At 37.6% G+C, this 131,835-nt stretch overlaps 2 protein-coding genes across 6 annotated transcripts; one reads left to right on the top strand and one right to left on the bottom strand.

The window, feature by feature from the left end:
• Window positions 1-13,927: 13,927 nt before the first annotated feature.
• On the top strand, window positions 13,928-47,223 carry LOC136246698 (uncharacterized). Of its 5 annotated transcripts, XM_066038243.1 has the most exons (10): window positions 13,928-14,004; window positions 15,190-15,253; window positions 17,345-17,458; window positions 19,904-20,054; window positions 21,944-22,006; window positions 22,077-22,154; window positions 37,406-37,756; window positions 46,857-46,923; window positions 46,979-47,021; window positions 47,071-47,223. In XM_066038243.1, exons 1-4 carry the CDS (start codon window positions 13,943-13,945, stop codon window positions 20,000-20,002), a joined length of 339 nt encoding a protein of 112 aa, XP_065894315.1. In that variant the 5' UTR covers window positions 13,928-13,942; the 3' UTR covers window positions 20,003-20,054; window positions 21,944-22,006; window positions 22,077-22,154; window positions 37,406-37,756; window positions 46,857-46,923; window positions 46,979-47,021; window positions 47,071-47,223. The 5 variants fall into 5 exon arrangements, with proteins under 5 accessions (XP_065894315.1, XP_065894318.1, XP_065894316.1 ...); XM_066038246.1 differs by lacking the exon at window positions 21,944-22,006; XM_066038244.1 differs by lacking the exon at window positions 37,406-37,756.
• A 2,263-nt stretch (window positions 47,224-49,486) lies between these two features.
• On the bottom strand, window positions 49,487-114,777 carry LOC136247852 (uncharacterized). The gene is made up of 12 exons (XM_066039673.1): window positions 114,660-114,777; window positions 114,223-114,590; window positions 113,600-113,686; window positions 111,615-111,710; window positions 103,942-104,043; window positions 94,374-94,440; window positions 88,667-90,341; window positions 87,942-88,294; window positions 84,149-84,202; window positions 83,934-83,969; window positions 76,530-76,633; window positions 49,487-49,861 (listed from the first exon to the last, which is right to left on the bottom strand). The coding sequence occupies exons 1-12, from the start codon at window positions 114,775-114,777 to the stop codon at window positions 49,682-49,684; spliced, it is 3,240 nt and encodes a 1,079-aa protein (XP_065895745.1). The 3' UTR covers window positions 49,487-49,681.
• Window positions 114,778-131,835: the final 17,058 nt, after the last annotated feature.

The raw sequence follows: 131,835 nt of genomic DNA, 5'->3' as shown, positions 1-131,835 counted from the left end.
TGTAAAGATTTACTATTGTCTTGTTTTAAAAAGTTTGATAAATATTACTGAAGTGTATGCAGTCATTTATCAAATTCCTATTATAAAGCTAAAGGGTTTGGGTCATGCTGACACCATTTTGGGGAGCTTGGCTATGCCTATAACCAATACTGCCAAGATTATGAAGAATATTTGAGGTTAATTTTTGGGTAATATTTTCGGGAAAGAAAGTCCAAACCTTCATCCTATGTAGCTGAATTTTCTAACTGATCCCTTCAGCTAATGCTACAGGATTTACTTCATCACCTTTTGACAATAGCCAGAGAAGTGTCTTTTCATTAACTGTAGCAATTACATGCATCCTGGACTTACCTCTTTTAATTATGAAGGTTTTACAGCACAAGTGCTTTAGGAATTGTAAGACACTGGTCTAGCATGCAGCCTGTTTATTGAAAAGGTGGATAAAGGAGAAAAATCCATGGCTGGATTTCGGCAGCCTTGAGCTTGCAGCCATCCAATTAATGCTCAAACATCTACAGGAGTCTGTCATGTAGACTTTCTCCTTGTCAATTTCATGTGTATGAATTCTAGAGAGTGGAACCAAATGGACATTGGTTAGTTTATTTTAATACAACTTTTTTACAATGAAAGGTCTGTACGTAGGACACCTGCATGGTCCTACAGCCTGTTTAAAGCTCTTTGTCCTCCTTTTTACCATGTAGGTGTTGATTTGTGTTAACATGCAATGCAGCTGGCTGTCACAAAAATTGTCTATAATTTCCATAGCGAGTGGATTGATTTCAGAGATGCTTCTTGTATTGTTCAATGTTTAATGCTGTATAACAGGTGGAACATGCCTGAATGTGACTTCACTTCTCAGTATGTTTACTTTTTGGACTATAACACTGAATTATAGCCAGTACTAACTGGAGATAGTGATTATTATAACACTGAGTAGAGTGGAAAGCATGATTAGAGATCAGCAACAAGCTTGTGAAGCCATAGGAAATAGTAGCATGCCTCCTTGCTATGTGTAGTCATTGCTGTTGCGTGTAAATGAATAAAATTATGAGTAAGCTGCACAGTTCATCACTGCATGCGTTTAACAAGATCATTATTGCAGGTCTTGATACAAAATTGCTGGTTTTTCAAGTGAACTTTGGTTGTTTGACAACAAGTAGCAAATAAGCTATATTTGGGCAGAAATCAATTTTCTATACTTGCTTCTGTTTGGTAATGTTTGGCAAATTTAAAAGTTGAGAGTCTAATACAGCACCAGGTGAACGTGAATACTGTATTTGTATGCCTTTAGACACCCCCGAGTGCTGTTTTTTTTCTTTTTTTTCCGTACACGCAAGCATAGGTAGTGCTTTAAGTATTATTTTGTACTTCCTGATCATATTGTTTGAGAAATTTTCTTGAGTACCCAATTCTCTGTGATCACACTATCAGTAAGTTGTCATTGCTGAGGGTGGCATGGTATAGTGTAGCTAACTACACCAGTGGTGGTGTTTGTTTGATTTTGCCTGATAAGTATGTGATTTGCCGGATCAGTTTTGCTGGTGAAGTTGATATAGCCACCATACCTGAATTTTTTATACAAGCATTATGTATAGTGTTTTACATGTTATATGACATGATGGAGTGTCTAAAAATACTATAACGGCACATCATTCACACCACAGATTTATTTGTCTGTATGTTTGTACCACATGCTACTTCAAGCCTTGGACTGACAACAAGTACACATACAGTTAGTCCCAGCTATATCGGATGGGACCAAGTACACTTGAAAATTTATAAAATATTCACAACTAAATATCCTTGAAGTTATAGGTATACAGAACACATGTGCTAGGAGCTGATTTGTGTCAAGCTTGTTTGCTATGCTGCGTTATTGTTTTCTGAACGGTAAACAGTCCAACTTTGGCAATCCTTATCTTTAGGAAGCTAAGTGCAACAGTAGTCCAACTGTCCATGGTATTGGAATCCCGTGTTGGGACCTCAGTATCTATATGCTACCCCTCTACAAGCCACTACTGCATGGAGTAGAGGTCTCAAATCAACTGAATAGCCCAAGCATGCAGACATTTAGGAAACAGACTGAAACAGAACAGAAGTCAATTTAAGCAGCAATTTTGATTCTCTTTAAGTGGACAAATGTAGGACAGTTTTATCATCAATCCAACATTGGTGGACTCATGATCTTTGTGCATATTTTTGGTAATCATACAGTCACCACATTTTCTCCTGGCCTGCATGGTACTTTCCAAGGTAATTTTCTCCATACACAAGCAATTGCCTTTTCCTAATATTACAGGCATAGCCTCACTTCATTAGCCAGCATGTGTAACACTGAACCCTTATATTCTCAAAGGTTAATTGTGTATACATGTAATTACAATGCAAAAATAACTTGGGTTTGTATTAACACATTGAACAAGTCACTAATGCATGTCCACTATAATTTTACAAGCTGCAGAACCTCAGTATATAATATAATGTATATTATGTATATGTACCTTGTAATGTTGTATTGATTATGTATTGCATTAACTGACACCTAGGGTCTGAATTTTCCTGAGGGATATAGTTGTATACTATAGCCAACAAATGGCAATGATATACTAAAGTTGCATTCAACTAAGTGAAAACCAAAACTTGATGTATTATCAGAGATGAAAACTGGTGTACATATCAATGAGCCTTAAAACCTTTACTGTAGCTATAGTTGAAACTTCCAGAGTTCTAACAGGATGTTGTCAGTTAGCTGCCCATGGCTGGTGGTACTAAATTTGCATGTAGGTGGGGTTCATCATCATTATGAACTAGCATAAATGGGAGAGGTGTAAAGTTGTATGTGTTACATACATATTGAACCTGCTAGACCTGCTTCCTGCAAGTATGCAACAGTACTTGCTGCAGCTTTCTGTATTTCCTGGCTAACTAGATGGATTGTATTCCCTTTATTGTCCCCATCATGGCTGTCATATGTTGGACAGCTGAACTAAATGTACTATAGCTGGGAATTAATGTCAAGTTGTATACAGTGAGCCACACTCTTCATTGTACTACTATAAAGCACGTGCTCAAAATATAATATACAATCGTTGTTATTGTTAAAGAAGCAGGTTGGATTGTGCTATATACAACTTGGAAGAGTACTGTGGAAAAGGTTGATTACTGAAGAGAATTGGTGATTAAGTGTGTAGGTGAAAATCAACATTGTGGTGTAGTTTTCCGACAAGTATGTTAAAATTGAAAATATGGGCGTGGCTGCACCATGTAGTGGTGGGTGTGACTAGCTCAACATTGGTAGTAATCATGGGAGCGATGAATAAATTGGTCTACAATCGGCAGCTAGCCATTGTGAAGGAAAATTTCATGTTGCTGGATGATTCCGTTTTTAGACATCACATTTTGGAAGTGTTTGCAAATCCTTTTTTTTGACTACATTGCTTACCCCCTAAAATATTGCCCCTCAAAATACTGATAGGTTATACAGCACTCAGATGATCGGTTCGGAATACCGATAAGTAGACGGCCTAGTCAGTATCTAGCAGCGTAGACCAGTCTCAGCTGATAGAAGTGGCCTGGGTCATAGAAAATATATACCTTAGGCCACTCCAAATAAATTCTCTGTTTCCCGTCCACCACCCGCATCTGGTTACTGTCAGCTCTAAATATTCCATTTTTCCATATTCTTCCATTATTTTCCGGTTATTCTAACATACTGATAGGCTCAGTAAAAGCTATATTGAAACAGTGTCAGCAGTGTTATCAAGTCAGCACAAACTTCAGGTTTGAGTTATTTTTGCAACTTACAAAGGAAGGAACAAGCTTAAGCATGCTTTTATATGCATCCTTTTTGGCTGTGCCAGGCAAATAATGGCTTGAAAAGCTAGCCAATCTTATTTATAATGAAATAATGGAAATGGACCGCCCGCCTGCATGCAAATATGCCTGAGTCCAGGACGGGAAACAGAGGGTTTATTTGGAGTGGCCTTACCTTATATTATCTATGTCTGGGTGCACTTCCAGGAGATACTGCTCGTGCAGTCTGTTTTCGTCCGCTGTTTTGAGTACCAGAAAAGATTAAAGAAGTACCTCATGCTAAATACCTAGGAGTTACTATAGACCAACACCTAACGTGGAATGAGCATATAAGACAGATTACAGCAAAGGCTAACAATGTTAAGAGCTTTCTCCCACGAAATTTAAAACTATGCCCCGTCAATATCAAGTCACCTGTTACCGACCAAAGTATGGTAAGGTCAATTCTTGACTACGCATCGACCATTTGGTCACCATACACGCAAAAAAAAAACATTCAAACCTTAGAGTCTGTGCAAAGGAGGTCTGCTAGATTTGTATTCAATGATTACTCACCTTATAACAGTGTATCCAACATGCTTACTTAACTTGACTGGAGTCCTCTTGCTGATAGACGAAATGAACGTAGATTAATAATGCTATTCAAAGTAATTCATCATATTGTAGACATTAATGCTGACGATTTGCTCCCACCTCACCCTTGTATCCACTCTACACGCGGACACTCAAAGAGATTCTTACAGTTACCAGCAAGAACCAAACTCTTTTCTTCCAAGCAGTATTAAGCTATGGAACTCTTTACCAGATGATGTTGTAATTGTTACAGACCTCAATCATTTCAAACAAGGAATAACAGGACTGTTATCTTAATTCTTAATTTTTGTAATGTAACTACTTTGTGCATATATGCTCCCACGCGAGGCCTGCATACCGTGTTTTTCAGGTTTCTGGCGAAAATCAAAGCATTAACGTGATCAAACACGTGATCCGTGCTTCGAACTAGCAAGGCTTACATATCTTGCAGCATACTAGCAATACTTGAACGTGTACAATGATCGGGAAAAGGTGCGAGTATTCACTTTAAATACCTTGCAAGTTCGAGATATTTGAATTACAGATCACGTGTTTGATCACGTTTATGCTTTGATTTTCGCAAGAAACCTGAAAAACACGGTAGTAATAAAAATTAACCAGGGGAATTCAGTCACGTGCAAGATCACGTGGTACGCAGCTGAGTGACCCTTAACGTGCATTGCACGGTGCGATGATAGCCTAACGAGATTAAGACGAGACTGTAAGGTACATTGTTTTTTGCATTTACTGTACTCTGAGTGACCGCTGGCAATCACTAGTTTAGGACTGGTTGGTAGTTCTTTATTATAGCAACTTTCAAGCTGAATTATAAATGGACGATGAACGATTCAAGGGCAACCCTAACTCTAAACACCGGCTTTGCTATCTTCCGAGGACAAAAAAGAAATTTTCGTGGGCTACAAATTTTCGCGGGTGTAATACTCGACATTTACAACCCATGTGCAAAGTTGTTGGAACGATCCAGAGACCAATGTCCAAGCCACGAAAATTGAATCAAATTTTGATAATCCACGAAAATTTCTTGCCTTACGGTGTCAAAATTTTGAACACTACCGGTGATGTTCCTAGATTACGGGCTTTTACAATTGTTTTAGCGTGTGCTGTGTTGATCAGTAGTGTGTGTAGCTGGCGATAGTGAAATACAGCATTATCTTTAATTCTTTTTGTAGCGCGTTGTCTGCAGACTCATTGGTTCTGTTGTTGACTTTGTGGACGGAGTGCCAGAAGATATCTACTATTTTAAAGACTTATTTTCCTCATCGATCACATATTTTGAGAGATAACTGAGACAAGTACTAATGATTGATGGCAACTACTGATTGATGGCAACTGGGCGGAAATCAACCGCCCGTGCTGGATACGACGCTAATTTTGAAAGAATACTTAATCAAAATAATCCCCAGCCTTTGAGGGAATCAGAAGTAGAGAGTTTTCATTGTTTCACATGTCGGCTGTTGTTAAGGCAGCCTTCCCAGCTGTCCTGCTGTGGCAGTCGTTGCTGACGCGGTTGTGTCGACAATATCAGAAGGTAAGCAGTTACATATAGAGCAGTTTCAAAACCATGGTAACCAAAAATTACGCAATGGACCACACCCAAATCGCCATGTTTTTGTACCAGATTGCTTGATGTTGCAAGTTGAATTCCTCGCTAAATCCATGCCAAGACTTATTAATTCGTGAGTAAAATAGATGCCAGTGATAGAATAAAATGTGCAGGCGAGTTATTAGGCATTAAAAGATACGTACTGCCTCCCAACAGGGCAGTTTCGAAGGAAAGAGAAATGCATATTAATGGATTTGGCCAAATTACGACCTATTCACCGCCCAAAGGTGGTTAAAACTAGGGGAAACTTACAGTATAGGTCTTTACCCAGCACCACAGCAGCGTACAGCCACATCCAGCTATCCCAGGATTAGCCAGAGCTCCTGAAAGGCACGAGACCGGTAATGGCGTACTACCAAACTGTGATAAAACGCCAGCAAAAGAAGACTCTTAGCGGTGAATTTTGCTAGAGTTAAGTTTTATTGTCGAAATCAACCATCAGTTGAACTTTAGCGGTCTTATTTTGCTGTCTGATTTTTCACACGAAGTGGGAATCCCAGCACATGAGCGATTCTGGCTAACTCGGGGATAGCTCGATGTGGCTGTACGATGCTGTGGTGCTGGATAAAGACCTATACTGCAGGTTTCCCCTAGTTTTAACCACCTTTGGGTGGTGAATAGGTCGAAATTTGGCCAAATCCATCTTTACGCATTTCTCCTTCCTACGAAACTACCCTGTTGGGAGGCAGTATGGATCTTTTAATGCGTAATAACTCACCTACATGCTTTATTCTATCACTGGCATCTCTTTTACTTACGTATTAATAAGTCTTGGCATGAATAGCGAGGAATTCAACTTGCAACATGAAACAGTCTGGTACAAAAACATGGCGATTTGGGTGTGTCCATTGCGTAATTTTTGGTTACCATGGTTTTGAAACTGCTCTATAGCTACAAGGGGGTGGCACTCCTATATACCCTGTATTCCGATCTTCCTCCTTGGTCAAAGTCGAAAAATAAGCCTTGACCCTTGACTTACGCTAAAATCCGAGCTTGACTCTTGGCCAAATTCTTGCATCTTTCTGTAAAATGTTGCAATTCTAAAAGTATCAATTGTGGTATACACTTTACAAGCGAAGCTTATCTTTTGACCTACTGCAAATTTCTTGCTTGACTTTTGACTTTTGTTTTGACTGAGGACGAAGATTTGAGTACAGAATATATTGGAGTGCCACCCCCTTGTAGCTAACTATATATTGTACACATTTGTATATCTTGCACCATGTATTGTCTAAATAGTGACAGCTATTCTTGAACTTTCAATATTATTCACAGTTAGGTTGTTCTTAGTTCATGATTTATTTACTGAGATTTTTCACACCTATGTATGTAGACAAGTATAGCACAATGTAGTTATAGAAATTAAGTTGCAATCTGGATATGCATTGTGTCTAAATGGTTGTTATGTAGAGCTGATTAAGGTTCAAAAACTGATGTCATGTTCACTGATAAACCAACCACCGGTTATTGTATAAACCACACTTTAGTGAAACCGCTTTGTGTCAAAATGGGCTCTTGGACAAGCCCTGTACCATTTTCTGCATAATTGTAGCCAGCATTAAAACCTGAGAAGACGGTCTTTTTCCCTGTGTTTGGGATTTCAAGATTGGGAATTAATTTAGTGCTAAAATTTATTTACTGAAAATGATCCCACTCCATGTGTACAATGACTATAGCTAGCTGAAACTTGTGTGGTTACTATGTTTAGAAATGTGGGTGTTTACTGAGTTTTATGTCCACCATGCAAAAACATGTTTTCTCATCCTTGTGTAGCTGTAAACAACCTAATCTTAAGGGAGGTACAGTTAGTTTAGTCTCATGTTCAGCTGGGCTTGCACTTACAATGCTCGGGTTTCTTGGGCCTTGGTTTCTTGGGCCTTGGGCTCTGGAGGTGCGATCCAGCCATAATATTGGCTGGCCAATCAAAATCTATAAGTTGTGTAATCGTGTGAATGTATTGGAAGTAGATGAAAAGGCAGAGAATTTAAAGAGAAAATTTTGACCTAGTTTGTTTAAGATACATTGTGTTTTCTAATCTCACCTTATAAGACTGAAGAATTGTGACTCAACATTTCACTAGAATGAAACACTACCCTCTCCCAGTACTAGTAAAGGAAGAGACTTGCATCTAGTAAGCACCCTGTTCTGAGTTTTACTTTATTCCTAGCCATTTTAGCTTTTAGCATGGTTTTTAAACCAGGCACTCGCCCGACCGGTTGGTTTACTGAAATTGTTTTCGTAAAAGTGTGTGTGTGTGTGTGTGTGTGTGTGTGTGTGTGTGTGTGTGTGTGTGTGTGTGTGTGTACCTATCTACATATCTACCTATGTTTGTCCGTACGAACCCACATGAGCAATATCGTTAAATAATGGTAAAAGCAGTTTTTACGTAAGAAGTAGTAGCGAAATGATGTGTGCATTAAACTTCTGCACAGGTAAACTTTGCTCTGAGGTGGTTTCTTTTCGGCGGACTGAAATACCCGTGTGGCGACTTTCCTCAGACTACCTTCCCTTGAGGTTTTCAGGCGTTTAACAACTGAAAAACAATGGTGCAGGCCTCGTACACTACCAGGAATAGCCTATCGCTTCAAGCTGAAAGGGGGCGTATCCCTTACGTATGCAAACGAAAATGAAGAGCAGCTTTGAGGCTTTGTCAAGATAATTTGTGGGAAAAAACACGTTAGTCACGCTATAAAACAGTTTAGAAGATAGTTCTGTGCGTAATATGTGACCGGGCCTGCAAAAACAGGGCATGTGGGCACAAACTATACCTTTCACACTACAGGTCATATCTCAGTACTGGAACAGAATATCTGCATTCTGTAACTTGCATCGTATAGCCAATTACATGCTTACTAAGAGCTGAAACTTGCCTTGCCATAGCATAATGGTACAAAACGTTATGAGTGATGAAAGTTTGAAAAAGTAGGCAAAAATCATGTGCCCACATGTCCTATTTTCGCAGGCCCAGTCACATATGTTGGTAAAAGCGGTTTGTTTAACAAATGCTTCCTAGCAGTGCATAGCAATGTAATTGAATGAATTACGAAAATTTCGTGAAGTACGAAATACGAGAGTTGGCTAATAATATTATTGTATAACCCAAAACTACCCTATTGTAAAATAGTAATACATAGTTGGTTAATTCATATACTGTCTATAGTTAATTCCAGATGAGTTAGCTAGCTGCATGGCGCCTGGTTTTTAGAAGTAGCACATCAACTTGTTCATGTTTTTACGACTATACAACTTCTTGATTCTGATCGGCCAGCCAATATTTAGCTGGATCGCACTTCCAGACCCAAGAGACTTGAGCATTGTCACCAGACTGTGTTTGCACATTATCGTGAGCCCTGCTGGGCACAAGACTACAGTTAGTCAACCGATTGATGTATTGTATATTCTAATTAATACACATACAATATTTTCTGGTGCAGACAAAGTATGTTTTAGTAGAGGAGGTCATATCATGTCAAGCCCACGTCCACTATGAAACGCTAGTTACATTAAATACCAGATTTAAATTTTATTTTCTGACTGGGATACTGTTAGCATGCTTTATATGTTGTGCTGACAGTTAAATTTAGTGTCAAATGGCATGGCAAATCACTGTTACTGTTGGCATGAAAACTGTAACTGCCATACAACACTTCCAAGCCCCTTTTGCATCATCAGCACAATCCATCCTGACCCCATGTATGCTTTATTGTATTATCAACACTTTTACTTGTTCTTTTGCACCTTGTGTTGACTATTGTGTTGACTATTGTGTTGACTATTGTGTTGACTATTGAGTAGATGCTCTGTTGCATCCTTAACACTACATATTCTCCCAAGTGAGCACTATGGGTTCCCTTTGTTCAGTCCCTTGGGCCTGTTACTCACAAACATGGCTTTGTGTTTTTTTGTTTTGGGGGTGGTAACCTATGCTGGCTTTTGGTTAATCTGGCTACTCCTGCAGCTACTGTGGCCTTTTATCTTTTTACTTTCCCTGTTCAACCTTCATTTTCAAACCCAGTGACTTCATAACCTGCAGCAGTTTTGTTCATATCACTGGTAGGGGCCACCTTCGCTACGTTCTTCTTTGCTGTGCCAAATAATCCTCCACTGTAGTGTGAAATTGAGTTAAGCCTCATTCCTTTGCTTCTTAAACTAACACATGTAGCTCTTTCAACTCATCTTTGCCATCATTTCCACCTGGCTTACTTCTATGCTACATTGAACTGCAACTTGTCCTGAGAAGCTGGCCTTCTATAGTGGCAGTTATAGCATTCATGAGCTGGTCTCCATCTAACAACATAGTTGCTGTTAAGTAGAGTAACTCATGGAACAGTATCCCACTTGGTCTAAAGCACATTTGAGTATGTAGACTGAAATTATTTAACTTTATCAATCCCATGTCACCTGAAGAGTCTCATGTGACTTCATGGTCCATTAAGTATATACACACTAATGGAAATTTTGTTACAAATTGTGCATGTCAGGGCTCAACCCAGAATATTAACCTAGAGAGGGTGAAGTAAGCCGCTTCAGATTCTAGGGGGGTCTGGGGGCATGCTCCCACAGGAAAATTTAGGTGTAAATATACTCAATTTTGGTGAAACTTTACTGTGATGCCATTGAATATTGACCATTTGATTATACAACTTAAACCTTTCCATTTCTCAAGGCTTTAGATTTAGATATAAACCTAGGGGGAGGGGGGGGGAGGGCAATAGCTAACCCAGCCCTCCCCCCCCAGATTAACCCCTGCATGTACACATGTGGTAATGTCACATGACAGATTTGCTATTATGGCTTTGTTTGTATTAAAGTGTTTCTGTAAGGAGATACCAAATGGAGTGCTGTATTGCATTAGAAAGAAGTACTGTAAATGCGAGTTATAGCTCCATAATGATACTTTGTTGTCTGAGCATTCTGGGCAGTCTTACAATAAAATACTTCACTGGATGAGGTGCAAGTTTACTTTTTCTTTACTTAGCAATAACTGTCTAAGGGGATCTAGGTCATCTTACCATCTGACTCGGCTGTTGACCTAGAGAGTCACTTAAACTTGACTTATTAATTATTGTCTTGTTTTGTTAAATATTTGTTTGTGTTAGTGCCAAAAGAAACCACGTCCACAGGAGAGATCAGTTATCTACAGAACAAAATCATTTTACAGTAGCAGTCATTCTTCTCCATCTACAAAATACTAAACATAGCATACAGTAGCACGAATACAATTCTATGCAGTTCAACTTGCTCACCATGATAGTCTAACCACCCTGTAGAGGTAGTTTTATCTGTTGGCAGTGTTGTAAGCCTTAATGTAGCATCATAGATGTTCTCTTCCTTGCCTGTGCCCACACTGGTTATTTTGCAAGCTGCATGGCACATTGTAATTCATGAACTTCATGCTTGCACTAATTAGAATAATTTCATTTACATGGTAGTACCTACTGTACTACCATAAAGTGAGTAATCTGAATGCAAAATTGCAATGAGAGTATCATAAACAGTACTAGATGTGAAAATTTTTCATGTGGTTTCATCCAAGCCAATTTTTGTACTTTAAATTTTTATAATGACTTTATGGCTGCTGCTGTGTAAACAACAACTCGATAATAAAATTCCTTGTTCTATAATGAGTATTTTGATATATAATTTATAGATGGTTTGTAAGTTATAGCAGTTTAAATAGCGGTAGATTGGAGCCTCTACAAAATTAGCAGCTTGTAAAGGAGATGTGTCCCCTATGTTATGGCATTCCTTTATTTAAGGATAAAAAGGATTATTTCTACAAACCTTGATAAACACAAACTGTAAAATACTTTTGAGAGATGAAGATACTTCTACACGTAATTTGTAGTTTGTTCCAATTGTACTTTCTGAGTGTTGCCACTGATGAATTGCAAATATGTGACCGGGCCTGTAATAATCATGGCATATGGGCACAAACAACATGTCATACAACAGGTAATAATTCAGTAGTAGAGTAGAATATTTGCAATCTGTAACTTTTATACTAAATGTTTTTATCATAAGGGCTTAAAATTTTGTCATCATAGCATGATGGCATAGAAAGATATGAAAGATTGAGGAAAAAAAGGCAAATTTTGAAACACATTTGCTTTCATAGGCCTGTAACTTATCAAGCAAATCAAGAGGTGAAATAACTTGTTCATTTTGGCAAGCCTGCATTTACCACAATCTGTTAGGTTTGCATTTTGCACATCAGTGGTGTTTTGCATTTCTCTTGTACTACTGTATAGTTCAATAAGATGTTGTACAGTGTGTGTGTTAAGTCTCGTGTGTTTACTTACTACATATCTGTGTTTCTGTTTCGTTTCTATCTTTCAACTTTCTTCTATAGTTCTATCAGCTTTCTGAGAAGTAAAGTTGAGTACAGTGGTTAATGTTTTACTACTGTTGTGATAGTCAGTAGTGTTACTGGCTGCATAAGTAGGTTGTGTGATTTGCTGATTGATTGCTAGATGAATGATGAATCTCTTGTGATCAAAACTAGAGCCAAAATGGGCTAAAAATACATCAGTATTTATTGTCCACATGAAGGCTAGTTACACTCTGGTTGCGTGGCCCTAGCCTTATTCCTCTCTCAGATCTAATGCACCTTGGGATTCTCCAAAAGGCTTATTTTATTGAGGCTCACATTTGCCATGTTGTAATCTCCTGTCTGTTCTTGCTTTTAGCACTACCCATTGGGGGAAGACACTCTGTATGTGATGGTCATGACTCTCAGGAAGGGTAAGAGTCGTTAGAATCATGAAACCTTTATCACATTCTGAATTTATCACCAGAAAATCACATAATAGAAGTCTAAGTAAGGACTTCAACCAGAGCTGGAGTGGAACAAACAGAACAAAAATCACCTACACAGTAATGTACATTACTGATCCATCACTTTCAAACCATCACTACTGAGTACAAGAAATCATTCAGAAAAACTAGCCTAACAGTTATAAAAAGCTTTTGTAATTTACCTGTTAGAATGCCTAGAAGCAATTCTACAGTTAGTCTCGTGCCCAGCCAGGCTGGTGCTAATGTGCAAACACCGTCTGGTGACAATGATTGAGTTTCTTGGGCCCGGAAGTGAAGAGTTGCATGAATATATTGGAAGTAGATAAAAGGCAGACAATTTAAAGCCATTTATCAGAAGTTACTCACCTACTGTAGGCTGTTCAAGATGTTCGTTGTCAAGTTGTGTTTCTGACTTTACCTTATGAACCATGACTTGACGTTTCATCACAAATGAAATGCTATCCTCTACTAATATGATAATGAAGAGAATGCATCTAGTAAACAGCCTATTCTGAATTTTACTTTATTCCTTGCCAGTTTTTCACTGCTTTTAAGCAATTATGCAACTCCTCAATTCTGATTGGCCAGCTCAGCTGAATCGCACTTCCAGCCCAAACAACTCAAGCATTGTCACCAGACAGCGTTTGTGCAATAGTGCAAGCCTGACTGGGCATGAGACTATTCTACAGCAGAGGAGGTTGGACGCGCTCTAAGCGCCACTTAAATATATTGCTATTCTCTTTGGTATTTCACGTGACCCTCAATAGTCATAGTACAAATCTGAAAAACGATGGGGTTGACTGGGGTTGATTAGATGTTTGAATGGTGCTTCACGTAAGCTTCAAGGTGATGTACTTTGTTTTGTAAAAGCGTTTGGTGATTGGGGTGAAATGAATAAGTTTCGGTTTGGTGTGTAGAACTTCTCCAAAATTGTCACGTACATATTCTATTATCAGAACAATGATACTTTACCAAATTAAACTGAGATCGATGTATAAACCTGTTCAATAAAATGAGTTTCGCATAATTTGTTTTAGGGGCACTTAAATCGCGTCCAACCTCCTCTGATTCTACACTCATATGGTAGGTATTAAATGGAACCTTTCTACTGAGTATTAAATAGAAGCTTAAGCAATGTTTTTTTTGAATGTAGGGAATAGCTTTTGCTACCCCATCTACATAATTTTATTAATACAGTATGTGCTGGTACGTAGTACTTGTATGGATGTGCATGCCTACATATATCTGTATCTTCCTTTATTTAGTCTCTTTAATAATAGTTATAACCCTTTACAGCTGGCGGTATGTTATAAAACGTGGAATGGAATCGAGTGGAATGGTAGTACAGTGGAACCTCGATTATCCGAACTAATTGGGGGGAAAGGATGTTCAGATAATTGAAAGTATGTAAGATCGAACATCCATACATTTATATACTGAGCTTTGCTCAACTACTCTAATAAAGCATACACTTTTGACAAAATACCCTAATTGAGCATTCAATTTGGTGTTCAGATAATCGAGAGTTCAGTTAATCGGTGTTCGGATAATCGAGAGTTCAGATAATCGGTGTTCGGATAATCGAGGTTCCATTGTATGTTCCTTTGTTGACTAATAAATTGGTTATGCCTTCAGTCACTAAAATTGACTATGTACAATGGGTCCTTCGGCAAGTGACAATGCATGGTGATTGTGCAAAGGACATCTGCTATGTAGATTTACTTTGAACAGCTACTCACTATGACCCGGCTTGTTAGAGGTCTCAGTAAAAATATACTGTAAGGTTTCTACTTTTATTTTCTACCCCTGTCCCTGTTAGTCTCCTAGAGTTGATGAAATAAATATGCCTATAGTTGACTCCACAAACCACATTGGCAGAGGAGGAAAGGGGTAGAAAATGAAAAGGGTCCTCGTACAATGTGGAAAAGTTCATCAAAAACATTTTTACTGAGGCTTTAAACAGGCTAGGCAGGAAAAGATTGCTCCAGTTGCCACCTACTGCTTTTAGGTGGCCCTGCACACTGGTAGCACACTAGTCTATGGTGAGTATTTCAGAGTAAATCTACATAGTGAATATCCTTTACACAGATTCTAGACTACTGAGTGCATTGTCATTTCCTGAAGGACAATCAATTTAGTGACTGAGCACTCCCAAACAGATGTTTGCTCTATAGCCCTTTCAAAATCTTTTATCAACTTCCATTCCACATTCCATTCCACATTCCATGTTTTACAACATCCCACAACTGATTGTTGGTGTAGTAGCTAAAGAGAGGTGCTGCCCATGTACTATGACTATATTAGGTCTTCATTAAAAATAGAACTGTCTGACGATGTTCTGTTGCAGTGTACAAAATGGACTTTTGTTTATTTTATTGCAGCCGGCATGGAAAAGTGTTCCGACGTCCAAAGTGTAATGAAGAGGTTGGAGGCTTAAGCAATCAGGTAAAACAATGTAGCTGTATGTATGAGCTGTTTGTAACTACAGTATTTACACAGATACATACAGTAGCTTTTCTATTGGAGATTTAAACTGGCGACCTCATGCTTGCAGGTCACTTGCTCTGCCACTGCAATATTTTTCAATCCACAAAATTACAGCAGTTAGAGGCTTCATTTAAAAACAGTAGTCAAAAATGTTTTGCTTGACACTAAACCTACTCCAACATAATGTAGCAGTTGGCAAGCTAATGATCTGACGTCAAAATAGAACATATACAAACAAGTCTCAACTTCATATTGTGTATCTAAAAACCAGGCACCCATGCAGTTAGTACTCCCTTAATTTTAGCTAATTAGGTAGTCGGTTGTTTTACACCCATATGGTCCATTGTGAAAGATATTCAACTCATTTCATCCATTTTTTAAGCTGGCACAAATAAACTACCTCAGTGTGAAAGTTTACCTAACTGGAAGGTAAATAGTGGCTCTGTACAGCCTTCATTTCAATTTCAGGAAAAAACCAAACCTGGCATGTGCCCACACCACACACCTTGGTTTGTGGATTATTCTGTTAAAGTATGGAAGTAGTACTTTATCAAATGAGCCATTGGACTCTCTAAACTTTCTATGAAAAACAGTAATCTCTTTTGAGGCCATAGTAGTCATTCCTAAAAATCTATTTCTATACTTTTAAAGATAATATTATTACAAGCTACCACAAGAATTTTTGGGAAGCTGTAGGAGGAGAATCGATTTTATTGCTAAAATCACAGTGTTTTCAAACCACAGCATAATTTGCACATACTTTAGAGGAATTCACTCAGATTTGCACTAAACAGAAGTTGAACTAAAGCATGTGTTATTTATCAGGTAGAGAACAGTTTCTGTGTTGGTTTTACAGCTTCACATACAGTAAAACACATCATTTTATTCATGGAAGCCATAGGACTTAACCCCTTTAAAAGTTTGGGGACTGAGAATGTTGGCAAACTAATCAAATTACACATTCCCTTGGTGTCCATGGTAATACATTCATAAACCTCATAACTGTATTCATTTGATGATGGGTACAAGTACTGAAATTCATTGTCATTAGTGGTGTTGAGGTGGTCATTGTGTGTCACACAATGTTATAGTTGATTAATGTCATTATCCAACCAATGTTAGTAAAATTTACCAATCACTTGGACTGACCAAAAGTGACCTGATTATATCAAGTTGTCCTGATTTTCCAGGTCAGTGTATAGATACCCTAAGGCATGTCCACACAACAAAAATAATGCGAATTGAATGCATACTGATTTGAATTACTCACTCCACATGGAATGTGCATTAAAGAGATTTAAATTGAAAGTGGATTGCACAAATCCACCTCCATAGGTGGTGTGAATGTGAATTGGCTGGTGAATTAGGATTTGCTATGCAATGCTAGTTAGCACATGAGGGCTTGACACATTTCCAAGTGACTTTTCGCTTGGTGTACAAAAGCACAAGGACATGTCATAGCAATCACGCACCATCAGCAATCTTTCGTACTCTACTCATAGAAATCCTTGCATTATAAACACAAAAATAATTGTTCAAAGAATATATTCCTTTCGTTCTATCGTTAAACTCACTGTTCTCTCAGTTGGTGCAACTGAGTTGTTTTCTCAACCATTTAATTATCCTTTTACCACACCAGTAAATTCAATAATGTACGTGGACATGTTCAATTTGGCTTGCCCGAATTCCTTTTGCGTCCAGTTCCTAATTTGAATTTGTGTGGACATGCTTTTAGGACCATTAACAAGTGTCAGGATTATACAGGTGTCCATATTTTCAAGTGTCCTGATTAACGGTCAGTGTAGTGTAATGAACTTTAATTCACTCGGCTTATGTTTGTCCACTCAATGTTAGTGGTAGCGTTCATGAGTGATTATATACATAGAGTGTATTGAGTGTATTTACTGTACATTAAAATATTTAGCCTAGCAATTCTGTGAAGGATGGATGACTTCTGGATGTGCTGCATCAACTTGTTATGTATGTTGTCCGACAATTTGGTCTGGTTCATGCATTGCTAGTTATCTTGTGAACTTTTATTTTTAACAGAAAAACTATGCATTTCCTGATGCAAGTTGTACCAATGATATGAAGTACCTTGAAACTGGGTGTAGTACTAAACCAAAGCCTTGTGATTGGAGAGGAAAATTGTTACAGTTAGAGGTATGTAACTGTGTAACTATAGGTATACTGATGATACCTATGACATTAGATCATCAGATAGGTATACTGATGATACCTATGACATTAGATCATCAGATAGGTATACTGATGATACCTATGACATTAGATCATCAGATAGGTATACTGATGATACCTATGACATTAGATCATCAGATAGGTATACTGATGATACCTATGACATTAGATCATCAGATAGGTATACTGATGATACCTATGACATTAGATCATCAGATAGGTATACTGATGATACCTATGACATTAGATCATCAGATAGGTATACTGATGATACCTATGACATTAGATCATCAGATAGGTATACTGATGATACCTATGACATTAGATCATCAGATAGGTATACTGATGATACCTATGACATTAGATCATCAGATAGGTATACTGATGATACCTATGACATTAGATCATCAGATAGGTATACTGATGATACCTATGACATTAGATCATCAGATAGGTATACTGATGATACCTATGACATTAGATCATCAGATAGGTATACTGATGATACCTATGACATTAGATCAACAGATAGGTATACTGATGATACCTATGACATTAGATCATCAGATAGGTATACTGATGATACCTATGACATTAGATCATCAGATAGGTATACTGATGATACCTATGACATTAGATCATCAGATAGGTATACTGATGATACAGTTCATAATACAAATAGTAAGAAATGCTATTCTTTATAGATACAGTGTATAGCCCTAGAGTAGTGTTTTCAGAAGTTTCTGGTATCTTGACACTGTGTACTAAAAGGAGGTGCTGATCTCAGCTGGTGCAGGCTTTTAAATTTGTATTTCTAGAGAAGACATTGCCATGTTTAACTTTGCAATGCTCAGTTTTACATGTAAATCTAGCAATATTTTTGAAATCACTGTTACCCATATATTCTATTGTAGCAACACCCATTTTTGTACTACAATAGATCTTAAATGAATGAACATTGTTTTTCCAAAGAAATGCACTTATCTGTGCGGTGTTGATCACAAGCCTGTATTATAGTAACAATGATATCAAAAACAATTGTAACAAGTTGATGTTGTGCTACTTCTAAAAACCAGGCGCCATGCAGCTAGCTAACTCATCTGGAATAACTATAGACAGTATATACTACTATGAATTAACCAACTATGTATTACTACTTTACAATAGGGTAGTTTGGGTTGTGCAATAATATAATTAGCTATTTCTCGTATTTCGTAATTCATGAAATATTCGTAATTCGTTCAATTACGTTGCTATGCACTGCTAAGGAAGCGTTTGTTAAATAAACCGCTTTAACCAACATATTACGCACAAAACTATCTTCTAAACTGTTTTATAGTGTGACTAACGTGTTTTTCCCACAAATTCTCTCGACAAAGCCTCAAAGCTGCTCTTCATTTTCGTTCGCGTACGTAAGGGATACGCCCCCCTTCAACTCGAGGCGATAGGCTATTCCTGGCAGTGTACGAGGCCTGCACCATTGTTTTTCAGTTGCTAAATGCCTGAAAACCTCAAGGGAAGGTAGTCTGAGGAAAGTCACCACACCCGTATTTCAGTCTGCTGAAAAGAAACCACCTCAGAGCAAAGTTCACCTGTGCAGAAGTTTAATACAGACTTCATTTCACTTTTACTTCTTACGTAAAAGCTGCTTTTATCGTTATTAAACGATTTTGCTCACGTGGGTGTGTACGGACAAACATAGGTAGATAGGTACACACACACACTTTTACGAAAACAATTACAGTAAACCAGGCGCACGCCCACAGCCGGCCTTCGGCCGGCTGTGGGCGTGCGCCTGGTTTAATAATTAAAATTTTTGTGGTAGGTGGTAACCAGATAGCCACACTTTATACAAACAATGGTTGTTGACACTTACGTGCTAAAAGGGTACATTATCAAAATGATCTGAAGTGGAGTGGAGCATGTTAAGTAGAATTTTTTTAAAGTTTATTTTTTACGAATTATACACCATTTCCAACATCACGCAGCAACTATAATTGTGTTTGCTTGTACTTCTAAGCATGTTTAAAAAATGTATTGCTCAATATTTCTATTTAATGCCACTATGTGGCATGTTGTGCAAAAATCCAGTTTAATCCTGATGTAGAATTACTTCCTTATCCTTCTACAAAGTAAAATATTGTACTTAGTATTCTCATGGTGTAGTTTGTATCCGAGAAGGTAGTCAAGCATCCAATGTATCCAAGCATTTAGTAACAGCGAGTCAGGTTTTTTAAAGCAACTCTAATTTGACCAGTATTTGTAGCAATTTATGTCTTTCTCTTTCAGTAAATTCTTGAGGCTCATGATCACTAGGGAATCTTTTGTTCATGAACCTATACAAACAAATTACATGTATTCACAAGCATTTGTAATATTTGTACAGTATGTACCACTTGTTGTTCACAGATACATTTGGCTGAATGTGGTAACGTAGTAATTCAATGTACTCTCAACTGTGGGGCAACCATCAGCTATCGCAGCATCTCAAGATTGATTGTTTATTAAGAATTATTGAGTGTCATTACTGCTGATGAAGATACAAGTGGCCAAGATACAGGTTGTTATTTATTGTAATATATTGTCTTTGTGTATGAATGCAAGTTGGAAAATTTTTATGTTGATTTGATTAATAGAAAAAAAACAGTTATACATATGACAAGTACACAGTTTTAGCACAGTTGGGATATAACACTTCTTATTGTTTTACTATGATTTAATATTGTACACTACTCCAGCTTGTTTCAGTACTTTTTATTGATGTGCAATGGTCCCTACTCTAGTTGAAAATTACAAATTTTTCAGTGTACTTGTTTGTTAATTTGTTTTGTAAATAATTATTATTATTATGACTGGTGAACCCATGCATACCGCATCTTAAATGGCACTGTGCGCCCCAGCTATATCAATTATCGTCTGAAAAGTGAAGTATCTTACGCTTCATTGTCAGCTATGTTCAACCTGTTACATAGCATCACTGATCTAGAACTGTTCAAAAAGCACCTCTGTAATTTATACATACCAAAAGTAGTCTGGCACCGCTGACCCTAGAAGTGCCTAAATAGGGTCAGCGGTGCCAGACTATACCGGAAAAAAGGTGCTACACATGCCCCAGTTCCATCAATTATCATCTGAAAAGTGAAGTATCCGTTATGCTTTGTTGTTAGTGTGTTCAACCCGTTACCCAGCAGTACGAATTGAGAACTGTTTGAAAAAGTGCCTCTGCGGTCAAAGCAGCCACTACGAAAAGTACGGATGATTTCCGTTATGAAGGGAAGCCATCGACACTTTCCAAATTGACACTTTTCACTGTCAGTAAAGATGAATGGGACATAAAGCAGAACACTGGTAAGTCCATGAAGAATGCATTGTACATACTGCGGTATGCCAAAAGGCACCTGTCGGGCCGAAGCAACATCAAACAGTGAAAAAATCAAGCCCGTGGCCTTAGCCGTTATCAAGTTACGCTTGTCTGAAGACATCAGGCAGTCAGTCAGTCCGTAGAAAATTCTGTTAAATAATTTTTAAAATTCCGTAGCAACTTGTTGAAAGCGTTTTAGGTCAATCTGAAAGCTTGTTTGGCCTTAGTTTTACCTAACCAATACTGCCTCATCGTCGTCAGGGAAAATTGAGGCTGGTTTTTGGGTGATGTTATTTCGTGGACCATGCCTACTCCTTTGTGGTCCCTACTATACAGTACTATTGTACTGTACTGTATGAAAAAACAAAGCAGTTATACATATGATACAATCTAGGTGGTATTGTTTTGGACACTCAGGTTCCATCTGTGTTTATTTTGAAACCACATTTGCTTTATTTACATGAGCATACTGTGCAGTTAGTCCTCACAGTGATGAAGATCATTATGGTGGCAGTTATACTTACCAGTAGAAGTTGTGGTTTTGAATCATTACAAGTGAAGCCATACACCCCCTACAAAAATGTAATTCCTTTGTTCACAGGGATTTGGATGCTTTGTGTGAAACATTGGTGTTTGTGGTTTTAGAGATGGTATGCTAAAGTGTTAGTACAACTTCTTGTATCAAGATTTTTATGTATACCAGTGAGGGAGAGATGTCTGTATAAGTACAATACAAGTGATTAGTATTTGTAGCAGGGCTGCACGTTGAGAAAAAGATATTTGTACTGCCTGTCGATGTCAACGACTGGTTTTACAGTGTAGGTCCCTACTTGGTAGCCAAAGAAATTTCGAATCTCATAGCTGTGCTACAGGCAACCTGAGGTGTTGATTGCACCCTGTTTATGCTACTAAAGAATAGATTCCACGTTTTACTTCGCCATATTGTGCAACAAGCTTTGTGTAAACTGATGCCAAAAGTGTATCTTACAATCAGCTCTATAGTGTTGCTGTTCAACATCTAATAGTCATACAAATTGTCATGTAGATAGAGGAATAGCTGGTCTACAATGTAACGGTGTTTATTTTAGCGGAGTTCTCCAAATGTGTTCACAACTGGATTTAAAAACATCCTTCAAACTGGAAATTGTGAGGTAACTGCCACCTTATTTGCTAAAAATGATTTTGTTGATTTCCATTATGTTGTTTCATTATCTCTTGTAGGAGCATTTAGTAGATTGCAGTAAAACAAAGGACAACAACTGTCCATTCTGTGGAGAAAAATGCTAGTCTAAAGAACAAGTATGTTGTTGTGATTTGTTTGTTTTGTGTGTGTGTGTGTATATGGGGGGGTACTGGGGACTTTTGTATAACAAGTAGAAGGGAAAAATTATAGAGATTTTATAGCATTACAAATGAAGAAAAGTATGAGAAGCACTTCTCCATTTAATCCAAAAAATGTGGAAAGTTTCTGTTACAGATGTATTGAAACCATCATGTATTAACTACTGCAAATTGGCACTAGTACTTGTGGTGTCAGCGAGAAGAAATTGGATGCAAAGTGGGACAAGAGTAAGTCCATGATACAAGCATTGTATGTACTGCAGTATCAACCTGCTTGGCTGAAGCAACTTAATGGGTAGCAGTAATTGTAGCTTTAGCCGTTACCAGAATGTGAGTTAACACCTCCAAGTGCTGTGCTTCTAGCACTGCAAACTCTGACATGATTAAGGTGTCATTTACCATTCTGGTCCCCCATGACCTGAACAAAGTCACTACTGCCTTCATTATCTTATCTTGGTGAAGGCCCAGCCTGAAGATGGCTTGGTGAAGGCTATGCCATGCCTGGAGGCTATGGTATAACTTTTACATATCATGCGTTGTATTGATATGTGATGATTTTTAATGGAAAATGTTGCCTTAAAAAGTAATTATTTTCTTTATTATATAAGAACTATATTTGAAGAGAACTTTTGCATGGTAGACATGTATTTAAGAATCCTGTAATGTGGTAGTGTTTTTGCAGCCAAGTACTGTAGGTGGCCTTATCAGGAATTGCACATGTGTAAATCCATTGCCACATAATTTTAAATCTCCATCTTCGGTACTCTGCAAGCAAAACTGTCCCAGGAATTTTTAAGATAAGTGAAACTTACTTCTGCAAAGCACAAGCCCACCTCTCTGCAGGGGTAACCAAGTGGATAGGCTTTATCACTTACAAGGATTCTTAGCCAAGTACAGCCAAATGGGTTTTTAATGACACTAAATGTATAGGCATGGTATCATGATAGTTAATAACATAATATTGCGATATCGATACTCTCACAATAACGATAATATTGCTCAGCCCTAATCTGTAGGTACCTCACTGCCGACAGATAAGGCTTGGTTGTCTAATATCTGAGACCCTCCATTTTTAGGAATGTCACAAATTGGCACAGATCCTGCTCCTTACCTGGCAGTGGGGTTGCACCTGCTGCAAACAAAGATCCAAATATCGCCTTTTTCCCACCGTGTATGCCCTCTGAGTGGAGGGGGCTAGGCCTACCTGGTACAGGCTACAAACAACTCTGTCCAGCTAGCCAATGCCCAATCTGGCTGCTCCTCCACCGACAGCTTGAGAGCCTGCTCTGGGATTGGAGAAGGGCCCCTGGTGAGATCTGCAAGAAAAGTGGCAAGATATTACTGGACAAGACATTTGATTTTCCCGGAGATGTACAACCTCTACTGACATGTGGTGGTGTTCTGTTATAAAGAACAGGTAACGGACCATGTGCACAAGGCTTTACTATAGCCATTGTTAAGCACCTCAACTACATAGCTGTTATCGCAGTAGCACAGGACTCTAACTCTTGCCAGCTCCTTCCCCCACACAAGTGAGGCCAGAAGTATTGGGGGGGGGGGGGGGGTGGGGGTTCCTTTGGTACAATGTGCCAACTATTTGCTCGAGAGCTCCACTGCCATTGAAACCACTGGTCCTTGTAGACTGCTGTGTGCCCCCAGCCACCTGATGCGTCCGAGTATATTTTTGCCACTTCACCCTCTGTGTTTGGAAGCAGGCCAACCACATTCCATTTAACTTATTCCACCAGAGGAGGTCTGAAATTATCTCACTGTTAAACTGTACATGATGGCTCCTCTTCTTCACCTTGACCATCTTCTCAATGATTCTAAGTGTCGGCCTAGCATCACCACTTTTGCGGCATGCTGGAGTAACCCAACTAATGACTCCAGGTCTTTCTTACAACTCAATTCCCTCTGCAGCCATCACTGCGCTCTTTCCTTTACTCTTAGCAGTTTGTCTGCTGGTAACTGTAGCTCCATGCTCGTGGTGTCAATCTCGATCCCTAGAAATTTGAGGCATGTGGCAGGGCCTTCACTCTTGTGTGGTGCTAATGGAACCCCCAGCTGTTCACAGATATGGGATAGGCATGTCATGTTGGCTTAGCACTCCTTTGTAGCTGGGGCTCTGCTGTGATAAAATCATCTAGATAATGCTGGCCATCTATATAGTCCATTTTCCTTCCCAAGTGGGATTAGGGATGCATCTATTGTGCTGGAATAATTTCAGGAATAATAGGTAGTGGAAAGAATTAGGAAGTATTCTGGTGTAATTGGATGAACTCTAGGAATGATTAGTGCAAATGTATAAATTTTTCTTGTAGTGTGATGCAACAACCTTTTTAATACAACCATAGATAATCTACCCTAACAGGGATTAGTGACGAACTTAGCAACACGTACTGACGTCACGGCGAATCCTCATTACGGTTGTATGCGGACCCGCCCACAAATTAAAGTGCCTTTTTAGTTGCTACTGTCCGCTACTATAGCAAGGACAGTGTTCAGCTCATTCATTGCGGCTGCTACTTCATAAGTCGTTCGTAATATCGTTTTCTACTTACTCTGAAAGATTCTCACGTAAGCATTCTTACTTATGCTCACATGGAAAGCTGAACGAACTACGTAAATTATGACATCATGCAAGGGGTCCACCCACAAGCACTTTCGTAGTTTTTTCTAAGCAACAAGTGATATTTATAGAAAGAGAATTGTTTCAGTGCAAGCTTACAACTGCAAGAAGTGTAATTATCACTTTAATTTTTCAAAATTTCCTTGTTTTGGTGAAGTATTTTGAGTGAAATGAAAAGGGGGTTTCGTAGTTTTCACTCCCCCATAGTAGCAATTTATCAAACATGCTTGTGAACATGTGAATAATGTTGTTTAATGAATGTAATTAACACACTGATTAATTAACATTGTACTCATAAAGTTGTTTTTAAGGTTACCTGGTAAAGGTAGCCATAGGGCATATTCCTGGTGACTATAGTGATAATACGTACATGCAAGTACAGTAATTACAAGCATAGCTATTTGCATCTGTACTGATGGGATAAAGAAAGGTGTTAATTGGAAGACAACACAAGAACTGGGAAGAGAAACAACAGTAGTGCTGTGAACCTGCAGAGTTTACTAAAACCAGTTATTGGAAGGTGAATAATTGGATATTGACTGGTTATTGTCTGATTGTAAATTAGTAGACATTATGGCACCAAGAGTTAATAATAGTAGGGAGGGAGAGTGTCTAACGCTCAATAGGCCTGTATAAAATGAGCGCGTAAGACAATCTGGCTTCTTAGCCAGACGTGTTTATTGCATGAAGGGAGATGTGAAATGAGGCAAGCCGCAGAAGGACATTATCGATACTACTAGCTGTTCACGAATCAGTCTCATGAGCAACGTGCGAGGCAGCGTGTGCAATCAAACATGTCGATTTACGATGAACAGCCCTCGGTACTGGCCAAAATTGAAGCAGAAACAGTTCAGCATAGCAAGAAGAAGCGTCAGAGAAGATCAATGAGGAAAGCTGAGATGAAGCACACTCGGAAGCACAGGTAGAATTGCATCACGAATCTACCGTTCAGCCACGTCCCGAGGTAAGGCCCAAGAAGAAGCGTCGGTCGAGGAGTGATGAGCTGGAAGTAACCAAGAAGAAGTGTCAGACGAAAGCAATGGCAAGGAAAAGAAGCGGCGCCGATGAAACACAGCCTGAAGAATCCCAACCTAAGAAAAAGCGCCAGATGAAATTTATGAACGATTTCTCTCTGGTTCTTCCATCACTCACTGGAGTAGCCATCTTCGCATCACTGCTTTCTCACCAACTATCGATTTTGCAAGGCCATACAAAATGTGACATAACGTGTTTATTGCGGTCATCAACACTATAGGAAATTACAAAGATATACGATAATAAGCGGGGTGCTCTACGCGCTCATTTTATACAGGCCTATTGAGCGTTAGACACTCTCCCTCCCTACTATTATTAACTCTTGATGGCACTAAACATGGCTTTTGGAAGCCTTAGGGTGGTACCAAAGTGACCATCAACATCCTGCCTTACAATAACAGCTATTACAAACAGGTATTTACACATGCTTTGAGGTTATGTTGTGATGTTAACACTTGTCAGCAGGGGTAATTTATGGTTTACCAAGTGGGTGGGCAAAACTGGTTAAAAGGCTTCTTAGCCAATAATTGGCTTGACCTAGACAATACTAGAGGTGTGCGATTATCTAGATATATTCGATTATCAAGATATCATAAGACTTATCGAGATAAGGATGATAGGTTTATTAATCTAGATAATAGTAAACTTCCGTAAATTATTTGTATACCTGATGGTGTAGGCACCTCCTGGGGGCCCCAACTCTCCTACCACTTGGGAACAGTGTTTGGCAGCCATTTTGACTATAAAACTGTAACTAACATCAAAATAAGACAAACACATTTTATTTTGTAAGGCTTTGAAAACTGCAACAAGGCTAGCAGCATTGATTTAGCAATGAGACATGTTGAGATGCCTCAGTTTTACATTTGCTCTAATTACTTGCACTAAAGTGTCTGCATTTACACTTGTATTCCCACTGATCTTTAGGTGACAGTAGTTGATTCAATATTGACATATTGACATACTGATAGTCTTCAAATTTCAATTTGCTTACGTTACTGGTTACAATATTGGCAGTTTACTAACATAAATAAATGCTTCAGTTATCGAGATATGTTAGATAATCGAGATAAGTTCAAAAGGAAATATCGAGATATGTTTAAATTAGTCATCGCACACCTCTAGACGATACCGGTTAATAACCAGTTTTTCCATACCAGTTCACAACACTAAACAACAGGCATTAATGCAAAGACGAAGTTTTGCCAGGATCTCTTAGAGGTATTTTTTGGTAAACAGTGTGCTCAGGGAGGATGCAATGACAATCCAACAAGCCATCAGTTTTTAAAGAATACTGGTGTCAATACAAATTCAGGAAACTGTGGCAACAGACCCTGCACATGGAAACTGCAGAAAGAGACCATTACTTCAAGATGCTGAAATCGATGAAACACCGCTACCACAAAGAAAGCATGGTAAACCATAGAAACAATATTATTATTACTGCTATAATAATCATACTGTATTATATATAATATCTTTAGCTCTTTATGGAGTCCTTTCTTTTTCTTACTATTGATACACGAAAATTGTTTGTACTCGGCCTTCTACTCATCATTTTGTATGCTATTGCTTGCAACATCCATTGGCAAGTATCACTCTTTACAACTCCCAGTATTTCTCTTCCAGATGACTGTACAGTGACATTTATTCCCTGTTCAAGATGAGTTCTTAATCTAACTTTTATAGCTTTTTCAATTTCTTTAAATAGCATTAGCGCACTACGTAATACTTTCATGTGACCATAACGAGGATTGTCAGACGGTTGTTAAGCGCGTCACTAATCCCTGTTAGGGTATATTATCTAGGATACAACACTGAAACAATGCAAGCATAAAAATGGTTAAAAGATTGACATACTCTAATAGAACAGTCACTTATTTTCTAATAGAGTAGTCAACTATGTAACCATAATTGTAATATAGCAGTCACTTATCTAAAACTCTTACTAATATGCTAGTTTTTGCGTAATTTTGGGAATAATAATTAAAGTTTAAAAAAATTGATTTAATTTAATCCTTAATTTAATCTCAACTGCTGCTTACTATGTTTGCATGATAAAGATCAAAATGCTCTAATAGAACGCTCACTGAAATAAAAATATTCTAATAGAGCAGTCACGCAAAGCTAATGTTGGAGATGTGTAAATTATATGCCAATTATCATTATCAATATCTGTATAGGTGAAATATACTACTAGATTATTTGTATTGGATTGGTAGGTATTTCTCTGTCTTGTAGTACTTCAGTCTTGGTGATCAAGTGGTTGTTTGTGAGGAGAAAGGGCTTTGCTACTAGTGACAGTAATCACTGGTTGGGTCCCAATGGAAACCTAAAACATTAACAGGGCTATGATCATTGGCAATATTGTCTTGAACAGAAGTCTGCTACTGTTGAAGGACCAGCTATAGATGTTTACCATTCCACTAGACATAATAGCTCGTGCTTCCTTGTAATAGTCTGTAGCTGCATCCTCCGTATCACAGCCAGTAATGACAGTGTAAATGTAAGATTAATTTGCATGTCACGATATTATGCTGCTTGAGATGATGTTGAAGGACTGCATTAAGTATGAAGGGGAAATAGCTGCTCCAAAGGGTATCACTTTGAAATTCCAAATATGAAACTGGACAAATCTGTAGGGTTTGAAATCCAAAAAAACTGGGTGTAATCTCTATCATCTGGATGTAAGGTCAATGAAACTTGATTAGCAGTTTCGCGTCATTGCCTGCTCACATGCCTTTTATAATACCCGTTCATTATTGGTAATTCAGATCAAAGTACTCTAATAGAGCAGTCACTTTTACTCTAATAGAGCAATCAGCTATACTCTTGGAAAATCACTTGTTTAGGAGTAACAGAAATAGCTAAATATTTTTGTATGGATTAGTATTAACATAATTTAGCTATTTAGTGCAAGAGTGATCAATGTAGATCTCACTGTTTTTTGGCAGAAATTTTCATGTTGTGCTTTTGGAAAATAATGAATAATAACCGCTCGCATCAAATTTTCAAAATTCTGAGCAAGAAACTGGTAATCACGTTTCATTGGCCTAAGTGTATATGTTCAAAAATAGCATCTCAATATCACCTGAGATCCCAAATTGATGAAGCCTGAAATGAATGAGGATGGCACACAAATCATTACTGCATGGTACACTGATCTCTATCTAGTCAGTCATTAAGTAAGGGCTGGCTAGCTGACTGTTGCAGCAGCTACAATAAAAATCAATTCTGATGGGTTGTAGTTGGTGAGTCTTTCTCTACTGCATGGTGTGGAATGTTATGAGTCTCAGTATACTCACTTGATGTGTCGACTTGCTCAATGAAACCCCCCTGGTTTCTTGGTCAGTAATGATTTGGTGGTACAACAACAATAGCTTAGGATTAGTGGCTAGTCTCCTTGCTAATTGTTGTGCTCTACATTCTGCCACAGTATAATTACTAGGAAGGGGAGGAGGATGATGTGTTCTCCAAGGAAATCTGGCTACATATGCCTCATCAGTGGGTCTTATGACACATGAGGTGAGGTAATTGTTGACTTCAACATCACTTTGTGAATTCCAATTGATTCCAAAGTCCAGAAACATTTTAAGTCAAAATCACTTTGTGTTGGGGTGATAATCACTAAATCATTGGTTGTCATGGAATGATAGTCCCCTGTTGGGTTGGGCCTGAAATGAGGTATCCTAACTTCGACTCACTGTGGTTGGTCCACTGCCACGAACAACTTTTATCTCCAACTATGTCCCAGTAGTAATCTGCTCCTATTAAAAGTGACCTGAGGTCATTGGTAACTGAAAAACTAGCCTAACATCCAACAAGTTGCCATCTTAATGTTAGCAGGGTGACATTGCTCACTAGGAGTGGAGAAGAATTACAATTATCTGTCCTTGTAGTGCCACTTCAGAACTGCACAAGCCTTGATTTTTCAGGTCTTCCATACCTTCAAAGGACTTCAAACTGGCTCATCCCCTTAGTTAAGACAATGAGTTTGCAATTCCCTTCATCCAGTAATATATTGGTTTCAACACATCTTTTTTGACTTGTCACTGTTGCTACAGCCATTTTGAGAAGGCAAACATTGTTGTGTTTGGGATGAAGGGTCACGAGAGTGTACACCAGTAGGTTGAACAGCAGGTTAGTAGTTGAACAGAGCTTGTAGGATGTACTCCAGTAGATTGAGAGGTCACGGGATGTACACCAGCAGATTGAAGTTTAACAAGGGGTGGAGGGAGAGCTGTGTTATTGCTCTGCTGTTTGTACAGTGTTGACTGGAGAGTGGTAGGTGGGTTGTGATTACTCTGGTGTCCAAGGGCACAGTGGTGACAATGGTGCTTCAAGTTACAAGCGGGTATCCTAAACAGTTGAAGCACAATCTGTCCTGACGTTCAATATCGGTGCATTGCTTAGGGTCTGTGACAGTACTGCATAATGAGGGAGAATGAGGTCCTTTACAGAAGGGGAGCATTGTGCTTTCAATTTAACAATCGGCTTGCCAGCTCCAGCAACAAATGCAGCTGTTGGTGATAGTGTGTCTTCTACTTGGGATCCCATCTCAAAGATGTACAGCTCATTAAGAGTAGCAGATTGTAACTTTGTAACAGTCCACTCTCCTTTGCCATGTGCTCTTTTTTGTTTGATCTTTCCAGGGAGCTTTCCAAGGATAATTGAGACAAGCAAGCTGTCATAGGAGTTTCCCTAGTGATGTAAGACTACGAATGTGACTTTCTATAGCATCATGGATCTCACATAAACTCGAGTATGACTGACTGAGGTTGGGAAGATTAATGAGAGCTTGCATATGTGCATCAATTTGCTTGTACAGCTGTCTGAAGCGTTCTTGTAGTAAAGCTACTCAATGAGTATAGTTAGCATTGGTGAGTTGAAATATAGCAATGATTTTGGATGCTTCCCCCTTGAGTTGAGCACACAAGTAACTCAGTTTCTAGACTCTGGTCAGGGATGTGTTATTGTGTACAACTGCCTCGAAACTCCCAAAATGCTTGCCAAAGGATTGGGTTACCAGAGAACTGGCAAGTCCAATTTTGAGAGACAAGTGAGGGAGACAGGTTCTTTAGTGTGACGCTCTGGAGATACAGAAGGAGTTGGGATGGTGGGGATGTGTCTTGTGTTGAATTTATATTTTACTTCAGAAACAGTAAGAGTAAGGCAATGTGTAATCTTGGCCTTAGCAATAGATGTTGATGATGCAATCTCTTCTGTTTGTAATATTTTAGTCTCTGTGTCTTCATCATTATCCAGTACTTCAAGAATCTTAGTCTCCAGTGAGGTTATAAGACTGTTCTTATGGCTAAATTGCTTGTGCAGGTCCCTCAGAGTAACTATTTGATCTGCAGTGAAGGGCGTGGTAGTAGCGAGGCACTCATCTACACTCTGTAGTAGTTTTGTCAGATGTGCGTGATAACCTCTTCGAGAACTTATGGCTTGCTTGACTTCTGCCGTGATCCTTTAGTTAAACCTCATAGCTACAAAACTTTCTATTGTGGTACCAGCATCAGTCAAATACGAACACACACTGACAATTCTGTGCGATTTCTTAAATCTGTTGATTCATCACACATCAGTGACAAGACTGGACTAGACCGAAATTTTTCTGTGTTTTTCTCGTCAAAATATTGACCAACAACTTTTATCATTTCTGCTGATGTTGCTGCTGATGTTGCTGCAGATGTATAGGTAGCATTGTCAGGTCTTTGCTGTTGCCACCTTGCAAGATTACCACTTTCATCACATTCTTACATAATTCAATCAAACTTTGATAATTAGTGGTATGTGCAATTTCATGTTTTAGTAGCCAATAGACAATTTTTTATGTATTTACATAACATCATTAAATTCAAACACCTGTCAGAATCTGACGCACCACAACTGTAAAGTTGAGTATACACTGAGCCTCTGCGTGTCATGTTTTCACACAATTCAGCCTGTGATATGGCTAATTTGTGTGCCTGTGATTCCTGGTGTTTCAAAAGTCTATTGTTTTTCTTAGTAGAACCAGTAGCTTTGAACCATTTTGTAAATGGCTTAGTTATAAACACACCATCTGATCCTTTAGGAAGGCCACATTCACCACTATAAAATTTTTGACAAAATTTGCAATAATAAGCTCCCTTCTTCTGGGAATCAAAACTCAACCATGGATGTTTAGTTTTGAAGTCAATCGGTGTCTTACTCTTTCGTAGTGGACTACTCTTTCCAAACACAACACTTTTGTTAACTATTGATCTTTTACTCACTTTCGATTTTGGAGGTCTTTCTTCACTGGATGTGTTATCAGCTTCAGCCTCTGTCTCACATAAACTATCACTGCTAGTTTCAGGCTCGGTTTGCCTATCAGAAGTAGTAACACTGGCTGTGCCAGTACTACTGAAAGGATAGCAATCCGAAGATGTAGAAACTACACTTAGTCTACGAAAAACTGTTCTCACTGAGCTCCGTGTTGTTTCCTCCTCACTATGAATAATATCTTGATGTGAACTACACTTAGCCATTGGTTGCTCCACTGCTGTGGCGGCTGTAGTGCCCGCCATGGCTGAAGGAGTGCAGCTACTCGATGTAGTTGAATCTTTTGCTGACTCCAGTAACCCACCTTTACATTTACCAGTACTGTCATAAAATGAAGGTAATGTTTTCTGCATAACTCATACGAAAATCCAGTTATATTATAAGTTCTATTATAAACACGTGTCCACTGAATTGAGTGCTCAATATTTGAAATCATGATTGTTGCACGTGTGCGACTAATTAGCAGGGGAATACAATTCTTCTTTCCAATTGGGAATCTCATAATGGAATGGTATTAAGTAGTGTATATAGCTTACCAGCCCAAGTTGGGAATCTCATAATGGAAAGGTATTAAGTAGTGTATATACAGTGTAGCTTACCAGCCAGTTGTCTTGTTTGTGTAGCAATTACTTAGGATTAGGAACTACAGTGGTCCAGGATGCTAGCTACTGTATTCTAATACTTTAGAGCATCTAGGTTTCTCATATCAATGTTTACGTCCAATATGGCTGATCACAGATGCACAGTGGTAAAATTACAGTGTTAATTATTCCTTTGGGGTGGGTGGCTGGGCGAAAGTCTATATGATACTGAGCTAGCTACACTTCACAACTTTATAAAACCAGTTGAAATAGCTAGTTGCCAGACTAGCTAGACAAGGCTGTAACATAACATTGTTGTGATTGTGTTATTGTACAGTTGGTAGAGATTGATGCATTACTAGCTTGATTGTTCGGTAGTTGTATATGTATATACGTATATCCCAAGAAATATTTAAGCTTGTGTCATATGTAATTTTTAACCTGGAAAAAAATTACGTATTAGACTGTATGAGATTGAATCTGAGAGCAATTATTTTAGACAGTTTTGTGTGCCATTTTAAATTAGTATACAGATTCACAATTTAGGGGGGGAGTCTGAAATTTTAGGGGGGGGGAAGTCCCCCCCCCCCCCCCCCCCCCAAAGGCTCTAGAATAAACACTGAGTTATTTATTGTGCAAACTGTTTATCAGGATGGCAACACAATGCCTGATTCCACTCATCTATCTTGAGAGGGCTTCCTGTATATCTCCTGATTTGATGTAGTCACTGTGTGGGCCTGCAGCTATCCAGAGCCACTAGTTTGTCCATGTATGTGTATTTCCCCTCTTTGATCATCCCAGTGCTATGGAGTGTTAAATCTAGATCTATGGGAGAGAGAGGTCTATCAATCATGAATCACACCAACTATGGTGGAGATGACAGAACCTCTGGGGCCTAGTGTACAAAATTGGATTAACTTCTGCTTGTGACCTATGGATATGTGGTCTACCTGCTATGGAGGTGTGGGACGCTCTATACATGTATTGTGTGTGTGTGTGTGTGTGTGTGTGTGTGTGTGTGTGTGTGTGTGTGTGTGTGTGTGTGTGTGTGTGTGTGTGTGTGTGTGTGTGTGTGTGTGTGTGTGTGTGTGTGTGTGTGTGTGTGTGTGTGTGTGTGTGTGTGTGTGTGTGTGTGTGTGTGTGTGTGTGTGTGTGTGTGTGTGTGTGTGTGTGGTATGAATAGGGATGAACATATCACACCATATATATATGGGCAAATATTAGAGTCTAGTAATAATGTTCTCATATTTTTTTCAATTACAAATACCTCAAAAAAACAAAAACAGAAAGAGAATCATATACAAATCATAAAGGCTGCATACAGCCAAATCAAAGTTGAGTATTCATGTCACTTTGCTATCTTCACCAGCGGGCACTCTGTTGCTTTGTGTCTTTCTCCACAATGCACACAGCAATGACTGAAGAGGCAAGAAGCCTTGTTGCAGTGACCATCAAAGTTCCATTTATAGCAGCGTAGGTCTCTTGCTGATCTTTTTCTTTTTGACCCTTGGTCCACTCCTTGACATGTCTGCTTGATGACAGGAGTTGCAGAAGGTAATCAGCGACTATAAATGGGCAAGTTCAGCTCCCCCATTTTTTGAAACTCCTTGCTGCAGCCCATTCTCTATACTCCTGGTCATATCATAACCACTAAAAGCCTGCCAAGTCATGGTGTAGTTGAAGGATTAGGTGCAGGTGGACTGCAAAGCCAACTGATTCCTCCTTGGTGGTTGATGAAGCTGACACCAGAGCAGCCATCATTCTGGAGTAGGCCTGCAGCCAAGTGCGGAGGTAGGAAATGACTTTTCGTTTTGTTTGAATACGATCAGTAGGTCCCATGATCAGCAGTTTACCATCGTGTGATACAGAAAAATTTGTCTGCTCCTGCAGGGCTCCATCCAGAAGCATTGAGAGATCAATGTATTCCCAAGGTTGAATTTTTTTCAAGGAGCTTGGTTGGAATGGATGGTAGCCTGTCCATTACGATTGATGTTGGCATTGGTCTTGGTGTAGTTGCAGTGGTGTGATCTGGAGTGTCTTCAAGGGTAGGAATCAGTCTGGGTAGATCGGGTGTGAGATTGGGATCCACTGGTAGGACAGGAATTATTGGTGGTAACTGGTGAATTAGTGGCAGAGCCTGAATAGAGCAACACTTGTAACACACTGCACATGAAGTATATAACAAAACATGGTTCGGGTGACTGACTGCCAAGACCACCCATCTATGGTCACACCTGATTGTATAATACACAGCAGCGGTGTGCCTGCTACCACTGGACACTGGCCATGACCACCCATCCATGGCTGCCCATGCTTAACGTTAGCCTTTCTACACTCTGTACTCCTGGCCTGCTATCAGGATAGCTGAAATTGCACTTTTTCTTTATACATATTTTAGAGCACATTGGAACCTTAATAGCACAAAGAGCAGGTAAACTTTACGCTTCCACTTAGTTCATTAAGCCCAGTAAACAGGTCATTTGATATTCCTAGTTGTCGCCTGATAAATGCAGCCACCCACCGCTAAATATTGCTTCTTATAAAAAAAATTTTTTTTCTATCTACCTGTGGTGACCAGCATGTATGAAACTATGAAAAAAAAACATTACTGTTCTTGTTTCTACTGTCAAAGGAACTCCAGGGTCAGTAGGAGGGTTGCGGAGTATGTTGGCAACAGCTCCAGCAATCAGATTAATGTCTTAGGGTGCCAGGTGTGTATAGGAATGGCTCAACACTCTCACTAGTACTTGGTCTGCTACCTTCATCACTGGCCATTCATGTTAGGAACTCAGATGCAACTGAAACTTGGTCAATTTAGTTTGACATTCACAATACTAGAAGAAAATTCTGCTGCAAGCTTGCTGCTCAGCTCAACAAAGACTGTGCTGGCTGTTTTGCTCTGCGATATTTATAGGCCAGCCCTGGAATGCATACTAGAATGTGTTTTTTTGACAAGCTGTCTCTTTGTTAACAGACCTGTATGCTAATTGACATTGCATTGTTGCCCCTGCTAAGATTATGCAGACCTCAACCTGTTAGTTAACCCTGTTTAACCTGTCTTTAAACTTGTGTTATGGCTTCAATGAATCTTAATTCGTGGCTTACTGCTGTTTACACTGTACTATTAATGCTAGTAACTGGATTCTTTCAAAGAATTCATGGCTTGTATCATCTCTTTCTCAACTCCATTTGATGCGCTATGTATGTGGCCATCTTGAAATGAAATTAAATGGCATTGTTTAAAATATCGGATAATATCGGGCATTTATAGCTTTACTGATTAAAGTCCGATACTGCCAAACTATAGTATTTTCATGTTGAGCTGAATCCTGAAAAACAGCTAAAATTAAAAAGTGGATTTTTTCTCAACAGACTTATAACATTCAGCCAACCAGATGATTATATTGGTACCAGTACAGGTGTCAACAACAGACACGTACGGTTTGGCTCCTTTACAAGTTCGGGAAAGGGCTTTAATGGACGCACACTGTGCTTATATGGCTTCCCCATAGGAAATGTATTGTGTAAATTTTAATTGGCCATAAATGTTATGTCAAACATTTGAACAACAATTTTGAAATATTTTTAGCGGGTCAAACAGTACTACAAATGAACCAAATTTGAAGATCATGTGTAATTTGCATCCATGAGTTTATTGAATGTTTTTGAGGATTCAGCTCAACGTGAACATACTATAGTATTGGTATTGGTGCATCACTACTTGTTTGTCTACTTTTTGTAACATAATAAATTATCAACACCTAGCACTATCCTTGGTTCCCACGACTGCACATTAGAAGGTAATGATGATGCTTGACCAACCTTCTCTGGCTATATGGAAATGGTTTAGAGTTTAATTAAGTATATACACAACATGTATCCTGGGAACTTCTACAAGAGATATTAGGGGTACATAACGCACTCATGTGTGTGAAAGCATCAAGGAGAGTACAATACTGAGTTGATTTGTGAATGCTGGTCACATGATGTGAATGCTGGTCACCTGATGTGAATGCTGGTCACATGATGTGAATGCTGGTCACCTGATGTGAATGCTGGTCACCTGATGTGAATGCTGGTCACATGATGTGAATGCCAGTCTCATATAGTCGCTAGTCTCATATAGTAACAGATGTATGTAAAAAGTTGCAACTGTCCCGGCCATAATTCAAGACAATACAGTATGTGGATATACATAATAGTGTACACACTGACATATGTAGCAACTGAACGTAAAAGCCATATTAAAATGGCTTTACCTCCTCTACTTTACTGTTGTAATACTTTTGCTTCAACTTCTTTGCTACAGTATGTGTTTGCTGTGTGACGCTCTGAAGTGTTGTCTTTAACTGCAGCAATACAGCTCTCAACAACTACAGCAACATCATAAATACCCGACATTTACAACCCATGTGCAAAGTTGTTGGAACGATCCAGAGACCAATGTCCAAGCCACGAAAATTGAATCAAATTTTGGTAATCCACGAAATTTTCTTGCCTTACGGTGTCAAAATTTCGAACACTACCGGTGATGTTCCTAGATTACGGGCTTTTACAATTGTTTTAGCGTGTGAACACCGCTGCTGTGTTGATCAGTAGTGTGTGTAGCTGGCGATAGTGAAATACAGCATTATTATCTTTAATTCTTTTTGTAGCACGTTGTCTGCAGACTCATTGGTTCTGTTGTTGACTTTGTGGATGGAGTGCCAGAAGATATCTACTATTTTAAAGACTTATTTTCTTCATCGATCACATATTTTGAGAGATAACTGAGACAAGTACTACTGATTGATGGCAACTGGGCGGAAATCAACCGCCCGTGCTGGATACGACGCTAATTTTGAAAGAATATTTAATCAAAATAATCTCCAGCCTTTGAGGGAATCAGAAGTAGAGAGTTTTCATTGTTTCACATGTCGGCTGTTGTTAAGGCAGCCTTCCCAGCTGTCCTGCTGTGCCTGCTGTGGCAGTCGTTGCTGATGCGGTTGTGTCGACAATATCAGAAGGTAAGCAGTTACATATAGCTACAAGGGGGTGGCACTCCTATATACCCTGTATTCCGATCTTCCTCCTTGGTCAAAGTCGAAAAATAAGCCTTGACCCTTGACTTACCCTAAAATCCGAGCTTGACTCTTGGCCAAATTCTTGCATCTTTCCATAAAATGTTGCAACTCGAAAAGTATCAATTGTGGTATACACTTTACAAGCGAAGCTTATCTTTTGACCTACTGCAAATTTCTTGCTTGACTTTTGACTTTCGTTTTGACTGAGGACGAAGATTTGAGTACAGAATATATTGGAGTGCCACCCCCTTGTAGCTAGCTATATATTGTACACATTTGTATATCTTGCACCATGTATTGTTTAAATAGTGACAGCTATTCTTGAACTTTCAATATAATAAATCCTATATTCACAGTTAGGTTGTTCTTGGTTCATGATTTATTTACTGAGATTTTCACACCCATGTATGTAGACAAGTATAGCACAATGTAGTTATAGAAATTAAGTTGCAATCTGGATTTGCATTGTGTCTGAATGGTTGTTATATAGAGCTGATTAAGGTTCAAAAACTGATGTCATGTTCACTGATAAACCAACCACCTGGTTATTGTAGTGGCTATAGTATAAACCACACTTTAGTGAAACCGCTTTGTGTCAAAATGGGCTCTTGGACAAGCCCTGTACCATTTTCTGCATAATTGTAGCCAACATTAAAACCTGAGAAGACGGTCTTTTTCCCTTTGTTTGGGATTTCAAGATTGGGAATTAATTTAGTGCTAAAGTTTATTTATTGAAAATGATCCCACTCCATATGTACAATGACTATAGCTAGCTGAAACTTGTGTGGTTACTATGTTTTGAAATGTGGGTGTTTACTGAGTTTTATGTCCACCATGCAAAAACATGTTTTCTCATCCTTGTGTAACTGTAAACAACCTAATCTTAAGGGAGGTACAGTTAGTTTAGTCTCATGTTCAGCTGGGCTTGCACTTACAATGCTCGGGTTTCTTGGGCCTTGGGCTCTGGAGGTGCGATCCAGCCATAATGTTGGCTGGCCAATCAAAATCTATAAGTTGTGTAATCGCGTGAATGTATTGGAAGTAGATGAAAAGGCAGAGAATTTAAAGAGAAAATTTTGACCTAGTTTGTTTAAGATACATTGTGTTTTCCAATCTCACCTTATAAGACTGAAGAATTGTGACTCAACATTTCACTAGAATGAAACGCTACCCTCTCCCAGTACTAGTAAAGGAAGAGACTTGCATCTAGTAAGCACCCTGTTCTGAGTTTTACTTTATTCCTAGCCATTTTAGCTTTTAGCATGGTTTTTAAACCAGGCACTCGCCCACAGCCGGCCAAAAGCCGGTTGGTTTACTGAAATTGTTTTCGTAAATGTGTGTGTGTGTGTGTGTGTACCTATCTACATATCTACCTATGTTTGTCCGTACGCACCCACATGAGCAATATCGTTAAATAATGATAAAAGCAGCTTTTACGTAAGAAGTAGTAGCGAAATGAAGTGTGCATTAAACTTCTGCACAGGTGAACTTTGCTCTGAGGTGGTTTCTTTTCGGCGGACTGAAATACGGGTGTGGCGACTTTCCTCAGACTACCTTCCCTTCAGGTTTTCAGGCGTTTAACAACTGAAAAACAATGGTGCAGGACTCGTACACTACCAGGAATAGCCTATCGCTTCAAGCTGAAAGGGGGCATATCCCTTACGTATGCAAACGAAAATGAAGAACAGCTTTGAGGCTTTGTCGAGATAATTTGTGGGAAAAAACACGTTAGTCACACTATAAAACAGTTTAGAAGATAGTTCTGTGCGTAATATATTGGTAAAAATGGTTTGTTTAACAAACGCTTTCTAGCAGTGCATAGCAATATAATTGAATGAATTACGAAAATTTCATGAAGTACGAAATACGAGAGTTGGCTAATAATATTATTGTATAACCCAAAACTACCCTATTGTAAAATAGTAATACATAGTTGGTTAATTCATAGTAGCATATACTGTCTATAGTTAATTCCAGATGAGTTAGCTAGCTGCATGGCGCCTGGTTTTTAGAAGTAGCACATCAACTTGTTCATGTTTTTACGACTATACAACTCCTTGATTCTGATCGGCCAGCTAATATTTAGCTGGATCGCACTTCCAGACCCAAGAGACTTGAGCATTGTCACCAGACTGTGTTTGCACATTACCGTGAGCCCTGCTGGGCACAAGACTACAGTTAGTCAACCGATTGATGTATTGTATATTCTAATTAATACACATACAATATTTTCTGGTGCAGACAAAGTATGTTTTAGTAGAGGAGGTCATATCATGTCAAGCCCACGTCCACTATGAAACGCTAGTTACATTAAATACCAGATTTAAATTTTATTTTCTGACTGGGATACTGTTAGCATGCTTTATATGTTGTGCTGACAGTTAAATTTAGTGTCAAATGGCATGGCAAATCACTGTTACTGTTGGCATGAAAACTGTAACTGCCATACAACACTTGTGTTTTAACCCAAGCCCTTTTTGCATCATCAGCACAATCCATCCTGACCCCATCCATGCTTTATTGTATTATCAACACTTTTACTTGTTCTTTTGCACCTTGTGTTGACTATTGAGTAGATGCTCTGTTGCATCCTTAACACTACATATTCTCCCAAGTGAGCACTATGGGTTCCCTTTGTTCAGTCTCTTGGGCCTGTTACTCACAAACATGGCTTTGTGTTTTTTGTTTTGGGGGTGGTAACCTATGCTGGCTTTTGGTTAATCTGGCTACTCCTGCAGCTACTGTGGCCTTTTATCTTTTTACTTTCCCTGTTCAACTTTCATTTTCAAACCCAGTGACTTCATAACCTGCAGCAGTTTTGTTCATATCACTGGTAGGGGCCACCTTCGCTACGTTCTTCTTTTGCTGTGTCAAATAATCCTCCACTGTAGTGTGAAATTGAGTTAAGCCTCATTCCTTTGCTTCTTAAACTAACACATGTAGCTCTTTCAGCTCATCTTTGCCATCATTTCCACCTGGCTTACTTCTATGCTACATTGAACTGCAACTTGTCCTGAGAAGCTGGCCTTCTATAGTGGCAGTTATAGCATTCATGAGCTGGTCTCCATCTAACAACATAGTTGCTGTTAAGTAGAGTAACTCATGGAACAGTATCCCACTTGGTCTAAGCACATTTGAGTATTAGACTGAAATTATTTAACTTTATCAATCCCATGTCACCTGAAGAGTCTCATGTGACTTCATGGTCCATTAAGTATATACACACTAATGGAAATTTTGTTACAAATTGTGCATGTCAGGGCTCTTAACCTAGAGAGGGTGAAGTAAGTTGCTTCAGATTCTAGGGGGGTCTGCGGGCATGCTCCCACAGGAAAATTTAGAAAATTTAGGTGTAAATATACTCAATTTTGGTGAAACTTTACTGTGATGCCATTGAATATTGACCATTTGATTATACAACTTAAACCTTTCCATTTCTCAAGGCTTTAGATTTAGATATAAACCTAGGGGGAGGGGGGGGCAATAGCTAACCCAACCCTCCCCCCCCCCCCAGATTAACCCCTTCATGTACACATGTGGTAATGTCACATGACAGATTTGCTATTATGGCTTTGTTTGTATTAAAGTGTTTCTGTAAGGAGATACCAAATGGAGTGCTGTATTGCATTAGAAAGAAGTATTGTAAATGCGAGTTATAGCTCTGTAATGATACTTTGTTGTCTGAGCATTCTGGGCAGTCTTACAATAAAACACTTCACTGGATGAGGTGCAAGTTTACTTTTTCTTTACTCAGCAATAACTGTCTAAGGGGATCTAGGTCATCTTACCATCTGACTCGGCTGTTGACCTAGAGAGTCACTTAAACTTGACTGATTAATTATTGTCTTGTTTTGTTAAATATTTGTTTGTGTTAGTGCCAAAAGAAACCACGTCCACAGGAGAGATCAGTTATCTACAGAACAAAATCATTTTACAATAGCAGTCATTCTTCTCCATCTACAAAATACTAAACATAGCATACAGTAGCACAAATACAATTCTATGCAGTTCAACTTGCTCACCATGATAGTCTAACCACCCTGTAGAGGTAGTTTTATCTGTTGGCAGTGTTGTAAGCCTTAATGTAGCATCATAGATGTTCTCTTCCTTGCCTGTGCCCACACTGGTTATTTTGCAAGCTGCATGGCACATTGTAATTCATGAACTTCATGCTTGCACTAATTAGAATAATTTCATTTACATGGTAGTACCTACTGTACTACCCTAAAGTGAGTAATCTGAATGCAAAATTGCAATGAGAGTATCATAAACAGTACTAGATGTGAAAATTTTTCATGTGGTTTCATCCAAGCTAATTTTTGTACTTTAAATTTTTATAATGACTTTATGGCTGCTGCTGTGTAAACAACAACTCGATAATAAAATTCCTTATTCTATAATGAGTATTTTGATATATAGTTTATAGATGGTTTGTAATTTATAGCAGTTTAAATAGTGGTAGATTGGAGCCTCTACAAAATTAGCAGCTTGTAAAGGAGATGTGTCCCCTATGTTATGGCATTCCTTTATTTAAGGATAAAAAGGATTATTTTTACAAACCTTGATAAACACAAACTGTAAAATACTTTTGAGAGAAGAAGATACTTCTACACGTAATTTGTAGTTTGTTCCAATTGTACTTTCTGAGTGTTGCCACTGATGAATTACAAATATGTGACCCGGCCTGCAATAATCATGGCATATGGGCACAAACAACACCATGTCATACAACAGGTGATAATTCAGTAGTAGAGTAGAATATTTGCAATCTGTAACTTTTATACTAAATGTTTTTATCACAAGGGCTTAAAATGTTGTCATCATAGCATGATGGCATAGAAAGATATGAAAGATTGAGAGAAAAAAAGGCAAATTTTGAAACACATTTGTTTTCATAGGCCTGTAACTTATCAAGCAAATCAAGAGGTGAAATAACTTGTTCATTTTGGCAAGCCTGCATTTACCACAATCTGTTAGGTTTGCATTTTGCACATCAGTGGTGTTTTGCATTTCTCTTGTACTACTGTATAGTTCAATAAGATGTTGTACAGTATGTGTGTTAAGTCTCGTGTGTTTACTTACTACATGTCTGTGTTTCTGTTTCATTTCTATCTTTCAACTTTCTTCTATAGTTCTATCAGCTTTCTGAGAAGTAAAGTTGAGTACAGTGGTTAATTTTTTACTACTGTTGTGATAGTCAGTAGTGTTACTGGCTGCATACGTAGGTTGTGTGATTTGCTGATTGATTGCTAGATGAATGATGAATCTCTTGTGATCAAAACTAGAGCCAAAATGGGCTAAAAATACATCAGTATTTATGAAGGCTAGTTACACTCTGGTTGCGTGGCCCTAGCCTTATTCCTCTCTCAGATCTAATGCACCTTGGGATTCTCCAAAAGGCTTATTTTATTGAGGCTCACATTTGCCATGTTGTAATCTCCTGTCTGTTCTTGCTTTTAGCACTACCCATTGGGGGAAGACACTCTATATGTGATGGTCATGACTCTCAGGAAGGGTATGAGTCGTTAGAATCATGAAACCTTTATCACATTCTGAATTTATCACCAGAAAATATCACTTTATCACATAATAGAAGTCTAAGTAAGGACTTCAACCAGAGCTGGAGTGGAACAAACAGAACAAATATCACCTACACAGTAATGTACATTACTGATCCATCACTTTCAAACCATCACTACTGAGTACAAGAAATCATTCAGAAAAACTAGCCTAACAGTTATAAAAAGCTTTTGTAATTTATCTGTTAGAATGCCTAGAAGCAATTCTACAGTTAGTCTCATGCCCAGCCAGGCTGGTGCTAATGTGCAAACACCGTCTGGTGACAATGATTGAGTTTCTTGGGCCCGGAAGTGAAGAGTTGCATGAATATATTGGAAGTAGACGAAAGGCAGACAATTTAAAGCCATTTATCAGAAGTTACTCACCTACTGTAGGCTGTTCAAGATGTTTGTTGTCAAGTTGTGTTTCTGACTTTACCTTATGAACCGTGACTTTACGTTTCATCACAAATGAAATGCTATCCTCTACTAATATGATAATGAAGAGAATGCATCTAGTAAACAGCCTATTCTGAGTTTTACTTTATTCCTTGCCAGTTTTTCACTGCTTTTAAGCAATTATGCAACTCCTCAATTCTGATTGGCCAGCCCAGCTGAATCACACTTCCAGCCCAAACAACTCAAGCATTGTCACCAGACAGTGTTTGTGCAATAGTGCAAGCCTGACTGGGCATGAGACTATTCTACAGCAGAGGAGGTTGGACACGCTCTAAGCGCCACATAAATATATTGCTATTCTCTTTGGTATTTCACGTGACCCTCAATAGTCATAGTACAAACCTGAAAAACGATGGGGTTGACTGGGGTTGATTAGATGTTCGGATGGTGCTTCACGTAAGCTTCAAGGTGATGTACTTTGTTTTGTAAAAGCGTTTGGTGATTGGGGTGAAATGAATAAGTTTCGTTTGGTGTGATGACAGGAGTTGCAGAAGGTAATCAGCGACCATAAATGGTCAAGTTCAGCTCCCCTATTTTTTGAAACTCCTTGCTGCAGCCCATTCTCTATACTCCTGGTCATATCATAACCACTAAAAGCCTGCCAAGTCATGGTGTAGTTGAAGGATTAGGTGCAGGTGGACTGCAAAGCCAACTGATTCCTCCTTGGTGGTTGATGAAGCTGACACCAGAGCAGCCATCATTCTGGAGTAGGCCTGCAACCAAGTGCAGAGGTAGGAAATGACTTTTCGTTTTGTTTGAATACGATCAGTAGGTCCCATGATCAGCAGTTTACCATCGTGTGATACAGAAAAATTTGTCTGCTCCTGCAGGGCTCCATCCAGAAGCATTGAGAGATCAATGTATTCCCAAGGTTGAATTTTTTTCAAGGAGCTTGGTTGGAATGGATGGTAGCCTGTCCATTACGATTGATGTTGGCATTGGTCTTGGTGTAGTTGCAATGGTGTGATCTGGAGTGTCTTCAAGGGTAGTAATCAGTCTGGGTAGATCGGGTGTGAGATTGGGATCCACTGGTAGGACAGGAATTATCGGTGGTAACTGGTGAATCAGTGGCAGAGCCTGAATAGAGCAACACTTGTAACACACTGCACATGAAGTATATAACAAAACATGGTTCGGGTGACTGACTGCCAAGACCACCCATCTATGGTCACACCTGATTGTATAATACACAGCAGCAGTGTGCCTGCTACCACTGAACACTGGCCATGACCACCCATCCATGGCTGCCCATGCTTAACGTTAGCCTTTCTACACTCTGTACTCCTGGCCTGTTATCAGGATTGCTGAAATTGCACTTTTTCTTTGTACATATTTTAGAACACATTGGGACCTTAATAGCACAAAGAGCAGGTAAACTTTACACTTCCACTTAGTTCATTAAGTCCAGTAAACAGGTCATTTGACCTTCCTAGTTGTCGCCTGATAAATGCAGCCACCCACCGCTAAATATTGCTTCTTAAAATTTTTTTTTACTATCTATCTGTGGTGACCAGCATGTATGAAACTATGAAAAAAGAACATTACTGTTCTTGCTTCTACTGTCAAAGGAACTCCAGGGTCAGTAGGAGGGTTGCGGAGTATGTTGGCAACAGCTCCAGCAATCAGATTAATGTCTTAGCGTGCCAGGTGTATATAGGAATGGCTCGACACTCTCACTAGTACTTGGTCTGCTACCTTCGTCACTGGCCATTCATGTTAGGAACTCAGATGCAACTAAAACTTGGTCAATCTAGTTTGACATTCACAATACTAAAAGAAAATTCTGCTGCAAGCTTGCTGCTCAGCTCAACAAAGACTGTGCTGGCTGTTTTGCTCAGGACACACTGAACCTTACGAAGGTAACAGCAGGTAGTATTGTACAAGTACAGTTGCCACTTACCAGTCCAGTATATTTGTACACACTGTAGTTGTACACTACCACTAAAGTGTTGAGAGCTATGTTATGTACACTTGGACAGCATTCTGTGGGGTAGGCAGACTATCATTCCATTATTCTATTATTCTACCATTCCATTCCAAAATGATCAGAGTATTTTGTCAATAGGTAGTCCATCCCAAACCAATGGTTTTTCATTATTAATCTTAATGACGCTTAAACCGCTTCCACCCTCCTCTAGTCACTGTGTGTTATGTTGACTCACTGATCACTGTGTGTCACTATGTCTACCATGACTGTGTTACATTGACTATCACCATTATGTATGGTGATTACCATTAATTTTGTGTATTATGATAACTGTTACTGAATTATGTTGGCTGTCACTTATGTATGTTGATTGTCATTGTGTGTATTGTGTAAACTGTTACTGTGTTGACCATCACTGTCTGTGACTGTGTTATGTCTACCATGACCATGTTGACTGTCATTGTGTGTATTGTGTAAATTGTTACTGTGTTGACCATCACTGTCTGTGACTGTGTTATGTCTACCATGACCATGTTGACTGTCATTGTGTGTATTGTGTAAACTGTTACTGTGTTGACCATCACTGTCTGTGACTGTGTTATGTCTACCATGACCATGTTGATTGTCATTGTGTGTGTTGTGTAAACTGTTACTGTGTTGACCATCACTGTCTGTGACTGTGTTATGTCTACCATGACCATGTTGATTGTCATTGTGTGTATTGTGTAAACTGTTACTGTGTTGACCATCACTGTCTGTGACTGTGTTATGTCTACCATGACCATGTTGATTGTCATTGTGTGTGTTGTGTAAACTGTTACTGTGTTGACCATCACTGTCTGTGACTGTGTTATGTCTACCATGACCATGTTGATTGTCATTGTGTGTATTGTGTAAACTGTTACTGTGTTGACCATCGCTGTCTGTGACTGTGTTATGTCTACCATGACCATGTTGATTGTCATTGTGTGTATTATGTAAACTGTTACTGTGTTGTGTTTACCATGACCATGTTGACTGTCACTGTCTGTGTTATGTACGTCTGTGTGTATTATGGTGAATGTCACTGTTATATCAATTATATGACTGTCTCGTGTAGGTCAACTGTCTCGTGTATGTCTAATATTACTATAATGTCAACCATCACTGTGTGTGTTAGCTATCTGGTAAGTCATTCGGGTGTTGTACAGATTGTATATTGACCTTTGTTTATCTGACTAGAATCTGGCAGCCACTCAAGCTACTATATTAGATATTCACACAGGTCATTCATTGTACTTATAACTTTAACTTATGTACAATATTTACTGCAGGTTTTTATGGGAGTTTTTCAACAGTTGTATTGAAGATGCTTCACATCAAAAAGGGCTTGATCACACTTACCGTAAAACTTATTTGATTGTTAAAATTGCAAAAAAGAATAATGAAATACAATAAAAATATTTTAATGCATAGTTTAAACCCAACCACATTCAATCGGAAATTCATCCTCCAGTTGGCACGGAGTGCAGCAGCAGTGGCTTGTACCTCACCATGGAGAAGCACTGCCAGTAGATCTATTCCTGTTCACCAAAGTGTCCCATTAACATAGGAGAAACGGACTAAGAGCCACTGCTCAAACATAATGGCGTCCAGTATAATGGGTCACTCTGATATACTGATAATAATCCATGTTGTACCACAGATCTAGTAATACATCATCATATTCCTAATTCTGTAAAGGAACAATATTCTCCAGGAACAGGTGGATCTCGGATAAATTATTTAAAACACCTATACCGGTATTTTGCACAGGTTGCAACAAATTTAGCTAAATGACAGACTTTAGCTTAACAGATGCAACAGTATTTCAAATCCTTTAAATATTAAGCTATGCATACCATGAGGTATAGCTAGTGTAGACTTGACATTGACATAGGCTACTAATCCTACTGATGAACTCAAGTGTATCCATAACAGTACAAGCCATCTAAAACATCAGTATCTATATAGCTGTGTGTATTATGTATATTGCTGGTTAATTCAGTTATTTGTAGTGCTACATGCATGAAATGTACTTGTACCTCTTCTGAATAGTAAGAGACACTCTTAGTTCTCACCATTAAGTAGAATATTCACCAAACAATGGCATAAATCAGAGAAAGCCAAAAGCTGATGTCCAGAAACAGGATTACCACTTGGATTAGCCTGGAACATTTATTTATAAGAGTTGTATAGCACAAGTGCTGAAGGTCTGTATAGTACACCTGGCATGTACAGTCTGTAATAATAATCATTAGTCCAGTATGTATCCTTCGTCACTCTGCTCAGCCTACCTGTTTTAAGTTGTTCCATTGCACTTAATCAAGGAGGATAGCTATTTCAAAAAGGATTTAGCTACCACGTGCACCTTGTTATTAGTTTTATGCTGTTCTTCCTGGCTTTCAGCTGTGTTAGTCCCTCAAGTACTATTCCACCTTGTATCACATCTAAGCAGACCTGATCTCATACTAGTTTCCACAGATTACATCATGCTATTAGAACTCACCGTGGTTACTATTACTCAGCCTCACTTTTTGGCAGCAAAGAACCGTAAAGAAGATTGCTGTGGCTCATTACTGCTGGACCTTCAACATGCTGAATTTTTGGCTGATTTTTGACAGTTAAAATAGACCATTTCATGCCAGTGACCATTACAAAACTTAGCAATGTATGCCATCTACCAAAGAGTACAATACATCGCATACTTCAGTAGGTAGCTTGTGTGCCATCTACCATTTGTACAGGACATTTTACCCACAGGTTTAGGCATCATCTATTAAGTGCTATTCCACTATACACCTGTGAGAAGACTACACCTGTAAAATCATGGAATGTAGTCAATTTGTTGCAGAGATGCCAACCTCTAAACAATTTTAGGAGTGAGGCCTCAAACACTACCAGCAATGTGGACCAGGACTCAAGTGCAGCTTCAGGATTTTTGGTAGTGAAGACCAAAAAAAAAGGTTACTGCACATGCTGCATGCTTAAAAATAAGCACAGGGCTGTCCAATTTTAAGCACAGGGCTAATTATGAAGCAAATCAGGCATGAGAACTAAGCTGAAAGAGTGAGAAACAGAGGGTTAGGTGTGAAAGTGTGAGATTATTGATCATGTTCTATAGCAAATTGTGACCGGGCTTGCAATAATAGGGCATGTGGGCACATGGTTTTTGCCTACTTTTTCACACTTTCATTACTCATAACTTTTTGTACTATTATGCTATGGCATTGCACTTTTCAGATCTTAGTTAGCATTTAATTGGTATCATGATGCAAGTTACAGAATGGAAATATACCTTTCCAGTATGGAGATATGACTTATAGAGTGATGGGGTGTAGTTTGTGCCCACATGCCCTGTTTTCGCAGGCCCGGTCACAATTTAGCAGTTGGGTTTGGACTAAACTGTGTGCTAGTGTTAGCTTACATCCAGTAAAAAGTACCAAACATTTGCTAAAACGATTTGTAAGTTATAGAACAAATTAAATTTCATGGGAAGCCATATAAACAAACTGCACAGAGCACCCTTAAATGCAAAAACATTTGCTTTATCCTTTTATTTCTGCTAGCACATCGTTGTTTCTGCTACACTATTATTATTGTTTAAATTGTTTATTTTTGTAAAACTATAATTACATAATTTTCACTGTTTAAATGATGAACATATCTAACAACCAAATTTTGCATGACAATTAAATATTATTTGTTTTGTAGTTTTCATTAATGGGGTATTATCACATTATCATATGAAAATTTAATGTCAATTCTGCATTCCACCATAAAGTTCTAAAATACTACTTTTGCAGGAAACAACATAGTCAAAAACCTACTGTAAATTTTATGTCTAGCTAGATAATGTATGCATAAACAGCAGCAGTTGCAGTTACTAAATAGAGCTAACTAGTTTTACTGTCCAAAATCCTTTAGTAGGTTAGCCTTAACCACACCAGCTAAATTGGAATTATTAGATCCTTCCAGAGCATCCAGCACTTTCTGCCATTTTCTCTCTCCACATTCTAAAAACTTCCGAAATAGTGCTAACTTGCAATTATCAATCTGATCTCTCCCATTTTCAATCTTGATTTTCTAAAAAAAGTATAAACATGTCAGACCTTCAGTGCTGGTTATTGTAAAGTGCTAATAACAATAACATTAAAGTATTGAATACAATAAAATGTACAGTTGCTCAGTAGAAACATTACACTGGTAAAAAAACAATTTGTATAGGAGTACCATGAAATTCCAGATTTGAAGTACAGTGGAATCCCTCTAAGATGGACACCTTTAGGGAAATGAAATAATTAGGTCCTTTATGGAGGTGTCCTTATTGAAGGGTTTTCTAAAATTTTAAAATAATCAGTTTGAGTGCATGAGGCTAGACTGAGTGGCGGGGCAAGATGGGTTATGGTACCATGTGAACCAGACATGATTAGTTTAATAGCAACAGAAGTGATGTTATTGAGCATGGGTTACCTAATGTGTGTGGCCTCTACTACACTACCAAGACAGTCAGGCACCACAAAAGTTTTATACATGTTCCATAAAGACTTGTCCGGATTACTCTGTATTTGATTAGTTATCAAGATGGTTGGCTATACAGATTATGTAGTTTATCCTGTAGTGCAGCTTATTCTTAAAGTGCACCAGCTACTATTTTCAGAAGATCTGGGTAAGAAAATTAACAGCAGTATTTGTATACGTATTCATATGGCTTCTCGTAGCTTCATAGCTTTATCTCACACTAGCTAAGTTTGATTGATTGTTGTAACTGGCAATGAACCTTTGTTACTTGTGTCTGCGATTAGCGAGGTGTTGTACTGTAGTGCTTGCCATGTTTGGGAATTGTGCACTGTCTGGTTTACAGAGTAGAGAGGTGTCCACTATTGAGGGGGCATTAATACACACAAGTATTGGAAGTTGCATTTGGGACTTTATTAATTGTCTGTTATAAAGAGGCTGTCCACCATTCAGGGGTGTCAGTTAAGAGGGGTTCCACTGTACTTGTGAATAGAAATTTAAAATAACAGTTGGTTTTTTCAAGTTAAATGTATTTATGCAAAAGCAGCCCAATAGTATAATAATGTACTAAATAGTTAGCATTAAATTAGTGTACACTTCATGTGGTGGTTAATTATAGTAAAGTATGCATGTTTTAGAACACATACAAGTGCTTTGCCTGTACAGTGGATCCTCGCTTATCCGAACCTCAGTTAGGGTCCGCAATCCGAAAAATCAACTTGTACAAATCAATCCCTCTACCATTGTAGGATGTTCATTGTAGTATCCCATTGCTTGATCCACCATGAAACCGGAGGCACGATTGTTGTCTTCACAGAAATATCATTTTCAGTATCTCATAAGATGCAAGATTTATTTTTAAAATTTCGTGCTCCACTCAAAGGACCGGATGAAACTTGCTACTTAGCCATATCGTATCCAGAGTTGTTGTAGTTGAAAACTACGCACAGAAATAAGTAAATGATTTGCTGGGTGCCCGGCACAGGGTTGCTTTCTTTGAAAAAACAGACAAAGAAATACGAAGTTTCGAATTCAAACTGCCCTATCACCCAGGGCAAGAGAAGCCAACTCTTCCTCATAGTGTTTCGATATGGTTGGCAGCATAGTCTGTCTATGCTGTTAGTTTGGAAAAGATCTGAGACTTCTCACCATCTGGGTGACGAGCGTCAAAATTTTCTGCAGCATCAAAGAATTGTGTTTCACTTTCTAGCCATTTCCAGCGCTTCTGCAGCCACAACAACCATCAATTATAGACTAAAACTATGGCAAAAGATGTCCCTGAACGTTTGGTAATAGCGGTTGTCAATTATTATTTCATCCGCAGCTTCCACGCCTCGCTCTAAGCTATGCATCAAGGGAGGCAGCAAAATCGTCCAAATTTGACTTCACCTCTCACGCTCCACAGCAACTTCAAATTTTTACTAGATCACCCTACATCACCATTATGCTGCAAAACATCCCAAAACAAACCGAAAAATTCACAAAATCTTTCATTTTTGATTCGAGCTGGGTGGAGCTCCTGGTGAACTGCTGGTATACTGCATCATATGAAATTACAGAAATACCAACTACTATACTACTACCAAACGTTTTGAACCATATTTTATTATCATTCTAAACAAAATTAAGTGACCAGTGTGGCATCAGAAGTACTGGAAAGCACTTTGGTACCATTGAGAGAATCCCTTGAAATGACGCACGAAAATTTTGACGTTCTTCACCCAGATGGTGAGAAGTCTCAGATCCTTTCCAGACTAACAGCATAGACAGACTATGCATCCAACCTTATCACATCACTATGAGGAAGAGTTGACTTTTCTAATCTTGGCTGGTAGGGCAGTTTGAATTTGAAAATTCATGTTTTGTTTTCTGCTTTTTGAGAGAAAGTAACCCTGTGCCGGGAACCCAGTGAATCATTTGCTTATTGCTGTGCGTACTTTTAAACTACATTAACTCTAGATAATACCTAGCTAAGCAGCAAGTTCTATCCTGTTCTTTGTGTGGTGCACGAAATTTTAAAAATAATTTTTACATATCACGAAATACTAAAATTGATATTTCTGTGAAGACAACAATCGTGCCTCCGGTTTCATGGTGGATCTAGCAATGGGATACTACAATGAACATCCCACAATGGTATGGGGATTGATTTGTGAAAGTTGATTTTTCGGATTGCGGACCCTACCTCAGTTATCCGAACACCAAATGTGACTGTTCTATTAGAGTATCTTGTCATAAGTGTGCACTCTATTAGAGTAAATGACTGTTCTATTAGAGTAGTTCAATGAAGCTCTGTACATAACTCAATGGGCTTCAGTTATTTGAACAAACAAATTCATTTATCTCAACACCCTTGGCTAACTATAAGAACAAAGTCGTTCAGACAACTGAGAATCCACTGTACTGCCACCTGTAGTAAACAAAATTAATGTTTTGCCTGGTGCATGCCATCTGTAAACAGGGCTAATTCGCAGTTTGCTTTATTCATTTATTTACATTGAAAAGAGCTAGGGCTAATAGTGGCTTATTTTCAAAGTTATTGACAAAACTCTGTGGTTGCTAAGGGTTTCATGCTACACAAAATTGTCTTAATGTTTTACTAAATTCATAGCTGTAATGTCCAATAAAGTAAAGATAATCAAATCAGATTTACAAGGATGTCTGCAAGCAGTATAAAATTGGCAACTGTGTTTTCTTTTCCAGGAAGAAACAGCAGAGCCTGAAATTACAGTCAGACATTGGACAATTTCCCATTTTTAGCAAATGTCTGACCAAGTATGACTTTGTGTGGACAGTGTCCGAGCCATTAAAAATGCTAGTTATCCATTGCCAAACAACTTACCATAAGTAATGCTACTGTAATTTTGTGTAAAAATATATGTCAATATACTCACGGGTGTGGCACGCTGGCTCCTTGGGCCGCACGACACACTACCGTGTGTCTTGATTTACATTAATGATTAGTAGTTTTATCTCATATAAACATTTTCGTGTAAGAAATTTTTGTACAAATTCTGCATGAGAAACTTATTTTACAATAAAAAAAGCAAATTACAGTACTATTTGTTTAAAAAAATTTCCCTGTGGTACCAAAATTGTTTTTGTGCACTGTGTTTCTCTTGCATTATTTTGCTACTTCTTTGTGGAATGAAAGTTGTTTGCATACTATTCTTTGTCTTACTCATTGCATTATTTGTTGAAAACTGGGAAAGTTTGTAAGTTAATATTAATCTAATCAAAAACAGCCAAGCTGTAAAAAAAGGTGCGGCCCCCATAAAGGCCATGGTGAAAAAAGATGTGAAATCCAAGGTGGCGGCCACGAAATGGCTGTGATGGTAGGTTAATGGTTACATTTTAATAACAACAATTCAGGTGAATTTGGTGCCAAGACCAAGCGGCACAAAATTCACCTGAATTGCCGTTATTAAAATGTAACCATTAACCTACCATCACAGCCATTTCTTGGCCGCCACCTTGGATTTCACATCTTTTTTCACCATGGCCTTTATGGGGGCCGCACCTTTTTTTACAGCTTGGCTGTTTTTGATTAGATATCACTTCTTTTTGTATTTGTATACTGCAAAGCCGGCCTATGGCTGGCTTTGGGGCTTTTTTAACCCATGTGTTTTTTTCTTTACCACAGGAAGAAGAAAAGAACTTAAAGAAGAATTTTAGTACTTCATTTATTTTTGATTTTATTAGTAATTATACAAATTATATACATATATTTATTACATGCTCATTATTCCCCACAGGATTTTTTTTGCAGCTGATCTCTCTACTGGGTGACTTGAAATGTAGCTGAACTATATACAGGATGGTTTCTTTGTAGCTGAACTCTCTGTAACAGGTGATTTGTTTGCAGCTAAACTCCCTACATGGTGGACTATGCATCCAACCTTATCACATCACTATGAGGAAGAGTTGACTTTTCTAATCTTGGCTGGTAGGGCAGTTTGAATTTGAAAATTCATGTTTTGTTTTCTGCTTTTTGAGAGAAAGTAACCCTGTGCCGGGAACCCAGTGAATCATTTGCTTATTGCTGTGCGTACTTTTAAACTACATTAACTCTAGATAATACCTAGCTAAGCAGCAAGTTCTATCCTGTTCTTTGTGTGGTGCACGAAATTTTAAAAATAATTTTTACATATCACGAAATACTAAAATTGATATTTCTGTGAAGACAACAATCGTGCCTCCGGTTTCATGGTGGATCTAGCAATGGGATACTACAATGAACATCCCACAATGGTATGGGGATTGATTTGTGAAAGTTGATTTTTCGGATTGCGGACCCTACCTCAGTTATCCGAACACCAAATGTGACTGTTCTATTAGAGTATCTTGTCATAAGTGTGCACTCTATTAGAGTAAATGACTGTTCTATTAGAGTAGTTCAATGAAGCTCTGTACATAACTCAATGGGCTTCAGTTATTTGAACAAACAAATTCATTTATCTCAACACCCTTGGCTAACTATAAGAACAAAGTCGTTCAGACAACTGAGAATCCACTGTACTGCCACCTGTAGTAAACAAAATTAATGTTTTGCCTGGTGCATGCCATCTGTAAACAGGGCTAATTCGCAGTTTGCTTTATTCATTTATTTACATTGAAAAGAGCTAGGGCTAATAGTGGCTTATTTTCAAAGTTATTGACAAAACTCTGTGGTTGCTAAGGGTTTCATGCTACACAAAATTGTCTTAATGTTTTACTAAATTCATAGCTGTAATGTCCAATAAAGTAAAGATAATCAAATCAGATTTACAAGGATGTCTGCAAGCAGTATAAAATTGGCAACTGTGTTTTCTTTTCCAGGAAGAAACAGCAGAGCCTGAAATTACAGTCAGACATTGGACAATTTCCCATTTTTAGCAAATGTCTGACCAAGTATGACTTTGTGTGGACAGTGTCCGAGCCATTAAAAATGCTAGTTATCCATTGCCAAACAACTTACCATAAGTAATGCTACTGTAATTTTGTGTAAAAATATATGTCAATATACTCACGGGTGTGGCACGCTGGCTCCTTGGGCCGCACGACACACTACCGTGTGTCTTGATTTACATTAATGATTAGTAGTTTTATCTCATATAAACATTTTCGTGTAAGAAATTTTTGTACAAATTCTGCATGAGAAACTTATTTTACAATAAAAAAAGCAAATTACAGTACTATTTGTTTAAAAAAATTTCCCTGTGGTACCAAAATTGTTTTTGTGCACTGTGTTTCTCTTGCATTATTTTGCTACTTCTTTGTGGAATGAAAGTTGTTTGCATACTATTCTTTGTCTTACTCATTGCATTATTTGTTGAAAACTGGGAAAGTTTGTAAGTTAATATTAATCTAATCAAAAACAGCCAAGCTGTAAAAAAAGGTGCGGCCCCCATAAAGGCCATGGTGAAAAAAGATGTGAAATCCAAGGTGGCGGCCACGAAATGGCTGTGATGGTAGGTTAATGGTTACATTTTAATAACAACAATTCAGGTGAATTTGGTGCCAAGACCAAGCGGCACAAAATTCACCTGAATTGCCGTTATTAAAATGTAACCATTAACCTACCATCACAGCCATTTCTTGGCCGCCACCTTGGATTTCACATCTTTTTTCACCATGGCCTTTATGGGGGCCGCACCTTTTTTTACAGCTTGGCTGTTTTTGATTAGATATCACTTCTTTTTGTATTTGTATACTGCAAAGCCGGCCTATGGCTGGCTTTGGGGCTTTTTTAACCCATGTGTTTTTTTCTTTACCACAGGAAGAAGAAAAGAACTTAAAGAAGAATTTTAGTACTTCATTTATTTTTGATTTTATTAGTAATTATACAAATTATATACATATATTTATTACATGCTCATTATTCCCCACAGGATTTTTTTTGCAGCTGATCTCTCTACTGGGTGACTTGAAATGTAGCTGAACTATATACAGGATGGTTTCTTTGTAGCTGAACTCTCTGTAACAGGTGATTTGTTTGCAGCTAAACTCCCTACATGGTGGTGTCTTTATAGCCGAACTCTCTACATGATGGTTTCTTTGTAGCTGAACTCTCTATAAGGTGACTTCGTCTAGCTGAACTCTCTACAGGGTGATTTTTTTGTAGCTGAACTCTCTGCAGGGTGATTTGTTTGCAGCTGAACTCTCTACATGATGGTTTCTTTGTAGCTGAATTCTCTACAAGGTGACTTCGTCCAGTTGATCTCTCTACGGGGTGATTTGTTTCTAGCTGAACTCTCTACAGGTGAATTGTTTGCAGCTAAACTCTCTACATGGTGGTTTCTTTGTAGCTGAACTCTCTACAAGGTAACTTCTTCTCTACAGGGTGATTTGTTGTAGTTGAATTCTCTACTAGGTGGTTTGTATGAGGCTGAACTCTCTACATGGCGGTTTCTTTGTAGCTGAACTCTCTACAGAGTGATTTGTTTGCAGCTGAACTCTCTACATGATGGTTTCTTTGTAACTGAACACTCTACAAGGTGACTTCTTCTAGCATGATCTTTCTACAGGGTGAATTGTTGTAGCTGAACTATCTACAAGGTAACTTCTTCTAGCTGATCTCTATACAGGGTGATTTGTTTGTAGTTGAATTCTGTACAGGTGGTTTCTTTGTAGCTGAACTCTGTACATGATGGTTTCTTTGTAGCTAAACTCTTTACAAGGTGACTTCTTCTAGCTGAACTCTCTACTGGGTAATTTCTTTGTAGCTGAACTCTCTATATGATGGTTTCTTTGTAAATGAACTCTCTACAAGGTGAATTCTTCTACCTGATCTCTCTACAGGGTGATTTGTTTGTAACTGAACTCTGTACAAGTGCGTTTTTGTGGGTGATCTCACTGCAGGTTGATTTGTTTGTAGCTGAACTCACTAAAGGGTGATTTGCTTGTAGCTGAACTCCTTACATTGTGTCCAGTTTCTAGCTGATCTCTCTACAGAGTGATTTGTTTGTAGCTGAACTCTCTACAAGTTGATTTGTGTGTAGCTGATCTCTCTGCAGGTTGATTAATTTGCAGCCGATCTCTCTACAAGGTAATTTGTTTGTAGCTGAACTGTCTATAAAGTGATTTATTTGTAGCTGATCTCTCTGCAGGTTGATTTGTTTTAGCTGAACTCTCTACAGGGTGATTTACTTGTAGCTGAACTCCTTACATTGTGAGTAGTTTCTAGCTGATCTCTCTACAAGTTGATTTGTGTGTAGCTGATCTTTCTACTGGTTGATTTGTTTGTAGCCGATCTCTCTACAGGGTAATTTGTTTGTAGCTGAACTCTGTACAAGGTGCTTTTTTGTAGGTGATCTCACTGCAGGTTGATTTGTTTGTAGCTGAACTCACTAAAGGGTGATTTGCTTGTAGCTGAACTCCTTACATTGTGTCCAGTTTCTAGCTGATCTCTCTACAGAGTGATTTGTTTGTAGCTGAACTCTCTATAAGGTGATTTATTTGTAGCTGAACTCCTTACATTGTGTGTAGTTTCTAGCTGATCTCTCTACAGGGTGATTTGTTTGTAATTGATCTCTCTACAAGTTGATTTGTGTGTAGCTGATCTCTCTGCAGGTTGATTTGTTTGTAGCCGATCTCTCTATAGGGTAATTTGTTTGTAGCTGAACTCTCTATAAGGTGATTTGTTTGTAGTTGATCTCTCTGCAGGTTGATTTGTTTTAGCTGAACTCTCTACAGGCTGATTTGTTTGTAGTCGATCTCTCTACAGGGTAATTTGTTTGTAGCTGAACTCTCTACAAGTTGATTTGTGTGTAGCTGATCTCTCTGCAGGTTGATTTGTTTGTAGCCGATCTCTCTACAGGGCAATTTGTTTGTAGCTGATCTCTCTACAGGGTGATTTTTTTGTAGCTGACCTTTCTTCAGGGTGATTTGTTTCTCTCTACAGGGTGATTTTTTGTAGCTGACCTCTCTTCAGGGTGATTTGTTTCTAGCTGATTGCTCTACAGGTTGATTTGTTTGTAGATGAACTCTCTACAGGGTAATTTGCTTGTAGCTGAACTCCTTACTTTATGTCTAGTTTGTAGCTGATCTCTCTACAGGGTGATTTGTTTGTAGCTGAACTCCTTACATTGTGTGTAGTTTCTAGCTGATCTCTCTACAGGGTGATTTGTTTGTAGCTGATCTCTCTACAAGTTGATTTGTGTGTATATAGCTGATCTCTCTGCAGGTTGATTTGTTTGTAGCCGATCTCTCTACAGGTAATCTGTTTGTAGCTGAACTCTCTATAAGGTGATTTGTTTGTAGCTGATCTCTCTGCAGGTTGATTTGTTTTAGCTGAACTCTCTACAGGGTGATTGCTTGTAGCTGAACTCCTTACATTGTGTCTAGTTTCTAGCTGATGTCTCTACAGGGTGATTTTTTGTAGCTGAACTCTCTTCAGGGTGGTTTGTTTCTAGCTGATCTCTCTACAGGTAGATTTGTGTTGATTTGTTCATTGCTGATCGCTCTAAAGGTAATTGATTTGTTGCAGTTGAACACCCTGCAAAGTGATTTGTTTGTAGCTGATCACTCTAAAGGGTAATTTGTTTGTAGCTGAACTCTCTCCACAGTGACTTGTGTGTAGCAGAATTCTGTGTAACTGAATTCTCTAGAGAGTGACTTAATTGTAGCTGAATTCTCTACACAGTGCATGACTTGTTTATAGCTGAACTTTCTTCAGTGTGACTTGTAATGTTCTGAATCTCTATAGTGGTATATTTGCTTAACTCTCCGCATTGTGACTGTCTTCTTGCTGAACTGTCTATAAGATTAACTGTTAGCAGCTGAACTCCCTACAGAATAACTTGTGATGTAATAAAATTCTATAATGGAGTAAATAAATTAGCCGAATGCTCTATTAGGGTGACTGTTCTATTAGAGTATCTCGATCTCGCATTTGCTACGCGGAGTTGGCTTTCGAATCATAACTCAGTGGTTTATAATCCGATTCTTCTGTACTACTGCAAGGACTTTCTATGAAGATTATTCCAGCTATACACCGATTTTCAGCTCATTGCTCTAAGCGGTTTGCCTAGTAGGCGTGAAAACTAATACTTTTTTTATTCATAAAAATCGATCGCGTAATTGTGACACAGGTTGGGTTTTGTGTCATATCTCCGTGGTCTTTATCTCGATTCCTTTCAAACCACCAAAAGGCACTCCTACGATGGTTACTCCATCTACATAGCAATTTTCAACTCATTCCATGAAGCGGTTTACCCTGTAGGCGTGACAACAAATCGATCTTGTTTTACGCGAATAATCGGTCATAACTCCTGAACCATTCATCGGATTTGTACCAAATTTGATGTTAGGATTCGCCTTTGGACTTCCTTTCTGTGTGCCAAATTGCAAGGCGATCGGAGTACGCGTTTGCTTGTTATAGCAATTTTTGCAAGTGTGCGAAAAGACGAAGAAGAAGAAAAAAACGAAGAAAAAAAACGAAACTTTGGCAGCTCGTATCTCGGAAATGGCTGGAGCGATTTCCTTCAAATTTGGGATGTATACTCCCTTGGCTGGCGGGCAACTGTGTAGCAAATTTGGTTCCAATCAGATAAGTGATCACCGAGATACAAAGGTGTGAAAATGACGTTTTCGTTCTTCCTGTCAATATACTCACGGTGTGGCGCGCCGGCTTCTTGGGCCGCACGACACACTACCGTGTGTCTTGATTCTAGCTTTGTATGTTCACAATACAAGTGTGTGGCTAAAGCTGGATTGTTTAGAGAGCAAGACTAGCTGGTCTACATCTTGTGTACCACTTTAACTATAATCTCTTGTAGTGTTTTGGTTGGTGGAGCATGCTACATGAATATCCAAGAGAAGTTATAGCAGAAAAGTATGTCAGAATGTGATGTGGTAGAGCCTGATGGTTATGAAAGGAATATGATGCTGGTGATGAAGATGTTGATAAGGAGAATGAGGAACTAGACAAGTTTATACTAGATGACTAGAATGATTGAGTTGTGTGATTTTGTTTTGTATTTTATTAGTTTCATTGTTTGCCACTTGTCTGTCACTTTATAGTTATACTTATTCCAGTACTACAATGAACTTGGCTATGTCAGACCAAAAAGTTGTGATGTCTGGACCCTTTGGCATTATGTTCAGACATATTGTCAGAACAGTTTGAAATTGTAATTTTTGGCCCTGAAACAGGTGGTCACCTTCAATGTCCATTTGATGTCAAAGGATTAAAGTATGAACTAATTACCTAGCCACCAATCTATTACAATTTCAAAAATTAGATTATCTTACATGAAATTTAAACCTTAAGCTATTAAATGAAGGACCAGGTATAGCTGAAACATTGGTCTCACATTCAGCAATGTACCACAGGTCTTGCTACTTGAAATATAGTAATAGTAAAGCCCAGGGCTACAGAAGAGAAGTGCTTCCACCACACTGGAATGTGATGCTCCTAAAAAGACAAGAAGCCAGTTGGATATTTCATTTTTCCAGCACGTACCTAAGTGGTTTTTTTGTGATGAGTCAAGTGGACAATTGCATAAAGCTAGTAGCTTAGAAATTGACTCCCATATAAGAGAATGTGTAATTATACTCAATGACAGTGGACTACTAGCAAAGCTAGGAATACCAGATATACATGCATTGGATGCACAATTTCAGTGAAGATGTTGGTGGCTCTTTAAAATCATGTACAGGACTGCATTAAGAGCAGTAGCACTACAATTAGTGACGATAGTTCTATGACTACACATGCTGTAGCTTTAGTGGAACTGGGTTTATACATTGAGGAATCAGTGCATATAGTGATGCTATGACATCAGTGTTTAAATTGTCTATTTTCACAAAATAATATTGTACACAGAACATTTGAATCAACCTCATCTTAACATTAGCAAAGTCAACTCAACAAGGTTAAAGGAAAGATTTCTTACTGTACTACCAGAATGAGACCATGTCATCATGGAAGGGATATTTTTTTGCATATGAAAAGGATAATGATACCTCAATCTAGAGGTGTACCTATAATCGGATCGGCTATAATATCGGCCATCGATATGGTAATTTTTACCAATATCGGTATCGGGTGCAGGACAGCAGGAGGACCGATATCGCTACCGATTTTTATACAGTAGCAATAGTCTGTACATAAGCGGATTATTTCTACATTATCCATGTGGCTCTTTAGTGCCAGTGGCCTATTGTTCACTCTGAAACAAGGGCTACGCTACGAGAAGCCATATAAATAAACGCGATTCTAGTGTTTGTTGCTGGAAAGCTTATTGCAGTCTTTACAAATGAAGCAGTTATAGAGTACCTTGTTATAAAAAGAAGGGTCACACAGATAACCAAGGAAACTTGCTGTACCAGCTTTCTCACGAGCCATTAGAATGCGGAGTAATGCAAAAATATCCGTTTAAAGCTTCATGGGAGTATACATAAAAATGTTTGTGGGTGCCTAATTGTCTGGATTGCACAATAGAAACCCAAGCTGGATATCACCACAGGCAGAGTACAGCAATGAATGCATGCACATGTTATAGGGTAGGTAAATGTACACTTTTAACTATAATGCAAATATCGGATCAACTATCGGTTATCGGCTTCTTTTGGTGGCATCAATATCAGACATTGGGACATGCCAAAAGCCCATATCGGTACACCTCTACCTTAATCAATGCTACATGTTAGAAAGATCATGATTCTGAAATTCTGGTGCTATCATACTGGCAAAAACAGCCAATGTAATTTGTGTACAAATTTTTCATCAGCAACAAAATAAGTTTAATGGATCCCATGTCAGTACCAGATGAATTGTTAACATTAATAAGAATGAGGCACCAACATAGCAGAACAGCCAAATAACAGTGGTGACTATAGAAACAATATGCAGCTAGTGTTATCTTACAACTGATATTATTCAGAATAAGTCCTACAAAGAGTCTACTGCAGCTCAGTCAGTGGTGCGACATAGTAAACACAAAGAAACCCTCATAGCATTGCAATTTCATTACCATATATACCACATATCAAATAGTTGCCCAGGAGTAAAACATGATACCATCAAACTTGATATTACTGCTCAGAGGAAAGCTGTTCCTGAAATTATTACAAACTGTTCAGTTGTTTCACCAGCTTCATTTCATAATAAACATCTGTGTGGTCCAATAACTCCCAGTTGTTACATGCCTACATTAAATTCAGGTTCTCAAGATGCCAACCAAGAAGTACAGCAATGGTTAGCTATAGTAAAATAATTAATAGGGCAGCAGTACTAGCAGCTTTGAGAAGGATCAAGACACACGGTAGTGTGTCGTGCGGCCTAAGAAGCCGGCGCGCAACACCCGTGAGTATATTGACAGGAAGAAAGAAAACGCAATTTTCGCACCTCCGTAGCTCTGTGCTGTCTTGATGAAACAAGACAAATTTTGCTGTGTACATTCCCTCCAACTTCAGTACTCCACATTCCAAATTTGAGCGAAATCGCTTCAGGCATTCCTGAGATATGCGACTTCAAAAATTGGCTTAGTTTCTTGGTTTTTTTTTTCTTCTTCTTATTTTTCTTCCTCTTTTCGCACACTTACAAAAACTGCTATAATACGCGAACGCGTTATCCGATTGCCTTGAAATTTGGCACACAGAAGGGGGGGTATAAAGGCGCATCTCTGTACCAACTTTGGCTGGAATACCATAAACAGGCAAAGAGTTATGAGCGATTATGCACGAAAAATAACACCAATATGTTGTCACGCCTACAGGGTAAACCGCGTATGGGAAGAAGCTGAAAATCGGTGGGTGAATAGGTTAACTATTGAACCTCAAACCTTTTGTGGTTTGAAAGAAATCGAGCTAAAAACCAGGAAGATACAGCGAACAAATCAACAGCGTGTAACAATTACGCAATCGAGATTAGCTAATTTATTATTATTATTATTATTATTATTATGCTTTCCACGCCTACCAGATAAACCACTCGGGGTAATACTTTGAAAATCGCTGTACAGATGGAGTTATCATCTTAGAAAGGCTCTTCAATAGTGTAGAAGAATCAGACTTAAAGCCACGGAGTTATAACACGAAATCCAACTTGGTGTAGCAAGTGCGAGATCGAGATACTCTAATAGAGCAGTCATCCTAATAGAGCAGTCACCCTGAACAGAATTCAAGAGATCAGTTAGAAATAAGTAACCTGTATAGAGATCAGCTACAAACAAATCACCCTGTAGAGAGTTCAGCTACAAACAATTCACCCTGTTCAGACATCAGTTAGAAGAAGTTTTCTTGTAGAGAGTTCAGTTACAAACAAATCATTGATCCAGACACATATACCCCTGTCACCTCTCACATACGCGGAGTTGGAATATTTGTCTCTGAGAAGCTGCAGGCTCATCAAGTATTTTTTCACTCACCTGATCTTGAAGATCAAGTATGGGTTAGAATTCAACTTTGTGGATCTGATTCACTGTTAGTTGGCTGTCTGTATCGTAGTCCTACGGGTGATCTCAGTACTAGTGTTTCATCTCTTTGTAATTTATTTACCAAACTCGATAACTATTCTCACTTATTAGTATGTGGCGACTTCAACTTTAAAGAAGTTACTTGGTCAGATCAGGTTCAACTACTAATTCTCATATAGTACTTTTTCTCGACTCAGTGGATGATTTATTCTTGTTTCAGCATGTCAACAAGCCCACAAGAATTAGACAGGGTGATTCTCCAAGCCTACTCGATCTAGTATTCACAAACGAAGAGAATATGGTTACAAACTTGTTGCATCTTCCACCCTTGGGTAATAGCGACCATATTTGTATACAGTTTGATCTTTTGTGCTATTTGGAGCCGAAGAAGACTGACAACTTGAAATATAATACAAGAGCGGCAAATATTGATCTAATGAAGCAAATTCTTGGTGATGTTGACTGGGTATCCTTATTGGACCCCCTTGATATGAGCGATGCTTGGTTGCAATTTAGGTCGATCTTTCAGGATGCTCTTGACAATTGTGTTCCTACTTACAAGCCCAAGGAGAAGAAAAGCCTATACAGTAACTCTGAAGTGTTTAGTTTGAAAAGGAAAAAGAATCATCTTTGGAAAAAGTACCTCTCGACTCGTTCTCTCATAGACCTTGCAAACTTTAAATCAGTAAATAATCAGCTTAGAAGCTTGACTCGTAACTTTAGAAAAGACTACGAAAAGAATCTGGCTCAAGGTGTCAGATCTAGGCCTAAAGCATTCTGGCAATATGTTAACTCAAGGACAAAAGTACGCCCAGGTGTTACCGAGTTGGTCTCCTCGGATGGTTCTGCAATACATTCCGATACTGAAATGGCTACTCACTTTAACGAATACTTTTCTAGTGTATTTACCTGTGAGGACACCGCAAGTATTCCAACAGTTGATTCAACTAATTCCCCTCTCCTTGATGACTCCATTGAAATCACTCCTGCAACTGTTTTCAGCAAGCTAATAGCTCTACAAAGTAATAAATCCTCTGGACCAGACGGATGGCCTATAACTATTATCAAATCTGTAAGTCAATTTATTTCTGTACCATTATCTATCCTGTTTAATAAATCGCTAAATAGTGGCACTTTACCTTCAGATTGGAAGTGTGCCAATGTAACACCTATTCACAAAAAAGGTGCACGGAATCTGGCCTGCAATTATAGACCAGTCAGCCTCACTTCTATTTTCAGCAAGCTAATGGAATCCATTGTCAAAGATCATATACTGAACCACCTATCCACAAACAACTTACTGTCTCCCTATCAATTTGGCTTTATACCAGGAAGATCGTGTTCCACTCAATTGCTTCTGATGCTGGATTATTTAACTCATCATCTTGATGAGGGCTATTCTATTGACGTAATCTATTTAGATTTCCAAAAAGCCTTCGATTCTGTTCCACACCAACGTTTATTGCAAAAGTTAACATCGTTTGGTATTCGTGGAAATGTGCTAAAATGGATTGAAAGCTTTTTATCTAACAGAGTGCAACAAGTTGTACTTAATGGTCATAAATCTTCCACCATTCCAGTTACTAGTGGTGTCCCCCAGGGTTCTGTGCTGGGTTCTCTACTATTCACGATGTTTGTAAATGAGATACCATCAATTGTATCAAGTCCGGTGCTATTGTTTGCTGATGATACAAAAATCTTTCGAGTCTTTAGAAATAGAGAAGACTATACTGCGTTACAGAGTGACTTAGACTTACTTCAAAGATGGTCACAACAGTGGCTATTGAATTTTAATATTTCCAAGTGCAAACACCTTCACTTCGGCCCAGCCCACCACTATGGTCCTTACTGTCTCAATGGAATATTTATTGACATCAATGCAACGCACAGCGACCTCGGTATTGTTTTTGACGATCAACTCAAATTCCACCATCACACCACTCAAGCTACTACCAAAGCTAACCGAGTACTTGGTTTGATTAAGAAATCATTTGAATACCTTGACTCTACCATGCTAATTTGTTTGTTCAATACATTAGTTCGACCTATCTTGGAATACAATAATCCTATTTGGGGGCCTCATTACATCCTAGACAACAGAAAGGTAGAGAAGATACAACGAAGGGCTACTCGTCTCATCCCACAACTTCAAGACAAATCTTACTCAGAGAGGTTGACACAACTAGATTTGCCATCTTTTAATTATAGACAATTGAGAGGTGATCTAATATTTCTTTTCAAAATTCTTAACAATTATTTCACCACCGATTTTACTGATATATATATACGTACTCAAGATCTATTACCAGGGGGCATCAATTCAAATTGCTTAAGGAACGCTCAAGACTATTGTGTAGATCTAATTACTTTATCAATAGAATCACCAACAATTGGAATAGTTTGCCTAATTATGTTGTAAATAGTTCTTCGATTAACACTTTTAAATCATTATTAGATAGTCATTTAATTGATTCAAGATTTATTTTTGTGTAAGTTATTTAATTGATTCAAGAGTTATTTTTGTATAATTACTGCATTGATCGGGTATGCAGGCTGTGCCTTTACCCGTATTTAATCATAATCATAATCATAATCAAATCACCCTGTTGAAAGATCAGCTAGAAGATGTCACCTTATAGATAGTTCAGTTACAAAGAAACCACCATGTAGAGAATTCAGCTACAAACTAGTGACCCTGTAGATACATCAGCTAGAAGAAGTTACCTTGTAGAGAGTTCAGCTACAAAGAAACCATTCTGTAAAGAGCTCAGCTGCAAACAAATCACCTATACAGAATTCAGCTACAAACAAATCACCCTGTAGAGAGATCAGCTAGAAGAAGTTACCTTGTAGATAGTTCAGCTACAAACAAATCATCCTGTAGAGAGATCAGCTAGAAGAAGTTACCTTGTAGATAGTTCAGCTACAAACAATTCACCCTGTACAGAGCTCAGTTAAAAGAGGTTTCCTTGTAGAGAGTTCAGCTACAGACAAATCACCCTGTAGAGAGACCAGTTAGAAGAAGTTACCTTGTAGATCGTTCAGCTACAAACAATTCACCCTGTAAAGAGATCAGCTAGAAGAAGTTACCTTGTAGAGAGTTCAGCTACAAAGAAACCATCATGTAGAGAATTCAGCCGCAAACAAATCATGTATAGAAAGTTCAGCTACAAACAAATCTCCCTGTAGAGAGATCAGCTAGAAGAAGTTTCCTTGTAGAGAGTTCTGCTACAAACAAATCACCCTGTAGAAAGATCAGCTAGAAGAAATCACCTTGTAGAGAGTTCAGCTTCAAAGAAGCAATCATGTGAGAGTTCAGGTACAAACAAATTGTCCTGTAGAGAGATCAGCTAGAAGAAGTTACCTTGTAGAGAGTTCAGCTACAAAGAAACCATCATGTAGATAGTTCAGGTACAAACAAATCACCCTGTAGAAAGATCAGCTATAGAAGAAATCACCTTGTAGAGAGTTCAGCTACAAAGAAACTATCATGTAGAGAGTTCAACTACAAACAAATCACCCTGTAGAAAGATCAGCTATAGAAGAAATCACCTTGTAGAGAGTTCAGTTACAAACAAATCGGCCTGTAGAGAGATCAGCTAGAAGAAATTACCTTGTAGAGAGTTCAGCTACAAAGAAACCACCATGTAGAGAGTTCAGCTGCAAAGAAATCACCAGTACAGAATTCAGCTACAAACAAATCACCCTGTAGAGAGATCAGCTAAAAGAAGTTACCTTGTAGAGAGTTCAGCTGCAAACAAATCTCCCTGTAGAGAGTTTAGTTAGAAGAAGTTACCTTGTAGAGAGTTCAACTACAAAGAAACCATTCTGTAAAGAGCTCAGCTGCAAACAAATCACCTGTACAGAATTCAGCTACAAACAAATCATCCTGTAGAGAGTTCAGCTAGAAGAAGTCACCTTTTAGAGAGTTCAGCTACAAAGCAACCACCATGTAAAGATTTCAGCTGCAAAAAACTCAATCACCTTGTAGAAAGATCGGCTAGAAGAAGTTACCTTGTAGAGAGTTCAGCTACAAAAAAACCACCATGTAGAGAGTTCAGCTGCAAACAAATCACCTATAGAGAGTTCAGCTAGAAACAAGTCACCCTGTAGAGAGATCAGCTAGAAGAAGTCACCTTGTAGAGAGTTCAGCTATAAAGAAACCACCATGTAGAGAATTCAGCTGCAAACAAACACCCTGTAGAGAACTCAGCTACAAACAAATCGCCCTGTAGAAAGATCAGCTAGAAGAAGTTACCTTGTAGGGATTTCAACTACAAACAAATCAACCTGTAGAGAGTTCAGCTACAAAGAAACCATTCTGTAAAGAGCTCAGCTGCAAACAAATCACTTGTACAGAATTCAGCTACAAACAAATCACCCTGTAGAGAGATCAGCTAGAAGAAATTACCTTGTAGATAGTTCAGCTACAAACAAATCACCCTGTAGAAAGATCAGTTAGAAGAAGTTACCTTGGAGAAAGTTCAGCTACAAAGAAACCATTTTGTAAAGAGCTCAGCTGCAAACAAATCACCTGTACAGAATTCAACTACGAACAAATCACCCTGTAGAGAGATCAGCTATAAGAAGTTACCTTGTAGATAGTTCAGCTACAAACAAATCTCCCTGTAGAGAGATCAGCTAGAAGAAATTACCTTGTACAGAGTTCAGCTACAAAGAAACCACCATGTAGAGAGTTCAGCTGCAAAGAAATCACCCTGTAGAAAATTCTGCCAGAAACAAATTTCCCTGTAGAAAGATCAGTTAGAAGAAGTTACCTTGTAGATAGTTCAGCTACAAACAAATCTCCCTGTAAAGAGCTCAGCTGCAAACAAATCACCTATACAGAATTCAGCTACAAACACATCACCCTGTAGAGAGATCAGCTAGAAGAAGTTACCTTGTAGATCGTTCAGCTACAAACAATTCACCCTGTAGAGAGAGCAATTAGAAGAAGTCACCTTGTAGAGTGTTCAGTTACAAAGAAACCACCATGGAGATTTCTGTAATCAATATAATATTATGTGACCGGATTTGCGAAAAGGGGTCTTCCACACAAATCCAATTCCGTAACCGTTGGAGACCATAACTCAGTAATCAAGTAACATATTAACCTGAAACGTTCACCACATATTCGGCTATAGTGGTGCTCACCACTGTCCAAAATTCAAGGCAATAGCTCTTTCCAATCTGAAGTTATCAATTGTCAAAGTTGGAAAATTGGATGTGTGTGGAAGACCCCTTTTCGCAAATCCAGTCACATATGTATTATACAGTATATATAATTTGTACATTTACTGATAAAATATTTAAAGTACATCTACTTCATCTTTTCTTCTTCCTGTAGTAAAGAAAAAAAACATAGGTTAAAAAAGTCCCAAAGCTGGCCATAGGCCGGCTTTGGGGTATACAAATACAAAAAGAAATGAAATCTAATCCAAAACAGCCAAGCTGTAAAAAAAGTGTGCGGCCCTCAGAAAGGCTATGGTGAAAAAAGATGTGAAATCCAAGGTGGCGGCCAAGAAATGGCTGTGATGGTAGGTTAATGGTAAAAATTTTAATAATGACAATTTAGGTAAATTTTGTGAAGCGGCACAAAAATTCACCTGAACTGTCGTTATTAAAATTTTTACCATTAACCTACCATCACAGCCATTTCTTGGCCGCCACCTTGGATTTCACATCTTTTTTCACCATAGCCTTTCTGAGGGCCGCACACTTTTTTTACAGCTTGGCTGTTTTGGATTAGATATTTATATATCCTGGGAAGCATATCGTGATCCACTTCTATGTGGTCAAAAGCAATTATTGCTTTGTTACCTTTATTTTATGAAAATGCTAATTCTGTAGCTATTACAAAGCATGCCATGACCTGCATTACTAAAGAAGCAATAGAATCCTGGCCAAATTCTGGTTATTACAATAGATCAACCATTGTTAAGTTTAACACAGCAGATACGGTGGATATGGCCACATTTGAATGAGGATGCTTTGTCATGATGCTAGGTGGTCATAGAAATGGCCATACTAAACATGTTAGGAAAATGTTCAATGGAAGTGGTTGATGTAGTGCACTAGTTCAGGAAAGAATTACTACACATCTCAATGTGCAGAAACACTTCTTTCTGCTTCGCATGCGAAGCACTATTGTTATGCTCATGAAGTTAGTGACTGTTTCTTCCTTATATGTGCTTCAGAATACTGCATATCACAGTTATTGCAGTGAAGTAGTAGCATGTAAAGAGCAACTGTCACTGGAGGTATGCATTAAATCCAAAGTAAATAGCATCCCCAATTTTACTATTAGAAAACTGTGATAGATTTGAAAATACTAACGTTAGAATTCATTATAGGTCATTGTGAGAAAGAAATTTTGACTAGTACATGTATGTAGCTACTTTAAATCTACTTTCTCTATGGCTTTTCTTGTTTTGAACCATGTAAATTATGCATGTTAGCTTCCAGTGCACATACGAGACATGAGCATGCTCAACAGTACTCATCCATCAGTTTACAGTGAATTTCAGAAAGGTAATCTTGTAGTATGATGATCACTTCACCAGTTTTCCCGCATGGCAATGGATCAATCTCTTGAACATTTGAAAAAGAGGATCAAAAGAGATGGTAGTGCTGTTGGACTCGTGGATGATCCTGATGCACTTGATCGATAATAGCTGGTAACCAGGATTTGAGGAAATATTTTGTGACATGAATGCCACTTGTAAAAACACCATGAACAAGTACCACACATTCAGATCAATTTTGCTAAAGATGTCAACTCCCTTGTAGCCAGATTAATCTGAAGAACTGAAAACTTCATTTCTTGAGAAAACTAAGAACTTGATGTTCTTGACATAAAAATCGTTATGAATGACAAGGTTACAGAATCTGTGATGTTAGCTAACAGCTAGGAATTACACAATAGGGGACATTTGTAGCTGGTAGAAGTACTAGCAATAGTGAAGCTATAACTGATACACAATCAAGGAATAACCTTCCAGACTGGAATGTTATTTCCTCTCTTTCACAACCCATGCTCAACAGAAAATTCAAAGTTATCTCTATGATACCTGCATTGAAAAGAGATGGTCAGCTATTCTCTAGGCTATACACAGCATGCCAATCAAGGAAAGCAGATTTAGAACAGTTTGTTTACACATGAGAACCAACTGGAGCTACCTTCTTTATCCTATAAAGGAAATATTTGACCTGGTACAAAATGTGACATTCTCCAGTGTCTTGAAAAATTGACCCCTAGTGTATCAGGTGAAGTGCACCTTAATGTGACTGCTCATATTATAGATATTTCCGTTGTAATCAATATGAGAAAGCCTAAAGTTACCAAATCATTTGGATAGTTATGTAGATTTAAATTTAATGTAGAACATATAAGCAGATAGGACATTGTTTGGGAAATATAAGCAGATTGCGCATTGTTTGGTTTCATTACTGCAAAGATATCTGGTCTCAACATAAGACCAGAGTTTACAAAACCATTCCAAATCAGACATCAGACAAAATTAAACTAACACCACCAGTGGATAGCTACACTAGCTAGTTTAACCCTCAGTACTACTCAAACTGCTTGAGGCTGGTTTTAACAGTCGTCTTTTCTGGGTTGTGTGGAGAGCTCGAATGGTGTTTATGGCCTTGTGAATGGCCTGGCTTGGCAAGAATCAGTGGATGGCCAGATAATGTTGGCCAAATAATTTTTCTGCTGATTCTGCTACCACTAAGTAGCCAGCGCAGCCCTGTAATCTCATGTCTAGACTTCATGTGGACTGCCTCCATGTTTAAGTCTATCTCTTGCCCACTCTGCCACCCCCTCCCCCTTTTGAGCACTCATGATACTACTTCACTTGTCCATCTGCTAAGATTTTTTATCTTATTTTTTTTGGGAACTCTACAGGCAGTTACAAGTACTCTGAAAGGTAATAGATTGATGCATCTTTTGTGTAAATTTTATACGCATGCTTGCTATCCTTGGCAAGTTATGGTGAGATGAATTCTTTAAAATCATAATCCAGTCACATATAGTATGCAAGGAAATATACACATCCCATCTTGATATTTTGACAGTCCATGAACCTGATAACAGCATCAATGAAATCAAACCATGCAATCACAAAGAAGCAGGCACTCGTATGACCCTTCATACAGTACATGTAGCTATGTGCGGCCAGAAAGTTACCAGCAGGGGATGTTGTTGTCTTGGCTGTTGCTAATTTTCAGTTCTTACAGTTAACAGAATTGTGGATTGAATTTGGCATTGGGAAGCATTACTGTTTTATACCAGCACACTCAAGTATTGGACCTGAAAAAACTAATGCTTTGCCATTTTTTCATGCACTCACTGGGTGTGATACAACCTTTGCTTTTTGCGGCGTTGAAAAAAATGGCTTTGGGTGTCTGGGAAGTGTTTCCACAAGTGATAATTGTTTCCTCTAGTTTGTCTAATAATTTGTCTGAAATCAGTGACACATTTCTTGATAAGCTTGTGAATTTTGCTACTTTGATGTACTGTGTTCCAAACCAGTGAAACTGAGAGAGTCAATTAAGCACAACAAGAACTGTTTGCTAAAGGTAGATTAGTTGAAAACATCCCACCTACACAGGGAGCACTGATACAGCACATATTATACAGAGCAACTTTTCAAGCAGGCTATATACATTTGGGTCCAATTACTACTCCTTCTAACTTGGACTGGGACAGAGTTGAAACTGGGTCGGGTCACCTGGGTCAACTGGGTCACATTTTGTCTGGGTCATCTGGATCTGACCCACTTTACAAATTATCTTGGTCTGAACAGGATTGGATCACATGCGAAGCAACTTAGTGGACCTTATCCGCAATGATGTCAAAATTGACAAAATGGCCATGTTTAGTGTGGGCACTTCATATGTAATCACTAAAATGAGCTTAGTTTGCAGATTTCACGACATGAAAATATTGGATAATAAAGGTAAAAGGCTAGTTAGCATGATTTGGCGATGCAAAATAGTCCCACCAGATGAAACCAGACTTAAGTTTTACTATCAACACAAAACCACATGCATTTATCTTATGTATGCCTCACCGTTCCCCTTGCTGCAGTATGCAAACATTAACAAAGCAAACTGACATCTCTCTCAATACCCTCTGTACAAAAGTACCCCCACACTATCGACCTCCATTTTGTGGTTTGACGTCATTTCAGGATAAGGTCCATTATTTGGATGATACAGAAGTGTATATAAACAATCCCTGATGTAACCCAGCTTATTATGTAAGCCACGCCCACTTATAGGGATGACAGTCTGCACATTTATCGGTGGTATTGCAAACTGTAGGTATACACGAATCTGCTGCCTGTAGAGCCACGCCCACTAATCGTACAAGACATGGTCTAGTCTTGCAGTTAGGCCAGCTTTTTCATGAGCCACACCCACTTTGACATAGGAAAAGTGTCATACTGTAATTATGATGTGTTAGGTATGCGCAAAACCACACCCATTTGCAGGAAATGTGTCTTGCTATCCTCAAACTTACGTGGACCACGCTGTATAACATTTGCTTAGTTTTCATACAGTATAGCTACCCTTGTACATACATAACGCGCTGGTCGAGCACTGCTCTTGGTGCACGCTTCAGTTTTGATTAATCTGAGACACATCCGGGTCAAATCTGGGTCTGACCGAGATTGCTATCTGGGTAAGCGGGTCTTCCGGTTCAGCAGTAGTGACCCAGTTTCAGTGCTGGACAAGGAAGAAACTTGCAATGGGTAAATACCTCATTGGACTGCACTACCTGAAGCAAGTGCAGTTTGTAATGAACTACTACACTGTGGTTGCAAAAATCATGTCAAGGATTGTGCAAAAGTTTTAAATCATGACTGTAGTATACCATTCTTTGTGCTTGTGCAGTATATTGCAGCAGACAAGACTCTGAATTGTAAATAATTTAACTATTATGTAACTAAACTAAATGCTGCTAAATAGTGACTGTCTCAGCAAAAACCTGATTTGTTCTCACAAGTATACATATTGAAGTGGTTACTGAATCGAAAGGTTTTTATTTTCACATCTGGTAGTTGCTCCAAGCATTCAACTTTAGGGGACATGAAAAGTAGCATTAGCATTAGGGTTACAGTCGGGTTCAGTTTTGGTTTCTTCTTCACCTATATTTTTACTACACATACTGAGACAACTACATGAGTAACATTTATAAGATAGAAAAGTAGGGGTAGTGGGTAACTAGCAGCGGTAGCATAGTGGTTAGCACACTTGCCTAGACCCCCAGTAGTCCAGGGTTTGAGCCTCGGTTGAGTTTTGTGATTTTTTTTTCATTTAGTGACCCTTTTTTGTCTAAGTTTTACTGTTGGCTCAATAGCCAGTACAGCTTATTGAACTGACTTTCAGTTCAGTATCCACTGCCAATAGTTCAGTATCCACTGCCAATAGTTCAGTATCCACTGCTAATTCAAAAATAATTCATAAAATTATGTATGCTACAACAAAATACTCAAGTTTTTATTGGGGCAGCACTTGAAGAAGGAAGACATAAATCAATTAAAACTATATACCACCTTATTCACTTGCTCATGGAGAGTTCGAAAATCTTTGTTTTGTTTCTGTAGCTCCGGTGGTGTATGTGTCATGTGCATTTGTTTACAATGTGGTGAACATAAATGAGATCATTATCATTTCTGCTACTAAACTGCCTTCATGTCCATACACACAAGTGACTACTGGAATAATGCTATACCTCGGCTGATTTGCTAAACCATGGTTAACATTTTAGGCCAAACTGCAAGATTGTAGACTAATCCAAATGGAAGTTATGACTGGGAATGTAAGCACCTGTAGTTTATTATCAGTATAGTTGCTGATCATCTTGCTCTTCCTACTGTCTAGCACTATAGTTCCAAAACTACTCACCAAAGAAGGCTGAAACTTTGGTGATTCATTTCTTGGACACTGCAGAAAATACAGAGAAAATAAAAAAATTCCAAAATTGTGAAAACAAGTCAGGTTTTTGCTGAGACGGTCACAATTATGTATTAACTAATTGACAATTATTGGTCATTGGGATGGTACATTTCTGTTCTGTATGTTGTGTTTATCATTGTATTCATAGACAATTGCAGTTCCTCATGGTAATTAGCATGTATTTGTATGGCATCTAACCTGTAGCATTAATATCCATACAGTATCTAGTAGAGCGGTATAGCACAAAAAAACATTTTAATGCACACTCAGCTCTGAAACTTTCCACACAAATTGCACTCATTATGACGTTTATTTATTTTTGGTGACCATTACAGGCATTGTTGTAATACAATTAGCCATACAATTAGCTATTTTTGTCTTTATCTCCCTGGGGCATTATTTTACATGGTTAAAACACAGTTTCAAATTAAATGTCTTATTACAACAAACAACTTGGTTTTTATTTGAAGTAAATAGATTATTCCAAAGTTATTATCATTTCTATTAGTCATAAAAATGAATTTATCTGCCCTTGGGGCATATATTACAAATAGTCAGGTAACTATATAATTTCATGGCTAATGAAAATGACCATAACTTTGGAATAAAAACACCTATTAACTTCAAATAAAACCAAGTTGTTTATTTTATCAAGACCTTTAATTTAAAATCATGTTTGGACAGTGTAAAAGAATGCCTCAGAAGATAAAGACAAAAATGGTAAATTTTCAATGCAAAAATGTCTGTAAATGTCATCAAAGGTCAAATATGCAATGGCACTATATCACAAAATAAATGTCATAAGAAGTGCAATTGATGTCCTAAGTTACATGGTTTGCACTATGCCACTCTGCCATCCACAAAGTTCACCTGAGGTGATTATGTGCCATTCTGAAGGTCTCTAATGTAGTGAAGATATATTGTATTATTAATTGTAAACCTCATAAATGAGTATCGTGGATTTGTTCAATAACTGATTTAGACTATGGCTCGTGTGGCTCTGTTAATGGCAGCTTCCTGATCAAATTAGTGCTAAAAAAACTCACTGGTAAGCTTCCTATATGAATACAATCATCTTTATTATTCAGCGATGCTTTTTTCTACTCTAGCGATTATTTCTGATGGCTGTTGTGACTGGATCCAGCAAAATATGTGGCACATATAGCTGAGCAAAAGAATCATTCACTTTTGATAAAACTGAGCACCAAATTTGGTACAATATTTACTTGATTCATATTATTTCATTTTAGATATGGTGCCAATAAAATTACCAATCATCATATTACACTTTACGAGCCTTTTAAGTATGTAAAACAAATAGAAAATGTATTGGAAAGCTAGCTATAAAAGTATTTAATAGAGACAAGTAAGACATGGTTTCATCCAAAACTGATCAATGGAGGTGTCCATCCAGGTAATTAGCTTGTAATATCAATAAGCACAGAAGTTTGAAGTATATGAAGCCATAGATATGCAATATAGTTGAATTGGTCTGCACTTTTACACTGAAATATTGGCACCATTAAAAGTTTTAAAAACGGTTCATTTTACCACAATTCAAAAGATTTTCTGATTGCACTTGTAAATTTGAAATTCACTTGCATGCTTCCTGACAAGCGGTAAACTGGCTTATAACCTAGTTTAGAAGTTTCCAAATATGCCCTACAGCAATGATTTTGATGTGGCACCATATCTCAAATGATTAGTATACTTTACTCAACTTCCACAGAAAATCTGGTGCTTTCATCACAAAGTGAATGATTTCATCAAAATTTGTTTCTTAGCCACTCTACTAACCAATTTTTGAACAGTAGGTCAGGAAAGTCATCCAGATAAATCTAAATAATTATTAAAAATTATTTACGTACCTCCACCAAATAATTTGCATCATCTTCTGGTAGTAGTAATAAGCCAAACTCTTCCCACTTGTTCAATTTCATCAGATAACGTACCATTTTTGGTATAATAGGTGCTATGAAAAAATAAACAAACAATGGTACTATTACAGTATAGACATTATGTTATAATATATGTATGATGAGGTCAGATGTACATGTATAATCAGTATAATGGGTGCACTAGCAAGGCTGAATTCTCAATAAAAATACAGTAATCAAATAGGAACTGTAGCCAGTTTTTAATTTTTTTATTGTTGTAAAAATTGATTTTATATGAGAAGTACTATGTGCATGTGTATCAATGTTTATAGCTGTGCTACATTTCTTTATATATAGAGATATTGCTGTAAGCTTCTTTGTAGCCATTGCTATAATATACATTGATCTGTAGACAGCCTGGCATGCTGGCATAGGCTCATGGCTACTGCTATTATCACACATCTGTGAAGCCTCAAATACATATTTGTCAAGTTTACAAACCAGTACTACGCTATCACACCCCATGGCTTGTCACGACCTGTTGGAAAGCACTTACTGAAATATCTCTCAATAGGAACTCTATAGACCAGGTCACTGCTTTTGCACCATTGTTTAAAACACTGAGAAACTTGTGATGGCATCTTTGAGCATTCAAAACCATTAGTGATGGGTAAATAGAATTTGAGGAAAACAACCAAAAACAGTGGAATGGAATGGCCCACAGCAAATTCCTGATAAACCAATATACAGGTTAGATTTTACAGCACAGTGCTTCTTTGTAACATTGCATCTTTCCGCTATAACAAATGAAACACTCTGATAGAACAGTCACCTGTATTAAATTACTCTAATAGAGCATTCAGAGTCAAGGAAGGTTTACTAACTAGCTATCCCACCATGCAACTAGGGACCTGCATTAGAATCCTGTGAATTGATGGACTATAGTTGTCATAGATTAGGTACAGAGACTAGCTAGTTCTTGGCTAACATAGCTAAACTTCACTGTCATCCATGACTCATGTATACTACATATAGCTAGCTATGTAGTTGTAACTAGAAAGTATTTGACATGTCTGCAGACTGTGCAGTAGCTACAAATATTTTATTTTACTTACATGTGTATACACATTTAAGATAAACATGACTGAAATTAGCTAGCTATTTCTTTTTTTTTTGCTTACCAACCAACCAACCCAATATGTTGTAAAATCAATCCAAGCAACAACTTTTCAAATAGGTATGGTCTTAGGGATCATAGGAAAAATAGGGAGCAAGGGACGTTACACCAGCAGATATACTAGTGAATATTTAATCTTTAATTCAGTCATGGTTACAGATTGGAGTATAGGTTAAATGTTAATGACAAAATTCTCAGAAATTAGCTATAACTATACCAGGATTTACAACTTTAGCTGTTTTTACATTTTCATACCTACATAGTAACTGGTAATATTGCTCAGGCTTTATGTAGATTGCCCTGCCAGGTAGGAAACGTTGCACAAATAACTCATTAGTTAGTGTGATGCATTAGCTGGCTCCCTCAGTCGCATGACACAATACTGTGTGTCATATGGAGTGTAGTTTGACCTCGATAATCAAAATGTCAACACCAGCAATAATCCTAAGGCTGCAGCACATGTTGTTGTAGACCTTCAGTGCTGGTCACTGTAAAGTGTTAATAATAAATACCTTGGGATCAAGGAAGAAAATCTATCCCTCCTGGAGGAAGACTGAGTGTGGCCCCGACTAGACATTGGGTGACCTGCAGTTCGATTCCTGGGGTTGGAGGGATTTTTTTTCCTTACTTTGGCCCCTTTTCTGTTGCACCTTTCCAGCTACTGTATAAGTCATTAAGTCTAAGTCCTTGAAACTAGGTTAGGTAATCCTAAGGCTGCAGCACATGTTGTTGTAGACCTTCAGTGCTGGTCACTGTAAAGTGTTAATAATAAATACCTTAGGATCAAGGAAGAAAATCCATCCCTCCTGGAGGAAGACCGAGTGTGGCCCCGACTAGACATTGGGTGACCTGCAGTTCGATTCCTGGGGTTGGAGGGATTTTTTTCCTTACTTTGGCCCCTTTTCTGTTACACCTTTCCAGCTACTGTATAAGTCATTAAGTCTAAGTCCTTGAAACTAGGTTAGGTAATCCTAAGGCTGCAGCACATGTTGTTGTAGACCTTCAGTGCTGGTCACTGTAAAGCGTTAATAATAAATACCTTAGGATCAAGGAAGAAAATCCATCCCTCCTGGAGGAAGACTGAGTGTGGCCCCGACTAGACATTGGGTGACCTGCAGTTCGATTCCTGGGGCTGGAGGGATCTTTTTCCTTACTTTGGCCCCTTTTCTGTTACACCTTTCCAGCTACTGTATAAGTCATTAAGTCTAAGTCCTTGAAACTAGGCTAGGTAATCCTAAGGCTGCAGCACATGTTGTTGTAGACCTTCAGTGCTGGTCACTGTGAAGTGTTAATAATAATAAATTCATCCCTGTAACTAATCTATCACATATGACCGGATCTGCAAGTAACCCATATGTTAGTGCATTATTCGAGTTCCCTTTTATTATATTTTCCTTATCCAGGAAGCTAGCTTCAGCTCTAGAAGCCCAGAACTTTCAAAACTACAGCACTACTAAGTGGTAGCAGCAGCAGAAACATCAATTTGTACTACAGATACTTAAATAAATGGTCATAACTTTTGCATGCAGTCCTGTACCAAGATGCAACTTACACCATTGGATTCTCCAGTAACAGGTGAATCCATTGCTGGGTAAGCTTTGTCTTCTAGGCCCTTCCTAAAAAAGTGCAAAGGCAAAAACCTGAGAAACAAGTTGATGTTGTGCTATGTACTTTTAAAAACCTGGCGCTAGCTGGAAATATATTTCAACTAAAGCTCCTGTTTTGTAATAGTTCAATTATGCATACAGTTATTGTAATTTTGGATTTTGTAATTGGTGAATTATTTGTAATTCTCTATGTATAAATTATTGCTAAATATGCATTTTTAAGGAAATGCATTTCAAACAAACTGCTTTCAACAACTTATTACACACAGAACTATCTACTCAACTGTATCATAGTTTGTCTATAGTGTTTTTCCACAGTTCTCTCTACAGACCTCAAGGCTACCTTTCATTTTTTGTTTGCTTGTGTGGGGGCATGCCCCCTTTTGAGTTAAAGATATCAAATTTCCTAGTAGCTTAAGAAGCCTGCTATGTTGTTTATCAGTAGTTAAATTCATGATGCATGAGGTTTGTAGAGAGTCACTACACCCGTATTTCATTGAAACCACCTCAGTGCAAACCTTGCCTATGCTGAAGTTTAATACGGGCTTCATTATTAGTGATTAATTTTCATAGGCTGACTGCTTTTACCACTAATAGGATTTGCCCACGTGGATGCATACGGATAGACATAGGTAGACAGATACAATCTATTTCAGGTTGGTTACCCACATAGGCCAAATGCAAAAATATCACGTGAATAGAAATAACCTATGAAATTTCACACCAGGTGGTCGGTTTATTCGTGCCAGCTTGAAAGATGTGCAAAGCGAATCCCTGAAGACATTATGAATGGCTTCCACAACAGGCTATATGATTAATTCCCTATTTAGTTAGAATGGAATAGTATAAACTGCATGGGCTCCTGATTATTAGAAGTAGCATAACATCAAATTGTTATGAAACCAATTTCAGTAAACCAGGTTCAACTGGCTGTGGGTGCGAGCCTGGTTTACAAAATGATAACAAACTGACCATCCAACATAAGCCACTAATGATCATATATATATATATATATATCTTCTTTCTCCTTTAATTGGGAGTATTGACACGAAACAAAGATTTTCAAACTTCTCTTGCTTTGGGGATCATGATGCTATCATAGTTTTTATTACATTAAATCTAATCAAAAACAGCCAAGCTGTAAAAAAGGTGCGGCCCCCAAAAAGGCCATGGTGAAAAAAGATGTGAAATCTAAGGTGGCGGCCAAGAAATGGCTGTGATTGTAGGTTAATGGTAAAAATTTTAATAACGACAATTCAGGTGAATTTGATGGCAAGACCTTCACTGATCTCTCTGCAAGACCAATCAACTTGCAGAGAGATCAGTGATCTCTCTGCAAGTTGATTTGTTTGTAGTCGATCTCTCTACAGGGTAATCTGTTTGTAGCTGAACTGTCTATAAGGTGATTTGTTTGTAGCTGATCTCTCTGCAGGTTGATTTGTCTTAGCTGAACTCTCTACAGGGTGATTTGTTTCTAGCTGATCTCTCTACAGGTTGATTTGTTTGTAGCCGATCTCTCTTCAGGGTGATTTGTTTCCAGCTGATCGCTCTACAGGTTGATTTGTTTGTAGCTGAAATCTCAACAGGGTGTATTGCTTGTAGCTGAACTCCTTACATTGTGTCTAGTTCCTAGATGATCTCTCTACAAGTTGATTTGTGTGTAGCTGATCTCTCTGCAAGTTGATTTGTTTGTAGTCAATCTCTCTACAGGGTAATTTGTTTGTAGCTGAACTGTCTATAAGGTGATATGTTTGTAGCTGATCTCTCTACAAGTTGATTTGTTTGTTACTGACCACTCTAAAGATTGATTTGTTTGTAGCTGAACTCTCTGCAAAGTGTTTTGTTTGTAGCTGATCTCTCTACAGGATAATTTGTTTGTAGCTGAACTCTTTGCACAGTGATTTGTGTGTAGCTGAATTCTCTAGAGAGTAATTTAATTGTAGGTGAACTCTCTACAGGGTGCATGACTTGTTTATAGCTGAACTCTCTTCAGTGTGACTTGTAATGTTCTGAATCTCTACAGTGATATAATTGTAGCTTAATTCTCTACAAATTGACTTGCTTCTTGCTGAACTGTCTATATGATTAACTGTTTGCAGCTGAAGTCCCTACAGAATAACTTGTAATGTAATAGAATTCTATAATGGAGTAAATAAATTAGCTGAATGCTCTATTAGGGTGACTGTTCTATTAGAGTATCTCGATCTCGCATTTGCTACACAGAGTTGGCTTTCGAATCATAACTCAGTGGTTTGTAATCCAATTCTTCTATACTACTGCAAAGACTTTCTATGAAGATTATTCCAGCTATACACCGATTTTCAGCTCATTGCTCTTAGCGGTTTGCCTGGTAGGCGTAAAAACTAATACTTTTTTATTCATAAAAATCGATCGCGTAATTGTGACACAGGTTGGGTTTTGTGTCATATCTCCGTGGTCTTAATCTCGATTCCTTTCAAACCACCAAAAGGCACTCCTACGATGGTTACTCCATCTACATAGCAATTTTCACCTCATTCCATGAAGCGGTTTACCCTGTAGGCGTGACAACAAATCGATCTTGTTTTACGTGAATAATCGGTCATAACTCCTGAACCATTCATCGGATTTGCACCAAATTTGATGCTAGGATGCGCCTTTGGACCCCCTTTCTGTGTGCCAAATTTCAAGGCGATCGGAGTACGCGTTTGCGTTTTATAGCAATTTTTGCAAGTGTGCGAAAAGACGAAGAAGAAGAAAAAAAAACGAAGAAAAAAAAACCAAACTTTGGCCACTCATATCTCGGAAATGGCTTGAGTGATTTCCTTCAAATTTGGAATGTAGACTCCCCTAGCTGGTGGGCAACTCTGTAGCAAATTTGGTTTCAATCGGATAAGCTATCACCGAGATACAAAAGTGTGAAAATGACGTTTTCTTTCTTCCTGTCAATATACTCACGGTGTGGCGCGCCGGCTTCTTGGGCCGCACGACACACTATCGTGTGTCTTGATTTGTTGCAGCTCACTTGAACGTTTTCTGCTGAACTGTGCAAGGACCTTGGAAGGCAGATCTTGCTAGTCTTGCACAAGTGGTTTCTCTGGGGCACAACCTCAAAAGATCTAAGGAGATTTGAATTAAGTAATAGATAATGCTACACTTTTACAGAATTTGTTCTCATTATACCTCACTAGACCTACCAGTTAACAGCTTCCAAATCATCAAGTTTTATGGCAGCTTTACTACTGTATGTAGACAAAGAAGTAACAAAGGAAACATTAAACCAATTGTTGAAAGCTTGCATGTTTGGAATAAGTGAACCAATCATGTTCAAATTAGCTACTTGGACTAGTGAAGATAGAGGATATTTCCAAAGCAAAATCCATGTAATTTTGTAAAGGCAAGGCAAGGCATTGCTATGTTTTTATTACAATATTGTTCTTTCTGTTTAATAACAAACTGATGTGACACACTGCATCACAACACACTAATGTGTGTCTTTGATTTTTTGAAAATTCCATAGAAACTTTTAGAAAATGTTTGTGGTTGCTCTGTACTGAACATACTTTGCATGGGAGGATCAAAGTGCTGCCGCATATTGTATTTTCCATACAACACTGATCAGCTACATAGCTGTACAGTTTGAGTAATATGGTATAGTTTTGCACATATAGTTTTGCACCCCACAGTGACTCTTCTATCAGAGTATTTTGACTTCACGACCCACAGGTTTGCTTTGTAACTCTGTAGCTGTCAATGAAATTTTTTCAACCACTAAAGGTTTGAGCTATGATGGTTAACCTATATGCATTCCTATTTTTAAGTTATTCCCATACGTGGTTGATCATGTAGGTCTGACAACAAATCGGGATTCTTTAACACAAATAATAATCGTCCATAGTTCTACGAATATTTGCATAAATCTTGGTATGTGATTGAGCTACAATACATTCTTAAAGTGTACTAAAGCTCAAGACAATTAAGCTACACATTTGCATTATACGTATAATGGTTTTTGTGAAGTGTGCGAAAAGAAGAATCTAATCCCCCTGAGGCCACTAAATTGAAGAAAAAGAATGAAGAAATTAAGCCAAATTTTGAAGGCTTATATTTCATGATTGTGTTAGGCAATCTTGCTCAAATTTGGTATGTGGGGTCCTGAAGGTGGAGGGCATTTGCAGTATAAAAACAATTTCAATTTGAGAAGAGAGCATGGAGCTACGTATGCATGAAAATTGCATTTTGTTTCTTCCTGTGAACATACTCACAGTGTGGCGGGCCAGCTTTCTTGGCCACACGACACACTACCACGTGTCATGATACATTGCAAACACTGCATTTGAACTATCATATATTAAATATGTGACCGGATTTGTGAAAAGGTACCTTTTCCACACATTTTACATTTGAGCAAACAAAACAATGTAACTTTTGACTAATTATACTAATCAACTTGCTCTTAGTTTCAAAATGTAGCCAAATAATTCAGCTGCTCACATGGAAAATTTCAGGCTATTTTATGCAATGACTAAAGTGTTATGAAGCTTCAAAGATCAAAAAATGGGTCAAATTTTGTGTGTGAAAAAGGTACCTTTTCGCAAATCCGGTCACATATTATGCTTGGTTGTTCTATACCTTTGTTTAGCAAACTTGGTGGCAAGCTTCTATCACCTACAGAAAATGTGTATACAATTTTATAAGCATTATACAAAATACAAAGTTTGATGTGCCAATGCACAACTACATAATAGCACTACAGTAAATAGGTGACCATAGTATAAGCTTGTTTAACAATAACCCAAAGTTTGTAATGCTTAAGTTAAAGCTACAGTGTGTGTATAGGGTCTTACCACAGTCACTTGCTGCAGAACTGGTGCTGAGATCAAGCTTAATTCCTGACTGAGCTAATATGATGAAAATGTAGCGTTGTTAGTTTATTTACTTCATACAATATAGACAAGTGAAATTATTACACCCACAATTGAATAATTGAGTCATCAGCTACACAAGGTATGTAAATAAATATGTATAAACCATAAAGTCAATTCAAACAACAGTGACCAGCTGAGCAAAAATTGGTCGTTGTTCATACATTCTTTGAATTCCATTTTATTGCTTCTCTGTTATCTACAGTAACAAAGGAGTTGACAACCAAAGTTTCAGCTTTTTGCGATCAATAGTCTTGGAGTTATAGCACTAAACAGTTGGAACAGGAATATACTTGATTTATATAGCAACAGTATGGCAAATAAAACACAGGAGCTTAATTAATCAATGATAACTCATGACTAAAACACATCATGAAGACAGGGCTTGGCTCAATCTGTTCACCGTGAACTGGCACATTGATCAAGGTTTTTTTTCAGTGTACATCTCTGTGTGTAAAAAGAAGGCCATTTCAACAATTAAATTACGACAGTAAACTATTTCTACCACATCATAAATAAGTACCCATAACTCATGTACTACAAGCTGTATGAACATGAAATAAAGATTATCATACTCCCAATGAACAGGAGGATCTGGTGGTGTATAGGGTTTAATGATCTGAGCTTTTTTCATTTCATACCAAATCGGTTAAAACATACATAAAATTCTTACATAGCATGCGTATTTTTACCTAGGTTATTTCAACGGAGTAAGCCACCGATGTTTGGCCACAAGGAATTTTTGGATGCTTGTATGTGGAAACCATAAAACAAATTACCTTGAGTTTCTGTATCATTGTTAGCTTAGACCCCCACCAACTAGCACACCACGTTTTGTAAGATTTCCTCTAGGACTTTGTGTGGCAAGGCATTAAACCTAAGTCCAAACCGCATGATGTTTTGGCAAAAGTACCTATTTTTCACACCTCACAAAGCGCGGCAAATGCAAAGATGTAGTTCATGTAGCTAGGGTAGTGCATGTACTCAATCTCTAGCCCACAATGGCAGATCCAGGATGGGGCATTTGGGGCAAATGACCCCCCTCCCCTCGTGGTGGAGCCAGCCATTCTTCTGATTATAGTAGCTAGCTACTAAACTTTATGTCAGTCCAAGATCAGTTTATAAACTCATGAAAATATGCACATTTTAATAGCATTTATTACAGAAACCAAAGCGAACCAAAGCCAAAATAGCTTTGAAATTGTTACCCAGCATCTTCGTGCATACTAAGCACCACTAAAAATAATTATCATGTTGCTGTTGCTTAAGACATTCAGGGCCTTTAAACAGATTTTAAGACTTCATAACCACCTGAAAAAATCAAAAAATGGCAAAATTAACAGTGAGACATACTAAGAGGTGATTATTTGCTGCTTCAAAAATGCAGCAACTAATAAGAGAATCTAGCTCTCCTCAACCATCTACAACTTGGCCTGTTTGTGCCCCTCCCCTTGCCAACTCCTAGATCCGCCCCTGGCCCACCAAGTATCAGCTTATAAATCAATGTTAATCCTCATATATTATTAATTAGAAAATTGTATGCATAAAACCCTTTGAACTTTGGGAGATAATGAGGTCTTTAAAATCCTCTAAGAGACCTGCTAGCAGGCTCTAAAATGGTTAGTAACCTGCTAGCAGAAAAGACCTCAAGCACCCACAAATCTCACTTTTGATCATTGATTTGCAATGCTCCCTCCAAGCATAATCAGGCTGATAGCCTGCAGTGGGTGACCAGTCACCCAGGCCAACATGTGGTTAACTTCTCTATTCATTTTATAGCATTTTATAGGCATATCTATAATAATTTGATTATGGGAGGTACAATCTAACGTTGTATGTATGTTTGTCACGATGAATGGAGAAGTCCAAAATATCACGGAAAATTCTGTTTAGCACCCATCTGTTTCTAGAGTGTTTTGTTGTTTTCATCGTCTATTAAACTATGGATGGACATTACCAAGACCTAACTAGGTAAGTTTCTAGAACATTACTTTTTGCTATGTGTAATGTGGGTGTGGTCCATATTAGAAACCGTGCTTGTTCTTCGTGCTACTGTGGCTCCACTGAAGGCACAACTTGTGACAACTCATTCCCATCATGTAAATCCACACAAGCTGCTTCTTCAACACACGTGTTCTTTACACTACTGTGATGCCATAGGCACTGGCTACCGCTATTATCAATCACTGCCATTTCCCAGCTGTGCCAGATCCAATTAGTTTAACCTGCGAAAGGAAGCAATGCGAGCTTCAATTTTTTCAACACTTCAACAAAAAACAAGTTCAGTCTTCCATGATTATTTTAATATTGCATGATGATGTCAGTATGACATACAACTCAATCCCACAACAACTCATCAAATTTCAGTCATTGATTGGTACATTTAAATACAACTGCTGATGGAATTTGTGAGCAAATTTAGATGATTTCAGCTGTTTGTGACACCATTAACATTAAAGCAAATCATTTTGAGCGTTTAGTATATGTTATGATGATCCATAGCTGGGCTGCTACCAAACTAGCTACACAGCCAGAGTCAGATCACTTGCTACAAAGCCACAAGCAAACACCAATTCAGTAAAAAATTTACATGAAATATTCTCACATGAAGAACAATACAGTAGAAAAGCATTTTGCATGGAATTTCATATATGTGACTGTTCTATTAGAGTAGTTGATATATAATCCTGACTGCTTTATTAAATTATCTACTTAAATCTTGATTTCTTGCAACAAATTAGATACTCAGAATTGAGATACTATAATAAAAGCAGTCAAAATATTTTAATTACTCTAATAGAACAATCACTGAATTTTCATTTCAAAATGCCTCTGTATTGTATCATTCTTCATGTGAGATTATTCCATGTGAAGATTTTACTGAAACAAGTTTGTTTGTGGCTTTTTAACAAGTATTCTAACTCTTTGCATGCAGCTAGTTTGGGAACAGTCCAGTTACAGATCGTCATAAAACATGCTAAGCACTCTAAATGATATGCTTTGATGTTTATGGCGTCAAACAATTGAAATCTAACTTTTCTCCTAAATTCTATCAGTAATTGTAATTATATGTGTCAATGAATGACTGAAATTTGATTGGCCTATATGTGCTCATACATTTAATAATATCTGAGGTGTAACGTTGATTTATAAGCTGATATTTGGTGGAGTAGACCTTGAGTGGTTACCCTAGCTACATGTATTAAATCTTTGCATTTCCTGTGCTTTGCGAGGTGTGGTCTGAAAATAGGTACTTTTGGCCAAAAAGTCATGAGATTTGGACTTAGGCTTAATACCTCGCAAAATACACAGTCCTCGAGGAAATTCTACAAAATTTGGTGTGTTAGTTGGTGACGGTCTAAGCTAACAATGATGCAAAATTCAAAGGAATATGTTTTACAGTTTCTGAGTATGAGAGTCTGAAATTTTCTGGTGGCCAAACATCAGTGGCTTACCCCATGTTTCTAAAGCAAAATAGAATTTTGTGAAAATGACTGATTTTTACTCAACGGGTCACATACAAATATACAACACATAAAATTTGGATATAAAATTTCATCACAAATTTTTTTACACAAGCATCATTGTGTGCATGACAACTTTGCAAAGCAAAATATGTGACATGATGACAGTTATACACAGTATTGTATACATAACTTATTATACTGTACTAATACAGTTACACACAATTGTACAATACTCTGTGTGTATGTACCTGGGTATTGCCTCAGACTCTTGTAGTAATCAGACGTCAACCTTCCCCGAGAGCAACGAAGTGGCATTTCATTAGCTCTGATCTCATCTAATCTTATATGGAGATTTGGACATAAGCTGCAAGGAATGTAACATTCTGGAGGAGCAGAGGCTGGCATAAATGTTGTTGTGATTTCTCTCAGCTTGGCACTAAAGAACTCAATCAAATTCCATCTATTCTGTAGCCCTGAAATGCTGACCACGCCATCTTCATCAGGTGTGATTGCTAATCGTATACTATCATTCTCATCAGAAAGAGTGACATAGTAGTATTGATCAATACTCAGGACTAGCTTGATCATATGTCTCCTCAGCCTGCAATTTAAAGAAGTCATGGAATAAACCTTATTTTTTCATATAGTAAATATGTCATAAACATACACTCCTTAATTTTATAGTGTTATTTCAACAATCATTTATTCTGCCTTTGCAGCTTTTAATGATACTATGGCTTAGCTCCAGTAATGGGAGACTACTATAAACTGTGCTGTGGAAGGATAACACAATACAATAAAGCTTATGAGTACTAACTATGGGAAAGTGGTGTAAAAGACACCTTGGTATGATATAGCTTTGCTTGTGGTGTTTGGTAAGCATGTACGTGTTAAGCCACCATAAATGCAAACATAGGCACACAGGGTTGTATTTTTACATGTATTATAAATGCTGATTACAGACCAAACTTACAGGCATAGATATTCACTTTGCTTGATATTTCTGTTGATGCAAGCAGCAAGCATCTGGTAGAATACCATGAGGGGGATGAAGTGGTCTGGAAATTTGAAATAAACAACACAAACGTTTTCATCATTATCAGCTGGCAAATTGATGCCAGTTTGGGGTAAATTCCAAGGTAACATCGATGGTACAATAAAAACTTTGTCTTCTTGCTTTGGCAGTTGTATTTTTTCTTCTAAAAAGTAAGTGCTGTTGTCGACTTCAGCAATGAACCCAAATAGCCCCACAAATTCAATAGCTTGCTTAGTGGTTAATGGAAAGCCAAATTTCTTTTGGTCTAAGTTAAATTTTTGCACCATGCAAGAGATGAAATCTTCCACCAAAACACCGTGATTTATTAGTCGCTCATATTGTGCATCATGGCGACTAGCATCAAATTTATATGGGTGCGCAACAATGACATAGGCAAAGAATTTTGCCAGCCACTGCGGTGAGAGAACCACTACTTCTCTCAATGACTGTGTGTTTGGAAAGTGTAGGATATTACCTTTATTGTGAAAGTGTGCCAATGCACCTTTGAACTCCTCACTACCAATGGCTGCGAAGAAGCCACAATTATTTGCAATGGTATGGAATTGAGTGGTAGTGATTACAGCCTGTTCGGTTGCAAAGAGTTCTTTTTCAATATTCAGGTAGACAACTGGGTGTTTTTTACCTAAAATATACTGTGAGGCTTCCATCAATTCAGCCTTTAAACGATTTAGCTCTTTGTGGTTCCTAATCTTATTACTTATAAAAAAGCAGTACTTCTCCAATGCATTTCTGAGGCCATCCCCAATACCGGCTAAATGCTGGGCATATGGTTTCCCCTTTAGTAACTGAACCAGCCAATCAATAATTTGCTTTCTTCTTTCTTCAATGGCCTTCTCATCTCCTAGAGCATCTATATGAGTAGCAACAAGAAATACTACTGGCACTAGTTTAGATTTAGAGCCATGCTTGGTGCCATCTTTGTGGCAAATGGAGTGGATTGCTTTCAGCCAATAGCAAACAGTTTCAGCACCAGTTGTAGTCGGATTTATAGATTTTTCTGTGTATGGATCTCTGACAACATTTCTACCTTGTGTGTGATCATGGAGGTTTTGAGAGGCATCAAACACCACCATGGCTACATTGTCCTCTTTGAGGAACATTGAGTGTAGCCCATGATAGACAGACTGACCAGCAAAGTCCCAGATAATAGCATTAATGCCATCATCATCAACTAGGACTGCTGCCTTAGCTTGCTCTAGATCAGCTTTAACAGCCGCAGGCAGTTCAGGCAAGCTTTGCTGGAGCTCTTGCATGCTTGAGGCTGTGGACAGAGGCTCAATATGTTCAGCAGAGATTTTAATCTCAGCTGTTACCTTAAGCTTGGTATGAAATAATTTCTGCATTTTTTTAGGAATCCCTGCCTTCTCAATACGAGACCAGTTAAAAGCAAATACAGTGCACACATCCACATCGGCACCACGAGTTGCTATGCGCTCTTCAAATTTGTCTCCTAAGAGGGTGGAAACCAGGCAAGATTTTCCAGCTTTTTCTTGTCCCAAAACATATATGGATACACTAGATGGATTAGCTTCTCCCTTTGCCAATGCCATGGCATAAGCTTTGTTTTCTCTGATGGCTTCTTCACTGTCACCTGTAGCAACGATATAAAAATTAACTATGTAAAGTATATATAATTATTATTAACAGCGTGTTACATACAACACATCAACATTTCAATTAGCTTAAGCTATAACAGAGTTTACAAACTGAAAAAAATTACATACATATGTGACCAGGCCTGCACAAATGGGCACATGAAATCATGAAATTTGACAACTTTTTCAACCTCTCATGACTCATTGACAATTTGTCATAGAATTGTGCCATAGAATTACCACTGTATTTCAGCAGCATGTATGCAGTTGCACTTTACTGATAACTATTAAACCCTCAGCAATACTTCACTTTTCACCTCCCACTGCATTAAAAATGATCAAGATATTCTAATAGAACAGTCAAGTAACTACTCTAATCGAGCAATCAACACAACAGCTTAGTCACACCTTTTTTGCCCTACGGTTAGCTATAGTATTTACAGGTTAAAGCATTAGATTTTATTGTGCTTGTTAACTAAAAGCAGCCTACAATCCAATCTCAGTGTTTCTGAAACCTTAAAAATTTCTGTCCTCAAATGTCTTATTTTTCAGCTATGCCAACTTTCAGAAACCCTCTTTTTAAATCCTAGATATGTCACTGAACATTGTTATGAATGTGCATACAAGAAACAATAGCACTAGGCTTATTGTTTTCATCTGAACACATGTCATAATTATGAAATACTGAAATATTGAAGTGGTTATTACACTTTGTTTTAACTATGTTCAGCCCATTACACAGCAATACGTAAATATAAAAACACTATGACGAGTATCTCTGCAATGGAAAGCTCAGACAATTTCCATTATAAATGCAGGGAAGCCATCATGTGAACCTACCACTAAATACATTTGGCAAAGATAAATGGGGCAAAGAAAGAGACAATGAAGCATGCATTGTATGAACTGGGTTATCCCAAAAAGAATTTCATAGACTGAAGTGACGTTGAACATTAAAAGAATTAAGCCCATTTGTCTTAGCCATTATTAGGCTATTTTTGTCTGAAGGTACAATGTATATCACTCAGGTAGTGAGTCAGGTAGTCAGCCAGTCAGTAGAAAACTCCACAGGATAACTTTAAAAAATTGTAGTATCCTATTGGAAGCATTTCAGGTTATATTAAAGGCATTTTGGGCTTAGTTGTACCTAACTAATACTCAAAGATGCCATGAAGGTATCGTGGGGCTGTGATACATTTAGCTAGAAAAATCCAAATATTAATATAGTACAGTAGGGCCTTAGTTATCCAAACAGCATACGTAAGTGACGATGATGATGATGTCATAATTTGATCATTACATGTACAATAGAATTACAAAGGGGTCTCAGGGTTACCAGTTATTAAAAAAGTAATAATAACTGCAGCCCTGGTAAGACAAAAGAAGAAAAAAATTGTAGCTAGCTACTTATATAAAACTAAACAATTATATCAATGTATATCCCATGATGCTGAAGCCCAAGCATTAAATATCCTGTATGAACAGGAGATGGTAACACAAGCTGCCTGCTGAAGTATGTATTATACTCTTCAGCAGAGGAATACATTCTATTAGAGTAGTTGAACAGAACTCTCTATATAAATGAATGGGCTTCATTTATCCAAAAAATTCAGTTATCTGAACACCTTTATGATTGAACTGGCATACAGGTGTTTGGATAATCCAATTGTACTGACTTACTGTATGATTCTAGCAATGTTGTGTCTCAGCATTAGTAACAAAGTTAGAATCATGTGCTACTGTAAATGATTTTAAAAACGTTATACTAGGTACAAGACAAATGGCTACACATTGCAAGCGAAATGGCTATGAGATAGCCATTTCATTTGTAATGTGTAGAAGTTTCAATAGTTGAAAAACTCAGACATGTAAAATTCTGGGCAGAAGTCATTGTATTGTACAGAACTAAAGTACCTCTTTTGCAATATGAATTAAGTTAACAATGATTAAATAAACAATTTCTTCAAATCTCTTCAACAAAATAATGCCATATTTATTAGAAATATAGGAGTCTAACTTGTATACCGTATAGCTAGTAATTTTCGAAAGGTTTTTATTTTCGGATATTTTGAAGAGGTCCTTCTTTTTGAAAATAAATTCCCATGTCCGGTTATTCTTCAAAAATAAATTCCCACAAGTGAAAGTAACAATCCAACTTTCAGCAATTCACTTGTGTATTCCTCGAGTTTTAGCTCACTATTCCTGATGATAATGGGTAAACTGTATCATTACTATGTCAATAACCAGAAAGCAGGTGATTGATCCAGAATGAGAATTGATGCTGTCTGCTCTATAAGTCTACAGTATGGCTATAGCTAGCTAGCTACAATCAAGCATGATTGAGCCAGTAAACTTACTCCACTTGAGATTCCCTCAGTCTTCTCTCTCCAGTGTACAGGGATGGAAATTATTCCATCGGTAAGTCAGTTTTTGGCAAACATTCACGCATCTTCATAATTTGTGACACCACAATTCAGAGTTTGCTTCTTGTACGGAATTTTCTGTTTCAAAAATAACTCGCTATACGGTATACGCTTATTACATAAATGGTATTTAATAACTGCTTAGTAATAAAATATGAAATGTCTAATCAGAACAGTATCTTCTCAGCTTTGCTATACTTCTATAGTGCGTTCTGAATTATGTATTTGGTTAGCATCTGTTCAACACAGAGCCTTTTGACTGCTTACACTCACATTTTCAAGTGTATAGGAACAGTGCGGATTCCTTAATTGATGTGTATTTGTAAACATGCACATGCTCACACAAGCAGCCAGAGTATAATTCAACTTAGTCCAACAGAGACCTAAAACTACATTTCTGACCGGATCTTCAAAATGGGGTCTTATCACCTTTCCAATTGCATGTATGTACTTGGCAATCCATAACGTGACTTGTGTGTTTGGTACCAACCTGAAATATGGTTACCTTACACTCCTACTGTAGAACTATTCCTGGATGTAATTGTAAGTCAGTGGATTAAACACATGATGGGGTATGACTCGTCAAACTTGAATAGGTTATAAGACCCCTTTTCACATATTTTATGCAGGTCTAGTTAACTCTCACATCAAATTTATAGAGACTGCTTCTAAACTGTTATAAGTCATAAAAGCTATACAATATAATTGTATAAAAACTATATGTATATTAAACAAGTACAAGGAAAAATTAGAGTTTGATGGGGATCATAGCAAAAAAGTAGTAGAACAACAGAAGAAACTAGAGTTAAACAAGCCAGCATGTCAAACACACACACAGAGATCTTTATTCTTGGTGAATAATTAAATCTGCTGTCATGGGTGATAAGACCAGTTGTTCCTGACCCACTCACATGATATTATTTCATAGTTACACACTGTTGGTTTTTGAGTTGTATCTTGGTGATTTTAATGTTGGTTTCTTTCAGGTTACTAAAAGACACACCTATAAAGGTTAATCTAACTAGCTACAGACCATTTTTCAACTGATTCTCAAAGTAGTTTACTCTGTACACTTGGAAAAGTTTGATATTATTTTATGCAAATAATTGGTCATAACGAACCTTGATCATATTTCAACCAAAATTGGTACTGAGATTTGTATTAATGAGCCAAATTTATGGAAAGAAGTAAAACAAAAAACTTTGGTTGCTTGTACATATCTTGGAACGGCTAGGTAGATTTCCTTCAAAATTAGTATGTGGACTCCCTTACGTAATGGTAGGGGCTTATAAGCAATGACGCTTATGAGCTTCTGCTGGTGGGCATCCCTACAGTAAAATTGGAATCATAGAGCTACATATGTGTGAAAATTGTGGTTTCTTACTGTCTATATACCCACAGTGTGGTGTGCTGGCTTCTTGAGCCTCATGACATACCATACTGTGTGGCTTGATCTTACTCATTCTAGCATTAATATTGCTATGTAAACAGTGAGATATTGAAGGGAGCATTGGACAAGCAAATGGTGATTAGTGACAGTGGTGTGAACATTTTAAAGGAACTGCAATATTATACTTTGTGATTATGGAGGAGGTTCAATCTTACCTTTTACTACTTCAGGATGAGCTCTCTCATATTTAGCTACCATGCGATTGATTCTGGCTTGGTCTTCCTGTATTAAATATACACCAACAATAATATAGCACACAGGCACTATGACCATTACTAATGTCATACTGTACATATAATTTAAAGTGTAACTTTGTTTGTGACTGAGCCTGAGAAATTAGGGAATGTGGGCACATAAAATTAAAACTTTCATGATTCATAACTTATTATGTCATTATGCTAGGCCATGTAATTTTCATCACTTATTAAACAGTTGATTAGCTATACAATACAAGTTGTAGAATGCAGATATTACCATTCCAGTATTGAGATACTGTATGATCTGTTATGTGATGGAGTGTAGTTCATGTTCACATTCCTTATTTTCGCAGGCCTGGTCACATTTATTAATGCTTTACACAACATTTTATTGCTGACTGTAGGAACAGCTAATGAAAGCTACTTCATCACTAGGTTTAATCTAATATGTATGTTACCATGATTGTCACCAATAATCATTATACTGAAATAATGCTAGCAGATAACAGTCCTAATAAAAAGAATAGTACAAGTTGCTAGCCAAATAAATAAAATTACCACCATTAAACTGTACCATTCTTTGTAGGATCATAGTAAAGAATTTATGTACAATTGTTGTGATGATCTAAAATTTCAATTATGGGATACAGAGTTATCAAAATTATGGTACTTAGAGTAGGAGTATCAAAGTGCCAAACAGTTATCACATAAACAAATCACATTATTAGGAATCAGTTCCAGTAGTTTATTAATTTTCTTTATAGCTCAAGTTCTAGTTCTATACCTGGAATTACATGTAGAATAAAATTACTGGTACTGGAATTACTTTTATATAGCTCCAGTACTGAGAACTGGAACAACACTACTTGGCACATGTGGTATCCTTGCACATTATTGCATAAGAGATGACACCATCACAAATTTTTTTGGTGGTTGACAATAAGCACTGTAGATGATTTGATTTTGTAGTGATAATGACACTGTACTGAAGAGAAACAATAAGGAGACAGATTATACTGTTATTTTAGAGTGACGTGTTGTTTCTTTTGTACATCTCAAATCAGTAGTGTCAGTGGCGGATCTAGAAATTTTCAGAGGGGGTTTCAGATTCCATTCAACTTCAGCCTACTGTAAGTCGAAGACCAAAAAAAAAAAGGTCACAACCTGCTGCTCTTCAACACCATAATTGTGATTTCAAAGGAAAAAGTGAAAGTTTCGGTCCTACTGTAACACACTACGTATAACTCGTGGTGATTTTATCACCCACTAATAAATTTGGGGCGCGCACTATTCTCAGAGGGGGTTTCAGCTGAAACCATTGCAACCCCCCTGTATCCGCCACTGAGTGTATATGCAAATGCATGCTTAGTCAAATACCTGAAAACCAGACTTGGAGATAATCATTTCAACTGCTAACAGGTGAGCAATGTTTATTTGTTATTATAAACAATACTAGACTGAACAGCTGTAAAATTTCATAATTATGCAGTTTCACATAGGCTGATTTTTGCACTATAAAATAATGGATTTGTGGTTACAGTTGTGTAAACAACAACTAAATAATCAAATTCCTTGTTCCATAATGAGTATTTGATTTTTGTTTTCCCTTATATTATCTGGGCACCTGTGTTGTCCAGACAGCCCAAAATAGTGACGTTGCTGGTAATCTATTGACAATAATGAAGTTTGGGTTAGATGAAAGCACAAGGAGGAAGCCTAAAGGTGGTGGTTTACCTGTTTGGTGGCTTATTTATTGTACTGATAATTGGTTGCTAGGTGATAAAACATTATTACAGCCAAGGGGAGTGACCATAAATGCTCTGTAGAGACTTCTACCCAACAAACTGTATAATACAAACTGACAGCAATAATAATAATTTACAACAGTTACTTCAGCATATTAGCAACCACTTATTAGTTACAGATATTTCTGAGATACAGACAGTAGTATCCACCAGACTTCCCAGATAAGAGAGGTTCCACTGTAGGAAGATTAAAGGACATGAAGAATGCCTTTAATTAGCCATAAAGTAGTGAGGGCTCTAATACTCTATAACTAAGAAAGAACAGTTATGTGGTGGAAACAGTACAGTAATTACTAGAGTTGTACCAATTCCCACTTTTTAGGGAAAACCGATATCCGATATATTTTTACCCCGTTTTACTGATAGTTAACCAATACCCGATTGTAGGTCTCTACAATTATACTTGTGCACACTCCATTAAAAGTAGAGCTAGTAAAGCCAATGCTGTGAAATTGTATACTTATCTCAATCGCAGTTGCTAGTCAGACAAGTAGGCTAGGGCTTGAACCACCACAGTTTACTATTGTGGTCACCACAAAACATAAACAAATTGCCCAAGTACATACCAGAGCCTTTGACACCAGCCCTGCAGTGGTATTGCAGCTGCTGAAGCTCAATAGACTAATAATCTGTGGGCGTCTGGATTCAGTGGAATGGAATGGTGGACTGGAATGGTGGAATGGACTGGAATGGTGGAATGGAATGGAATGGTGGAATGGAACGGTACTTAGGTATTTCAATTAGTGGTCACCTCTTTTAAAAGACCACCTTCTAACAAAGACCACCTCTTTACAAAGACCACTTTACTTTAATATCTGAATTGTTGTTTTAGAGCCCTATAAGACAGTCTTATTAATGAATTGTGTGTCACATGTTATGTCCCCTAGAAAAGCCAGTGATATCTGATTTATGATACAATACATGCTATATACCCCATACAAAAAACAGTTTGACTATACAAAAAAGTATGTGTCCACGAAACTAAAATCAACTGGCACCATATCTAGAAATGAATGTCAATATATACTGGCAACTAGGTATAATTTACAATAATCTTGGTCCTTTATCATTGACTTGTGCAGTCTGACTGTAATAATTCCCTGCAAATCTAATTGGCTAGTAAATTGGTACCTTTCTCAATAATCCGGTGTTGTAGAGGAGAAAAAAGGCAGCTAGTTCTAAGTCCTTGAATTAGGTTAGGTAATCCTAAGGCTGCAGCACATGTTGCTGTCAGACCTTCAGTGCTGGTCACTGTAAAGTGCTGATAATAATAAATTACTAGCCAATTAGAGTTACAGGGAATTAATTAGGAATGCAGCAAGACTGTACGAGTGAATGATGATGGACCAAATTTTTATAAATTATAGCAAGTTATTTGTCAGTATTTCTTGGCCTCACCCAAATAATAGCTCCTTTAGTTGTCAGTTACTTTTAGTTTGATGGGGACATCACTTCATACAGCCAAACTGTTTTTGCATGGGGTATATTGCTATATTACAATCAGATATCACTCTAGGCATGTGGTGCACAACTGATCAATAAGACCATTCTATGGGGATACACTCTAAAACAACAAGATAGCAGCACTTTAAACATTAAAGTAAAACGGTCTTTATAAAGAGGTGGTCTTTATAAAGAGGTGACCACCAATTGAAATTACCAAAGTACCGTTCCAGTCCACCATTCCATTCCACTGAATCCAGACGCCCATAATCTGCTGGCCTAAGCCCATTACAACCGATTTCCAATTATGGTAATTACAGTTAATTTTATCAGCTTCTACTGATTACCAATCCGATTATCAGTACAACTCTAGTAATTACAGATATATAGCTAGCTTAATCGAGTACAACACACTTTGAAACATCAAAACTAGTCAAACTAATCTTATTTGCTAGTTCTACAACTTGAAACAACATTATATGAACACTTATTAATGGTCTGAGGAATGATAACTGAAACAGTTCAAGTATACTTCAGAAAACGCTCCAAAGAAGACAACTCAGAAAGTTCTATATAATGTTTATACTCTACCTATGTATACTTGTTTGTACTAAAATAATAGAGGTGGTGGTTTATTAAACTGTCACAACTTTAATAGGAACTTCTCTAATTTGCTCTAAATTATTAAGAGTACAAGGAACACACATTAACAAAATTCCTTTAATATCTGTACCATAATAACAGTTTATACTGCTTTAATTCAGCTTACAGGAGAAACTGCTTTAGTGGTATTTTATAATACATTTTTGTGTTATGATGATAAGTATTATAATTAACATAGCTGGTTGATCTTAGTTCACTGATGGCTAGCAAAATAGACTATCAAGTGTACTCATCCAAAACAGCAAATGGAACTTTTGAACTTAGGTCAATGAAACTTTATTAAAAGATTCTTGTTCATATTTTTGAAAACTGATTAGGTGGGTGATTATTACTCATTATTCTAGTCATGGCTAAAAGCAAACACACAGATATAGTACATTGTATGTTATGGTTTATGGTTCATTAGGGTCATAGAATTAAAAAGTACATTGTGGAAGGTTGTCTACACCTGCAAATGTACTAGTGGACATCTAATCACTATACTTGATTCTGTACCCATGACTGATTATTTCTAATTCCATTAGAAAATTTACATATTATTTCCTTTGATGTCAGAGGTTACTAAATCCAATAGAAACTTGTGGCTGGGTTACTAAATCATTAGTAACCTGTGGTCTCGCTGGTGGTTGCTTACTACATTTATCAAACAAAGCCAAAAACAAAATGTCCTTACTATTAACTTACTTTCTGGATAAGACAGGCATTGTTAGCATTCAGCTAGGTGTCCAGTACCAATGTCTGACATGGTGTGGCACTGACACAAAACACTCGAAGGATAAATCTCAACGCTAGCACTCATAACTTGCTTCTTAATAGCTTACTTTCTGGACAGAACGAACGTCTTTTTAGCTCAACATAGTAACTACTTGATACTGGTACTATAGTCATGCAACAGTTATGAGTGTCATGTCTGTGCAGTGGCACAGACACAGACACAATCAACTCAACTTAAAGATAAATCCCAGTGTTATAGCACACACAGTTTACCACTTTCTCTCCTACTTCCTTAACCTAGAATCAATAGGAAAAAAGGTGAGATTTCTGGACCAAATATCAGTATGGAAATGTACAGGAATTGTCAGTGTTGAATTTTCCAGTCATATTCTTTTTATTGCTACAGTGGAACCTGCCTTAGTGGCCACCTGTAAAGAAAGGCCACCTCTTTTAAAAGACCAGCTTTAAATTACCCTAGTGAGAAGTGTATACCCTAATCCACCTGTTAAAGCAGCCACCTGCCTATTAAGGCCAAGAAATCTTGGCCCAAAGGTGACTGGCTTAGATTCCACTGTATATCAGACCTGAAGTAAACCAGTATACTGTAAATAACACATGTTGTGACATTTCCTAACATTTCATGTGTCTGGACATTTCCTCTGCCAAGCTGTTGATTTCCTGGTATTTAGAAGTTTGACATTGTCATGAGATTTCCTACATAAGTCACCACTGGAAATCAATGGGTCAGCAGTAAGTGACTCACAAGAGAAGACTGACACTATCAACAAACACTTTTTATCTGTCTTTACTGAGGAGGATGCCTTTACTCTACCAGACCTAGGGGCATCCCCATACAATACTATTATCACATGGTGAATGGTGTGGTTAAATTGAGCTACAAAGCTATAGAGCCTTTAGATCCCAAATGGACTGCTTATAAGATGGCTTTAAAGTATAACTACATCAACATCATCTTCCCAGTGACTGGAAAACTGCCAGTATCACTCCAATCTTTAAGAAAGGATCACATAAAAATCTTGCTAACTACAGGCTGATATCCCTAACAAGTATACCATGTAAGATCATTGAGTACATAGTATGTACAGTAGTTCAGTGTACAAACACCTTGAGACAAACTCTATCTTATGTGATTCCCAACATGGATTCAGGAAGAATTGCTCATGCAAGACACAGCTCATTAACAACTATACATGACATAGCCATATGTCTCAATTCTGGGGACCAAGGTGATATTCTTTTTCTGGACTCTTCAAAGGCCTTTGACAAAGTACCCCATGTCAGAAACTGGATATTATGGAATTTCTGGAGCATGTTTAGAATGTGACTTTTTCACCAATAGAACTCAACAAGCTAAGTACCTGTAGACAACAAGTTTAGTGTACCATCTCTTGTGCCCTCTAGTCTACCCCAGGGTCTTTGCTGGGCCCCCTTCTATAATTACTTCTATTCATCAATATTAACTCTGTACTGAAGCTTTATGGTGATAATGTATTGATTTATGAAAACATTAACAGCCCAAACCTTGCAAAATGACATTATTAAATTAGCTCTGTGGTCAAAGATCTGGTAGTTACCTTTGAATTTTACAAAGCGCGAACATCTAATAGTATAGTTACAAACAAGCCTTCCCCCTCTGAGTATCACTACCTGCTGAATGATCGAACTATTAAGAGAGTACCATTTGCAAAATATCTTGGCTTGACTATTTCTCAGAATTTGTCTTGCTTTACACACATCCCAGAAATCATTGGTCGAGCAAACTCAACTCTGGCATTTTTAGGAGAAAGTTTGGACAGTATGCACAAGATGTATAACCCAAATACTATTAAACATATACATGCCCCATTCTCAAGTATCCAGCAGTCGTTTAGTCCCCTTACACACAATTTAACATACAACAAATGGAGATGGTATAAAGGAAAGCCACTAGATTTGTAATTAGTGATTACTCCAAATACTTCAGTGTTACATCTATGTTATCTCAACTTGATTGGCAAACAATGGAAATCTGATTACATGAATTAACTTTAGCAGTAATGTTTTATAAAATTATTAATCATCAAGTAGATATATCTTGTAATCACATACTGGACTCTAGTTGAATCGTTGGAACTGCAGTTAACTAAGCATTAGCTGTTAGGCAAGCATACTTGCTCAATCACAGTTAGAGATATTTTTAGAGGAATTAAGCCTCTCCAGAGTACTGAGCCCCAAACCCCCTGTACAAAACGTTTTTCAAGTAATTTTTCTGAGCTGGTTAATTGTGACTGGTTTTTGGAAAACCAATCTTATTGCCCATGACTACAGATTTGATTTTCACCAAGAACACAAAGCTACAAAAATAAACTATCAAATTTCATAATCAAAATCAGCTAGACTTGAGTGGTCTGCTTTTGCTGACTACTTTTACCAAGCACAGTGGTGATCTGTACAAGCACTCTGGGGCTCTAATGGAGTTCCGGCCAGCCTGGGGATGGCTGTATGTGGCTGTACAGCTCTGCAGTGTTGAATACAGACCTGTGTTGTAAATGTCCTTCAATTTTAAATCTAATCCATCCATATGCCTTCCACTTTAATTTCTATAAACAGCTACTTGCACTTAGCTGTTTGGTACTTGTACAGTGGATGCTCTGGAAGATGAGGAATATAGCATAAAACATGTGAAAATTTGGTATATGTAGCTTCATCCATTGGCGAGCTCCATCACACTGAATACTTATAGTTAGCACTTCTTGATACTTTTAAACAGGCAATAAGACCAGTTTTCTCAGACTGCGTCACAATTTATCTAAGCAACTTTGGACTAACAAGGCCTTTTCCAAGGAGTTGTTCCAATGATATAATTATATAATTTGCTTTTTTGGTTGACACTATATACCTGGCATGATGTCATGTATAGCACTTGGGTGGTACTTTGGCCATTAGCATTGTATACTAATGGCTAGTAAAGTAAGTACCGCATATGACCGTATTAAAGCCGGGCTCAAATACATGCCGGGTACAGCTAGGGCACTGTCATAATAAACGCCGGGGCTCATTTAAATGCCAGGGTGCTAATGATATGCACTGAAAGGAGTTCTAAACTCGTGTCAGCTGCTAACTATACAGTGATGTCTCGTCACCAGTCTTATGATGTCTTGTCTTGTTCGACTATACTTTCTCTTCTGGTGATGGCCATAGTGTATTTATCGTGGTCATTGTCATCTTTCCGCCCGACTTCCAATGTTTCACCCAGCAGAGGAGTCCAAATGGGTTTATGTACGTGATGGGCTATGGATTTCGTATTTCGTAGGTACTTGTACTGGCACCTGCCATTCTCAACGACTGGCTAGTAAGAAATAAACGCCCGGGTCCAAATTAACGTCGGTCTCGTTTAAACACCGGGTCAAAAATGATTTATAGGAAATAAACGCCCGAGCTTCTATACGGTCATATACGGTACTTTAGTACACTTAAAACATCATATGAACTTGTGTTTCTGTTTTATATTACTGTTTCATTGATGATAGACACCTGGAGTGATGTCATGTATAGCACTGGGTGTGGCACTTTGATGATTACTTTTGGCTATTAGTGTTGTATTCACTATGTTAGTTTATTTGTGGCTACTTCAGTTACGTCTGCTTTACAATAGTAATTATGCCACAGGAAGCACGCACAATTTGTAGCATGTTAATGTACAAATGCCAGACTAGTATTGTATTAGTTTGCTATTGAAGATAGGTATGTAGGTAGCTAACTGTAGCCAGTAGAGTTGCTGCAAAACTCGTCAGGCATTCATAATGTGCAGCAGAGTTTCTACGCGATAATAATTATGTTGCTAAACTATTAATGTACAATGCTTCAGCTTTTCATTTCATCAAGAAATGTTTACAGGGGCACAGCTAAAATATTATGCAGCCACTCACAGTAGCAATACCGCTATTGAAGTTGGGATGCTCATGTGTAGTCAAGCAAGTCATGGACTACTGATCCGGCCTGTTATACTGTACCTATAGTGGACACTATATACATTGTACAAGTTATCTCGCTATTATTCATTTTCTATTTACTGAACACCATGGCTGAGTGTTGTGATCAGAATACTTTGTAAACATTCTACCAGGTAAATATTACATGATAAATAAGCCATAATTCCTAATAAATACCTAAGAAGAACCTTCTACACTATACAACCCACTGTAGCTATACAATACACAAGGTAGTCTCTGGATGAAACATTGAACAGTACAAAACTCAAGCCTGCAGCCTTGCACATTGTTGATTTATGCTTGGCTGAAGGCATCAGTTAGTGAGTAGAAATTTTACTTAAATAAATTTTTTTTTAAATTCCATAGAAACTTGTTGGAATGGGGGTGGTTGCTCTGAAGGAATTTTTGGGCTTAGTTATGCTTAACCAATACTGCAAAGCTGTTTTGAAGGTAAATTTAGGATATTTTTCATGCGATTTTGAAAGCCAAGAAGCCCACAGCTACATGATCCCTAATATACAGTACTATGGTACTATATGAATAGTGAAATCACTTGCTATGAATGAGCACGTGTGTTTTCCAACACTTTAGATCAGAAACAAACATAACATTTCTGTAGTAATCAAATTTGCATGTAGCTATGATTAACATGAAAGCAAGAAAGGTTAACAAGAAATTGTTTTAATTAAATTATTGACAACTGGCTTCAAACTATTATCTGGATACTGAAGTAATATCAGGATATCAGATAATATGAATATTGTTCCAGCCTTAGTAAGAACCAACCCTATGGATAATACTACACAATAATTCATTAATGTAGTAACAGTAGTCACACTTAAATGCACCCAAATCTGCTACCTCAGAGACATGTCACAATTGTAACACGTTGCTGTAGACATTCCTTACCTGTGAAAATTGTGAAATGTTTTGTTTACAGCTCCTTATAAAGTAATAGACCACGTCAATGTGGTTATTCTCTGCAGCCCATTTTAAGGGAGTCCAACCACTCTACAAATGATAAAAGTGGATGATTACACTTGCAAACAATACAGAATACAAATATCATATTAAAGGGAGAGACATGGAATTTTAAGATTCTTTTTTATTTCATTACTGTATTGATTTGATACCCTTATGTATGGTTGTACATTTGAAATTTAATTTACTGTATGATTTGTTAATGAAATCTAAACCAACTAGGAGGAGGCAACGCAAATTCACCAGAATTGTCGTAATTAAAATTTTTTCCATTAACCTACCATCACAGCGATTTCTTGGCCGCCATCTTGGATTTCACATCTTTTTTCATCCTGGCCTTTTTGGGGGCCGCACTCTTTTTTTTACAGCTTGGCTATTTTGGTTTAGATGTCACTTCTTTTTGTATTGCAAGCCACAAAGCCAGCCATTAACTGGCTTTGGTGCTTCCTTCTAACTTGTTTTTTTTTTCTTTTCTGCAGGAATATTGGAACAAAGGAAGAAGTGTTGTGTGCAGTTTTTTGTCTGTTTAAAAATATTTGTATGTTTAACAATGAAAGATGATTTTGTTTCCAACACATATTTCTACAGGTTGATTTGTTTATAGCTGATCCCTATAAGGTAACATGTATCCAGCTGATATCTCTACAGTCAAGAGATGATGTTCTACAAACTCAAAGAGTTGTGGTCATTAAACAGAACTAGTCACTACATACAAAACACATTCATCCCATGCAACCTGCCAAGATGATCTTGAGGTACTGGGCCTTTCAGGGCTCGGATGATGATGACAATCCCCTTTTCCCCTAAGTAATAGTTTTCCCCTTGTAGCTAGCTGTAGTTTATGTAGTTAGCCTAGCAAGGACTAAACAGCAATAAAATTACAGGTGTTTCTGGGTTTAATACAGTGAATGGTTTGATAGTTGCAGTTCACAAGAGACATTGCTGTTGCATGATGGTTTCATGGCTTCTCATGTGAAGGTATGTATTTCTGTGCGTGTAGCTTTGGCTGAAAGTTTCAACATGATCTTAAAAGTGGGTACTCCCACCCCCTGGTTCAGATTCCATTGACCCTTCCTGTGCCTGGACAATACAATCTTGGTTGGCCCCTCAAGGTTACTATATAAATCACTTTGTTTTCTTGCACTTGGCGTCTAGTAACTACTTTGTGATTAGTAACTATTTTGTGATTAAACCAGAATACTTCATAATTTTCTGTAATTTAGTACAGCACATACTACTTCCAAATTAAGTGGATTACAGACACACTTCATCTACTGTTCTCTGTAACTAAGGTATGTAAGGCCGCGTAACAAGCATAGCATAGCTGAAACTGCTAACCTAAAGTGATACATTGCTTGTGCATAATAATCCTCAGTATATACATAGAATTAGTAATTTACCTAATATGCTTTTAGGAATTTCCCAATTTTCTACCTACTATGCCTGTTTTTGTGAGTATCATAAATGCATTATGCTTTTATTTTATGTGTTTTTTGAATTTTGTACAGAAAAATTCCTCATAATTATAATAAAATTAATGTGAATGGAGAAGTGTCACTTTAACTGCAGCACACAAAATAGTAGCAAAAGCTTGAAAAGGGAATGTATTCCAGAATTAGTAGGCATATTAGAGCAGGAGATCTGTGGACATATGAGCAGTCCCTCAGAAACTCTAGGCATATATCATGGTAATTTTGTGTGTAGATATGGTTTCTTAATAATTCTGATCAATTGTTTGAGTTGTAGCAATTGGTATTCAAAGGACAGCAAAATTGCTAAGTACAATCTGTATCTGGCATTTGCAGCACCATGCCAAGAACATATTAATATCCTGGATTAAATTGTTCTCATTTTATCTTTCATGTATGATAACTATTTTATTACAGTGTTTGACTGTTCTATTAGAGAATCTTGATCTTTATTTGTGAACTAATTTTGGAAAACCATCAATTTTTCAACATTCATTTTACTTATTCTTTGTTGTCTATAGGGACAGATAGGTTCAGCTTCATAAGTTGAGCAGTGTGGGAATTACAGCAGTAGACAGCCAGACGAGCAAATAAATCAATATGTACAGAAGCCATCAAGAAAATAATCTACAGGCACTTACATAAACCTACATAACTTACTGACACAATGGCATACGGAGTTGAATCTTGGCTCATTGTGTTTGTCATGAATTTGTCAATCCACTACGGTATAGTGTTTTCCCAAGAGATACTTCTGTATTTGAGAAGTAAGGCGAATTAACTGAAGAACGATCGTCGGTAAGTTCTTTCGTCCCCACAACATAAACAAACATTTGTAACTTAGAAACCCTTCCTTGTATGGAGATGAAACAAACATTTTTGAACTCCCTATGAACAGAAAAATATGATGTGCAGGATTTATCCATTGGAGTCTCAATTCACCAACCAGTGAGGTAATAAAAACTTGCAAAATTTTTTTCTGGAACTTGTTTTAGCCATTGTGTTTAAATGCATTTTATTGCAAAAGTAGTAGTGTATAGATCGACAGTTTTCAAAATTCGGTCACATTCGTTAATCTCAGTCTCACTGCAGACTTGCAAAGACTCAATGTCCAGACATTCACTAGATAAGAGCTTCCATCATAACTATTGTCTTTCAATAATCATAATCACCATATCAAAGTTCAGATGGTGCTACATGTTAGAATTCAATGAATGAAGCTCAACTAAATTGAAATGCCATGCCTTTGTGCTAGTTGGCACATGACTGCATGTGTCCTATAAAACTAAACCCACAATGATAAGCATTCATTCTGTCAAGTGTAAACTTGCAGCAAGACTATAGTGCATTGTTTCTACTAGTTGTCAGGAATAATTTCACTGTTCAAAACAAATTATCCCTTGTTGAATTTGTGACTATTATAGCAGAAGTTATACTCACTGTGGCAGAAATTTACCCCATATGTTGCAATTATGCTCCATTATTCCACCATTATGCTTTAGGTTTTTCATTCCTTATTATGCTCAAACTTATGCCAGCATAATCGATGCAAGCCTGGCCCTTGCATGTGATATCTGTTGTTCAAATATTTTCTCGGAGCCCATGCAGTGAGAAGTTTAAACAACAAAAAGAGTGCTACATGTGTGGCATTATGATGGGAGTCATTTTGTGTTAAATCAACAAAGAATTTAGGGTCACCTCTCGGATTTTGATTAAACTTGGTGTGTTTGTAGTACCTGTGGTGCTCATCACCCTTACAAATTTTTAGTCTTATACACCAAATGCAGCCAGGAAGTGCAATAAAATACTTAAAGCAGTACCCATGCTTGTGTATTTGAAAAATACAGTACTTGGGGTGTCTCGAGACAAATACAGCACTTGGCTTTGCATTGTACTATATAAACATCTTGACACACACCCTCACACTGTATTTTTCATACACATGTGCATCGGTGCTTTAACTACATATAACATATTGTATGGTCTACAAGTAATAGCAGTTTAGAAGCAGTATATTGGAAGCTCTACAAATTTGATGGTGAGATGGTTTTAATTAACACATCTACTATAGTCTGTTCACCTTAACCTAGCCCTTGTTTCTTGTTACTAACTCTTGTTACAAGGGCCAGCTGCCCAAACATTTAGTAGCACTGTGAAGCCAACTAAAAAAGTGCTTTGATACAGGCAAGAACAAGTGAGTTGTGAGGCTTTAAAAATATCCCATACATAGAGTATGTACAATTCAGGTATACAAACATGTTTAAAACATAAAACATGCTTGTTACAGTACAAAACTATTGGGAGTGAACACATGTTGACCTCTTTGATACTACTATATTTGGCAGGGTCTCAGGTGAACATGTACCAACTACACTAATTCCTAATTGCATTTTATCTGGTAGTCATAATTGTGTGCCTGACACACATGTTTGGCTTCATTAAAACTGCATGGCTATTATTGAAAATTACCAGAGACTTTTATGACGGCTATTCCATTTACAATCTGAGTATTAACTCAATATTCTAATTAGTTTACCCTGAAGGCATTACAAACGATCTGTCTTTTGTATGCAAATAATTGATGAAAGCTCAGTGAACATTTATCACATACACACTAAAATTTGTACTGATATTTTGCTTTATGTGTAAAACTTTATCTTACCCAGTATTTCATGGCTCAAATCAATGTCATCTCTTTGTCCACACTTCACTCAAGTCATATACCATCATCGCTTAGTTTGTACCAGCATAGATAATACTATGGTACTGAATGTGTCATACAAAAATATTCCATGCAAGTGAAATGTAGCTAGTACACTAAAATATACTGTATCAACAAAGAGCTTATATAGTCTTTTACCTGTTTTGATAAAGCGGTCTGACATAAGATGTTTGGAACCTAGCTATTATTGCAATGTGAAGAGGTGGTCTTTGCAAAGAGGTGATCTTTATAAAAGGTGACCATGAAGTGGTCAGTATGCCATGAAGATCTAATTATAAAGTGGTCTCTGTACAGAGGTGGTCTTTATAAGAAGGTGAAATTTAAGAAATGGCCACTAAATAAGGGTTTCACTCTAGGATACATTTATATGACGATTTGACCATTTCCGTTTTCCATTTCCACTTTCCATTTCCACTGTTTCCAATTGCCCAGTGGTATACAACAGATTACATTCCAGCAATGATGACAGAAAATAAACATTTATTCAATGAGTAAAGGCTGTTTATTTACTGTACTGAATTTCTATTTTAATTGAGTTTATTGAAGGTGGACTGGCTGATCACTGAAACCATGTGATAAAGTTTAGTAGGGACTAGCCTATGTACAGTAACATGCACGTACAGTGGAATCTCCCTTATCCAAACCTCTATTATCCAGGTACCTCCATTGTCTGGACAGCACAAATTGATCATGTGACTTGTAGCTTATTGACCATAATGAAGTTTGGATTAGATAAAAGCACAAGGAAAGGGAGCCTAAAGAGGGTAGGTATAAACAGTGGACTCAGGGACTCCAAGGACCTGTGGGGACCCAACATTTTTGTGGAATTTTTAGGAAATTTACATACTTACTTTCTATCCTGGTACTACTGAGATACCTTTATGGCCAGTCTGAAATAGCCTAGACCACTCTTTCTCTGTCCTGTGGACTGCTCTTTGTACATTGCCTAGAAATTATAAGTGCCTTGTATGTAGGCCACTCATTCTTCACGCCTTCAGTAAATGTATTAATCAGGGGCTTATTCTAAAAGGGTAACAGGTCATTGTCTTTATGTGCTAGCTACGTTGCACAAAGATTGTTTATCGAGCTGCTGGTGTACCTTGCAGTAATCGCTTCACTGAAGCCATTTTCATGTCATTGAACTTTATTAACTGGTGACATGTTAGGCTAGTGTGCTCTTTGTGTAGCACAGTAGCCTAGTATTCAATGCAGGCAACTTTCAGTGGTGCTTATATGTTATTTGTAATTGAATTAAACATAGTGTAAACAATTGCAACAGACAGAAAGTGGTTTGACCATGAGAGATTAGCCACTGTGACTAGCAGAAGTGTCTAGTAAAAGTACAGAATGTATATAAACATTGCAAAATCCCCATGAAAGTTGGGTCTTCACCGGTCCCAGGGTCCTTGGATCCCTGGTCCTGAGTCCACTCTTTATACTCACCTGTGTCTTCCATTCATTGCTTCATTTTAAAAGTAATCTTTAGTGTTGGATATACATAAGGTAGGAAATTAGGTTTCATTTCATGTATAAGAATATCCTGTTATATCATACAGTATGGTGGTACTGTATAATAGGGATCATGCAGAACTCGGTTTTTCCAGCAAAAAAATATTGCCCTAAAACCAGCCTCAATTTGTCTTCAAGACACCTTGGCAGTATTGGTCAGGCACAGCCAAGCCCAAAAACGTCTTTAGACTAACCTCAAACTAGGGACCAGTCTATTTTGCTTTTTTTTTTCTAACTATTTTTCTTTCCAGCAATTCTTTTATTTTTCACCTATTATGCTCCATATTTTGCTCAAGAATTATAAATTTTGCTCAGCACTGATCTTTGTTAATTGAATATTTCCAAGTGTAAAGCTACAGTTTCACCTTAAAGTTCTATTAGAGTATCTCGATCAGAAATTACTTTTAACATGTAAAGCAAGAAGCCAGCTAATATTGCTTAACATGTGTGACTGTTTTATTAGGGTATCTCGATTGTCACTTGTTGTTCCTGTAACAATTAGCTATGCATTGTCGATATTTTAGCATGTCTGACTGTTCTATTAGAGTATCTTGATCTTTTGTGCAATTTTTATGTCCACTCCACAAAAGTTGCACCTATTATGCCAGCATTTTGCTCATTGCTTTTACCCAACCATTATGCCAAAAATTTTGATGGCGAAATCGACGGGTCCCTACCTCAAACCCTTCCAAAATATTTCCATGGAATTAAAAAAAAAAATTAACAGAATTATTTTTATTCTGACTAACTGATGCCTTCAGCCAAGCATAGCTCGACAATGGACATAACTACAGGCTAGATTTCTTCACTGTTCAACGTCGCTTCATCCCAAGAAGTGCCTTTCACCAACCGCAGTACGTACAGTACAATACACGCATCATGGACTTGCCTTTGTCCTCTTTTACATACCAGTTCTTATTCCTGACAATGCTGGCAAGCAGTCAATTCATGTGGCTTCACTTTGGCTGTGTTGGTATCTCACTCATGTTTTCCACAGCAACTGGATTGATTGCAGATATGCTTCTCCTAATGTTCTTTATTTGCAACACTGTGTAACAGATTGAAATAAGTGACACTGAAGCATAATGGCCACTGTTTAATCTCGAGTAGTTTAGGGCTTGCCAATTGTCTGTCTTTTCATGGTGATTGGATTGATTGCAGAGGTGCTTTTCCTACTGTTCTTCATCTATAATGCTGTATAATGGGGTGAACATAGCTTATAGCAAAGCGTAATGACTATATCATTTTCAAGTTAGTAATTGATACCTGGGACACATGTTCAGATGAAAACATCAACTCTGAGGCCATCCTTTTTTTTGATGCAGTATGCGTGGGTTTACTATAACGTTAGTAAAAATGTAAACAAACAAGTATGAGGAATTTTAAGTTCAATTAGGGATCATAGAAATAAAAAGTAGGGAAACAAGAGAGATCACTTACACCTGCAGATATACCAGTGGACATTTAATTCCTAATTCAGTCATGAGTATAGGCTGAAATAGGGATTGACAATGTCCACTAGTATATCTGCAGGTGTAAGTGACCACCTTGTTTTCCTACTTTTTATTTCTATGATCCATAATCAAATAATGTTTCCTTATACTTGTAGTAATATAATAGAAACCTGACACTCTGCCTATAGTTTGCACTTACACATTACTTCATGCCCAAAATTAATTCTGGGTTTGAAGGGTTAAATTAATGATGATTGGATATAGCAATGAAAAGCACAATAATATAACAAGATGAAAGAAACATAACTGAATAAGACTTGTATGTTTTGTACTAGCAGTTATACAACAATGTACACAATTGAGAATATAGGTGTTGTGATTGTGTTTACACATTTGCTAGCACACTTAATATCTACAGTAGTAGTACTAAACACAGTAGTGACTTACATTATCCTTCACTGTTATGTCTGCACCAAGTTCTACAAGTAGCTGGATGATACTCAGTTTGTTGTGATAAACAGCCCAATGTAGTGCTGTCCCGTCCTGTGAGTAACAGATGATTAACATGTTATGAAGAGACTTTTACAATGTATACATACATCAGCACAAATAAATCATTTGCAGACTAAGCAGCTACACTAGCAACATTAAATGTCATTACCCAGGGAATTTAGTGTATCTATATCATTGTGATGTAATGACGATGTAGTGAATTATATACAATGGGTGAATGTTGGAATTCTGAAAAGGAGTTTCCACTAAAAGTAATTAATTGAATATTCTACAGTACTGTTCAAATATAACATCATCTTGTTAGAGTGCGAGTAATTAAAAAACTTGCAAATTAAAAGGCGTGGCACCTGTTTCTCTTACAAGTATTCATCCCAAATGAAACAGGATGAGTACTTACAAGCTAAAGGGTGCCATGCCCTTTATTTAGCAAGTTTTTAATTGCTCATGCTCTTGCAAAATGATGTTACATTTAAGCAGTACTGTAGTAAAGTGTTTTATTATAATAACAAACTGTTTCAATAGAGTACCTAGATGATTATAATAACAATGCACTAATATCTGATGTTGCTGTTATAACCATGATTAACTAAGATAAAGGCTATTATTGCATTGTATTTCACGACAAATCCTAGATGTAAGAAAACCTGAAATTTCAAATTTTCCAAGTAGTAATTTGTTAATGGATATGACAAAAACATAAGGACCTACAGACTATCAAACACAGTAGCCTAAATTTGGGCTTGCTGTAGTATAACAGCCAAAACAAACATCTTGCACCAACCTCCAAATGTGACAGGAAGTGTAGTTACAAAAACTGGTCAAGCCAATATTAAACCATGAGCTTAAAACAAGTCTTTAATAAAGTGCAATTGATATTGAAGCTGTCTATTTTGGTACTGTACATAAGTGTAAATCAACAAAATGACATAATTGTATTTGTAGTAGCAAGCACCTTACTGGCTGATTAACTACAACATACTGTTAAGCCTACCCATCACTACCTGTCACCTGAAAATGTGCACCAAACTACACTAAGTATTCACAACAATTAACCTGAACACAAAATCCAAGCAACATCACATGCTCAACAGCCTTAAAGCTTGTGTATTGTATTCTTCACATGTGTAATGTATAACACAAAGTGTGCACATTTCATTAAACACAAAAGAAATAAGAGACTAGTTTTAATTGCAGGGCTAATATCAGGTTGGGCTTGATGTAACATTTTTCTCAAAAGTTTACATCAGACAATTGTTGCAATTAGTATTCCCCTAGCAGCTATACAGTGAGTTACTATGGAAAATAAATGCTCTCAGGCAAGTTCCTCTCAGCTTGTTTGTAAGTCTATTTTCCAGTCCTTTCATATTTTAGTTGTGTCCATTGTAAAATTCCAAAGGGCTTTCCTGAAACCACTGGTAAACCCTTTGGTGTCCTATCCCATACAGAATAACAATAACAAATGTGACCAAGATTTTTCAAAAAATGGTCCAAATCGTACATAATAGTTGGTAGCTAGCTACATTGTACACTACCACACTATGCCTTAGCATTGCTCAGATTACTCAAGACTGAGTTAAGAGTTGTCTTTTCTGGGATGTGTGGCAAATGTTGGTAAGGATCTGAGAATCAGTGGTGCACTATGGGATGGCTTGATACAATTTGCTAAATACTTTTGGTGCTGATTCTGCTGCATATCAGCCACTAAGAAGCCAGTATTGTCCATTATAACCTTGTGCTCAAGTTTAATCATGGTGCTTCTCCATTTTGAAGTCTTCTCTTGCTACCCCACTTCCCTTTTGAGCAGTTGGGATAGTATTCCACTTATATAATTCATCAATTTCTTTATATGGTGGGATAAAAGTAGCTGTTTGTAATGTTCTGTAAGGTAACACACTGAGGCATAAATTTCATATACATACCAAAATCTTGTCACATAGGTGCAGCCGAGGGTGGGCATGAGCATGTATTTGCCCAACCATCACAGTTCCTTGTTTGGCCATCTTCAACTATTGCCCAACCATCACAAGTAGTTAGTATAAATAGCAGCATACAAATAATCTTGTGACAGTTATACTATAATAGTGCACACGTCACTTGTTGAGTAATGACTATGAACAAGTTCAACAAAGGCCATAGTCCAGTTGATTGTCATCACATGATCAAATGGTACGGTTGTACTGTTTAAGTAGGGATCCGGGTGAAAATTTCGTGCGCCACCAAAAACTCTGCCTTTGAAAACCATCCTAGATTTTTTTAGAATCTATAAAACAAACTATATAATCACAACAAATAAAAATACAATGAATAAAATACAACTACTGGGAAAGGGGAACAACAAAGAAAAACTACAGGGAAAGGGGAAGTCATCATCACTACCTTGCAGAGCCCAATACCTTAAAATCATTCGAGCATTATTCACCCATAAACAAACAGAGAGTTGTTGAAGTAGATTTCTTCTGGCCACTTTAGGTGAAATGCCACTACAGGTGGTGGTATGATCAGCAATAGAATTAAGAACTGACAATGCAAAAGGTGTCCATACCCCAAAACTTTCCACAACTAGTGGAATGAAATCACCTCCTACCCTCTCCACAATAGCAAGGTGCTTCGCATCCTTAGCCACCTCTCCAGCTGCAGCAGCCACCCCAGCACAGGAAGTGGAGGAAGAAATATGAGCAGGCTGAGTAATGCTGCAGACAGAGACATCAAAATAGGCAGGACGACCAAGTTGATAAACAGGATGGAAAATGTCTCCTGGACATGAACTGTCATCAAAAGAGGCACATTGTTCTTTAACAACTCCTGGATGGTCTTGTAATAAGGCATGATGAAGGATGTTAACTAAGGCACCATGGCAGCAGATTCTCATAGGACCATGGGAACAGCCTAAAAGATGGTCACCAAAGCAATCTATGGAAGAGAGGCATGTACACAATGGGGAAATGGGAAACAGAGAAACTCCAAGCCATAGACGCAAACCAACAATAAACTCTGGACCTGGGATAGCTAAACCAAGAGAGGTTGAAGGAATAGCTTTAAACCAGCCACTACTGGTGCCAGAAGAGTGAGAAAGGTCAGTCAACCATCCTAGAGACATTACGAGACGAAAATCACCTTTATGGAATAGTACTAGTCCATATAATACATAATACAACATTAAATATAACAAAATACTTACAGGTGGCCAGATATAGAATTTTTTTTAAATCGCCAAACTTGAATTTTAGACTGACTGACTGACTGACCACAGTTGCAAGCCTAGAAGCCAAATGAAGCAGCATACGGCCACCATTTTATGCCACAATAACAAATTCACCAGTAGGATGTGCCGTTTGGGGTTCTGACGAGTGTGTTCCCTCTGTGCCTTGTCTGTTCTTTTATCTTCAATCAGGCTGCTTGTCCTCTTCTTCATTCAACGAAACCATATTGAGGCGTTAATTTTCCGTATCAACACTTTCTTTAAGCAGCATAATAGACACCACAAGATTATTTAAGGCGCATACACGCTACTGTATGGTACGGAGATACCGGTTACTAGATAGCCACCTGTATCTTCACGATAGGTCACAGGATCACGCCCATTCTTTATTCTACGCATTATTAATTGAAACCACAATGACCACACCCCTTTTACGCTAGCTACAGAATAGCTAGTGACCACACACCTTCAAGTTGATAGGCTGACTTGGGACGTTCTAATAATCAATCGAAACCATGATGACCACACCCTTTTCAAGCGAACATCTTTGCAGGCTAGCTGACTTGAGATACTCTAATACAGCAGTCACCCTAATAGAACAATCACATGTTTATAGCTAGCTGTATGCTTTTAATAACAAAAACTAAACTAACTAGTATATAAATTTAAAAATGAAGTAGTGATCCAAGTGATAAAAAGTAATGAAACAAGAGATGAACGATGGTAGCTATTACAGCATAGTTCGGTGGGAAATCCCTACTTTGGCATTGAACACAGAATAATTGCTATATCATGCCAAAGTAGGAATTTCCCACCGAACTATGCTGTAATAGCTATCATCGTTCATCTCTTGTTTCATTACTTTTTATCACTTGGATCCCTACTTCATTTTTAAATTTATAATTTTAATATACTATGTAATTAGGGGAATCCTTTGGAAAGTCGGTCCTTTGACATCTCAAGAAGATTCATGTGACACATGGTTTAATATTTTTTGAATTTTTTAAAAACAAAGCTGAAGTCTTGTACCATGGTAGAGCACAGATATTAAATGTCTGAGTCAGTCGGATTCTACCAGTAAGATATTTTATTCATAAATTATTAGTTCTGTAGTTTAAGCGTGTTTTAGTTTACTATGGAATGTGCCACACACTCAAGGTGTGAATACTTCCCATGAAGTTGAGTACGAAAGAAGCAAATGTTGGTTGGAGCCTAGCCCACTTGTCTGACTAGCAATTTTGAGTTGAGGTAAGTGTGCAACCTCACAACATTGTCTACTTTTAGTGGAGTTTGCACAAGTGTAACTTGTGAAAATAAGTCAATTCTCAAATTTTTTACTTTACTCAGCATCTGCAGGAATGACCAAAGAAACTAAATCACAAACCGGTAACTGATTTAAAGGAGAACAAAATAACATTGATGCAACTTGCTTAAATAGTCCAGTATGCCTGCTAAGTTTACCCAAGATAATCACAATTGTATGCTACTGATGTAAAAATAAAGCCCTTGACATTTCGAGAGCAGACTTGTCTGCAGTCAATAACATTATTGTTCCTTTATCTTAGGAGGGCATTGAAGTGTCCCCTTCCATTTTTTACTGTGTATATACATACATACATACATATATAGTATGTATATATGTATGCATAGGCGGTGGAAACAGGGGGGCCATCCCCCCCCCCCCCCACTTTTTTGGGACACTGTTTGCAAGAAAAGATCGAGATACTCTAATAGAACAGTCAGCATCTGGATACTCTAATAGAGCATCACAGTATTCAGAGAAACAGTGTAGCAAGCTACTTAGTACGTATGTGTAAGGAGATATATTTGGTGGAGAGCAGCTATTGTCAGCAGGCTGTGACCTTTTTTTTTTTTTGGTCTTCAATTTTCAGCTGGCCTGGCCCCCTCACTCTTTGGCCTACTCCACTGCCCCTGTATGTATGTATGTATAGATTATGTAAAAAGTTGTAAAACAATAACTAATACAAGACAGCAGATTGAATAGGATTCCCAGTTACAGTTACAATGCCACCTTTAGTATGAAGTCAGACAAAACAGAATAATTTGGAAAAGTGTGGGCATATTTTGGGACAGAAATAAAGGACCTCTGCCTTATTAAAATCAGTATTGTATAGTAAGACATCGATCCCCTTCCTGTACTTATAAAACGGAGACAAGACAACGAGACTGCTGCTTGTAAAACTTGTCATGTAATTACATGGCCATCCAACAATAGATGTGAAGTTGTGTGATTTCATTGCTCACACACAAGAAGGATGGTCCAGATGAAGTTGTTATAGATATCTCAGACAGTACACACAAGATGCTCTTAGGAGTTAAATCCCATACCAAAGTGTAGTATATCTCCAGAGGAAGCATGTAAAGATCCAAATTTCTACTGCTACATACCTTTCATATAGCAGGATTTTAACTTTGAAAAGAGGTCACTTGTATTAGCACCAAATTCAGCCACAACTGTATGTATCATCAGATTTCTGTTAATGGTGTGGACCTCTGTATCTATACTACCAAGGGTGTCCTAATAGAAAGAATATATTCTGACTAGAATGGGCTAAAGTACTTTTCCACAACTAACTCATTATTTTGATAATGTAATGTTACCAGAAATAGTGCATCCATTGTACAAACCTTACATGTACTATCCTGTAAATCAAGACTCATAGTAGTGAGTTGTGTCGTCAAGGAAAGTATGGAACATGACCACTGTGTGCCATTCACATGAATGACTAACTCTTACAGAATGCTCACACAAAGCCAACCTTTAAAACTATTCTGCCGTTAAAAACACCTCACGATACAACACCAACCTCGGGTACATTATTATATAAGCATATTAGTAAGTAGATATTTCATCTCATATTTTAGTAATGCACCATGATATTTTGTACAAAACATCCTATACTTATCTTTCTTCTCCTTTCCATACTCGCTATTACAGGAGGCCCCATGACATCAACATTTTTATGCTTATATCTTAGACTGTGTTAGTTCCACAACCTTGGATTTACTAACACAAGTTCTTTGGATAGTCAAGTTTCTTCTATGCAAGTCTGTTCTACCTCTCTTGCAAGAGCCACCATAACTGTTTTTGTCTCAAAGCATAGTTCTTGGGACAATCTTTGATAAGTAATTAAACATATGGAGTAGCTTCACTTGATCCTGATCTGCTGTTTTCTGGGGAGCGGTGAGTTAATTTCCATAAGTGCACTTATAACATAATAATTTTGCCTACACTAATAGTTGACTATATTTTGTAGTCTTTTTGAACCCTACCTTATATTTAGGACACCTCTTATAATACAGTCAACTACCAGTGAGTAGCATTTATTTGCTGTCAATGTTACATATTTAGATGCTATAGATCAGTGAACTCAGTGAATACAGTGCTATTTGCTGTACATATCAATGTTAGGTGAATCAGTCTGGTGAAATTGGTGAACTTGCTATTCTGTGCTATTCCCGTAAATTTGGAAGTGTTTGTTCAATGTTATTTAATAATGCTGGCTAGGGTCTGAAAGCAGAGTGGATTATAACGGTTTACCGACCAATTAGCTTGAAGACCACCCAATTACCTACTGAACCGGTCAAGGATGACCGACCGATTTCTGCTAAAAAATCGATATACTCTAATAGAACAGTCAGCTATTCTAATAGAGCAGTCAAACAGCTTTTAAAAAGGTGTACCTAATAGGCTCAAAAAAGCAAAAAAAAAAAGGTGTCTGACTTGGGGAATCGAATCTGCACCTTTCAATGAAGTGCAATCTGCACCATTCTACCACAGACTCACACACCTGCTTCAGTGGTTTCTAAAGGGGTTTAAATGTCCTGCAGTTAAAACCATAACACAAAACATCACATTGGATAATTTCATATGAAAATGTTACTATTACAGATTTATATGTATACGGTTTAACAACGTATCAGTGCATGGCTGCTGAAAGAGTTTTGAGTATCAAAATACTCACATCCAAGCTTTGAAAATCCTTTTTGTCACGGGGTATGCCACAACTTGACATGCTTGCGCATGCTGCTAAGCATTACCATACAATGTCAGATCAACTTTGACTTTGATCTGACATAATGTTAGATCAACGAAGACTAGTTATAATCCTCTCTGTCTGAAAGTAATGTAGCACACAAAATACTTACACTGGAACCATTATCCGGCTTCTCAGTTAACTGAACTATGGAAATGACTGCTGTAGTGACTGCTCTATTAGGGTAGTTGAAAATACTGATAAATAGTTTTAAAATTTTTCTTTATGCTATTTTAAGTTATTTATACACAGTTTCAAAGATATATATTTGTCAGACTTGTGGACCACCCCTGGTCACAAGGGATTCGGATAACTGAGGATTCACTGTACTTTGTTTGTGCGTTTCAAAGGACAATCTGGTATTAGATTATTTGGTACTGCCCAGAAGCCATACCCTAAATAACCATTGAGGTTGCAACACTACAAGTACGTACCTGCCTACTTATACCAGACAACCATTCCTTTAGCTTTGACAAAGTATTTGGCTCATGTAACAGTTGTATAATGTTATTTCAAACAAGTATACAAAAATTAAATTTTTTCAACTAAAGGAGGGATGATAAAAAGTACTGAAAAAAGTTGGAGTAGTGCACGATATTAAATCACAGTAAAACAATAAGAAGTGCTATATCCCTACTGTGCATTTCCATTAAGGTATCCTGAGCACAATAGAGATATAACACTTCTTATTGGAGTGAAGAATAATAAACTTTACCTAACACTTTAAGTGACAAATAATAAACAGTAACCTTTAATTCAGCAGGCTGAATCTGGAAACTTCTAGAACTGTCCTTAAGATTGGCTATAAAAGGACTGAATTATTGTATCAGTTTGCTGGTGTACATTTTAGTGCTGTAGTGGTTGTATTGCTGTTGTTGCTGCCTTTTTTGCAAAATAAATTTGATTAAATCATAGTTGTGTGTTAGTATAGCCAGGGGTTCAACTAGTACTGAATCCCCAGTACAATTCTTGGTAGCACAGGATGTTATATGGATGAAATTGTAATTTCCAAAGTGTGGTTACTCCTCAGTAAGATGACAAGGAACAACTGGAAGATGCTATAGTGGTCTTAAGACAAGAAAAGGCAAGGATAAAACTCTTTTCACCAAGACAAGGTGCCAGTTATTAGTTTTAATACAAGAGAAAGATGTAACTGCTGAGGCAATTAAGACTGTGAGACATTGAATGGAGCACTAGAGACAGCCATGGACACTATGATGAGTCTAACAGATAAGTATAAAGAAACTAGAGAATGAGAAAGTAAGTTTTGTCAAGAGATAGAAAAACTTGAAACAGAGTATAGCATTGTGCAAAGTCAGGCACAAGAATTTCTAGTTGAATTAATAGAGTTGCTAACCTTAACAAGTTTGTTAGACATTTGGAAAGTGATGTTCCCAGACCAACATATACTCCAGAATTGCCAGCTGAGGAGGGAAGAATAGTTTAAGGATAGAAGTGAAAGTACACCAGCCCACCGTAAGAGTGAAAGAGACTGATTCTGTTAGAAGAAAAGTGCCACTGTCTCAGTCAGCAGCAACATTTCTTCACTCATCTATCCAAAGTCAAGGGGGATTGCATTCGTTAGATGAGTATACCAGTCAGACCACCAATAACACTACTCTTATTGGTCAAGATTTATGGAAGCAGTTAAAGAGAGTTACTATACCAGTCTTTTCTGGTGATAAAAGAACATATCAAAATTGGAAAGCTACCTTCATTACTTGTGTGGATCAGGCTCCAGCCACCCCAGAATATAAACTACTTCAGTTATGACAGTGCTTCGCTGGAGAAGCATTAAAATCAATTGAGAGTTTGGGACACTCTGTGACAGCCTACCACACTGTGATGGATAGATTAGAGAGAACGTTTGGAGGAGAGATGCAAGAAATAGCTATTTATTTGCAAGAAATAGATAATTTCAGGCCAGTATGTCATGGAAACTCTAGGGACATTAGAGAAGTATGCAGAGTTGCTGGACATAGCTGTTGTAAATTTAAAGGAGTCCAACTGATGTGAAGAGTTAAAGGATGGTATGTTATATATAAAATTACAGAAGAAGTTGCCAGCTCCAATGTTGGCTGTTTATCACGGTTCAGTGTTTAAGACCTACAGAGTGGAATGTGTTGAGGTACTTCGTGAATGAGTCATTCAGGAGGCTGAATTCCACTCTAGAGCCCTAGAAACAGTTCAAGGGTTGACAACTCCAAAATTCGGAAAACTAGAAGCCAAACCTGCCAGTTACAGAGAACCACAAAGATCACACGGAGTTTAGGTTAGAACCTACAAATGATTATCAAGGTCAAGGCCAAGGCTACAGATCTTGTAGAGTTTGTGGCAGATCACACTGAGTTTAGAGCTGTGGAGAGTTTAAGCAGTTGTACGTGTCCAAAAGGTGGGAAAATGCTAAAAAAATATTGAACTGTATGCATACACATGCACACACTTAGACTTACTGCATGCTTTAAACTATTCATTGTTGTATTAGTTACTCGCACCTTGATTCTTAGCTACCGTGGTTTTGTATAGGAATTTTAATTTGTGTAATAGGCCACATCTTTTGTTTTATTGTTCTTTGTAGTTTTGATTTTTTTGGCTTGTACTTCTACTTTGTAGTTGTTGTGTTGTGTTGCTAAACTTTGATACTGATTGTTGTGTTACTCTTCATGGTCTTCCCAGCTAAGTAGCAGCATACGGCAGCTTGGGCGTGAGAACACTCCTGCTAACAAAAACTTAGACTGTGTTTTCGCTGTTTAGGTGAAGCCACCTTGGTCAATATTGTACGCGTAGAAGGGTATGTGGTTTGAATGGTTGTAAGGAACTACACTACCACATTATAGTGGAGATAAAGAAATGGCTAGTCAGTGTCCAGGCAAAAACAGTGAATTGGAGCAATCAGCAGTACTGAGGAAGAGGCTATAGAACGGGCTTTACAGGAAATATTGCTTTAAGGACAATACCTGTATACTTAAAAAATGGTAACAAAAGGTTAAGGGTTAATGCTCTTTTGGATGACGCCAGTACCAAAACCTACCTCAATTCTGATGTCGCTGCTGAGATGGGATTATAAAAGGTTAATGTGAGTGTTTTAAATGGTCAATTGAAAAGTTTTGAAACTACACCTGTTGTTTCAAAACTAGGATGGAATAGAAAACTAGGATGGAAAGACTTCATTAAAGGTGACTGCCTTTACAACTGGTAAAGTTGCAGGCTATATGAGACCTATGGATTGGATCACTTGTGCTGAAGAGTGGCCACATTTGAGGAGTATAAAGTTTTATAAACTTGGGCCTCGGCCAATTGTTGACATGTTAATAGGGTTAGACTGTGCTGACCTACATTTCTCACTACAGGATGTTCGAAGTGAACCTGGTCAGCCCATAGCAAGACTTACTCCATTAGGATGGACTTGCGTTGGCCTGGTTGATGAACAACAGGATTGCACTACTAACTTTGCTGGGACTTATTTTGCCACCGAGGAGACAGATGTGAGTAACATAAACACAGTGTTACAGAAATTTTGGGAAGTTGACTGCTGTGCTATAGAGGGAAGCCCATTGTCATGTGAGAATAAAAGAATTTTAGAGTACACACAAAATACAATGCAGTTGGTTGATGGTCGGTATAGAGTTTCTATACCTTGGAAAGGTGACAGAATGGTTTTACCTAATAATTACTCAATGGCGCTGCGGCGTTTACAGAACTTTGAGAAAACTTTGGTAAAGAATCCTGAAATTGCCAAGTCTTATCAAGAACAATTTGTAGATATTTAGAAAAGGGTTACATCAACAAACAGAAACACCTAAGGCTAGCTGGTATCTACCACATTTTGCTATAACTAAGCCAGGTACAGCTACAACAAAAACTCGTATTGTATTTGATGCTTCAGCAAAATGTAATGGAGTTTCATTAAATGATGTAATTCATCAAGGGCCTAAGCTACAACAGGGATTATTTGATGTTTTGTTAAGGTTTAGAAAGTTACCAGTAGCTGTAGTATGTGACATAGCTGAGATGTACTTACAGATAAAGCTTTATCCAGGTGACAGGTCATTAGTGCTGAGCGATAGTAAAAATTTTACTATCACGATAGTTACTCATTAAATATCGCGATAGTGAATACTATCCCGATAGTTTATAAAACACTTTGCTCTTAACAAAGTCTTAATTGTATAGCTATGATTTGCAGTCATATAGAGAGTTATTTTGCATGCACAGGACATTTGTTAATTAACTGCGTGGGCGACTGATGAATATGGACTTTTGGTAAAGCTTTTACAGGCCACTCCTTTGTAAGAAAGCTGCTGTAAAATAGTATAGAAGGGTTGTTAATACCATTTTAATGCAGATCTGAGTTTATCATAACTATCACGATAGTGATATCCCTACTATCGTGATAACGATAGTGATTTAATATCGCGATATATCGCATATCGATACTATTGCTCAGCCCTACAGGTCATGTCACAGAATTTTGTGGAGGAATTTAAATATTAATCAGGAGCCAACAGTATATGAATTTGATAGACTGATATTTGGTTTGAACTGTTCACCCTTTTTGGCTCAATTGGTAGCACACCATCATTGTAAACAAAGATATAATATGGCTTCTTAAACTATTTTGAAATTGACCTATATGGACAATAGTATGTACTCAGTTAAAAATGATACTCAAGGAACACAGCTTTATCAACAATTGCCTAAACTATGGGAGGAAGCTGGGATGCATACTCATAAATGGTTATCCAATTCTGAAGTTGTCCTAAATCGAATCACTCCTAGTGACAGAATGCATGAGGTCAACTTAGTCCGTGATCCCTTACCTTCAGCTAAGACACTAGGAGTTATGTGGTATGCTTCAGAAGATGTTTTTACCTTTGTCTCTCATATAACAGAGCAAGAGTGTGAGTGGACAAAACGAATCTTTTTGAGTAGAATTGCAACTTTGTTTGACCCACTGGGATTGATGGTTCCATTTTTGATAAGAGCTAAGATTTTAATGCAAGAAGTGTGGTTACATGGCTTGGAGTGGGATGAAAAACTGCCACAAGAACTGTTTGCTAAGATAAATGCATGGTTTGCTGAATTGTCATTGTTGTCAGAGATGAAAATTTCAAGATGTTTACAACTAAAGAAAGTGCCAGGTTACACACATTTAAGCACCAGCCTATTATGCTTTAATTTTACCTATTATGCTATGTTGCAGTGCAAAACAATTTGGCCTATTATGCTCATAATTATGCTCAAAACTTTTCCGCAGTTCCCATGTTTTGTTAATACATTTTCTCTTTCTAATGGATAATGATAAACTTTGGCATATGAGCAGCTGGTTAAATGTAAAAAATGCTTAAGAATAATATTTGTTTGCATTGTAAGCTATGATAACAGTCATGTCAAATTACTACTTCTCTGTCATATCAGTGACATCGACTGCTCTATTAGTGTAGGGTGACTTTTTTCAGTGACATGCATTTTTACTTACAGTATGACATAATTATTCTGCCTATTATGTTAGCATCATGCTTGATGCTTTCAGCAACTTATTATGCTTTAAATTATGCCAGCATAACAGACTGGTGCCTACACACATTTGTAGATGCGTCTCAAGAAGCATATGGTGCAGCAGTCTACATGAAAGTTGAATACCAAGATGGGTTTTCATCAGTTTGTTTAGTGGCATCTAAGACAAAGGTTGCACCACTTCAAATTATTAGTACCGCACGCCTGGAATTAATGGGTGCAGTATTGGGTAACAGGTTGGCTAAATCAGTTGCAAATGCTTTATCAATGGAGACAAAGTCCATAACTTTTTGGACTGACAGTGCTAATGTCCTATGGTGGATAAGAGGATACAGTCATACATTTAAACCATTCGTTGCAAATAGAGTAGGAGAGATTCAAATGTCCTCAAGTCCTGAACATTGGAGACACGTTCCAATAACAATGAATCCTGCTGATTATCTTACACATGGAGTTAAACTTGTGGAAATTTTGAATCTAAAATCATGGTGGGAAGGTCCAGAATACTTGAGGAAAGATGAACAATGTGGCCAAAAAATATTGTAGAGAAAGAGCCTTCTAATGTATTGAAAGAAGCAAAGGTCAAAAATATCTCAAGAAGTTATCCAGGTGTGTAGACATACCAATGAATTCAAAAGTAGATAAAGATACATCAGTTTGGCGATTACAACCTGAGAGGTTTTTGTAACTGGTAAAGCTTAACCAGAATACAAGCCTGGGTTATGAGATTTATATCTAATTGTCACGTTAGTGAGAATGAAAGGTTGTAGGATCAAGAATTACATTCAGAAGAAATAATTGATGTTGAAGGTCATATTGTGAGAACAATGCAGAGAGAAATATTTCATGAAGAATATAGTGCTCATATTAGAAAAGACAAGTTACCAAAGCATAGCAAGTTACTCAAGTGATGCCCCCAATTAAATGGTGATGGAATAATGAGGTCAGATGGGCGATTAAAATATGCTAAATTTCTTCCGTACAATACAAGATACCCTATCATATTACCAAGGAAGAGTTGGGTTACGAAACTTATCATAAAATACCATCATGAATTAGGAAACCACAGTACAGGAGCCAATTAAACATTATCATCTTTGTCACCAAAGTACTTGATACTGGCTGCTAGAGAAGCAATTATTGAATGGCAGCAAAAGTGTGGAATGTGTAAAAGAAGGACAGCCAAGAATGCTTTACAAATAATGGCTCCCTTACAACTGAATAGATTGAAAACTTCATTGTGAGCCTTTACAAGATCTGCTGTAGATTTCGCTGGGCCGTTTGTTACAGTTCAAGGAAGAGGCAAACGAAGAGAGAAACAATATTTATGTCTTTTCACATGTTTGGAATCACGAACAATTCATTTGGAGATTGCCTTTCGGCTGGATGTTGACTTGTTTTTAAGTGCCTTCTACTGAATGATCAACAGGCGAGGTTTACCTGAGGAAATCATCTCAGACAATGGGATTAATTTTGCGGCCACAGAAAAGGAGCTGAGGAAACTAACCAATCAGATAGTTAAAGATCCTAACTTTGTTTTAACAATGACCAGCAAAAAGATAAAATGGACTTTTAATCCACCTTATGCCCCACACTATGGTGGTGTTTTTGAAACAATGATTAAAGCAGCGAAGAAAGCCATAGTGGCCATACTGGGAAATTCTGATGTTACCGATGAAGAGTTGATGACTGCCTTTACTGGGGCAGAAGCTTTAGTCAATTCATGGCCTTTAACCTACCAGTGCACTAATCCACAAGATAAAATCCCCCTCACACCTAACCATCTACTTCATGGACAAATAGGAGGGATGTTTTCCCCAGAAACAACAAAGGAAGAGGCTTGTCATTCATTAAAACGATGGCGTAGAGTCCAAGAACTTACCAGGCATTTTTGGAATTGCTGGCTATGAGAATGGATTCCAGGTCTGAGTCTAAGACAGAAATGGAGTGAAGTAAGAAACAATTTAAAGGTTGGTGATGTGGTTTTAGTGTTGATGCCTGACAGTCTACGAGCTCATTGGCCTTTGGCAAGAATTCTTGAAGTATGTAAAGGAAAAGATGGGAATGTTTGCTCAGGTAGAATTCAAGTTTCTGATAAAAGAGTTATGTTAGACCAATAGTCTAACTATGTCCTTTGGAACTATAGAATCAGATTATCAGTATTTACTATACGTAGAAGACATGTGATTTCATCTTGACCAAGAAGATATATATCCTATAATAAAGAATTATTTTATTAATTTATCATGTAGAACATGATAAGGAGAGGGATGTGGAGTGAAGAATAATAAACTTCAACTAACACTTTAACTAACAAATAATAAACAGTAACCTTTAATTCAGCAGGCTGAATCTGGAAACTTCTAGAACTGTCCTTAAGATTGGCTATAAAAGGACTGAATTATTGTATCAGTTTGCTGGTGTACATTTTAGTGCTGTAGTGGTTGTATTGCTGTTGTTGCTGCCTTTTTTACAAAATAAATTTGATTAAATCATAGTTGTGTGTTAGTATAGCCAGGGGTTCAACTAGTACTAAATCTCCAGTACACTTATCGTTTTATTGTGATTTAATATTGTGCACTATTCCAGCTTGTTTCAGTACTTTTATCAATGTGCTATGGTCCCTACTCTAGCTGAAAATTCCAAATTGTTTTGGTGTACTTGTTTGTTGAATTTTTTTTTGGGAAACAATTATTATGACTGGTGAACACCCACGCATACTACATCTGAAATGGCGTCACGCACCCAAGCTGCGGTATGCCAAAAGACACGTGTCCGGCTGAAGCAATGTCAAACAGTAAAAAATCAAGCCAGTAGTCTTAGATGTTATTGAGTTACACTTGTCTGAAGGACTTAGTCAGTCAGTCATCAGCAGAAAATTCCATTTAATAGATTTTTTTTAAATTCTGTATCAACTTGTTGAGAAGCATTTCTGGTCATCTGAAGGCTTGTATGGGTTTAGTTTTACCTGACCAATACTGCCTCATCATCATCAAGGAAAAGTGAGGCTGGTTTGTGGGTGATGTTTTTTCTTGAACCACACCCAAACCATTGTATCCCTATACTATTGCACTGTATGATATATGTGGACTATTCCTACTCCCTGATTGTAATTTGTGGTATTACTCTTGCACAGTACTCCCTCAATTATCCTACAGTACTTTTCATTATCTGACCTTCAATCATCCTAACACTTTATTATCTGAACAGTAGAAATTGTTTTATTAAAGTATTTTGTCTAAGGTGTGCATTCTATTAGAATAATTGAACAGGACTCGGTATATAAAGGATTGGATTTCCATTATCTGAACTTTATGATTATCTAAACACAAATTGGTACAAAGGGGGTCAAAGGGAGAAATGTACTTCAGATTATACAAAACGTTTAAGTAAGGATCATAGAAATAAACAAGGGAAGTCTACACCTGCAGTGGACATTTAATTACTCTTCTGTATCATACTAGATGAATAATTTTTTTAAAGGAATAGGGATCGTTGAAAAAAGCCATGAAACAAGAAGGGATTGCTGGGAACCACAAATCCACATTTTGACTCATCTCAGAATGACAGAGCATGTAACTAAAATTTATGAGACAGAGTCAAAATAGGGATTTGTGGTTTACATTACCACCCCAGCGATCCCTTCTTGTTTTGTGGCTTTTTTCAGTGATCCCTACTCCCCTTTAAAAATTTTCAATTCTAGTATTTTGTATTTTTTATTAATCCAGTAATGGATTGTTTATTGATAATGATAATTGTTATAGATACGCATAGCAATTTACAGTAGTGACTGTCAAGTTCAGTGTAAGCTTTGTTGTTACCAGACACACTTGACTGCATTATTATAGTATTTACCTGACTGCTCTTGGCTGTGAACATTACACACATTCCTAATATTGAGCAGTTGTTGTCTAAATTGTCTTATTACATGTGTCAGGACTCTAGTCATCACATTAGCATCTTCATGAAGTGTTCATGAATACACACCAGATGTTATGATACTGAGCTAGCTACCTGTCACAAAACTCTGACAAGCATATAGACTCATAGTCACCATTAAGTGCAGCTGAGCTCATGAATGCACACCAGATGGTATGATACCGAGCTAGCTACCTGTCACAAGACATGCATGGACTTTGACAAACATATATTTATAAGTTAAAAATAGTCATGATCAGTGGTTGTACATTTATTGTCTAGCCAAGACCGTACACAGTAAGAATCACATACAGTTCCTCCAGGGGTGTGGACCACAATATTGTATTGAGCATATTATGATTGGCTCACTGGTGCACAGTACTATAAATGATATGTCAGAAAAGAGTAGAGTTTGTCGTTCATGTTAGTATAGTATCCATTACATGGGTATATACCATGATGAAATCTATGCTGTAGACATGTATGAATGCTTATGGCTTCCCACAAACAATATGTGGCATCCACAACAAATTAATACACACACCACATCATATACAGCTAGTTTGTAGACTGCAGAGTAGCTAATCTTGGATACACACAACAGCAAAGTCACTTCTGTGTAGCTACAATGTCAATCACAGGTTATCAACAACATGAAGCCATGTTGTTTACACTGGCAATGTGGTCAGACAATTATGACACTCACAAATTTTAATTAACAACAACTAACTGACTCCACCCAACTTTAGGCTTTGCGTGGAAAGGAAATGGTTTATAGAAACCATATTCATAACAATGAATAATCTCTGGTAACAGCACTATCACTTCGTTACATCATCTTCGTGAGAGAGTGCTTGTATGGTCGCTCATAAAAAAATTGCGATCATGCGCTTACAGGAAGTAGTATACTTACTGTGCAGAGATGCTATGGGCGATCTGCTAAGTGTAAGAAGTGTTGCTACAGCCTTGAGTACTTGACTAACGCTAACAAAGTCCAAACGAGCTCACACTGACAATGGAATCCTGTAACTTTATTGTTATATGGCTTCTTTAGTATATGGAACTGCTGCCAATAGTGTAATGGTGAAGGGAACTTGGAAAATTTTCAAGGTCTAGGGTGGCTCGCGATCCTTGGAATACGAGCTTATTAATAGGTCATGGACACGCGGAAGGACTCAGTAAGCATGGCTATATAGTTTTTAGCTCGAAAAAGTGGATAACTTTTGCTGTACATGAGTGAAACAAAATAAGAATAATAATTTATGAAGATAAACAAAACGGCAAATTTTAATTGTGTCCCAAATACACATACTGTTTCCTTTTTACGTGATACTTACTAGTGGACCAATACTAATTGCAAATAACCACCAGAGGGTAGTTTTGTGTTGGAGGATGCTTTCCAAAGTGATTTTTAGGCATGCGTCCTATTAGAGTTTTGCAAAATACATTGGCGATCCCTATTATGAACCCACTATTGTGGTTCACGATAGCCTGGCAATAGTATAGTTACAACTGAAGTAGAGATTAAAGGTCCACTAGCATAGCTGTAGATCTAGATGCTTTCCACTGTGTCATTGTTTTCTATTTCTATGATCCCTACGTACACAAATGAAAATTTTCTATTAATTTTCCTAACACTTGCATGCTTACTATTTTGTAATAACATACATACATAGCTAAGTCATTATTGGTGTACCATTACAAAGGAAGGAATACATGGTACCAGACCCATCATAAAAGTTAATTGTGTGACTGAACACATGCCCTGACTATCAATATTATTGAAACACAACATGGCCATTCCATTTCATTTTTAGCTATGTATGTTCCAGCTGTTATACAGTGTAAGAATATTATGAGAAGCACCTCTGTAATCAATCCAGTCACCACTACAGAAATTATGACTGAACACACACCCTGACTATCAATTACAGTAACATGAAGTGGCAATTGCTCTCAGTTTCAGCAATTTTCCACCTGTTATACATTACTACAAACAAGGAATTAAAATGAACTTTAATCAATCTCACAAGTCAAGGGTAACAGGATTTAAATGCATTTTGCATATTCATAGCTGACAAGCACAAGTAGAGTGGCATCCAAACCTCAAAGTTTGTTTGAGGTACCTATTGTACACAAACGTCAACAAATACCACTGTTTTTTATAAGGCTGCTCTCCAGCAGTGGTGTGGTGTTCTGAGTTATTCATACTCAGTACTCATGACTCAGTATTGGATACTTCAGTATTCATATTCATCACACTCAGTATTCATTCATTACAAAACATCATTGTATAACAACCATTATATCATTACCATATAGCTGGTAATTTTTAGAGCTGAGCGATATACTGGTATTGTTAGTAATCTGTGATATTTAAGTCATACAGGTTTTGATATCGCCTGTTTTTTTTAATACCGCCATACCGTCTGGGTACTATGGCCTCCCTGTGGGCTTGTTTCATCCCATATTTAGAAGTTAACCAGACATGTGACAATGTTTGTAGGCAGGTGCTGATGTAGTCAGCTAACTAAACTATGTAAACAAATTTGTTTGTGGTAATTTGTACCTGAGGTTTGCTAAGCTACACCTGTACCATGGGTATTTGGTGCTTTTGTTGAGGTAAATGGCAGTTACTTAAATACCAATGGCTTATATGGTGATATTTAGTAATACCGTGATATTCAGTAACACTGTGATATTTTTTATGGAAGGTATACCATTTGCTGTTTTCCCAGCACTAGTAATTTTCAAAGGGCTTATATTTTTACATGTTGCAAAGATGCCCTTGTCTTCAAAAATAAATTCCCACGTCCGGTTGTTCTTCAAAAATAAATTTCTACAAGTGAGAGCAACTAGCTTCACATGATCCAACTTTTAGCAATTCACTTGTGTATTCCTCAAGTTTTAGCTCAGTATTACTGATGATAATGGGTAAACAGCATCATTACTGTGCCAATAACCAGAATACAAGTGATCCAGAATGGGAATTGATGCCCTCTGCTCTAGAATCTATCGTAGATAGCTGCTATATTTCAATCCAGTGAATTAATCCACTCGACACTAACCCAGTCTTCTCTCCAGTACACAGAGATGGGGATTATTCCATTAGTAAATCAATTTTTGGTAAACATTCATGCATCTTCATAATTTGTGCCACAAATTTTGAAATTCACCTAGACTTTGAAATATGCGCTCTTTGAAATTAAAAACCTTCAAATTTCAGAATTTGCTTTTACTGCAAAATTTTCTGCTTTGAAAATAACCCGCTATACGGTACTCCATTTCACAATACAGTACGTTACATACATCATGTAATTCTGTTGCAAACAAACACAATTATGTACAAATAAACAAAAATGAATATAAATTTAAGGATCATAGGAATAAAAAGTAGTGAAATAAAGGAAATCACCTAAGTGAACATCAATTATTGCATATCCATAAAAATATCTTCAGGTGT

The sequence above is a fragment of the Dysidea avara genome, chromosome 2, assembly GCF_963678975.1.
Source record: "Dysidea avara chromosome 2, odDysAvar1.4, whole genome shotgun sequence".
NCBI classification, from domain to species: Eukaryota; Metazoa; Porifera; class Demospongiae; order Dictyoceratida; family Dysideidae; genus Dysidea; species Dysidea avara.
This window is presented reverse-complemented; position numbering and strand designations above follow the sequence as displayed.

What these genes read in the sequence shown, in the direction of transcription:
- LOC136246698 (XM_066038242.1), top strand. Translation starts at nt 13,943, where the DNA reads ATGTTTTTTTTGAATGTAGGGAATAGCTTTTGCTACCCCATCTACATA. An exon ending in TACATAATTTTATTAATACA is followed by an intron (nt 14,005 to 15,189) that starts GTATGTGCTGGT and finishes ATTTTATTGCAG; the next exon opens with CCGGCATGGAAAAGTGTTCC. An exon ending in GAAAATTGTTACAGTTAGAG is followed by an intron (nt 17,459 to 37,405) that starts GTATGTAACTGT and finishes TTCTTTTTGTAG; the next exon opens with CACGTTGTCTGCAGACTCAT.
- LOC136247852 (XM_066039673.1), bottom strand. Translation starts at nt 114,777, where the DNA reads ATGTCTCTAGGATGGTTGACTGACCTTTCTCACTCTTCTGGCACCAGT. An exon ending in CAAAGTGAATATCTATGCCT is followed by an intron (nt 88,295 to 88,666) that starts GTAAGTTTGGTC and finishes TTTAAATTGCAG; the next exon opens with GCTGAGGAGACATATGATCA. An exon ending in TTCTGCAGCAAGTGACTGTG is followed by an intron (nt 83,970 to 84,148) that starts GTAAGACCCTAT and finishes CATTTTCTGTAG; the next exon opens with GTGATAGAAGCTTGCCACCA.